General features: G+C 37.2%; 17 protein-coding genes, 1 non-coding gene and 2 pseudogenes across 23 annotated transcripts in view; 10 read left to right on the top strand and 10 right to left on the bottom strand.

The window, feature by feature from the left end:
• LOC125217075 (cytochrome P450 71A6-like) overlaps window positions 1-456 on the top strand; it is a 1823-nt pseudogene extending 1367 nt beyond the window's left edge. The window contains exon 2 of the transcript XR_016135943.1: window positions 1-456. This exon is cut by the window's left edge and continues 216 nt beyond it. The product of XR_016135943.1 is annotated as a cytochrome P450 71A6-like (transcript).
• A 2065-nt stretch (window positions 457-2521) lies between these two features.
• Window positions 2522-6737, top strand: QS (quinolinate synthase). The gene is made up of 7 exons (XM_048098537.2): window positions 2522-3525; window positions 4447-4731; window positions 4834-5058; window positions 5144-5323; window positions 5455-5931; window positions 6033-6194; window positions 6303-6737. Exons 1-7 carry the CDS (start codon window positions 2782-2784, stop codon window positions 6366-6368), a joined length of 2139 nt encoding a protein of 712 aa, XP_047954494.1. The 5' UTR covers window positions 2522-2781; the 3' UTR covers window positions 6369-6737.
• A 215-nt stretch (window positions 6738-6952) lies between these two features.
• LOC125212528 (manganese-dependent ADP-ribose/CDP-alcohol diphosphatase-like) lies at window positions 6953-8800 on the top strand. Its single transcript, XM_048112731.2, has 2 exons — window positions 6953-7096; window positions 7683-8800. Exon 2 carries the CDS (start codon window positions 7704-7706, stop codon window positions 8649-8651), a length of 948 nt encoding a protein of 315 aa, XP_047968688.1. The 5' UTR covers window positions 6953-7096; window positions 7683-7703; the 3' UTR covers window positions 8652-8800.
• Window positions 8801-9332: 532 nt separating this feature from the next.
• LOC125200587 (manganese-dependent ADP-ribose/CDP-alcohol diphosphatase-like) lies at window positions 9333-13041 on the top strand. Of its 2 annotated transcripts, XR_016135767.1 has the most exons (4): window positions 9333-9480; window positions 9835-10728; window positions 11308-11410; window positions 11932-13041. XR_016135767.1 is itself a non-coding variant. In XM_048098245.2 (2 exons), exon 2 carries the CDS (start codon window positions 9867-9869, stop codon window positions 10824-10826), a length of 960 nt encoding a protein of 319 aa, XP_047954202.1. In that variant the 5' UTR covers window positions 9333-9480; window positions 9835-9866; the 3' UTR covers window positions 10827-11019. The 2 variants fall into 2 exon arrangements, 1 of the variants encoding a protein (XP_047954202.1); XM_048098245.2 differs by lacking the exons at window positions 11308-11410; window positions 11932-13041 and having other exon boundaries at window positions 9835-11019.
• Window positions 11767-13828, bottom strand: WR3 (nitrate transmembrane transporter). Its single transcript, XM_048098247.2, has 2 exons — window positions 12567-13828; window positions 11767-12438 (listed from the first exon to the last, which is right to left on the bottom strand). The coding sequence occupies exons 1-2, from the start codon at window positions 12691-12693 to the stop codon at window positions 11960-11962; spliced, it is 606 nt and encodes a 201-aa protein (XP_047954204.1). The 5' UTR covers window positions 12694-13828; the 3' UTR covers window positions 11767-11959.
• Window positions 13829-15440: 1612 nt separating this feature from the next.
• On the top strand, window positions 15441-20168 carry LOC125201085 (uncharacterized). The gene is made up of 4 exons (XM_048098999.2): window positions 15441-15717; window positions 15845-15892; window positions 16919-17091; window positions 17179-20168. The coding sequence occupies exons 3-4, from the start codon at window positions 16971-16973 to the stop codon at window positions 20022-20024; spliced, it is 2967 nt and encodes a 988-aa protein (XP_047954956.1). The 5' UTR covers window positions 15441-15717; window positions 15845-15892; window positions 16919-16970; the 3' UTR covers window positions 20025-20168.
• Window positions 20169-21446: 1278 nt separating this feature from the next.
• LOC125200549 (RING-finger, DEAD-like helicase, PHD and SNF2 domain-containing protein) lies at window positions 21447-32601 on the top strand. Its single transcript, XM_048098197.2, has 18 exons — window positions 21447-22498; window positions 22593-22799; window positions 23272-23333; window positions 23962-24466; window positions 25579-25779; window positions 26277-26532; window positions 26805-27045; window positions 27142-27311; window positions 27407-28119; window positions 28348-28564; window positions 28657-28848; window positions 29617-29733; window positions 29997-30239; window positions 30511-30685; window positions 30896-31092; window positions 31251-31402; window positions 31713-31977; window positions 32067-32601. Exons 1-18 carry the CDS (start codon window positions 21696-21698, stop codon window positions 32313-32315), a joined length of 4965 nt encoding a protein of 1654 aa, XP_047954154.1. The 5' UTR covers window positions 21447-21695; the 3' UTR covers window positions 32316-32601.
• Window positions 32602-33599: 998 nt separating this feature from the next.
• LOC125211955 (uncharacterized) lies at window positions 33600-34025 on the top strand. The gene has a single exon (XM_048111931.2). It carries the CDS (start codon window positions 33600-33602, stop codon window positions 34023-34025), a length of 426 nt encoding a protein of 141 aa, XP_047967888.1.
• An 867-nt stretch (window positions 34026-34892) lies between these two features.
• On the bottom strand, window positions 34893-38419 carry LOC125201627 (transcription elongation factor TFIIS-like). The gene is made up of 3 exons (XM_048099816.2): window positions 38277-38419; window positions 37778-37932; window positions 34893-35957 (listed from the first exon to the last, which is right to left on the bottom strand). The coding sequence occupies exons 2-3, from the start codon at window positions 37925-37927 to the stop codon at window positions 35064-35066; spliced, it is 1044 nt and encodes a 347-aa protein (XP_047955773.1). The 5' UTR covers window positions 37928-37932; window positions 38277-38419; the 3' UTR covers window positions 34893-35063.
• Window positions 38420-40210: 1791 nt separating this feature from the next.
• On the bottom strand, window positions 40211-43644 carry LOC125202025 (transcription elongation factor TFIIS-like). Its single transcript, XM_048100336.2, has 3 exons — window positions 43497-43644; window positions 42990-43148; window positions 40211-41279 (listed from the first exon to the last, which is right to left on the bottom strand). Exons 2-3 carry the CDS (start codon window positions 43137-43139, stop codon window positions 40386-40388), a joined length of 1044 nt encoding a protein of 347 aa, XP_047956293.1. The 5' UTR covers window positions 43140-43148; window positions 43497-43644; the 3' UTR covers window positions 40211-40385.
• A 910-nt stretch (window positions 43645-44554) lies between these two features.
• On the bottom strand, window positions 44555-49759 carry LOC125200639 (Rhodanese/Cell cycle control phosphatase superfamily protein). The gene is made up of 6 exons (XM_048098334.2): window positions 49344-49759; window positions 48469-48720; window positions 48286-48384; window positions 47560-47832; window positions 46455-47482; window positions 44555-44782 (listed from the first exon to the last, which is right to left on the bottom strand). The coding sequence occupies exons 1-5, from the start codon at window positions 49740-49742 to the stop codon at window positions 47105-47107; spliced, it is 1401 nt and encodes a 466-aa protein (XP_047954291.1). The 5' UTR covers window positions 49743-49759; the 3' UTR covers window positions 44555-44782; window positions 46455-47104.
• Window positions 49760-51233: 1474 nt separating this feature from the next.
• On the bottom strand, window positions 51234-53400 carry LOC125206945 (WRKY DNA-binding transcription factor 70-like). 2 transcript variants are annotated; one of them, XM_048106166.2, is made up of 3 exons: window positions 52968-53400; window positions 52291-52389; window positions 51234-51875 (listed from the first exon to the last, which is right to left on the bottom strand). In XM_048106166.2, exons 1-3 carry the CDS (start codon window positions 53276-53278, stop codon window positions 51407-51409), a joined length of 879 nt encoding a protein of 292 aa, XP_047962123.1. In that variant the 5' UTR covers window positions 53279-53400; the 3' UTR covers window positions 51234-51406. The 2 variants fall into 2 exon arrangements, with proteins under 2 accessions (XP_047962123.1, XP_047962117.1); XM_048106160.2 differs by having other exon boundaries at window positions 52291-52392; window positions 52968-53399.
• Window positions 53401-59849: 6449 nt separating this feature from the next.
• On the bottom strand, window positions 59850-63005 carry LOC148932179 (uncharacterized; annotated as a pseudogene).
• Window positions 63006-65761: 2756 nt separating this feature from the next.
• Window positions 65762-68798, bottom strand: WRKY55 (WRKY DNA-binding protein 55). Its single transcript, XM_048089870.2, has 3 exons — window positions 68337-68798; window positions 68129-68260; window positions 65762-66398 (listed from the first exon to the last, which is right to left on the bottom strand). The coding sequence occupies exons 1-3, from the start codon at window positions 68741-68743 to the stop codon at window positions 65981-65983; spliced, it is 957 nt and encodes a 318-aa protein (XP_047945827.1). The 5' UTR covers window positions 68744-68798; the 3' UTR covers window positions 65762-65980.
• A 3358-nt stretch (window positions 68799-72156) lies between these two features.
• Window positions 72157-83178, top strand: CTEXP (kinase family with ARM repeat domain-containing protein). Of its 2 annotated transcripts, none has more exons than XM_048099251.2 (21): window positions 72157-72386; window positions 74128-74226; window positions 75308-75459; window positions 75784-75856; window positions 76043-76165; window positions 76993-77101; window positions 77887-77966; window positions 78158-78239; window positions 78632-78771; window positions 78852-78962; window positions 79097-79213; window positions 79329-79418; window positions 80204-80257; window positions 80371-80445; window positions 80549-80624; window positions 80824-80923; window positions 81237-81306; window positions 81454-81521; window positions 81994-82103; window positions 82210-82467; window positions 82617-83178. In XM_048099251.2, the coding sequence occupies exons 1-21, from the start codon at window positions 72261-72263 to the stop codon at window positions 82952-82954; spliced, it is 2451 nt and encodes an 816-aa protein (XP_047955208.1). In that variant the 5' UTR covers window positions 72157-72260; the 3' UTR covers window positions 82955-83178. The 2 variants fall into 2 exon arrangements, with proteins under 2 accessions (XP_047955208.1, XP_047955210.1); XM_048099253.2 differs by having other exon boundaries at window positions 72258-72386; window positions 74165-74226.
• Window positions 83179-83865: 687 nt separating this feature from the next.
• On the top strand, window positions 83866-89444 carry LOC125200878 (Lung seven transmembrane receptor family protein). Its single transcript, XM_048098691.2, has 6 exons — window positions 83866-84409; window positions 85592-86525; window positions 87046-87141; window positions 87417-87553; window positions 88097-88992; window positions 89067-89444. Exons 1-5 carry the CDS (start codon window positions 84135-84137, stop codon window positions 88269-88271), a joined length of 1617 nt encoding a protein of 538 aa, XP_047954648.1. The 5' UTR covers window positions 83866-84134; the 3' UTR covers window positions 88272-88992; window positions 89067-89444.
• Window positions 89445-89706: 262 nt separating this feature from the next.
• Window positions 89707-91777, bottom strand: LOC125201990 (uncharacterized). 2 transcript variants are annotated; one of them, XM_048100299.2, is made up of 6 exons: window positions 91129-91777; window positions 90926-91000; window positions 90665-90841; window positions 90392-90457; window positions 90257-90322; window positions 89707-90063 (listed from the first exon to the last, which is right to left on the bottom strand). In XM_048100299.2, the coding sequence occupies exons 2-6, from the start codon at window positions 90980-90982 to the stop codon at window positions 89920-89922; spliced, it is 510 nt and encodes a 169-aa protein (XP_047956256.1). In that variant the 5' UTR covers window positions 90983-91000; window positions 91129-91777; the 3' UTR covers window positions 89707-89919. The 2 variants fall into 2 exon arrangements, with proteins under 2 accessions (XP_047956256.1, XP_088920863.1); XM_089064737.1 differs by having other exon boundaries at window positions 89707-90322.
• Window positions 91778-91869: 92 nt separating this feature from the next.
• Window positions 91870-96112, bottom strand: LOC125201988 (uncharacterized). The gene is made up of 12 exons (XM_048100298.2): window positions 95927-96112; window positions 95739-95807; window positions 95478-95651; window positions 94988-95053; window positions 94618-94683; window positions 93807-93932; window positions 93392-93540; window positions 93055-93145; window positions 92882-92950; window positions 92562-92653; window positions 92305-92368; window positions 91870-92178 (listed from the first exon to the last, which is right to left on the bottom strand). The coding sequence occupies exons 1-12, from the start codon at window positions 95996-95998 to the stop codon at window positions 92074-92076; spliced, it is 1143 nt and encodes a 380-aa protein (XP_047956255.1). The 5' UTR covers window positions 95999-96112; the 3' UTR covers window positions 91870-92073.
• A 3982-nt stretch (window positions 96113-100094) lies between these two features.
• LOC125187396 (uncharacterized) lies at window positions 100095-102475 on the top strand. The gene is made up of 2 exons (XM_089065022.1): window positions 100095-101074; window positions 101131-102475. Exons 1-2 carry the CDS (start codon window positions 100095-100097, stop codon window positions 102473-102475), a joined length of 2325 nt encoding a protein of 774 aa, XP_088921148.1.
• A 7893-nt stretch (window positions 102476-110368) lies between these two features.
• Window positions 110369-110475, bottom strand: LOC148932178 (small nucleolar RNA R71). Its single transcript, XR_016136080.1, has one exon. It is a non-coding gene; the product is annotated as a small nucleolar RNA R71 (small nucleolar RNA).
• Window positions 110476-140291: the final 29816 nt, after the last annotated feature.

Genomic DNA, 140291 nt, shown 5'->3' with positions numbered 1-140291 from the left:
CTAGTGCCACGTGAGTCGACTAAAGACACGGTAGTACTAGGTTATGATGTGGCGGCCGGCACCCGTGTCTTGGTCAATGCATGGAAGATAGGAAGGGACCCGACATTGTGGAAGGACCCTGAGGAATTTCATCCGGAAAGGTTCCTTGAATCGAGCATAGACTTTAAAGGGCTTCATTTCGAGTTGTTGCCGTTCGGGGCGGGAGGAGAGGTTGCCCCGGCATCGCGTTCGCCACGGCGGTTTACGAGCTGGCGTTGGCCAAATTGGTGTGTGGTTTTGACTTTGGATTGCCTAATGGAGAGAGAGGGGAAGATTTGGACATGACGGAAGACTTTGGGATTACAATAAATAGGAAGTATCCTTTGCATGTTGTAATCTATCCGCGTGTTTGATTTGTTATTTTATTTTCTGTATTTCAAGTTATCTTAGTCATATAATGTATTTGTTGATGCAGTCTATATAATTTTGTGTATATTTCTAAATTATCGAGATATTAGCAATTAAAAAATAATTATACCATTAAAGAAGCCTAATAAAAACATGTAATGACACACCGCTTGATTGAGAGGTCAAATTTGGATGACGTCATCCGCATCACAAGTGTAAGGACTAAGGCCCATCTATCTGACATAGTTTGCTAGTACAATATTTATGCAAACTCAAGACCGGCCCATATGTAATGAGGTGGGCTGGGCCGCATATATTTTGGATAGTAGTATAAAAATACAACCCTATTGGTTCTACAAATAATTAATTTTCCTTTTCCACTTTTCAATGGAGCAATCTTGGACGTTGACCACCATTTTCATGTGATGTAGGTACCACGAAAAAGGAAAAAAGATGAAGAAATCAAATCAACTTCGAATTCTTTATCCAAAAAGAACAAGAATCAACTTTGAAATCATACACCCACTATCTAAATATATGCGACTTTTATGATTCCCCAACATTCTTAGCTATAGTGCTTTCTAATAGAGTATTAAAAAAGACTACCTCACTTTAATATGACAAATTATAATAATGACAAATGCACAATTTAAGAGTATATAATAAATAAATAATGATTCAATCTACTTTATTACAATTTAAGAGTATATAATAAATAAATAATGATTCAATCTACTTTATTAATATGAATATTGTCGATTCAAGACACAAATGTTTATCCCAAATTAATTCTTACAAATATTTCAATAACCTAATATACCAAATAAAAAATTGAAAAATAGAATGGTGGAAAGAACAAAAAGATGAAGGTGTTATGATTTAAATTAATGCTTCGACCTTATGAATGTTCTACAGAACCATGAACACAAACCTAGCAACATAAGAACTAAAATTGCATACATTAACATTTAATTTAAGTCCGACAATAGATTGAAATGCAACCACAAGAAATTTTGATAAAATCTTCAAAGAAGATGCATGGGTGCTCAAATTTGAGTATTTATTCTACAATAGTATTATTCAAAGTTGTCATGGAAAACCCTAACATGGGTATTTATACTAGAAGTCTAAAAAGAGCAAAATAAAACAAATATGGTAAAAAAAAAAAAGAGCCCTCTTGGGTAAATCGTCAACGTTTGGCCAGGTGCCCGACGCCCGCCCACGCGAACTTTTTAGACAAAAATCGAACTCGCTACTAAAACACTGACCGGACGTTTTCTATTAGCAAATCGCACAATAGTGCTTTTCTTTCTTGATTGTGCGACTTATATAAAATAAACATAACTTCTTCTTCCGGTCTCCGATTGGGGCATGCAAGGTACTCAAGCGAAGTTCTTTCAAAGACAAAGACAATAATAGTTGTAGAGTTAAATTTAAATATCATCTTAATTGACAAATTACTGTTTGAATCAGACTCCAATTTCACTTGACTCTTTGTTATGTATCTATCTTTTCTCGAACCCTAATCATACCGCCTTTAATCTCATTGTATTATAAGATTGTGAACATCCAAATTCACATCATTTATACTAATATTTCATAATGAAAATTGTGCAATAGTATTAATTACTGTTTGAATCGGACTCCAATTTCACCTGACTCTTTGTTATGTATCTATCTTTTCTCGAACCCTAATCATACCGCCTTTAATCTCATTGTATTATAAGACCGTGAACATCCAAATTCACATCATTTATACTAATATTTCGTAATGTAAAATTGTGCAATAGTATTAATTGTTCATATGCATTGACTGAAGTGTATTAGAGTGATGGCCGCCGCCACCGGTTGCCAATTATACATTGTCAACATTAAAATTTTGCCCCCACAATATTCTCTGCCTCACCTACTTTTATAAATTGAATTTGATTCCAATCTATATACTACTTATATTTCTTTTTCAAGATTCTTGAATATCCAAAATTGCTAAATTCATATACCATTTGAATTTGTACTTTTCTAACACACAGAATCATCTTAAAATTATTAGTTGGAGAAAATCTTTTAAATTATTTTTCCATTTTGAATAAATAAATCGAATTTATATTTGGAATTAATTCATCACCTTCCTTTTTGGTCGGCCCCTTCAGTCCACTATTTTTGCTCTTTTGGTGCGTGATTGGCCGCTTTATCACCACCGCGAATTCTTCACCTCCTCCGCCTCCATATATCCCCACTTTCTTGTTTCTTCCTCTCCATCGCCTCCCACCTCCGCCGTTGCATACCTCACCTCTTCCCCGCGCTTTTTTTTTCTGAGCTAAAACGCAGGAATTCACTCAGACCTTTCAACAAACAGTTGGTGGGCAATACGAGCTTGCTTGATTAGTGTGAAGGATGGACGCAGCTGCCATTTCGATGAGTGGTGTCTCTTCATCGCTCTTCTGCAATTCGAAATACCCTAAATCGAACCCTAAATTATCCTCGCCACCGATTGTTAGATGCATCAATTCGCAGAGCTGGCATCTTAATTCGTGGTCTCCACTGAAATCGATTGCAAGAACCGATTTTGCTTGCTCCGCCGTGACCTCCGGCGGCGATACGCTCACCGCCGCGGCCGCCGCTAAAGCGAAGGTGCAGATCCTCGTCGAGGAGTTCCAATCGATAAACGATCCGGTCGAGCGCGTGAAGAGGCTAATTCACTACACGGAGATCCTCCCTCCTTTCGGCGATTCGATGAAAATCGCGGACAATCGCGTTCCCGGATGCACGGCGCAGGTGTGGCTGCATGTGGAAATGGACGACGGCGGCAGAATGAGGTTTTTGGCGGAGAGTGATTCGGAGATAACAAAGGGATTCTGTGCGTGTTTGGTGTGGGCGCTCGACGGCGCCACAGCGGAGGAGGTTTTAGCCTTCAAAGCTGAGGATTTCGGAGCGCTGAGCGTTGCGGGTTTGAATGGGGGAAAAGGTGGATATTCGAGCAGCAGATCGAATACTTGGCATAATGTGCTGATAAGCATGCAGAAGAGGACGAAAGCGTTGGTGGCGGAGAGAGACGGCCGCCCCCGCGGCGAGCCGTTCCCCTCATTGATTGTGACTGCTGATGGAATTCAGGCGAAAGGAAGCTACGCTGAAGCTCAGGTTGAATTTTCTTCCTTATATACCTTTTTTGTTTCGTTTGCTGGAGCAAAGTAAGATTAGTAAACTTTTATTTTTATTTTTTATTTGGAAAGTTTGGTTGACTAATATAAAGATTGTTTTTTTATGAATGGGTTTAGTCATGTAGCCATGTAGGGTATAAATCATAGATTTTGCTGACAGTATGTGTTTAAGGAATAAAAAAAAGTTGGGTGACTGACAAGATTGTTTCTTCGACTGTCTTTATACTGTTGTTAGGCATTTGTTAATATTTGATGAAAATTGTGGAGTGTACTGTTCAAAAATAATTTGTTGACTACTTATCAATTAGGAATACTATGCTACTCGGATTTTTTATCCCTAATTTTATTGATCGGTAGATGTTTAGGTTTGGAATAGCCAAAAATATTCCATATAACTGGCGAGGTAAGGTAGTAATATCAGTCAGTAGGAGAATAAAAGTGAACCATCACAAATCCCAAAAACTAATAAAAATGGAGTTTCTATCCATATTCAAAAAGGATAATTAAGGGAAAGGTTATCATGAATGGATATTGCAGCAATCGGCAGTCAAGGATGGAAATGGTTTTCTTGAAATGAAATAGAGAGATCCTAATTTTATTGCTGAGTGCATACAGGTTTCTCTTTTTTACTGTTTCTTGTTTTGTTTGTGCCTGATTATTACTATCCAATGGCTAATTAGATTACATATTGGTTTGATCCATGCGCTGTTATTACTTGATTTATGGAGGTCCTGTTTATTTGGTCTAGATTTTGTCTAGCATATGTGATTACCAGAGAATAAGGTCCTAGATTGTCTCCGGCATTCTGAAAAATAATGCAGTGTGCTGTATTCAATATTGTTGGTTCAGGTGTGAAATTTTAACTCTTAAAAAGCCTAAGTTTGCATATAGTTTATTGCAGGCTAGATTTCTGGTTCCGGATCAGGTAAAAGTTCAAGAGCTAGTGAATTTGCTAGAGGAGAAGAAGATTGGTGTTGTTGCTCACTTTTACATGGACCCCGAGGTTCAAGGCGTTTTAACTGCTGCGCAGAAGCTCTGGCCTCATATTCACATATCTGATTCACTTGTCATGGCGGACTCTGCTGTCAATATGGCTAAAGCTGGCTGCAAATTTGTAACTGTTCTTGGTGTAGATTTCATGTCAGAAAACGTTCGTGCAATCCTCGATCAGGCCGGGTTTCCCGAGGTACTGCATCTTGCTCAATATTTTTTTCGTTAGTGTGAGTGTTGTCATTGTTTTGTTCTTTGCCCTGTCATAGTGATTGTGTGACATATGAACGTTATTTAGGTAGGGGTATACAGGATGTCGGATGAGCGCATTGGATGCTCCTTGGCTGATGCTGCAGCAAGTCCATCATACATGGATTACCTTGCGGCAGGTGCATCTTCTGTTTCTTCTCCCTCTTTGCACGTTGTGTACATTAATACCTCACTTGAGACAAAAGCCTACACTCATGAAGTAGTTCCAACGATAACTTGCACGTCGTCTAATGTCGTGCCAACCATTCTACAGGTTGGTGATTCTCATACTTCACTGTAATGTGGTATTGTCAGTCTTTTTGACTTCATCTTCTTTAAGCTATATCGTGTTTTTCCAGGCGTTTGCAGAAATTCCAGATCTAAATGTATGGTATGGACCTGACACCTACATGGGTGCAAATATCATGGAATTGTTCAGACAGATGACTGAGATGAGTGATGAAGAAATTGCCAGTATACACCCAAACCACAACAGCAGATCTATAAAATCTTTAATGCCCCGTCTTCACTATTTTCAGGTAAAATCATCATTGCTGAACAAAGTTATTCTTGGTTTGAATCTTCAGCTGCTTGTTAGTATGAAAACTGTTCATGCTTAAGCAATTCGTTAAGCCCCTTTAACACAACTTGGCAATGTTTATGTTGGCAGGACGGAACATGCATTGTTCATCACCTCTTTGGTCATGAAGTTGTTGGCAAAATAAACGAGATGTACTGTGATGCGTTTCTGACTGCACATTTTGAAGTTCCCGGTGAAATGTTCGCCTTAGCAATGGAGGCAAAACGAAGAGGGATGGGAGTGGTGGGTTCCACTCAAAATATATTGGACTTCATTAAAGAGAGAGTACTAGAGGCATTAGATAGAAAGGTCGATGAGCATCTCCAGTTTGTCTTAGGAACCGAATCAGGAATGGTGACCTCAATTGTTGCTGCAGTACATGAGCTCTTGGGATCCCGGACACCCCAAAATGGAGCTAAAGTGAGCGTAGAGATAGTCTTTCCCGTCTCATCAGAGTCGATAACTAGAACACCGGGCTCATCACTGGAACTCCCAATAATACCTGGAGCTGCAAGTGGAGAGGGCTGTTCTCTTCATGGAGGCTGTGCATCGTGTCCTTATATGAAGGTTAGCTACACCAACTATATATATGTTAGCAACGAAATGGAGTAGATTATTTGTACTAAAATCCGAACTATCTAATCTTGGTTTCTTGATTGATTTGCTAGATGAATTCTCTTGATTCACTTCTCAAAGTTTGCCACAATTTGCCTCGCAACAAAGATGATCTTTCGATGTATGAAGCTGGGCGGTTCAGTCTGCAAACCCCAAACGGGAAGCTGATTGCAGACGTTGGCTGCGAGCCCATTCTACACATGAGACAGTTTCAGGTCTGCATTTCGACTTCCAGTTCAGCTCTATACATATAACACTTTTCCGGATATTAATTTCAGTCTGCACATTTTCTACATTAATTTCAGTCTGCACATTTTCTACAGGCTACAAAGAGATTGCCGGAGAAGCTAGTCCAGCAGATCCTCCACAATCCTCACAGCGGAAGATAAACCTTGCAGCAAAGCAAAGATCACATGCCGATCCATTTGAAAAGTGGGCAGACGCGGAGCTGATGGTCTTTTGGTAAGAAAATCCGCGTCAAAAGGAACCTTACACCGCAAGTCCTGATGGATCCGTCATCCACATTATACACAACTTCAATGTTATGGATGCTCAACATAATTTATTTTGTTTTTCGTTTTGGAATTGATATTTACAATAGGATGTTAGAATTAGTGGTGTTCCTTGATTGTTCTTTTTATATCTTGTAACTCTACATTCTAGATATGTTGTTATAGAAGGATTGTGATGTTAGTTTGTGACCGTGGAAAGGAACAGCTCCATTTAAGAATAAAAGCTCCATAATATTGCTTGAGGAATTATAATTTCAAGTTAGAAATTTTGCTACATTTGTTGCATGCTTCATCACTAAATTTCTCAACATCACTAAATTTTTTTCAATCATTATATCAGCCTTTAATCACCAAATAAGCAAATAGTACTATCATGCTTTTACAGACGACTCCAATTTTTAGATACTGACATTGCACCCACTTTAATAATGTACGTAACAAAGTGTAATTAAATTACAATAAAAATCAATTAAAATGAGTTGAGGAATCTTACCAACCAAAACATATGGTCATCGTCAGAAGGATTTCCCACTGTCTAATTGTCTCTCTCTTTCTCTCTGTAAAGAGATAGACGATTGCAGCAGAAGAGTAAAGTCTATAAAGAGGTAATGACTTTCGATTCTCGAAGTACTCCACTAAGTAAAGATTTTGCAAGCACTGTCAACAAAATCGTTCTGATCTCTGTAGCTCTGTTTTTAATTTACGCAGTATTAGAATATAAAAAACAAGTCTTTCTTATCGCTCGATAATTTTGGAGTTGGTTTCAGACTGGGACTGTTCAATTTAGTTCAAGAATTTGCATTGTTTTAGCCCACCTTTTGAAGATAATTATTCGAAATTTGAGCTTGGAAAACTCAGTTTACCACTAGGAAACATGAAATTGGGGGTGGGAATGTTTAATTTGATGCAAGAATTTGCATAGATCGCTTCCGTTTTCGTTATTGGCTGCACCTTAATCACAACTACCAAATGCCTGTTTTAATTGATTTTCTAAATTTCATGACATTACTGATTTTAGGGAGAATTGTATGAAAATTTGAGCTTGGGAAACACAATTAGTACTACTAGTAGCTGATTCATTTGTTCAGATGTAAATTTATTGGACTTTAGGGTTACTGAATTGCATAATTTTTGTGTTAGTGTAATGTAACTTGTAGTTATAATCTTCTCCAATTCTCCCCAATTGTTTAGGGTTTTAGGTTTTGCTTCTCAATGAGTTATGGGAATGTGATTGTTAATGCACAAGGGAAGCAGCCTCTTGTTTCCTTTGGGGTGATATCAGATGTACAATATGCTGACATTCCCGATGGCCGCTCGTTTCTTGGCGTTCCGCGCTACTACCGGCACAGTCTGCTCGTGCTGCAGCGAGCAGTCCGGAGTTGGAACGAGAAGAAGGTGAAATTCGTTATTAACTTTGGGGACATCATTGATGGCTTCTGCCCAAGAGAGAAATCTTTGAGTGCCACTAAGAAGGTTGTTGGTGAATTTAGCAACTTCAGTGGCAATGTATATCACATGATAGGCAATCACTGTCTTTACAATCTCCCCCGCGAAAAATTGCTCCCTTTGCTGAACATTGATGGCCACGCGTATTATGATTTTTCCCCGGTGCCAGAGGTCCGGTTTGTGGTGCTCGATGGGTACGACATCAGTGTCATAGGATGGCCCGAGGATCATCCGAACAGAATAAAAGCCAACGACATTCTTAAAGAGAAGAATCCGAATGTGGACAAGAATAGTCCCGAGGGACTTGTTGGGCCGCCCAGGAGGTTCGTTAAGTTCAATGGGGCTGTTGGGGAAGAACAGATGGAGTGGTTGGATCGCGTCCTCCAAGATGCGACAAAGTTGAACCAGATAGTCGTGGTATGCAGCCATCTGCCTCTGGATCCTCGTGCAACGTCTTTTGCTGCGTTGATGTGGAACTACGAGGAGGTTATGGAGGTGGTGCACCGTTACAGCTGTGTGAAGGTCTGTCTGGCTGGCCATACTCATAGAGATGGATACGTGATGGATTCACACGGCGTGCATCACCGGGTTCTTGCTGCAGCCTTGGAGTGCCCTCCTGGGACGGATGCATTTGGCTCGGTCGATATCTTCAACGACAGCTTGTTCGTGTCTGGCAGGGACAGAATGGGAGATCAAGAAATGGTTTTCAATTGATGGATTCATTGTGAATATCTGCTGTTGGCCTTTTGGCTTGGCTGCAGCATATAAATTAAGAGAAGCAAATTCATTGAGATATCAAATTCATTATGAAACTCATGTCTGTAATCCCTTCTTTGGTAATGAAGAAGTTTCGAATGATGAGATGTCTTTCTCTGTGTTACAAAACCTCTCTAATTTTGCTATTGCAAAAGTTAAAATCATGTGTAGAAAGAACCAATTTTCCAAAAGTACTATCTAAAAAGATTGGATTAATAATTAATACTCCCTCCGTCCATGATTAAGAGTTCCAATTCTAAATGGCACGGGTTTTAAGAAATGTTAAGAAAAGTGGGTGGAAGAAAGTTAGTAGAATAAGGATCCCACTTGTATATATTAGTTTTAAATGATATGTGAGTGGAATGAGTTAGTGGAATGTGGAGTCTCTTTACCATTTATGGTAATTATGAACCGAGACTCTTATTCGTGAACGGACCAAAATGGAAAAATAGGACTCTTATTCGTGGACGGAGGGAGTAATTCATTAAGTAAGTTGATTACTCCAAAAGATAGGACATAGTATTAACTTTTTTTAACTTCATTATTTTTTAATTAAAAGTTAAATTTGATTCATTGTATTAGTAGTAAAATTTGCTTTTGAATAAAACATCATCAAGCTTACATATTTATTTGTTTATGGTATACATATTGAGATTGAGATTAATCATTAATATAGCTTCTTTTTCTTGATACAAATGCGAATCTCTCTCTCTGTCTCTCCGCAGCCTCTTCCGGTTCTTTTCCAAGAACATCATTAGAGAATTAGATTTCTCCACTCCAATTTAAGGTACTAAATTTCTCCTCTATTTAATATTTTATCCCAATTTACTTGTGCGTTCTTGGTCTGTGTAGTTCCAGTAAAATTCAGAATCATTGATTTTATCGTTTAAGCAGTGGAGCTGGTAAAGTGGGTCTTTTTTGAAGCACGTAAAGATATGATCTTGAATTGGTTTGTGCTTTTTGCTGCGAGTATATAATTCAAAATTAGAACTTGGAAAAACTGTGAATGTGATCTGAATGAGAATTTGGAAAAACAACTATTTGCAACACTTATATTGTTAATTTCAACTAATCTGTTTTAGTTTTGAGTGTGATCTGAATGAGGATTTGGAAAAACAATAATTGTGATTTGTTTTCCCAGAGTTCACTAGGATTGGGGTTTCTTGCTCCTCAATGAGCCATGAAAATGGGATTGTCACTGCACAAGAGAAGAAGCCTCTTGTTTCTTTTGGGGTGATAGCAGATGTCCAGTATGCCGACATTCCAGATGGCCGTTCGTTTCTTGGTGTCCCTCGGTATTACAGGCACAGCCTGCTCGTGTTGCAAAGAGCAGTTCGGAGTTGGAATGAGAAGAAGGTGAATTTTGCTATTAATTTTGGGGATACCATTGATGGCTTCTGCCCTAAAGAGCATTCTCTAGCTGCCATTCAAAGAGTAATCGATGGATTTGGTGCTTTTGATGGCCCCGTGCATCACATGATTGGCAATCACTGTCTCTACAATCTCCCCCGTGAAAAGCTCCTTCCCTTGTTGAACATTGCTACTCAAAACAGCCGCGCCTATTATGATTTTTCCCCAATACCAGAAGTGCGATTTGTAGTCCTCGATGGTTATGACATCAGTGCTATCGGATGGCCACAGGATCACCCGAACACCATAAAAGCTGTGAACTTTCTGAAGGAGAGGAATCCGAACTCAGACAAGAACAGTCCAAACGGGCTCGTTGGTCTTGAAAGAAGGTTCTTGATGTTCAATGGAGCAGTCGGGGAAGAACAGATGGAATGGCTAGATAACGTTCTTGAGGATGCTACGAAGTTAAACCAGAACGTCGTAGTTTGCTGTCATCTGCCTTTAGATCCCGGTGCATCGTCTATTGAATCAATGCTGTGGAATTATGACGAAGTGATGGAAGTGATACACAGATATAAGTGCGTTAAAGTGTGTCTAGGTGGACACGATCACAGTGGCGGACACTCAGTCGACTCTCATGGCGTGCACCATTGCGTCCTGGAGGCAGCGTTGGAGTGCCCTCCCGGTACTAATGCTTTTGGATCTATTGATATCTTCCATGATAGATTATTGCTCTCTGGTGCAGATAGAATGGAGAGTCAGGAGATGGTTTTCTCTAGTTAGATTTACCCTAAATTGTCGATTTTTGACGCCTGTTCTTATCTGTTCTATATATTCATGTGCAATCAAGATGATTGAAAGCTCATAACTGGTTATATCGGATTGATGAATCTTGAATATATGTGAATTTACACAGTTCATTTTGTTGTGTATGATTCTTGATTGAAGTAATCAAGAAACTGATTCTGTTTTCTGATGTTACTGAATTATGTTCCTCTTTCCATATAAGATATTTATTTTGTCATTTTCCAATAAATCTAAAATGTTGCTGCTTGATATATGAAGAGTTACTTTCTGAAGACTTTGGTTTTATTTTATTTCCTTGATTATATTTTATTTTACTTGAAAAACAGACCATTTTTCTCCATCCTTGTGTGACTGATTTTGATGTATATCTCTTTCTTGCAGTTTACTTTCCTTTTTTTTAATAATGCAACGTAGAAAATAATCATCTATTTTAATCATTTTATAATCCATTTAACAGTGAGGAGAGTTGAACTTTGAAATAATTAAGCAGCTGATGAGTCATGACTGCAGAAAGTTTAGGAGTGATCTTGATCTGAGATAGCTGGTGACAGCATTGGGAGGTGAGATAATATTTTTTTAACAATATAAGTCCGATTATTAAACTCAATTTTATATATTTCTGGTCAGCATTTATCAAATCCATATGATAATTTGACTTTTGGAAAGTGCCATGCACCTCTCTGGCAAAAAATATTGTATGAAATTTCAGATTTTTTCTCTTCCGTACATATCACTTTGATAAAATAAATATTATTACCAGAGTCCTTATCTTGTTTTTTGTTCATCCGTACATATCACATTGATTATAGCAATCAAGAACTTGATTGGAGTCATCATTCTCATCTATGCATATCTTCTTGATTTTGATTGGAAATTCTGTGAAATAAGGCTTAAAGAAAAGATAATAAAACAAAGATAAATTGAAAGTATTTCATTTGATTTCTTGAAATCAACAGAAATCTGGTACATCATATTCATACATGATCATATCCATATATCCTTATTTCTAGGCCTCATAAGATTCTTGTCTAGCCATATATGGCATATTACATAACTCTATCTCTTGTGTATCTTAAAACAGACAAGAATCACAACTCAAACATGCTTGATCATTTTGATGACTTGCCCTTCCTCTTGTCCATGAAGAAGAATCCAAGCAAGGACAAAATGGAGAAGGCAGAGAAGCAAGCAGAGGCAATGTCGAGCGACACATGGCGTCCGGTGATAGCCTCAACCTCGAACAAGTTGGTCGTCTTGTGAGCATCGGTGGTTTGCCCGAAGGCTACCTCCTTGCCTGCAGAGTCGAGGGCGTAGGCTCGGACAAAGTACGTGGCACCGGGAACATCCTTCCTCACTGTCCAGGTGAAGGTGGTGTTAGAAGAAGTGTATGGCTTTTTGACAATATTGTGCTGGCAAGTTTTGTCCTTAGCCAACTCGTCGACCGTTTTTCTCCACCCACGGTCCTTCTGGCTGATCGGAGCATAGCACAGCTCTACTGTGACGTCTTTGTAGGTGGAGTCAGTCCCGGATGGGAAGGTGGTGTTAAGGGACCATGTCAGGGTTATGTTGTCCTCTCCGGCCTTCAAAACTGCGTCGTTTTGTGGAAAAAATAAGACTAATTAGACGTGCGTTCGGTTTAGGATGCGTGAGTTAAGTCTCGTATTTTATTTCATCAGTGCATATGAGATATTGAGAAAAGGGGAGTTCGTTGGTTACCTTGTCCGGCTTGAGGTGAAGCCGTGAGGACGATTGTTCTCTGGAGAGAAGAGAAGGTGGTGGCATGGCTAGTGGCTAGCAAACACGAAATCCATAGTGAAACGACGAGGCAGGCGTTGGTAGCCATTAATTAGACCGTTGGAGAAAGATATGAGTCAGAGTTGGGTTGAGCTGAGATGAGTATTGGAAATTGTGGATGGTCTTAAAAGTGAGATTACTCGTGCTTATATATAGGAAACATAGGAGTAAAACATAACAAGTGGCTGATTTTTCTAAGCAGACAGCTCTTGCAATTGTTTTTATGTAATGGGAGAGAAATGGCCCAAAATTGAGCTCAGAGGGTGGGGTATGTATTAGTTATTTATTAGGTTTATAGTTGACTTGTCTTATTACATTCTTGGATGGTTGTATGTAGGTGGAGTTTCAGAACTACATATATTTCTTTATTCATGTCCAGTTTGACACTGTTTTTATAGTTGTGACTTGTGAGGCTATGATGTTGGAGCCAAATGATTGAAGTTCAATAATAGCCAAATGATTGCCTCTTCACAAGATGGATTGTTTTTATTTGGAATACTTGAAGTATTAAGTTTGGACATTTTGAAATCATTTTCTTCTTTTGTCAAAGTTGATTACACATGATATGGATAGACTTGTTCAAGCAAGACCTATGCAAACATGTTGAATTTCTTGGCTGCAAACTGAATTTCTTGTTCAATCACACGAAGGAGAGATCTGCCTGCGTGAATTGTCTAACCTTCTTGGTGGAGATATGATTGCTGGTTTAGTTGTGGTGAAAGACTTGATCATGTTTGTGAAAGAAGACCTTGCAGTTTCTGGAAAAGAGTTTGGTGATTGGAGGAGCTTTTCTCTGCATTTTGATGCTGATGCGAAAGCTGCGGGATCAGCTGATAGGGAGGGGACTTGCTGTGCCAAATTGGGTGCAAGTTCGGCGGTCTGTAGACTATGTTGATTTCTGCATTCGATAGCAGTACTTACTTTTCATTGAAGTGGCTGCTTGTGTGGTTTCCAAAGCTCATAGCGAAGGTGAAGCTCACGGAAGTAGGGATGACAAACTTGCTCTCCCATTAAAATTGACACGGAAGCTTAAGGGGAAGGCATATTGCGACCACAAGCAATATGCGAAGCGAAGATGAAGGGCGGAAGAAAGAAGAAAGAAAGGCGGCAGAACATAGACAGTAGAAGCTGAATCTGTTACTACGGTTTTGTTATTGCATTCTGTTAAGTAGTTAAAGCTGAATTTGTTAGGAAAGGTTTCTGAGTTGCTTTAGCTTGTAAAACTACTTCTTTGTAACAGAATAAAGTAAACCAAAACATGATGATGAATGAATGCTCGGTTTAGTGATCTGTTCTTGTTATTGCAATTAGCTGTTCTCAGCAACTACAGCAGTTGAAAACTGCCCTTTTCCTCCTTGCTCATCTTAGCAGCAAGGCCAGTCGTCCACGGATGCCCGATTTCAAGCAGGATGGAGAAGCTCAGTGCAACTCTCTGCTGAGATTGTGCATTGTCTTGAAATGCCTTAGTTGTTTCGTCTTCCATATATCCGCTTTGGCTTCAAGTGTAGGAGATGTTGTGTGGACTATGAGAGTGTGTATATGTTCCATATGTTGAACTTTGCAGATTGAAAGACAAGACAATTAACTTAGAGAAGAGAGATTCAGCTATCAATATATAAATGTGAAATGCTGCGAAAACGGGAACTGGCATAATTAAGTAACCAGTCACAAAAATTACTCCAGTAGATGGAAAAATGGGGAGGTTGTAGTATTAATTTTATTTTAAAAATTCTTATTTTGAATATGAGAGAATTGATGACGTCAGTGAGGGAGGGTGATGAAGTCATGGTGACGTGTGTGATGGGCGGCTGGCGCATTGAATGCGTGGGCCGACGCGGATTTAATGGCTCGCCGAGCCGTCATCGGTGGGGTGGGGCCGGGCCCACTCATTCACGCTTCTATCATCTCAAAAAACGCCAGCTGTGTCAACGCCAGTCGTAACCCGCTGAGTTTTTGACTTTTGCCGCTCAATTCTTCTCTTCTTTGCCCGAATCTCCACCGCGTTTATTTCTTTGGAATTATTAATAATCTTCTCCATTTCCCCTTTTTCTCTTTATACACCTGTCTCCACTACATAATTCATATATCTACATCACATTTTCCTTCTTTTCCCTATAACTTCTTCCAATTTCTCCCTCTATAACACAGGAAACTCATCTACCAATTTAGAGACGATGCGTAGATCAATTCTATATTTAAAACTTTAGTGGTTACCACCAAATTCAAAGTGATGCACTAACTTAAATTGACCTTGAAAAATATAGCTGGATATCATTCAATTAGTCAGGATCACGATCAGGATCATACTAATATCTTGTAAATTAACTACAAGTTAAATAATCAAACTAATTGAAATATTATGTTGAATTTAAATAATTAAGTAAAAATATGTATTTAGATATAATTATTTAAAAAATACTATCGTTGAAAAGAGAAAGATGAAGCTAATCGCCTAATCCTACTAATACTATACAGTAAAATATCTATAAACTTTTAATAACACAAGAAAATTTGTATAGGAAAACACAATAAACCAATTTTAGTGACCAGATGATACCTTAAACCTTACGTTGGCCAATTTCGGACATTTACCAAAAATAACATAAACTTTCGAGAAAAGAAAAACAAAACTGAAAAACGACAACTCAAATAGATCTATCAACTATCTTTTCCATAAGCAGAAATAAAACAAAAAAATAAAAAATAATTAAAAAAAAAAACAAAAAAGGTTGACTTGGTAAAAGCTGCAGTGCAAGCCATAAAAACCACAGCTACTCAACTCCTCTAACAAATGTGTCTTCACTTCAATTCAACTAACAACCGACTCACTGCTCCCAAATCATAACCAAGATTAGTGCGTGCTGATTACGTGTGTTCTACTGTGTGTTTCCTACATTCATGTTTTCGTCTCCCATAATAATGTCTCGAGAATTCGACTTTTGAGTCTGGCATTCTTTCCACACACGGCACCACCAAGACTCAACCATCATTGTCTTTATCTAGAGAAGAAATTTAATGAGAGAAAGCTTGAATGGTGGAAAATTAATGAAAACCACTCGGCGTTGAAGAAAAGGTTTTTCCTTTTTTTCTCATGAGTTTCTTTGACCTTATTTCTCAATACCTTCTTCTTTTCACATACTTTGACTCTTTCTATCTTGATTTTCACTTTATTTAAGATGTTTGTTTCCTCTTCTTTACAGTTTGCATTCTTTGGTATCTGTGGAGAGGTGGATTTCTGCTAAATCAAGGTGAATTTTAATGAATTTTGGTGATTGATGAGTTGATCCGTTTACACTGAAACTGGTTTTGGTTTGACTTTTAACAGAATGGGAATTTATTCATTCCTTTTATTGCACTGTGAAGTTGAAAGCTTCTCCCTTTTTTTCTGGGGTTTGTTTAATTTTGGTGTGAATGTGAGTTCTTGGTTCGAATATATTCGGAATGAAATTGAATTTGTTTTCTTCCCAATTTGAAATCTATGGATGAATGTAATGTTGTTTAGATGCTGGAAATTTTGCTGTTTAAGGTTTAGTGGTTTAGATACATAGAATCTATGCTAAAGATGGATCTTTTCATAAAAGTGTGGTTGTAACTGGATAGATCTGTGATTGTGTGAAAGAATTTGGCTGTTTGCTTTTCTTGCTTCTGCTTTCTCGAGTTCTTAAGGCCGAGAGGGCTGACGTTTTGTAAGAGAGATATTGTTTAGATAAGTTAAGAAAATCTGTCTGAAGATGCTTTAGCAGAACTTATGTTTAATCTGCAAACTGTTTCTGAAGATTGTATTGTCTTTCACTGAAGCTTTTCTTGTCCTATTTTATGTTTTCATATGGTAATATATGATGTGTGCTTCGTCGTTTGTGGGAAAGAACACACATCCTTTGCTGTCACTTGCTGTTATCATAGAACTGGGATTCTCGCTTTTAGATGTGGCCTCGTTATAGTCTTGTGGTGGTGTGATCTACGTTCTCGTTGTGTTCCTCAAGGAAATATTAGGAAAGAACCAGTAGTTTATATACAAGTACAACGGTTCTTATGCTCTTACTGAGTTCCAAGTGAACTTCCCATGATGTTTGAGTCGGATTACTTGTAGCTTCCTTGTTTTCAGACTAAGCAGAGATTTTGGAGTTATCTTTCATTCGTAGGCATAAAGTTGTATTCATGAGCTTTATATTTGCTCGGAGTTTGAAGTATCGCCCGTACATAATATATGTTCTTTGTTTTCGCTACAAGTATTCTGGTCTGATTTTTATGTATAAATTTTTTCTTTGTATCAGAAATTGTTTTTGGCACTGTGACCGTTTGACTGGAGTGAAGTACCGGTGAAACATGACTACTCAAGGGAACGTACAAATTCGATTCGTTAAATGCCCAAGGTGCCGGAAGATTCTACCAGAGCTGCCAGAGCTTCCAATGTACAAATGTGGAGGGTGTGGTATTACTCTCCAAGGTAATTGTTACACATATATACTAGTCATATCTAGGTGATTCTCCTTGTTAATTTACTGACATTCCTCCTGTGATTCATCGTATGCAGCTAAACGACGAAATCCGGAGACTAACCACACTGAATTACCCTCACAAGAAACAGATCCTGCAGAAGAAGGTCAACAGGATAATGTTTCAGGAGAGATGGAAGGCAGAAGCTCAAATGCTGATTTAACCGATTCTCCAAAAGTTGAATCTTCGCCAGATGAAGGCGAGATACGACGTCTAGATTATTTTGACAGCTCTGTGAAACTCTCTCACAACAGAGATGCTCTCTCTGGTTCACCCGACATTACTAGTCCTCGGGGTGAAGGTTTTTCCTCAGAAGTTCGAGCATCTTTCAGAAACAACAGAAGTGCTGAAAGACATCGAGGCAAATCTGAAGATGAGCATGTCGACTCTGTGGAACTCTCTCACAACAGAGATCCCTCTGACAGTCTTTCTAGTTCACCCGACATGACTAGTCCTCAGAGTGAAGGTTTTTCCTCAGAAGTTCGACAATCTTTCAGAAACAACCCGTTGGATAGAAGTCCTGAAAGATTTCGAGGCAAATCTGAAGATGAACGTGACAAATCTGTGGAAGTCTCTCGCGAAAGAGGTGCCTCTGATGGTCTTTCTGGGTGTGAAACTTCTCCCACCGAAGTTCAAGAATCATCGGAAAAAATCCCTTTAGGCAGAAGCCCTCAAAAATGTCAAAGCAATTCTGATGACCATGAGGAATGGACTGCCGGTTCAAACTCTTTGGATGGACTACCTAGCTCAGGCGAGATCAGTCTCGAGGCTGAAGCATATACCCGAGAAGCCAGTGAACATGTAGAGCAAATGAAAGACGGAGAATCAGTTGATGGAGTTCAGAATTTGTCTGAATATGAAGATCAAGAGAGTGGCGTGCCCGAGAGGATTGATGAAAACAATGCTGTACCAGAAAATGAAGAAACGCCTCGGACCTTCTTAAACGATCAAAATAGAGAATCTAGTGGCGAAATTAAGCATGTCGGACCAACTTCGCCTTCTGCAATGATTTCTCATGAAATCAGCATTGCATCGACATCAGCTGAGGTAGTTGGTGATGGATCCAGAGGCCTTCCTGTTTCTAGAAGCCCGGGTACTGAAAGGAGCATGAGTCCTAAAGCCAGTGCTCCGGTTCACGCTCCTAGGAGCCCCTCAAGAGGGAGTCTTGTGTCATTCTACCTTACGACTGATGATGAACAGCTCGATGGTTCTCCACGAGAAGTTGCCAGTACGTTTGAGAGATTTAACTCTACAAAGATGGCGACTGATGATGAACAGCTTGATGGTTCTCCTAGAGAAGTTGCACGTACGTTTGAGAGATTTAACTCTACAGACACACTTGGAAGTTCACATCTCGGTGACCATAGCTCCGAGCTCAACTTTAGGCATGGACCCGCGGCTTTTTATCAGAACAGCAGGAGCTACTATGCTTATGATGGCAGTGAATCATCTTACGATGGAATTGATGATCAAGTCCGCGAACATTTTTCACATCCCTCGAGAAAGGCTAACGATGTGGGACATATCCGAGCCAGAGAAAAGCTCAGAAATGGTGGATTTAGTGGGAACGTGGCAAAGAGTGAAGCTGAGAGGGCTTATCGGGCAACTAGTCCCTTGAGCCGTGAAATGCACATCCCTTGGCACAGAGGTCAGAATAGGACGAGACTCGATTCACAAGGAGAAGTCTCGAGAGCGCCATTCCCTTCGAGAGATCACCCTGCTGGCCCCAGACCTCCAGTTCATCGGCACAATTTGCTTCCACCCCATCCAGCTTTCAAGTTACCCGAAAAGTCTTCATACTCGAATCCAGAGAAAATCGATCTGTTGAGAACGGTACATCATCTGAAGGATCAGCTTGAGAGGATGCAATTCAATGCACTTCCTTACTTAGAAGCTGAAAGGGAAATGTATGCAGATGTGAGCCATTCAGGTCCATGTAACAGACGAAGCGATCGTGCCAAGGGTTATGGTGAAAGATACAACGAGCGAAGAATGGCTTTCTCGGGCGAGGCTGCACATTTTCGACACCAGGCTAGCTGCTCTTGTTTGCACTGCAATCAGCAAGATTGGCAATACCGTAAAAATGGCCATCGTGCCATCCACGCTGACCATAACTGCTGCGGTAGCTCCAACTCCTCGAGCCCCCACCGTTACGCCACCTCTGAGCCCTCCTCATGGGGCCGTGAGACAAAGCCTGAAAATCAGAGGCTTGATGAGATCAGACGGTTGCACTTGAGGGAGAAATACAAAGCAGCCAAGAGGCACCTCCGTCCCATAGCTGGTGGAGCCCCGGTTATCACTTGTTACCATTGTTCACAACTGCTCCAGCTGCCAGTGGACTTTCTCCTATTCAAGAAAAGGTATCATCAGCTGATGTGCAATGCTTGTGGGAAGGTTATGAAGTTTTCGGTCGTAAAGGGAACTCATCTCGTTCCATACGTTGCTGATGCCCGTGCACCTCCCCCTAGTGAGGCCGGTGACTACAGTGGTGGAAACATCCAGAGAAATATGGAACCGGTGCCCCAATCTATCTCCTGCAAACATGCTGAATCTGTGTCGTACTCTGATGAGTACGGGCGGTCGTTCTGTAGGAGCTGCTCCACGGAGGGAGAGGCCTCAGCTGCCATACCTTCAATTGATCGAGCCAAGGGAGACTCGTACGACAGAAAGATGTCGTCTGGAGGTGGTTATTATGAGGATCGGAAGCTGAAAGGTGTCTCAAAGGAAGGCGTTGAATCAGCTGGTCCTTCATCAAGAACTGTGGCTTGGAGGAATGCGACTACATCGGTCTCAGAGATAGAAGAGCTGCCGCCATTGTCGAATTCTCCACTGCATCGGCTAATGGGGTATTCGACACCGAGCAAAGTGTTCAAACGAGGATGAGTGTGGGCAGCAATGTGATGTGTTGTTTGTTGGTTATATTGCTATAGTGTGTTTGAGTCATACAATCATATATACTAGTATAGTTATGAAATTGGAGGGATTATGTGTACATGTTTGTCTCTAGTATATTGCATTATTTATTTATTTGTTTCTCTAGCACATAAATGGATTTAATTATTTCATTAAAAATAGTAACAAAGTGAAGAAGGTCGTCGTCAACTCGCCGATGCCAGTAAGATCAACGACATTTCCATAAGCCAAAACGATGCTAGTGAACTTGCGTAGGGTCGTTCGATCCCCAATCCCATCTCACTCCGTCACCATAAACTTTAGTGGGAACATCTTTTTAGATCCACGAACTTTGCTAAAGTATCATTTTAGGTCCGTGAATTTTGAAAATATCATTTTAGGTCCGTGAACTACAAGTTAATATCATTTGAGGTATTTTGAACTTTTTTCGGACGAAAATGCCCTTAAGGCCTTCAAAGGGCAATTTGGACAATTCTTTCGCTACTATTTAATTCAGTTACCATCCAAATTGAATTTAAATATAATTAAAATTTGCCGTAAAAAGTGTGTTAGTTTTTCAATTATTAGATGACTAATTATTTAATGATAGTGAATTGGGACTTGATACTTTATTTTATTTTTTCAATCTAAACTGCATTTTAATAACTTACTATAGGTGATGTGTGAATTCTATTTAGTTTATACTACTACTTCCGTCCACCAAAATTTGTCCCACTTTGACCCGACACGGGTTTTAAAAAATGTAATGAAAAGTGAGTTGAAAAAGTTAGTGAATTGTGGGTCCCTACTTTTATATATTAGTTTTATAATAAAATGTGAGTATGAATGAGTTGGTGGAATATGTGGTCCACTACCAAAAATGGTAAAAGTGAAATAGGACAAATTTTGGTGGACGGAGGTAGTAATTTGGATTGTCATTCGGAGGTGAATTTCAAAATGGAGATGAATTAACATCTAAATTGAATTTCAATATAAAAATTTGCCGTTGAAAATTGTTGGATTCCATGTCTCTGATGCAAGATGATTGGCGAAAGAATTGTCCAAATTGACCTTTGAAGGTCTTAAGGGTATTTTCGTCCAAAAAAAATTCAAAATACCTCAAATGATATTAACCTGTAGTTGATGGACCTAAAATGATATTTTCAAAGTTCACGGACCTAAAATGATACTTTGGCAAAGTTCGTGGACCTAAAAAGATGTTCCCTCTAAACTTTATTGCTTCATCCGTGGACAAAAAATAAAAATAATTTTGTTTTCTTATTTTTGTCTATACATCAAAATTTGATTTTATCTAAGTTTATGTATGTGAATTTTTTACTTTATTAAATTTACATTAAAATTGATTTAATATTTGCCACCGCAACCGCCGTACCGAAAAAGAACAGATTTAGTTAAGGATTTGATTCATCCCCAAAATATTTACCCAAATTAACGAACTCTCACTAAATTTCTAGGTTTCACTCAAACTAACACACAGAGTTTGTGTTTGTGTATATCATGAATTCCTGAGTTGTTGGATTCAATGCTAAAACTGAATTCTGCTTATTCCACACCATTCCATCGAAGCTTCTGTTTTTATGGTGTTGAGTAAGTGATTGAGTGTTTATTCGTATTTATTTTCTGGCTGTGGTAGCGGTAATCATGGGTAGGAGGAAGCAAATTCGGCCACGTAGAACTGGGGGAGCGGTAGAAGCACCGCCGTCTGAATCAGAATTCAACAAAGATGGCGCTGCGCATCACGGAAAGGAATCGGCTGCAGCTGAAGAACCGTTTTTTGTCGAAATTGATAAGTCTAGTTGGGGTAGTGTGGAGCATTACGATATCTCTGAAATTGTTTTGATGAATTTGGCGGTGAGTGAGGAGTTTTGCGGCTACAAGTTGTCTGAGGAGTTTTACAGCGATTCTAATTGCTTCTTGAGGTTTAAATTGAGTAATGTGAATGAGCATCTCGTTCGTATGAAATTAGGGAATTGGCCGGTTTTGCGGGAGAGTGACATATGCCTGCAGTTTGTGATGAAACGCACGGTTGAGGAAGCGGATACGGATGTGGTAATGGCGTCCGGAACTGTTGATGGGAGTGATGAAGGGGTTACAGGGCTTGTGCATTTGGCTAGTTTGAGATACTTGACTGTTAGGCCGGTTTTAGGAGTTGAGTTTTCGATGGGGTTGCCATCCGTGTCTATCCGGGTTGAGATTCTAGGGAGTGTGTTTGATGAGTGTGAATCACTCCTCGATAATACGAGGCAGCTCTGGAAGAAAAGTATGATGAATGTTATGGCGTGGCTGCGGCCAGAAGTTATGACTTCGGAGGCTAGATATGGATATACTGATGTTACGAATATGGAAGCTGACGAGGTTCTTGTCGCTGATGGTGATGCTCAAGCATCAAGACAACAAGTGAAGTTTGAAGTCTCTAGCTTTTATGAAGCTATTAAGCCGTCAAAGTAAGTATTTATTGGAAGTTGGACTCTCCTTTTATGATGGTTGCATTGCAGTACATCTTTTCTGAAGTTGACCTGATTTATTTTCTTGCAACAGAGACGCACCAATGCTGGAGGATAACCTTCCAGGCTTGCTCCCTGAACTACGACCATACCAGCGTCGTGCAGCTTACTGGATGGTCAAGAGAGAAAAGGGTGATTTTGAGCATTTAGGTGGCAAAGAAAGAAGTCAGATTATAGCTCCTCTATGTATGCCTCTAAATTTGATCGACACATCTAGAAGAATTTATTACAATCCTTTTAGGTACGTTCCTCAGTTCCTCAAATAACATTTTTTTTTTGGGTTTTTGATGCCAATAATAACAAAATCTCTTGATTTCGAAATTTGATTTGCCACAATTATTAGGCTCTGCTAAATTGTTTGCTTCTTGTTGTTTTGTTGTTAATGATACTCCTATTACAGGACTACTTATTACTATTACTATTACTATTACTATTACTATTACTATTACTATTACTATTACTATTACTATTACTATTACTATTACTTCTAGTTATTAGTTATTACTACCAAGTACCACCGATGCTCAAATATTAATTGCTGAGACTTAGTAGCCAATTCGTACACAGGTGTAATTTGAGTGGGTTTTTGTTTTCCCAATCTTTGTATAACAAAATGTCAGAGGCTTAAGGATCTTAAAACGTTTGATACAAGTGATCTCTTTATTTGTTAATGTACTACACATGTAATGAATGAGAGATGTTATATTATGCAGTGGAAACGTCTCATTACATGGTACCTGCTCCGCATCATATGTTTCTGGAGGGATTCTCGCTGGTATGTTGACATTCGTTAAATCACAAGATGAACTAATGCTTCTTTACTTCAGTTGTGGTTTATAATTTATTTGTGCTTTACTTTTTATTTTTCTTTCTTTTGTTTTTTATATGAGATGCAAACATGCACCTAAAGAACCATACTCTCTCCGTCCCATAAAAATAGCACAATTTGAAATTACACGAGTTTTAATGCGCAATTACTAAAGTATGAGATAGAAAGAGAAAAGGTAGTAGAAGTAGTGTTTGTGGATTCTGGGGTCCGCATTATTAGTAGTGTTTAGTTGTTCAAAAGTTTCCTCTTAGAACTAGTCTAATTTTAAGGGACGGACCAAAATGACAAACATAGTCTATTTTTATGGGACGGTGGGAATACCGAATTACCTATGACTCTGTTGAGTTATTTTCCATACACTTGTAATTTCTGTAAAAAGTGCCCCCCCTTGGCCCTTACATTGAGAATTTAAAATCCTTCCTCCATTCTCATTCTCTAAAGAATAATGTCCTTTGTCCATTCATTAATGTATTTGAACTACCATTTTAGTGCTCAATTCAAAATCTGTATGTTTGATTAGAAAATAAGAATGACTAATGGGTCTGCGCTTGTTGTTGCTAATCCTGAAATATAGATGAGATGGGCCTTGGGAAAACTATTGAGGTGCTCTCTTGTATATTCGCTCACCAAATGCCATCGTCTGAAGCTGCTACTAATTCGGATAACCCAATGCAAGTTGAAAGATCTCAAAATTGTAACTTGAAGAGACTGAAAAGGGAGCGAGTCGAGTGCTTATGTGGTGCTGTTACGGAGAGCTACAAGTATAAAGGCATGTGGGTGCAATGTGACGTTTGTGATGCCTGGCAACATGCAGATTGTGTTGGGTATTCAGTTAAAAGAAAAGGTTCAAAATCTCGAGGAGCTGACGCTGGAGAAAAATGCCAGGAGGTCTCAGTCGGAAACTCAAGGAAGAGTAGGAAAAGAAAGAAGGATGCTGAAGTAGTGGAAATGGATAAAGAGCACATATGTCAGACATGCTCTTCCCTGATGCAGGCCATAGAATCTCCAATTGCTGCAGGTGCAACTCTTATCGTTTGTCCAACTCCAATATTGCTCCAGTGGCATGCTGAAATTCTTCGGTAACTGTTTTGTTCTTCGGCCCGTGTATGTATTTGAAGTTTGTGCAAAATAACTGCAATTTCCGGGTTATGACTTAATTATGTGTGTTTACGTCACACATTTGTTCTGAAAATGATGTGGTTTACATTACCTAAATTTGTTGCAAAACTCTGACACTTTTTATGAGATTTAAGAGTAGTTGTTCTTGGTGCATGGATGGATGTCTTTCATGTTGAGAATCTGCTTAGTAATTATCCTTTTCATCAGATATGGTTTATGAAAAATGTCTTGATTTCTATATTTGCCATCCAGTATTTTGAGCCGTTTTTGTGCTTTCTTGACTGTTTATATGTTCAGAAAGGTTCTGTTCATTAATATAGTAGCAAAACTTACGAAGATATTGCACTATGTGTTGGTTCTGCATTTTATTTGTGGCTTAATTGGACGAATTCGCCATACATTCTAATTATAAGAAGCTTGGTCTTAATTTTTCTCTCTCATTCTCTGTTTTTGTTCATTCAAGTATGCTAGATGTGGGTTTTGGCCCGCCCTTTTTATCTTGCTTAACATTTATCTTTGGCATTTTTGTTTTAAGTTTTACTATTGCTTTGAATTTAGGTGAGAACTTTTACTGACACTTAGTTTGATCCACACTGACTTGAATATATACTCAACAAGCCAATGTGATTTGATTGAAGTATGGCCTTTTGCCCATGCTGCCAAGTGTATATACCATACACTGAAATCTCCTGAACTATTACTCTAATTAGTAAAAAACTTAAGTTAATCTTGTTCACTCTGTCTGGTATATCCAAAACTCCTTGGAGCCTGGTCTTGTATAAAAGGTAATGCTATGTGTTGAAGGATTGGGCATGTTATTTTACTCTGCCAAGAAACTGAGTGGTGAAGATGTGAAGTATTTCATAATATAACCCATCAATTTTTCATTATTAGTTATTCTTAATCCTACTAGTTATGAAATAGATACTCATGGAGTTTTAGGATGGTGTACTACTTTTACTCAAATGCAGGATAACAAAAATTTTCAGACAATTGATTGTTAATTTGATTTTATTTTGTTTTATGTTAGTTGGCTTATGTTCTATTTTGTTGTCTTCCATTGCCTGAACAGACATACAAATCCTGGATCTTTGAGAATATGCATATATGGAGGAGTTAAACAGACATCCTTCTCCGATGAACCTGTTATTGGCTTAGATGAACTTCTAAGTGCTGACATTGTCTTGACAACTTATGATGTTCTAAAAGAGGATTTGCCACATGATTCTGAGAGACATGAAGGGGATCGGCGCTTTATGAGATACAAGAAGAGGTAATTTATGGCACAATACACTCTTCTATGGTAGCATAACCACATTCGAGAGTTTACTGACGCTCTATTTCAGTTCCAGAATGTAAAAATCCATGTTAACCAACCTAAATGATCTATGATGACATCATCTTGTTGCTTAAAGCATTTATTGCTTAGGATGGTTTTCCTTTTCTGTATATCCCAGTCCAGGCCCTCAGCCTAAGAAAATATATTTTCTGGTACTCGTATCTTTGCAAGACGGTGCTATTAATCTTTTGTTTTTGGTAAATAATTACCATCCAAGATTCCACTTTGGCCTTCCAAAGTTCCAATACAACCTCTCTTCCTCTTTTTATTCTACCTAAGGGCCCATAAGTAAATTTTTCTCTCTCTCTCTCTCTCGCTTGCTCGCTCTTTTATTTTTCAGAACAGCCTGTGTGTTCTTTTCTGTGTTTAAGATTCCGTCGCCATGGCATTACAGTTTTGTTGATTACTATATTTGTTGGTTTATTTCACAGATACCCAGTTGTTCCAACTCTCCTAACCAGAGTTTTATGGTGGAGAATATGTTTGGATGAAGCTCAAATGGTGGAGGGCAATGCTGCTGCAGCAACAGAGCTGGCATTGCGTCTACATGCAAAACATCGTTGGTGTATAACAGGGACCCCCATACAACGGAAACTTGACGATCTATATGGGCTTTTGAGATTCCTTGGATCAAGTCCTTTTGATGTTCTCCGATGGTGGACTGATGTTATATCTAATCCATATGAGGTATGAAACATATGGTGCTGATTCTTCTCAATGAAAACTGTTGATATGCATAACATTAATGCTTTTCCCATGTCATTCTGTCTACACAATATTTGACACACCTTTTTAAAAATTACTTGTAGATATTTTTGGTCACATTAATAATGCACATTTCTTTTTTCATGTGTGGGCCTTGTATTGTGCTTGGTAGTGTGTGCTACTTGTGAATATCTCATGGCAATTGTTGTTGCTAAATTTTGATTAATAGTTTTGTTAATTTTCTCTAATTGCAGAAGGGAGATGGTAGAGCTATGGCTTTCACACACAACTTCTTCAAGCAACTTATGTGGAGGTCTTCGAAAGTTCATGTTTGGGATGAATTACAACTTCCACCTCAGGAGGAATGTGTCTCTTGGCTCTCTTTTTCACCAATTGAAGAGCACTTCTACCAGAGACAACATGAAACTTGCGTGGATGATGCCCGTGAAGTTGTTGAAAGCTTTAAGGATGATGTCAGAAAGAAAACAACAGCAGGTACGTAATTTTCCTTTAGATCATCTTTAGTTCTTCACATATTTTCGCTCTCTTTCCAGATTCACCTAACCTGATCCTAATGTTAATCCTGTCCAGATTCCTCGTCATCTGATGCCTTAACTGAACGTTACATCACCAATGTGGAAGCTTCCAAGCTTTTTAACTCACTCCTAAAGCTTCGTCAAGCTTGCTGTCATCCTCAAGTTGGAAGTTCTGGTCTACGCTCTTTGCAGAAGTCTCCCATGACCATGGAAGAGATATTGTCGGTGGGTCAAATATGAGCACAAGTTATCATTTTAGAAAAGGGCCCCTGCCTATATTGCAGTACTGTTAGTCTATTAGTTTGGTTTTCTTTTTGCAGGTTCTTATTGGAAAGACAAAGGTAGAAGGCGAGGAAGCCCTCAGGAAACTAGTTGTTGCATTGAACGGACTTGCTGGTATATCAATGATCAAGCAAGATTTTCCGCAAGCTGTATTGTTATATAAAGAGGCACTGGATTTAGTTAAGGAGCACCGTGATGATTTCCGCTTGGATCCTCTGTTGAACATTCACATTCATTATAACCTTGCTGAAGCATTACCCCTCTCTGATACTATCTCACAGGAGAAGTCTGTTTCACAAAATTGTGAGAAAGTTTCAGAATCTGGTGTTGAAGAGAAAGATAATGATTTTATTGAAAAGGAAGAAATTAGTGGATGTAATCCCTGTTTGGGAGCTGTATCTGATGATTTACTTAATGTTCCATCAAGCTTATTGAGAAATGGTGAAACAAATCCTGGCATTCAGCCTCATGTTTCACTACATATTCAATGGTTGAGAAGATCATGCGAGGATCTAAAACAAAAATTCTTGTCATTGTTCACTTCAAAGTTAACCATTGCTCAACAAGAGTTCAGGAGGTCATATGAACAGGTCTGCGAAGCTTTTAAAAAAAGGAAGCATCAGCAATCAACTTGGTGGCTGGATGCCTTGCATCACATTGAACAAAACAAGGATTTATCTAGTATGTTGACACAGAAAATAGGAGAAGCGCTTTCTGGGAATTTGAACAAGAAATCAAGGATTCCAGCCTGGTTAGTATTGGTTCCATTCCTGGTTTTACATGCTTTCTTTACCATAACCTAGACAGTCTTTCATATTTTTATTGTTGCTTGGGATACTGGATTAGCTGGAAAGTGTGCATCATGAATTAATAATTTACTTCATAAATTTTCTGTGGATTGATATTTTTCCAATTATAATTAGAGCTGTTACAGACTGAGTTCATATAACACTAATATTCATATTGTGTTTTCCAACAGCTTCCGCAGCATAACAACTCTAAAATATTACATTCAAACTGGTATGGATGCATTGGAAGAGTCAAGAGAAACTTTACTTGATAGACTCTTGAAAATTGACCAAACAATGGAAAATCCAAGAGAAGAGGACATTGCACTGGTGAGATACTGTAAGAAGTGCAATTCTAACTTTGATGGCCCTGCATGCACGCATTGCGAGTTGGATGAAATATTTCAGGTCTGTAAATTTTCGTGACTTGTTTCATTTCACTAAAATATTATGGCATGCATTGCCTTGTTACTTCTTTAAGAATTATTGCTTCTTATCAGGTTTATGAAGCTAGGCTGTTCCGTCTTAACAAAAGTAATAACGGGGAGGTGATTACCTCAGTAGAAGAGGCAGTGAATATGCAAAAAAAGCAATCTGCTCTAAATCAGTTCTACTGGAACTTGTCACGAGAAGACAAGACTTCTGATTACCAAGACAATGGAAAGAAGAGGGAATTGATGGAGAAAGTGACGGTTCGTAGTTGCATTACTTGTTTTGTCTTGTTTTTTTCTGGCATTAATGATATGATATATGAAAATAAATGCCTTTTAATTTAAAAAGACTCATGTGAATCCTTGTCCTATTATGGGGGGTCTTAGCTCCTTCAGTCCCTTGCAGTAGCTAAGTAAATCTCGCTCATTGACGCGTTGCTCTGTGCTAAGTGCTTGGCATGGAAATTTTAGTAAGAAATAAGCCTTAAAATTAGCTCTAACTCAATTGAAATTCTCAGACTTCTTTGGTTACAAACAAAACAGTTTCAATTTCACTTCCTTATGAATAATGGTCCTCTTGCTCCAACAGTACACTTTGTCCTCTTGAATATTCTAGAATTATAGTAGAATATATACAAATGGATGGTTGCACAACCTGCTCTAGAATCTCTCTACACAAGTCGTAGGAAATTCTATGGGCATTGGACTAGGATTAGTGCATGACATGGTGGATGCTGAGTGTGAAAGCTACTCTCTGCAGAAAAAATGTTTTCTATTCTTCTCACATGTTAGTTGAGGAATAACCACTTGTGAAAAAGCAGCGGCATACTCCGGTACTCGTGATCCCACTGTTTTTGACATCTTCCAGATGGTTTAATTTAATTGTTCTATACAGACACAGACCATCATATTTTATTGCATTGCTTCATTGACGATAGCATTACATGGATGCCATGATTTCTATGCAAGTACTTTATCAGCATGGAGAGAACTCTTCCATTTTCATCCTTCATAAATTTTTTCTTGCAGGTCTCTAAGTCACCTTCTGATATGGAGATTGCACTGACAATAATCAGAAACAACTCCAGGGGATTCTTAGGAAGAGACAACATTTCAGCTGCCAGAAAGCAGCTTGATCTTCTTGAAGTAATGCACACATACCTCAGTTGTCTGTCTAATCTGTGTGATACATCCATGATAGATTTGAAAATTCTTCATTCATCTTTGATGTTTGGAGAATTTCATCTAGATTTTTCTACATATTTTTTGCATTACCATCCCTTTGTTATGGTGATATTTCTCTTTCATAATGTGCACCAAATAAACTTAATCTGGACACCTTAGTATGTTCTGTCTGATTAGGGTTAGGAAACTCATATCTCAAGCTTTCTTTTTATCTGCCTTCTCAGTTACTTCGCAAGGAGTATGCTCTAGCAAGGTCCTTGGCTGTCTCTCAGGCACATGTTCTGCGTGCTCATGATGAAATAAAGATGGCTACCTCAAGGTTGCGCCTTAGAGAAGATGAGGATGATAAGTCTATTGAGGCTTTAAGTCCAGAAGAGCTGGATATGTCTAGTGTTGAAAATTCTGGTGAAAAATTTCTAGCTTTGGATGCATTGTCACGTATAAAAGGACAGCTAAGGTATTTAAAGGTAGCTACAGAGCCTTGCTTTCTGGCAGCATATTGGTTTTTTCTCCTTGTTCCTACTTTGATGATCAATTTCCTAAAGCAAAACTGTTGTGTGTATGATTTCCTTACAAACATATCTAAGCATCAGATACTCAACAACACAATGAGGAGAGGAGCAACATAATATACTTGATATAGCTATTACATAAGCAAACATATGACAAACTCACTGTGCCATATTGGATTTCTTATTGATAGAAAGCTAATGTATATATTTGCTATTTGCTTGACAGGGTTTAGTACAATCTACGCAGAACATCGAACCAAAATGTATTAATGCTTCAACTGTAGCTGAAGTAATAATACCTTCAGAAAATGGATTCACTAGAGAATCATGCCCAGTTTGTCAAGAGCAGCTTGGTAGTCAAAAAATGGTGTTTCAATGTGGCCATGTCACTTGTTGTAAATGTAAGTCTGCATCAAACATACTCCTCTTTTGTTGCGTAAATAATATTCATGTAAGAATGATGATTGCCTTTATCACATCCTTGTAAAGTATTATTCCCCTTTTCATAATCTGTGACTTGCTTAGAACAGGAAGCAATCTAACTACCTCATGACTAATAAATGAGTTAAATACTACAAATGGAACTTCACTAATCAATAGATATCTACCAGGTTTATTTGTGATGACGGAGAGAAAGCTGATTTCACCTGGAAAATTCAATCATGATGATAGGGTAATATGCCCATCATGCCGGCGTGCCACTGATTTCGGAAATATTGCATTTGCTGATGATAGACAGGATGTAAAACGCCACACTTATGACAAAACTGAAACTCTTATTACTGTCCAAGGCTCATACAGTACGAAGGTAATGTCATTTATAACCACCTTAACTGATATTAAACATGCCTGTCAAGCTTGTGGTTGATTTGGCCTGTAGATGCAAAATCTGCTTTTTGTTTCTTCGGTAATTTCTTTCAATTTCATTTTTATTTTTCCCTGACAAAGCATCACTGTCTTTCAAAGATTGAAGCGGTGACAAGGAGAATTTTGTGGATCAGCTCTACAGATCCCCGGGCAAAGTTTCTTGTTTTTTCCAGTTGGAATGACGTCCTTGATGTGTTACAGCATGCCTTTGCTGCCAACAACATGAGCTTTGTCAGGATGAAAGGAGGAAGGTAGGTGCTTCTCCATGTGCTCTTTTTAGTAAAAGCTGTTTTTGGGTAATTCGAGCTATTTGATCTTATGCACAACAAGATTTGTCATTTGGTAAGCCTATAGTTCGGTCGCATTTAATCTTTGGCTTTCTTTGTATCTTTTGCATGTCTGGAATTGCATTTAAGGGAAATAGGAGTTTTATCACATCATTTAGATGAAGCTCTTCTCGCATGCCTAAGATGACGATTTCATAAAGTTTACACAGTTGCATTAAAACAAGAAAATCACTTGATTACTTTCTCATTATAATCTATCTTGGTGTGATTCTAGGAAATCACAAATTGCTATCAGAAACTTCACAGGACAGAAGAGCAATGCTATAAAAAGCAATACGGAGCCAGGAGATAATACAGATACTGAGTCCCCCAAAGTGCTGCTACTCTTAATCCAACATGGAGCGAATGGGCTAAATCTTTTGGAAGCTCAGCATGTAATTATGGTTGAGCCGCTGCTTAATCCCGCAGCTGAAGCACAAGCAGTTGGTAGAGTGCACCGGATCGGACAGGAGCATAAAACACTCGTGCATCGTTTCATCGTGTGTGCTTTATCTTTTCTTATATTCGATATTTACAAAGGACATGTCTATTGCCCTATTGCTGACCCTTCTTGCTTACTTATGGACAGGTGAAAGACACCGTTGAGGAAAGCATATATAAACTGAATAAGAGTAGGAATACGAGTTCATTTATCAGTGGGAATCGCAAGAACCAAGATCAACCTTGTTTAACGCTCAAGGACGTGGAGTCCCTTTTCAGAGTAGCGCCTGCTGCCAAGAAAGAAGACGAGACACCGGCTGGAAGCTTGAGCGATCTTCCAGCTTCGGTTGCTGCTGCCATTGCGGCCGAAAGAAGATTAATGGAGGCAGAAAGATAGCATCTGTTATTGTGAAAGTTGAATCCATCCAGATTAGCTAGGAAATCATGTGATTTTCTATCCCAATTGTTTGAAGCTTAAGATCACATGTTTAGATTGTTTATATGGTAGGCGGATATGTAACATATTGTAGGAATTAGGAAAGGTCAGATTAATGTTAGAATACCATTGGTTGTAATGTTAATTTGTACAAATACACCATGATGATGATGATGCCATACTTTAGCATGCTGTAATTAAACTATGTAGTGCATGTTTTAATATAAAGTTATTGATCTATAAGAAACTGTAGTACTACATTTTTTTTATTCTATGTATTGATGTAGAGATATCTAAATGGATATGTTTGATCATATAGAATTTGGACCGCTTAAATTTGATGACTTCGTTTAAATTCTATTAGAGCAGAAGATTATTTTATTTAATTAACTTCAGTAATACTAAATTGTATGTGGATATTATAAATTCGTATGTATATATCAAAGGACCGCTACCATTTAGCTAGGTCTGGTAAGTCTATATATGGATAATGGATTAGCTACCATTTATTCAAGTAATGAAAAAGAGAGGTTAGGAAAATTGTTACAAAGTCCAATTATAGGACCAGAAATTTGTGGAATGCGTAAATGACTTGAATTGCCATCTATTTCAAATAATAAATGTAATGGAATCTTGCAACTTGCAAGCAACAAATAAAAGAAAAATGCCACGCATATCATGATATACTAGCTTGTTATATCTGTTTTTAAATTTTAGTATATAAAATATAATAGTCATAAAAAAATATACTATTACTATTTCCTCTATCCCATTAAAAATGATAAATTTTCTAAAATGAAAACAACTTTATCTCTAGATTCTCTCTTATTTTATTCTCTTTTCACTTAATAACAAAATATAATTTATAGATAAATTATATTTTTATTAAAATAATTAACACATAAATCAATTTTTATTCAATCAAAATTATAGACCTATTACGTAACATGAATGAATAAATTATACACCAAAAAAGTCCAAACAAAGGTACGAAAAGTAAATAATCACCCAATGCGTCACGCATCAAAATCTTCAAACTTTATATATTAACATATCAAAATCAACCCTTTTATATATGAAAGCAACGTGTCAGCTACACATAGTGGCGCGTGCCCCCCCGCCACGCCACCTTCCCAATCCCAAAGCTATAAATACCCATGACTAGGGTTCCCACTTCTCACTAAATCCTTCCCCAAATCTTCAATCTAGGTCAATTTCATCTTCAATTTTCGCAAACCAACAGCCATGGAAGCTGCAGTTTCTCACCCTAGAGCAACACATCATCACTTCTCCACCTTCTCGCCCAAAATTGGGGCATTTCGCCCTAACTCCTTGCCTCTCACGGTTCGAATCAATAATCAGAGGAGTAATTTGAAAGTGATGAAATGCGCGAAGGCAGATTCAGTTCCTGCGGCGGAGCCGAGACTGGTGCTGGGGAAGGAAGAGGTGTCGGATATGGAGGAGGAGTTGAGGAAATTGAACGGGAAGTGCGGAGGGATTGGAGGCATAGTGGAATTGATGGAGTGTCTAGAGAGAGAGGCGATAATGGGAGACGATGAGGGGAGAGAGCCGACTGATTACAACCGGAGAGCCCTCATTTTCGACCGGAGCTCTAGAGTGTTCCAGGCGCTCAAGCAACAGTCACAAACACTTGACACCACCTCTGTTTGAGTTCACCACCTCTTTGTTTCTTCTTCTTCTTCTTTTATGTTGAAGGAATGATGCTCTCTGTTTCTGTCTCATCTTGAACTTCAATGTTTAGATAATATGATCAATGAAAAATGTAGAAGAAGTTGATTTCAATGTTATAATATGGTTTTTGACTTGTTCTTTAAATCTACTTAGGATAATCTTGATTAATTAAAATGTAAATTATTATCGAGCACAAACAATAGATCACTTTTGCCATTTTTGGACGTACACAAAAAATAGATCATTTTCTTAAAATGGAAAGTTTATCTCTTATATTTTTCCTTTTTTTCTTTCCTCTCTCTTACTTTTTCCACTTTTTCTCTCTATCTCTCCTACTTTATCTATTTTTTCTCTTCCTCTCTCTTACTTTACTAATTCTACATCAAAACCCGTGTCATACACAAAGTGATCTAAGACACAAAGTGATCTAAGGGAGTATAAAACGATCGATTATTAATCAAAGTAACTTATAGTAGCACAATTTTCATGTGCCTGAAAATTATGAAAATATTATTGATTAGGTGTATAAGGAACAACTTCATTTAAGTAGCCAAACGTTCTTTCTCCATGATATTTTTCAGTAAATCATGTTATATTTAATTTAACACAAATTCAAGATAATAAAATAATTTAGAAATATATCAAATAATCACTTTTCAAAAAGTTTGGAGATTGATAAAATAAATTTATCGAACCTTAACAAGTTTCTACACAAGTTCAAGATTAATAGATAATTGAGTAAAATATCAAAGTCGATCATTTTCAAAAGTTGAGATTGAAAAAAAACTGACCAAATTTCCTGATAATTTATGCTTCGTAAATAATAAAACTCCATATTACATGATCTGCACTGAATAATAATACTGCATTACACAAAGAAGAGAAATTCAGAATCCTGATTAATTATGCAAATACAAACATTATGCTACCAAAATTATGGTCCTAATAATAACGCCGTCTCCTACAACAAATGAGTAAAATACAAAAACCTAAGAAATTAAACGATTAAAGATCAAATCAGCAGAACTTCCAGTGGTTGTTGCAGTTTACACAGGTGACAAACGTAGTCATGGGCTCATCCGCACTCCTCGTCTGCATCTGATAGTAAGTGCATTCCTTCTTCTTGCACCGCCCGCATCTGAACTCGTTCGTGCTAGCTTTCGGTGCAGCTGCTCGTTCACTGTTGAACATCGCCTTCTGCTTAATCACTTCGTTCTCCATCTGCCTTGCGTCACTAGCCATTTGCTCGGGCGTCAGTTCCAGAATCTCTGAGGGTGAGAACTCCCCGGTCAGGACTTTCCTCCGGAAATCTGGGTTGTTTTGATCCTTGATGTTGAACATCACCGACCTGTACTTGAACTTGTGCTGGCCGTTGGACTTGCCCCACTTCTCAAACATTGCGGTCTCCACTTGAACAGCAACTCGGTTTGGGTCGTGTTGATCAATGCTTTGTTTCAAATCCTCATCAGCCTCACTATATACTTTGCACAATGCTTCTGCCAGAATTTCCCGGACTTTGTCCCTCACTGGGTCTTTGCAGGATACAGGAGAAGACAGTTTTGGCGGTGGTTTTTGCACTGAAGTACTGAATTTCTGGACTTCGACTTTCTCAATTTTGGTGCTGGAGGAACTTCCTGACTTTGTGGACTTATCATAATTGTCCACCACCAATTTCTTAGGCGCTGGAGAGTTTTCAGATTTCATTGAGTTTGTCCTTAGGAAATTCTTCGCCTCATCAGCTTCTGGACAAGACTCAGTTTTCGACGAATCACCATTTTCACTATTGCCATTCTTCTTGTTTTTCATTGTTTCTTTGACGATTATGGCTTTCCAAATCTCAACCACATCAGAAGCCAGCGCTTTGATCTTGTTACTTCTATGTTTAGTCAGTTGGCGGAGACGTTTACCCACCTGAAATAAGTTAAATAATGTAAGGGAATCAAACTAGATATCAATACCTATTACCAAATAAACAACAAGATCCCATGCTGCTCTAACATCTAATCAGTAGCTAAGGAAGTAATACTGCTCAATCAATAGGTTGGAACCAGACATAATCTTCTGTAGATGTGTGCAAATAAAACTGAGAACAATTCAAAATCACACCAATGTACCAAATGCATCAAGAAAAAAGTGCACAGAGAAAATAGTATAGGGTTTCGATACTGTGTTAATTCTGTTTTGGGGTTACTGATGCTCGAAACTTCATGGGTTTAAAGCCTAAGCTTTCATTTAAAGTGGTGGTTCTATGGAGCCCTGATTGAAGGAACTAAAAAAATCAAGAATTAATGAGGATGTACACTTACTTAATACACACCACTCTCTCCCAATCTAGCACTCTACTCTGCCTCTCTCACTCAATCACGCTCTACTCTCTGCGTAGAATCTCTATTTAATGGCGAAACTCTAGTCACGTGCCCACCAGATAGTTTTGCATAGGATGATTATGATTTCACCCACGGACAGTTAAATCAACTTTTTAGATATATATATATATATATATATATATATATATATAGGGAGATGATCAAAATAAGAATGCCCTTAAACCCAGAAATGCAGCCCAGATCTTGGCCATATGATTAGATGATCTAAGGGTCAATAATTATACAAAAATACGGAAGGTCATAATTAAGGAGTTTTAGGTCATATTATAAGATTTGGGTTTAAAGTCATGGTAAGATCATTTTAGGTCATGCTTTGTTAGCATGACCTAAATATAAACTAACTATGACCTAAAAATGCCCTACGTATGATATTGTTCTGTGTTTCTCTATTTAAATCTAGTTTTGCATAGATCAAAACCCTATATATATATATATATATATATGACTATATTGCAAGGAAACATGCCTATTGAAACTTGATTTGGATGGTTGATTAGTTGTGATGCTTTCTAAAGTTACATTATGCAATTTTTAAAAAATCAAAACACCACCAAGACATACTCTGTATGTTGTCACGTAAAAAAATTACATCTAAAATCACAGTGGTACACTATAGGACATAGGTACCATGTATGGGTTGAGTAAGGAAGTCTAGGTATGAAGGCAATCAAAGCAATAAATGTATCTGCACCCTCTAATATTTTACAATTATTGAATCAATAACCACAATGGAATAAATCAGGTCACACTAGCTAAGTCTTTTCTTATTACTGAATTTTGCCACATGGAAATAGAAATAGTCATTAAATTTATCCTTCCATCATAAAACTTGGGCGAAAATATAACATAAGTAGGTCACCTTTATGTTATAACTAATTGAACGTATCTTGTCAGATTAGGTAGTGAATTGAAAAGATATTGCCGTCAGAGAAATATCAGCTACGATAGTATAACAATCACGATGGTTTCTAGATTCATCTCACATGTGATTAGAAACGCCACATTCTAAAGTCAAATTAATATATTCTCAAAATATTCACAATATGAATCCAGGGCCACCAGGGGATAACATATTTGAGTGCTGTCCTTGTTTGAAGACTAATAATAAAGGAAACTAACCACATTTGGACCATCTAATGTTACCCTCAAAATCAGATCTTTGGGTGGACTTGAGTTTCATAGCAATTTGAATGGGACTAGATTAACAGCACAGGATTCCAGTTAATAAAACAAAAACCCACATAGAAACGCATCCAGTACGAATCACATATATAGTTTTGCACTGACATAATAATTGCAACATGAAAAACAACATTACCAAATACATAAAAATAGTTAAAATACCTGTGTGGATACAAGGACTTGATAATTAACAGGGAACTTCTTGAGTCGCTTCAATGCATCGACGCATCGATCCACCTCCGCGGGAGAGTTCTCAGCCCCATCCGCAGCTCTCTTCACAGACTCGAAAAGCTCGGTCAGCTCCTTCTCCATTATCCCTATATGTCAAACAGCAACCATATAAAATTGTTCTTCTATAAAATCAAATAAAATAATTAGACAATCAAACTACAAACAAAAAAAATAAATGATTTTACACAAAATTCACACATCAAAAAGCATTCTAGGGTTAGGTAATAATGTCAATATATCAATTTAAAAAATTCGAATTCCGTGAACAAGTAAATTATAACGAGAGATAAGAATCCGTTCCTGCAAATGACTAGAGTCCGTTTCCATTTCAATTTTCGTTGTTTTCGAAACAAATTGGATAACAAAAACACGGCACCTAATTTCCTAGGCAAAGGAGATTTACAACGAGTAACGGAAGCAGGAAGAGCACCTGAATACAAATTGGCAGCTAGCCCTCGCCGGAGATGGCGTCGATAGCCGAGTTTCGTAGTCAATTGATGGAGCAGCCGCTTGACAATGTGAGAGCGGCGAAGATGCGTTGAATGATGATGAAGCTGTTGATGATAACAGAAAGGATTTGAGATTTAAGGTGGAGCGATATTGGGCTTGGGCTTATTTCTTCTTTCAATAATGGGCCTAAATATAATCTAGTTACCTCTTTTCTTTTTATTTTAACCACATTTGTTACATTTTTCCTTTAATTTATTTATTGGATGAAAATAAATTCAACTTAATTGGTAGAGATTTTTCTATGGTCTCGGGACAAATGTGCAACTAAAAAAACAAAAAATACTCCAAATATTATTCACCTTTCCTTTTCTTGGATATACTACATTTGTTTAAGTTATTCTAATCTTAGGTCACTATTAATCTTTCAATAATTAGCTTTAATTAAAACCGATGAGGTTTCTTCCAACTTGAGGTACCGACTCTCTCTTTCACAAATCTTTGATTCAATTTTCTTTTTTGTTGGTGTGGAAATTAAATTGTTTGGGAAAAAATATTAGAATTTCATATTTTAGCAGTGGGTTTACTTCTAGATTATACTAACATCTTTTTTTCTTTTTTTTAGATGATTAAATAACTTTAAATTTAAAGGTCGTCCCTTAGGTATTAACCTCTAAATCGTTTGGCCAACGTATAGACACTTTAATATTTTTACTTTTTAGTAGTGGCCGTGATGTATCACTTAGAACTTGTGGTGGGGAACGAAAAGGTGTCGGATATGGAGGAGGAATTGATGAATGCTCTCTCTATTTCTACCTCGTCTTTGAAGTTCAGTTTTTAGAAAATATGATCATAAAAAATGTAGAAATTTATTTCTTATAATATGGTTTTTGACTTTTTGTACATTACAATCTACTTTGCACTTTTCCTCATTCCAAAAGGACAACTTTTTGGAACACAGAAAATCTTATTAATTAAAAGATACTAAATTATTATAAAATGATGGATTATATAGTAATTTAATGAAAAAATTAAATATGTGATTGATTAGGTATATAGGTTTGTGTTAAAATGACAACACCTGACACCGTGACACCACATATATAACAATATTAAAAACGCTACACAGCAATCTATAGATTGTTGTATAGTGTGTCGGATATTGTTGGCCAAGAAAAATTATTGTAAAGTGTATGTCATATTGTTGGCCGTCTTTTTTAGGGGGTTTTTTTGCCACGTGGCAGCCTATTATTCGTCCACGTGTACAAATGATTGACTAGAAATGATGGTATGGTGTTATTTTAAGAGGTAGTGGCACCTTAACACTCCCCTTAGGTATATATCAAAACAACTTTATTGAAGTAGCAAAACATATGCTCCAAGTGATATTTTTCATAGCCAAATATACTGCCTAAATGATATTTTTCGTAGTCAAACGTTCTATCACATACTCTATCCGTCCCTGAAAAAGTATAAATGTGGTTCGACACGGATACGAGACAAATAGATAGAAAAAGTTTTTAAAGTAATTATTAGTGGAAAATTGATCTCATTTTATTAGAGTGAAAAGAGTTTTCAAAATTTGAATGTTCATACGAAATTGTCTAAAAAGGAAAGAGTCCATATTTTTCATGGACGGAGTGAGTAATATATTTCATAAACCACTTTGATCTTAATTTCACCAAAATTCAAGATTATAAAACAATTTCGAAAAATATCAAATAGTAATCATTTTTCAAAAAGTTGATAAAATTGACCGAACTATCAAAAATTTTCTGTACAAAGTCAAACTAAGACAATTGAGAAAAATATTAAAGAGAAGATCATTTTCAAAAAAATTTGAGATTGACAAAAAATTAACCAAACTTCATAATTTATCCTTAGTAAATACTCCAAAAAACTCGATACTACATGATCTGCACTGAATAATAATAGCACTGCATTACACAGAGAAAAGAAATTCAGAATCCTGACTAAATTATGCAAATGTAAACATTATGCTACATCCTAATAATAACACCGTCTCCTACAAACAAATGAGCTCTATTCTAAAATAACAAAAACCTAAGAAATAAAACAATTAAAGATCAAATCAGCAGAACTTCCAGTGGTTGTTGCAGTTTACACAGGTGACAAACGTAGTCATGGGCTCATCCGCACTCCTCGTCTGCATCTGATAGTAAGTGCATTCCTTCTTCTTGCACCGCCCGCATCTGAACTCGTTTGTGCTAGCTTTCGGTGCAGCTGCTCGTTCACTGTTGAACATCGCCTTCTGCTTTATCACTTCGTTCTCCATCTGCCTTGCATCGCTAGCCATTTGCTCAGGCGTCAGTTCTAGAATCTCTGGTGGCGAGAACTCCCCAGTCAGGACTTTCCTCCGGAAATCCGGGTTGTTTGGATCCTTGATGTTGAACATCACCGACCTGTACTTGAACCTGTGCGGGCCGTTGGACTTGCCCCAATTCACAAACATGGCAGTCTCCACTTGAACAGCAACTCGGTTTGGGTCGTGTTGATCAATGCTTTGTTTCAAATCCGCATCAGCCTCACCATATACTTTGCACAGCGCTTCCGCGAGAATTTCCCGGAGTTTGTCCCTCATTGGGTCTTTGCAGGATACAGGAGACGACAGTTTTGGTGGTGGTTTTTGCACTGAAGAACTGGATTTCTGGACTTCGACTTTCTCAATTTTAGCGCTGGAGGAACTTCCCGCCTTCACGGACTTATCATAATTGTCCACCATCAATTTCTTAGGCGCTGGAGAGTTTTCAGATTTCATTGAGTTTGTCCTCTGGAAATTCTTCGCCTCATCAGCTTCTGAATGAGACTCGGATTTCACGGAATTGCCATTTTCACTATTGCCATTCTTCTTGTTTTTCCCTGTTTCTTTGACAATTATGGCTTTCCAAACCTCAACCACATCAGAAGCCAGCGCTCTGATCTTATCGCTTCTATGTCTAGTCAACATGCGAAGACGTTTACCCACCTGAAATAAGTTTAATAATGTAAGGGAATAAAACTAGATATCAATACCAAATAAACAACAAGATCCTATGATGCTCTAACATCTAATCAGTTGCTAAGGGAGTAATATTGCTCAATCAATAGGTTGGAACCAGACAGCGCAGAATCACCAACTTCACTATAATCTGCTGTAGATGTGTGCAAGTAAAACTGAGAGCAATTCACACCAATGTACCAAATGCATCAAGAAAGAAGTACACAAACAAAGTACTAGTACATATGCAGGCGAGTAACTTGCATTTAGGGTTTCGATTCTGTGTTAATTCTGTTTTGGGGTTATTGATGCTCGAAACTTAATGGGTATAAAGTCTAAGCTTTAATTTAAAGTTGTGGTTTTTATGAAGCCCTTAAGGAACTAAAAAATTCAAGAATGAAATGAGGGAGTGCACTTACTTAACAGACTATTCTCTCCCAATCTAGAACTCTACCCTGCCTCTCTCACTCGATCCCACGCTTTACTCTCTGTCACACTCATACACCATTATCCTATACCTCTCTGTTGACTCACTCAACCAATCAACTTAGACCCAGTTATGATTTTTACATGTTTCAAGTTTTCATGTGTTTCATTATATTTGCGAAGAGTTTCATGTGTTCTTAAGATTTACACCTTGGCCTTATGTCTCAGAACGCCTTGAGGATTGAAAACGCCTTTCAACCCCTGTGTAAAATCTCTAATTAATGACAAACCTCTAAAAATAGTCACGTGCCCACCAGAAAGTTTTGCGTAGGATGATTATGATTCCACCCATGGACAATAGTTAAATCAACTTTTCAGATATGACTATATTGCAAGGAAACTGCCTATTGAAACGTGGTTTGTATGGTTGATTAGTTATAGCCTATAGGATATTTGAAAGGAAGGCTCCGTGTGCTGCAAACATTATGCAATTTTAAAAAACTCAAAACATGACCAAGACATACTCTATATGTTGTCACGGAAAAAAAACTTACACTAGCGGACATAGGTGTATGGGTTGAGTAAGGAAATCAAGGTATGAAGGCAGTCAAAGCAATAAATGTATTGTATTTGTACCCTCTCATATTTTACCAATTCTTGAATCATAATGGAATAAATCAGGTCACACTAGGCAAGTTTTTTCTTATTACTGAATTTTGCCACATGGAAATGGAAATAGTCATTAAATTTATCCTTCCATCATAAAACTTGGCCCAAAAGATTACATAAGTAGGCCACCTTTATGTTTTAACTAATTGAACGTATCTTGTCAAATTAGGTAGTGAATTGGAAAGATATTGCCATCAGAGAAATATCAGGTACGATAGTATAACAATCACAATGATGTCTAGATTCATCTTACACGTGATTAGAGGCACTACATTCTTAAGTCAAATTGATATAATCTTGTAACATTCACAATCCGAATCCAGGTCCACAGGTCACCTGGGGGTAACACGTTTGAGTGCTGTCCATGTTTGAAGACTAATAATAAAGAAAACTAACCACATTTACACATGCAATTTGGGTGGATTTGAGTTTTCAAAGCAATTTGAATGGGACTAGATTAACAACACAGGATTCCAGGTAATAAAACAAAAACCCACACAGAAACACATCCGGCACGATAATTCGTATATATACCTTTGCATTGACATGATAATCACAACATGAAATAGAACATTACCAAATACATAAAAATCGTTAAAATACCTGCGTGGATACAAGGACTTGATAATTAATAGGGAACTTCTTGAGTTGATTTAATGCATCGACACATCGATCCACCTCCGCGGGAGAGTTCTCAGCCCCATCCGCAGCTTTCTTCACCGACTCGAAAAGCTCAGTCAGCTCCTTCTCCATTGTTCCTATCTATCAGATGTCAAACAGAAACCATATCAAATTGTTTTTCTATAAAATCAAATTAAAAAAAATCAGACAATCGTTTCAACAAACAAAAAAATAAATGATAAATTACATAAAATTCACACATAAAAGAGCATTCTAGGGTTAGGTAACAATGTCAATATATCAATTTAAAATTTTCGAATTCCGCGAATAAGCTAATTATAAAGAGAGATAAGAATCCGTTCCTGCAAATCACCAGAGTCCGTTTCCATTCCAATTTTCGTTGTTTACGAAACAAATGGGACAAAAAAACGGCACCTATTTTCCTAGACAAAAGAGATTTACAGCGAGTAACGGAAGTAGGAAGAGCACCTGAATACAAATTGGCACCTAGACCTCGCCGGAGACGGCGTCGATAGCAAATTTCGTAGGCGGTACCTACGTAAATTGATGGAGCAGCCTCTTGACAATGTTAGAGCGACGAAGATGTGTTGAATAATGATGAAGCGGTTGATGATATTGATAACAGAAAGAATTTCAGTCTGACCGCGATATTGGGCTTGGGCCGACCTACTAGGTCTTATTTTTTCTTTCAATAATGGGCCTATATTTAATCTTACTACCTCCTCCAAACGTAGTTGGAGTTTCTTTTCACCACACAATTTAAAAATTTTATATATTAAAGATTAAAGTGGAATGAATAAAGTAAAAGAGGAAATAAAGAAAAAGAGATTAATAAAGAGTAAAGTATGAGAGTTTTTTAAAATTTTTGTCAGAAAAAAAATGACTTAACTATCTTGGATAATGGATTAATCCAAAAAAGAATATGACTCAACACCTTGAGACGAATAGAGTACCTCTTTTCTTTTATTTTAATCACATTTATTACATCTTGCCTTTAATTTATTTATTAGATGAAAAAATTCAACTTAATCAGTAAAGATTTTTCTCCAATCAAAATAGATTGGTGGTTTAAGTCGTTATGGTCCCGGGACAAATGTGCAACTAAAAAAACAAAAGTACTCCAAATATTTATTGACCTTTGCTTTTCTTGGATATATATTTTTTTTTAGTTCTAATCTTAGGTCACTATTAATCTTTCAATAATTAGATTTAATTACAACCGATGAGGTATCTTCCAACTTAAGATTATAGTAACATCTTTACTTTATTACTCTTTTTTATAGTGATTAATAATTTAATAGAGCTAAATGAGAAGATGCTACTATTTGCATAAAACTATTTTAAAATATTAAACAACGTGCTTTAAAGAAATGAGAGTTATTTTACAGTTAGAGCTTATGGATAGTTGATGTGGCCGTGATGGCCTAGAACTTGAGATTTTAGCACCTAAATGCTAATATTGCCAAAATAACTCAACAATATGATGAAATCCTTAGTATACCAAAGCACACAATGAGGGCAAGAAATGAGAGAGAGAAATCAATAGCTTGTGCAAATTAATCCAAAAAAACAAGTACAATGTAGTAGCTTTTACTGGGAAAAGCATGATTACATAAAATCATTATTATTATTTCATAATCTCTGCTCAGAGTTGCATCAGAAAATCATTACAAAAAGGTTGGATGTGAGATCAAACTTCATTTCTCTTCAGGTGCAGGTTTCTCAAAAAATGTCTTCCTAATCCAGTCAAAAGGCTGCTCAAATCCCAAAAACCAAGGAAACCAAGGAAAATACGATCACATTGATCAGAACTTACAGATGAGTATGTCAAAGAAATCATATATTTATTCAATTAAAAAAACATAGATGTAAATCTTCACATCTTGTACATGCCGGACTGGCAACTATAGGCACAACAGATTTCCAAAACCAGATAACTACTTGGTTATGTAGGATATGTAGCAACACAAATTTGATCACAATTTTTCCAGTCCAAATTGAAGTTTTTCAAACAAATTGGTCTCATGAGATTCATCATTCACGCATTTACACTTTAGTCCAATTCCGGCCAGAAACATGACAAAATCACCATGAACATGTTATGTGCTTGCTAATTTAAGTAGAATTAGTAGCACATTGTCAAGAAATTTATCAGATAATGCAACAGAAGGACTGAAAGTAACTATGATTTCTCCCAAGAGGCTAACTATTGGCAATAGTTGAAACAACAGTGACAAAAGTGTAAGTAAACAAACAATATCGTGTTAAGATAATTTATTACAAACACATCATGCTGCAGATGGTTGCTTTTACATATAATTAAAACTTCAAATGGAATTACTTACTGATGGGTGTGTAGAACACTAGTTGTGACAAGTGGCCTGGTAATTTTTAAAGAAGTCGTCTATAAGAGCTGGACATGATATTTTTCTTCTATCATTCAAAATTTATAAATCACAACTGGTTTACCCTACTACTAAAGATGCCAATGATCTTAACTCAGAGCTTACAAGGCAGACTTGAGATACACTTTAAAGACTAAGTTCACGTTCAAACCCCGCCACTACATGCAGTCAAGGGTTAATCAAAACAAAGAGAACCAATTGACACTGAGAAGTAACAAACTGAAGAAACGGTCTCATGTCATGACCAGTAAGATATATTTGTGTGGGAGTATACCACAACAAGCATACTCTTTCATCAATGGTCAATTGGCATTTTGGTTTGCATATTACACTTTAGATAACATCATCAGACTCATTGAAATGTACAGACCAGGTAATGAACTATGCACTACTTTTACCAATACAAATCAGCATATGTACTTGGCAGTTACACAAAAGGATTTAAAGATATGTAGAAGTGAAATACATCAAACCGTCTTGTATGGACTTATTCCTGGACCTCAACAGTAGAACGGATATACTTCTTATGTACAGGGAACGGTAGAACAGACATTAGGATAAAACGAAATGGTAGATTAAAATAGGGAAGCTTGTTCAGCTTACTACATATTGAAAGCCTAAAGATGATAACTACCCAAAAAATTTTAACATATTTCATGCTCTATATTTTACAAAAAAAGATCTGTCTATTCACACATGCCTTCCTTATTATTTTCATAGTCCGTGCTCACATTTCATTTTTGCATCTAAATGAAGGATGGCTAAGAAGTCGTAAAAATTTTATACTCATAGCATAGGAGACAAATTAAAGCTAATTCAATTTTCTACATCCACGGATATGAGTAGATGTAAAGCATGAGGATCGAGATCTAATTCAAACAAAAAATAACACAAACGACTAAATACTAACACGCGATTACACCTTCTCCATAATAAATCACGCAAGTACAGGATTAACCAAGAAATCGACCAGTCGCATATCGTAGATCACAAAAAAACAGGGAAATTGAAATATTGGTACCTGAACAAGGTAGATAGCGGCGGCCCCGGCGGTGACGCCCCAAAGAGCGGCGGCCTGTACATCGGTGGGGTGGAGGCGGGGACGGAGAGCCTTGGCCAGACCCGATACTGCAGCTGGTGGCGCCATAATCGAAGAATGAGAAAACCCTAGATCGATTGAACTATCAAATTGAGATGGAATGTTGAAGCGCAAAAGCGGCAATAGAAAATGGAGTTTATATTCAATGGAATAAACTTAACTAGGTCGTCTCTCAACCATTTCCCCAAAAAAATATGATAATATACTAAAAATAATTTATTCTACATGACTGTTATTATGAAAAATAATAGTAGTACATTAGTTGGTTCTAAATTTACTACTAATTTTAGAATAATCGCAAAATTTAAATCAAATAAAAAAATCGTAGTTTAATATTTAGATTGATACTCAATTAAATCATGAGTAAACTTACTATAAATTCATCAATATTTCCAATCATTAAAATTGGAATGGAACTTTTGGTTGCATTTATGGCAAATAATTGATTCATAAAAGTCGACATAATAAATAAGACAGATTTCGATCACAATCATCTTACAAAGGAAATGAACGTATAAAACCAGTGAATCCATCTACCGCAAAATTTCCTACACATAGTTTGATGGAAGGTCTCATGTTGAGCTCGACATTTGGTTGCTCTTACTCTCAGGAGTTTGAGCCGTTTTGATCGGTTTCCGGCCTTTGTGTGGGCCCCCGATGATGCCAAACATCTCGAACTGCCTCTGCCTTGCCCTCGCCCTCTCCTTCTCCTCTTCCGACTTAGAAGAGTAGCAATACGGGCAGCAGACTCCGTACTCCCATTCTGGAGCTTCCATGTCCGCATCACTCACCGGTTTCTTGCATCCGTAGCAGAGTTTGTAAGTCCCCTGCACCAGTCCATGCTCAACAGACACTCGTTTATCAAACACGAAACATTCTCCCTCCCACAGGCTCTTGTCCTTGGGGACTTCCTCGAGATATTTCAAGATTCCACCTCGTAGATGATAGACCTGGAGCATTTTACCTCGAGTCAGAAAGACCTAGTAACCTGCTAGATCATTGTATTTCAAGAATATCGATATTTAACCTCTTTGAATCCTCGGCTCAGGAGGAAGCTCGAGGCTTTCTCACACCGGATCCCACCAGTACAGTACATAGCCACCCGGGGCATCTTCTTCGCCGTTTGCTCATCTATGGTCTGTTCTGAATCAGCTAGGCATACGGCATCATCTGGTTCGTTTAGTTTGAAACTGCCATCCACCCACGTTGGGAACTCTCTGAATGCAGTTGTACAGGGATCAACTGCTCGCTTGAACTTCCCTATTCTGGTTTCATAATCATTGCGTACATCTATCACCACCTGGATAGTGCAAATTTATGCAAAAGAAAAGATCGAGTTGTGAGAGATTGATGCATAAAAGAGCAGAAATATGTATTACTATGGCGGAGTCGAAACTACAAAATGCTAGGAACCAACTTCATCTGCAACAACTTACACAACGAAGAATAATTTACCAACTATTATTACATTCAATAGATAATACTCGAGGGTGAATTAAGACCACAGCTGATAACTGGACAATCTTTTTGGGTGATCTCTACTGCTCCACAAAGGCCAACGTTTGGTCATTTACATCTTAACAATTAGGTTTGACGAAATATGAACATGTTTGGACCAGGGGCACAACTCCAAACTACAGACAATTGGTGATAAATGATAATACTTGGTATGATGTCACAATTATATACTCTGGCAAGGAAAATCATCGCAACCAAGTTAACCATACTACTAAACATGCAATAAAGATATTACCGTATCTGGATCACTGATCAAGTTATTCCACTCCACGGGGCTCACATAGGTACCAACTCTCTCAGTTGGTGATACAGAAGGCATTCCTAGCGTGACTATCTGCAAACAATGAGCAAAAAGTTGTAGCTAGCTTCTAGTAAAAGTTTTTTTTGAATAACAATTAACAAGCAAATATTTGGTCACCTCTTTTTTCAGCTTGACCCTCACATGATCCCATCTGAAGGGAGCATCTTCCCCGGCAGCGAGAGGAGAACTCTCCATATGTCCGTGGTGAATAGCTTCTTCCTCGGGACTCACAGGGGACTCAATGCACCTCAGCCCCTTTAATCGTTCATCAGCCTGGATGAAATTAAGCACTTCTTCCACGGAATCACAGGTTCCGCATATGCTTCCGTTGATCCCTTCCGGTGCAAGTATTATGCCCCCTGACACACGCTGAGGGCATCAGCTTAGTGAGGCATGAATCAATAAAAGGATATTTCCATTATACAGGTAACTCCAAATACGCCACGGGCAAAAACCTTGCGTGCCTGTGTCGAGTGGGGTGCTAAAGCATCCATAAAGGACATGGACGATCTAACATTTTTATCGAAGTCACTATGCCTAGATAGCTCATTGCACAATCAGCTTCTTCATAAAAAACCACTTGACAACATTTTATGTTGTAAAATGGTAGGCAGTGAGATCACACAGATTCAAGGAAAAAATTAACTTACAACGCTAACTAACTAATAGCTAGCAACACGAGACTTATTTTGATCTTCGACATATCAATATAACAATCAAACACATGGAATAACTTGTACACATAGCATGAATTATCCACTATCCTCAAAATTGGGTACACATATAGTTAGTATCTTCTCCACCTATCCTCCCCCAATTAACCCCAGCAAGGGTTTCACAAACGTGCATTCGATTCAACACATTGAAGAACTCAGTATTTTAGCAATTAAAGTTCAAAGAGCACATGAATCACATTGAAAAAACTCAAATCCCGCGTCTCAGTAGTCTATAAAAAGCAAAACGCCCTAACAAGAGGGAGAGGGAGATTCTACCAGCCGCTCACAGAGCTCTTTCAGCGGCTTCCGTAAATCAGCATGGTCCGGGAAATCAGCAAACTTGTAGAACGAAACCACCACCAATGGACACTCCAAGCCTTCTGCAGCGGCTGCGGCAGTCGCGCCAATTGAGAAGCTTCTAGTAGCGAAGCTTTGAGAGAGATGGATAGTAGGCGAGGGGAAAGGGGGTTGAGCAGAATCAGGAAAATGAGGAAAATTTGTAGATTTGGAGGGTAATTCGGAATTGGATTTAGTCATGGCGAGAGCAGGATTTGGGTTAATTGAAGAGGTGGAAGAAGATGAAGATAGCATTCTGAGCGCCGCCGCGGAAGCAGTTCTTTTGTTGAAGATGAGAGAGTGAGAATGTATCCAAACATGGTGTCCTATTAAAACCATTCTATTGTTTGGTGATTACAATTTGCAGCCATGGATGGATATATAATAGTCGCGTTTTGGTGATTCCCCTTTGCTAGTATATCGCGTTTTGGTGATTCCCTTTTTTACTAGTGGAATTGTAGTGCATTAGTGTTAAGCAATTCATTGGGCCCATTTAAGCTAATTTAGCCCAATTAACTTACTTATAGTTGACCCAATTATCGGTTTATCAAACCATCTCCGGGTCAAAGCCCAACTGATAAGAAGCCCATTTAACCTTTTATTAGTATTATGTTTACAACCCTAAATACATGCCACGTCTTCTTCTTTCTCCTTCTGTGAATGTACTACTTCTTCACTTTTTTTATGAACACATTTTCAAAACACAACCAACATTAGACATCGATGCGATTTTGAAAATATTTTGCATTTGTAGTAAACTAGCATATAAATCATGGTGCATCTTCAAATAGAATGATCTTATGACAATTATATTTCTATTTTCTTGACTTAAGTTAACGACACTTAACGTGGAATTGATAAAAGTCATTATAGTACTACTACATAACGGTTTTTAAGGGCATTCTAGAATGTAGATAACGGTTTATCAAGGGTGTTGTACTTTGGGGTACCAAAATGGGTCTCACTGAATTAGTTGTCGCCTTTTAGCTTATGTCACTTCATTAATCATGTTACAAATTCCATTCATTAACTAGAGAAGAAATTGTTCAATTAGTAGTTAGTGCTATCGACCTGTAGTATTGATGGCATGTTGCTAGATTAGTAGCTAGTAGCGGTAAGACGACAAAGTTGTGCAATAACTAGTTGCTACCATAGTTATTTTTGTCTAATGAGTTGCAACTATATTCACAGATATTACTCCCTCCATCCCAAATAATTCGACCCAATATTCCATTTCGGGTCGTCCCACATAATTTGTACCATTTCACTTTTACCATTTTTGGTAGTGGACCTCATATTCCACTAACTCATTCCTACTCACATTTTATTATAAAACTAATACTTTAAAAGTAGGACCCACATTCCACCAACTTTTTCAACTCATTTTCATTAGATTTCTTAAAACCCGTGTCGGGTCAAAGTGTCCCAAATTATCTGGGACGGATGGAGTATTATGAATGAATAGTGTAAGCGGCTTAAAATCATCTTAAATGGACTCATCAAATTTGTTGTGACAGAATAGAGCAATTGTGTAATCGAGACAAACAAAAACATAAAGAGACACAGAATATACGTGGTTCACCAACGTTGTGTTGGCTACGTCCACGGGCAGAAACGGTGAACTAATGTTATTCAGATTATTTTCAGATTACAGAGTTTTGTGCTCTACTCCTATATAAATAGGCACACAGAGACCCCCATTCGGCTAGATAGGCAAACTATACATATTCAAGTCATACTAACAAAATCGACATATAATAACATATCAATAGTACTATAAAAAATGGATCAACTCATTCCCCACGAAGTACTAATGAAGTAAAGCAAACGTAAACAACCATTTCAGGAACTTTATCAAAATCTCAATAAAAACTGTACAAAATTTAATTACTAGTGCACACAACTTCCATTTAGGAAGGCCAACATTATTACACCCCAATGTAATAATATTTCGTATGTACTATACACTAGGGGGAGAAAGAAAACAAAAAAGCTCAATACATTTAATCAAAATACTTGAAATTATGTATGTCGCAAAGCTGATCAACTTCCATATCAAGCCCATGCAAAGTAGCAGATTCGACTTCATCTTGGTAGGGGGCCCACACTAGCTCGTAGTCGAGCCCAGTGATGTCGTGCCACGGGTCCTCCAACGTAGATTTGGCCTCGTTTGACACGTCCTCGCTCACACACTCCTCGCGTTTCACCGATGAGACAACCAAGGGTTTTTTGGTGGCATTATTGCAAAATTGGCCATGTTTGTCTTGTTCGGATGGGTTGCTTGTCTGAAAGCTGATCAGGTTCGGGTCAATTGGGTCGGAATCCACCATGAGTGGAGGGGCCCTTAGTGTCTCATTGCATGTGTGGTGGTTCAAGTATGTGGTCTGGTACATGACTTCATCCCCTTTGATTCTTTGCACTTGCTTTAGAGCTTTGCAGCCTTCTTTCTTGTGGGTGCACCTGAAGTAGCTCCTGGTACAACACAAAGAAACATAAAATCAACTCTCATGATTGTGGAAGAAAAACTAGAAATGTCAAGATCAAGAAATGGAAACTAATCTTGAAGAATTTTCAATCCCTATTAATTGTCAACTTGTTATCTCATTTCATTTGATGGTAGTGTATTAATTATAGTTTACTTCTTTTTCAGCAAATGAATTAATAAATCAATGGATGATGATGCAAAGAAGCTAGAAGGCATGCATAATGCTGTGTGCACAAGTTGCACTATTATGGTACACACAATTATATGGAGTACATATATACATAAATGAAAGCTATTTATTCATTAGAATTTCTTTCATCCACATGAATCTATGATTAAAATGAAGATATATTTGCTTTATATAAGAGGGAAAAGAAAAAAGAGATTTGAAGAATTAATTACCTTGGATATTCGGCACCAAAGATGGCCTTCTGTCCATATTTTCTCCAAGCATAATTATCTTCCATAGATGGAGATAGCTTTTCCCATGAATCTGAGGTCCTTCTGAATCCAACATATAAATCGTTAATCTTCCAATAGAATATGATAATCAAACAGATCAATCATCATGGATAACTTTTTTGGGTAGGTACAGGGTAAAAAAATCTAGTGAAAAGTGGCAAAAAAGCAGAAAAGCAAACACCGACCTCTATTATTGTTGTTTTCTAGTATCAAGTTGCTAACACTATTCATGAATGAGTCACTCATCAAGACAGCAAGACATCAAGTTGATGATCTACACAATCAACGTCACACACACACACACATATATATAGATATAGATTAATAAAATTTTTAGATTACTTATACACATTAACACTTTGATTAGTAGAGTTTAGTAAAAAAAAAAAAAGAGATTTTATGGTGTTCATTAATTATGGCTCACGCCAATCCAGCTCAAAAAATTGAAAATAATTAAATAAATTACAATAAATATCAACCCTAAAATTAGAACTAAACCAAAATGTATACTAAACACGTTATTAGGTAATTATTGGTCGTATTATTCCAAGATCGATGAGTTATTTATTCTATCAGAGTATACCTAAATAAATAAATAAATAATTTATTATCCTCACCTCCGTTTGTAGCAGCCCCGCCGGTCTTTGACCGCGCGCTTCTTCTTGCTGCCGGAGTCGCCGGAGGAGGCGGAGGCGGCGCCGTCAGCGGCGGGGATCTGGTCGGAGGTGCAGGAGCTGAGCTCGGAGAGAGAATCGGAGAAAGATCTGTAGATTTGGAAGGCGAGCTTCTCCGCAGAAACCGGTCCGCGATCTTGGACCGGTTCGCGGAGAAGGGTTTGAAGCTGGACCGCAATCTCCTTCCCCTTAACCAGCTTCACCATAGCATTTCTCTTCCTTGCATGAAAATTATCGAAACTCAAACTATCCATTTTCTCTCTCTATCTATATATGTTTCACGCAGAGTGCGTGTTGTGGTGTGTTTGCGGTTTGTGCTATTTTTGTGTAAGAAGGCTTAAAAAGGGGGGTTGGGTTAATTTGGAGGAAGGAGAGAGGAAGCGAGGTGGAAAAAACCCTCGAAATATCAAGGGTTTGGATATATATAAAATGATGGAAAAAAATGGAGTGACGTCATTGTGGTGACGTCATGTGGTGACGTTGGGGTGGAAGTGATCTGTTTTTGCGGGTTAGGGATTGGCGTTTGGGAGTGTCGGCTGAGGAGTGTCCATCATGGCCGTTGAGGGCAGCTGTGGGCACTCAATCAACGGTGGAGATGTGGCGTGTCGGGATTGGTGTAATTAAATGCTTCAAATAATGTACAAGGAAATTGGGTAGGTTTGAAATTTATTACCGCATCCTTTTTTGTGTAATTTCATGTGTGACCGGACTCACTTATCCAAAAATAATGTGCATCCTTTTTTACACTTGTACTCCGATATTAGTTTTTAAAAAGAATTAGTAGTAGTAAAGTAAATAGAATAGGTTTTTCTTTTCTTTTTTATTATTGTAAAGAAGAATGACACAGATAGTTTGAAATTGTCCAAAATAGCATACGACTCAAGTAATCGGAAAGAAGAGATATATAGTTTTCCCTCCATTCCAGCTCAAGTGGTTGATTTCTTTTTTGCCGTTGTTTTGCATAAATGATAGTAATAAATAGTTAAAATAGAGAGAAAAATAATATTCTCTCTGTCCCATTAAAAATTAAACGTTTTCCTTTTTTGGTTGTCTCATTAAAGATGAAACGTTTCCTAAAATGTAAACAACTCTATCTCTACTTTTTCATCTCTCTTACTTTACTCTCTATTCATTAACTCACAAAACAAAACTACATAAAATCTCGTGCCGATTCCCAAATGTTTCATTTTAAGTGGGACGGAGGGAGTATAAAAGAGAGTTGTATCTACATTATTCTCTTACTTATTTTCCTTTTTCACCATTTTAACTGTTTATTATCATTTTCCCAAAACACGTGCCGAGAAGCAGTCAATCACTTGAGATGGGATAGAGGGAGTAGCAAGATTTAATTATCTTTTGGATTCTTAATGCATCCTTTTTTGTGTGTAATTGCATGTGTAATAGGAGTAGTCTGTCTTAAAATTACTACTATAAGATTTAATTATTGTTTGGGTAGGTTTGAATTTTCTTACTCATCCTAATTTGCGTTATTATATTATTGCATATTTGCATTTGTACACACTATATAGTATTCTAGAATTTTATGAAAATTATACTACTGTCCATGAGAGTTTGACACAGTTTACCATTTTGATCCGTTCCTGAAAGTTTGATATATTTCACTTTTTACTAATTTTGGTAGTGGACCGCATATTCCACTAACTCATTCTTACTCACATTTTATTATAAATTAATATTTTAAAAATAGGAGCCACATGCCACCAATTTTTTAACTCACTTTTTATTATATTTCTTAAAACTCGTATCGGGTGATAACGTGTCAAATGTATAACTAGAAAAGATTGCACGATGATTAAAATAAATACTCTCTCCATGACTCCATTATTATAAGTGAATCATCATTTTTTTCAGTAATCGGCAAAAGGGTACGTATCACTTTCTTTATTTTGTCCTTTCTTGCACCCACATATAGTTTATCCTTCATTTACTCAAAACACTTTTATCATATGATTATTTTTTAGTGAAATTTACGCTGAACTCAGTAATATGCTTATATAATGAACGGAGGGAGTAGGAGTAACTAATTTATGGAATAAAGTAATTAAAATAGGACTCATTAAGATTCGGACATTGATGTTAAGAAAAGAGTAATAATAATGAAATCGGGAGAGAAGATTATTTAATCAGTTGATAGTATATTTACAAAAAAAAATAAAAAATAAGAGAGATAAAGATTCAAGTAATAATTGAAGTAGAGGAAATGAAGAAAAAACAAGTGGTGTAAATAATGACTATTGAGTTATTTGCAATGTATAGTAGTGAATTTATACTATTTAGACAGTGACTTGTCAAAATATTGCGGCGTCCAAATAAGAAAAGTGATTTGGGACGAAGTGAATTGGGTTATTTGTGATGCAGTAAATTCTATTTTAAATAGTAGGGCGTCGCATAAAAAGTTAAACCTATTGGTTTGGGAGTATTGAATTATTTGGGACGTAGACTATTTTAAAATAAATCTAAATAGCAAAGATAACTTTTTGTTGATATTGTATTGGACAAGAAAGTTAATGAGAGGAAAAATCATTTTAATTAATAAAGTACTTAAAAGAAAGTAAAATAAACAAGTGAGCCAATATGACATGTGACGTAATAGGGATTGAGTGACTATCAAATTTGATAAATATTTTCTCATTTTAAGCATTAAAAAAACATAAAATTAAAATATTAAAGAGCAAGTCGTCTATATTGCATAGTTAAAGATCAATTTACGTCTATATCTATACCTGGTCGACGTGAGTTAAAAGATAAAATATATAGTGTAAAATTATTATTTAATTTTTCTATATTAATATTATTTTTCATTTTTAGTGGATACTATTACTCACTCAAATTAATTCTAATAATGCAAGTACCACCCACCCATGTATCTTGTGCGTTCCTTAAAAGGTGCATGCTCTCTTCCACTTGCACAAGTTGGATCGCTATGGGCAGCCTAACCACATGCTACTATAAATTGTATTTTTATTTTTTTATTGTTTGATCATGAATACTCCACGATGTTGTATTCAAGCTAATGTTGTATGTGATGCTCACCTCAAGATGTTTGCACGATATATTTCTTTTATATGGTAATGACATTATTACGCACAAAAAAACTAACAGCAGATGAGATACGTATCAACAATATTAGTAATGCACACACATGAAATAAAAGAAGCCAAATTAACCGAGGAGCATCCCCGGCTAAGGCACCACTAAAAGCAGCAACGATGAATCACATCGAAAGACTCAAAATTAAAGAATGAAGCCAATTCACAAATAGATAGCACGCGCGTATCACAAATGAGTACTACACGACATCTAAACAAAAGATGAAGACATACATAAGTCAGTAAATCCACAATCAATAGAGTCGTGGAAATATTTTTTAGATGTGTATATTTACATGAAGATTCTGTAAATTACTACTCCACTGTATGTGAAGCAAATGTGAGGAGCTCGGATGAATTTAAATATTATGAAAAAATTTAACTATAAGCTACTTAGTTTAGTATATGTAGGGACTATGGAGTAGTCATCTAGTTGACTAGTTCGATAAACAAACCAATCACGAAATATTGGACAGATTGTCTTAAGTAGTGCTTAACCGGTCTCATTAGTACAGCTAATCCTTTGCACAACTTGCTGCCTAGCTAGTTTATAGAAATGCTAGTGGCATTTATGACTTAAAAACTAAACCTTGGATAAATAATCAGAAGATTATACTGGTATTTGATAAGTGGATTGTTTTTCAATTACATCTTTCATCTTTAAAACTACTTAAATTACCTCTGCCAATAAAATATATTTTGTGTGTTTAATTTTGCGATGAATAACGTGATACCATCAACACATTTTTCTGATGCATGGTACCCATAATATTTGGTACAGTAATACACTAATACTATTGTTGCGGGTGTTTTTAAGGAACCGACACGACTAGATTCAGAAAGTTCGATAAAAATATGTGGATCTCTATGTGATTACGTGATAGCATGCTCTATTTATCAAAAAAACAACTTTCAGATAGCTACATCCCCATATGAAATACGGAGATTAAACTCTTATTTTCGTAACTAATTGGTAATTAGACTAGTGGTTGATGCTCAAATTAACTTCCCATTATCGTTGAGATCTATGAAATAACTTGTGGCATAAGGAATTGGATGAGATGAACAACTTCAAAACAAACATGATGTCAATAGCGTATCTAGGTGGAAACAAGGGGCTACAATTGTATCCCCAAAAATCATAATATTAACATAGTTTTCAGTATTGATTTATATAAATATATTTGGTCCTGTGGCAAATTGCTAGTCATTTCTGTCCAGTGAGCCGTGTTCATTTCCTAAGAGGCGCGAAGTAAAACCTTTTCTATATTTATTCTCTTTTTCATGTTTTTTTCATTTATGTTTGTATTCCTTTTGTACTCCTATTTCCTTTTTCTAAATATTAGATTATACTATAAGTTTTATTTATTTTTTTCATATTACGCTACTATTTTTTTAATTGCTTTGGTTTTTTATATTATACCCTATTAATGCTATATTTTATCATTTATGTAATATTATTTGTAGTAAAACTCATACTTCAAATAAAAATATTCTTACTTTTTTAATTGCTTTGTTTTTTATATTATACTCTATTATTTTTATTATTTTATATAATATTATTTTTAATACAACTCGTAACTCAAATAAAAATTCTTGGTATTTACAATTATATTTATATTTAATATAATTTTATTTATAACGTGAGTAATTATTTGTTATACAATTCGTATCCGCAAATCATAAATCCTGGATCCGCCCGTGCGTGATGCAACAATATAACATTTGTATGTTAGCTTCACTTTCTTACTATGCCTTTAGGGGCTTATTGTCGTATATGTTTAGATGTTGGTTGGGGTTTCTGCTTTGTTATTGGTTCGTTGATGGGATTCCCTCTTTTACTTCTATTAGTGTTTAGATTTTTACTTTTATACTATATGGTTTACTAGTGGGATTATATGTAGAGTCCAACATCTTAGTTTTCTATCTTTTTAGCTATTTTGTTTGAACTTCTAATTAATCATTTGATATGATGTTAACATTTTTTATTGTCAAAAAGTACGAGTTTAAACAATTGATTAAGCTAATTAATTTATGTATGAACAATGGAGTAATCCTTACCCACTTGACTACTTCCATAAACCAATGACGAAACAATATTAGTAGGAAAATTGTCTTAATAGTATTAATTAGTGCTTGTCCAGTCTCATAAATACAGCTAATCCTAGAACAACTTGGTATAGGCTTATTATAGCTAGTTTATTGTAGGGCTAGTGGCATTAATGCCTTAAATATTCCGTAATATAAATATCAGAAGACTACTATTCGATGTGATTTATTAATTTGAAATTAATCTCAATTTATTATTGAAGCATGAAGGCTAGCTTTTGGAAGGACGTTTACAAATTTCTTAAATAACAAATTGTCCGATTGTTACAGTCATAATTATAAATATCCATTACAGGCAGCCTTATCACGGCAATTAAATGAGCCTTGTATAGTAATTAGTAGGGTTAATCTGCTTTTCATTTTGTTTGTTCTCTTATCAATTTTGATGAACTATTTATAAAAGTAAATGATTCCATAATTTATAACTATATGGAGTATATAGTGTTCCACTCTGATCCCTGTTAAAAGAAATAACAAGTTTTCTTTTCTCAAAATCATTTCAACATCACTAACTTGAGATTGTTATGCGATTTCTTTAGGCAACTCGATCCATTCATTTTAGTCTCAAATCAATCATAATTTTGTTATAGGAGCATCATTCCAATTTTCTTATTTATTAAATATGTAGATCATTATAAATTCAAAATAAAATGGCTAAAATTTCCTTAATCTTATCCTGAATTATATAAGTCAGATTCATAAATTATACTACTAGTGTTTAACTTCTAAAATTATTTAAGCAGAAATTTTAAATTATACTCCCTCCGTCCCACTTAAAATGCAACATTTGGGAAATGGCACAAGATTTTATGTAGTGTTGTTTTGTGAGTTAATGATGAGAGAGTAAAGTAAGAGAGATGAAAAAGTAGAGATAGAGTTGTTTCTATTTTAGGAAACGTTTCATTTTTAATGGGACAACCAAAAAAGGAAAACGTTTCATTTTTAATGAGACAGAAAGAGTATAATATAACTTCCTAAATTAAATGAGCGAAATTTCAAAAAAAAATTTCATAGGGAGCTTAATCATGAATCATGATTCGTACGTTGGCGCTTTTAGTAATTGGGTTTGTGGTCCAATATTTACAAAAAAAAAATGTGACCAATAGGAAAAATAGGGCTCTACGCTAGGGCCATGTTCCACCTCTACCGATGTTACCTAATATCGTACTGTACTTATTAAATTGTTTCAAAACTTTTACCAACACTACAAAAATCTCGCGAAATAGCAACGGACATTTCCGCTACTAAACGCTCAAATTCCGTTGCTAAAACTCATTAGCTACGGATTAGTAGCGGATCTAATCTGCTACAAAACACCTCGCTGCCAAGATGCTTGTAGCGAACAAAATCCGTTACTAAACCTTAGCAACGGATTTCCAGCAGACAACATCCGCTATAAAATCCTGATGTCAAAACCGATCAAAAAGCAATCAGGTTTAGCAACGGATAATTCCGTTGCTAATAGTGGCGGATCAGTAACAGAAGCTGACAGCCAAAAGTAGCAGCAGATTATTCCGCTACTAATTATTTTTTATTAATTTTTTTTTAAATATTGCTATTCCGCTAGTAATTTTAAATTCACGTTACAGCTCAAATATTTTGTCGCTTACCCTGTTACGACATCCTATTTACAACAATGTAACAACTCAACAAATAAATAACAGCAAAACTTTGTAGGCAAAAATAATGATAGATATACTAATAAATATTTTGCAAATTACATGAAGTTTGATATAGTCATAACCTAATTAGATTATAGTTAATAATGAACTACAAAGTACGGGAAAACTCATAGTTGAGCCTCCAAAACTCTTGCTATATCCGGTGCCGTCTATCTGGCTCAGAATATCTAACCTTCCTTGCAAGATCTGAAGATTTAATCACGTTGGGATCCTTCCAGTGTTCTAGTAACCCTTTCCACATATCTTCTGACACGTAACCTGGCCTTCCTCTATTACTATATCTCATCCTTTTTAAGGAGGTAATGAACGATGAGAATCTAGTTGCAGCTCTCTTAGTCCAAAGGGTATGAACCTCTTGTTCCCATGCATCGGGCCAAAAATAAACTTTCTGTAGGAAAATGAAATAGTTAAAAATAATTAAGCAAAACAAGTTTCTTTGTTACCAAACTAAAACTTACTCGAAATTCCTCAAAGTACAGCTTCTTAACATTATCGGGGGTACGAGCCCAAGTAAACCCCGTTATATTTGGGATGTGATGAAAAGTTGTTGTTATCTCCCTTGACATTGAACTAGGGATTATTAGTTTCCTATAACATTTGGATATTAGTTAATATATAATAAAATGAAGCTTAATTAATAATCAATAATCAATAAATAAAACAAACCCAGCGTGCGGATCCCTTTCAAATTTTATCCTCGCATCAGGCACCATGAGCTCATCATCTTCCACTATAACGACATTCTCAGAAGATGTCATCGCAGGGATACCTTGGTTGGTTGATCCCGCGCGAGTGGACTCACTAGTTGGAGTATGACCATGACGACGGCGATGCATATCTGAAACCTGAGATCCAAGTACATGTTAGTATATTTTAATATCAAATCAGTTTGTCAAATATTAGCACATCACTTACATAAGAAACATAAGAAAAAGAAATACGAGAAAGAAAAAGAGCATTCGGCTGGAAGTGTGGTCTAATTTGAACATCTATAAATGACTATTCTCCTCTTTTGTTTCCTTCATTTTGGAAGTTTTGTTCCAACAGCTCAGTGGGGACCATTTATGTTAACAACAACCATATTTTTAATGAATTTTTATGATGTTATTTGGTTTGGTAAATAAATTGACTTTCTGTTTATTTATCAAAGATACATGGTTTGGAGAATAAATAGGCATTTTGTTCTTAACATGGCTTCCTCACGTTACTTAACACAAAGAATGATAACAAATGCAGTCATTACAAAATTCCTAAACAATAATTCGATCATCATATTAATTCCTAGTCGATAAGGATGCACATAGAACAAACTCTTCGAACACATAATTTAGCATACGTAAAACAGAAGTAATCAACGTTCAAATACATGCTTAATTCACAATGTTACATCAAAGCCACACAATCACCTCACTTCACAGCAAATTGGGTCGGTGAAGCCGACAAGGCTCCACCCCAAGCCTAGCCACCATCTACACCCTAAAGCATGATCCGATAAATAACATACTCAGCGCCATGAAAACAAAAAAGCATAATGAATCAAGGATAAAGATACTAACCTCCAATTACCTCTTCTCTCTACTTGGTGCAGCTCTAAAATGTCTCACAATGACTTAGTAAAGCTCTGTTAATTTTAAAACACACACGCACATATTAGCCAAAGGTTGACTTTCCATTAGCAAACAAACAATAAAAACAATTACTTGACGTTATAACATTACCGATTACTCTAATGTAAACGCGTCAGTGTTTTCCATGCAATGAGGACAAGCTAATCTCCCAGCAGTACTCCATCCAGACAACATCGAATATGCTGGAAAATCGCTGATAGTCCACAATAACATTGCTCGCATTTGAAAATTTTGCTTCAAGGAAATATCATAGGTAGGCACACCCACTTCCCACAGCTGTTTCAGTTCATCTATTAATGGTTGTAGAAAAACATCCAACTTATCTTTAGGATTACGTGGTCCGGGAACTAACACTGTGAGGAACATAAAATGTTCCTTCATACATAGCCAAGGAGGAAGATTGTAAGGTGTTAAAATAACTAGCCACAAGGAATACTGCTTCCCTGATTGGCCAAACGGTTGAAAGCCATCCGTTGAAAGTCCTAGTCGCACATTACGACTATCTGAAGCAAATTCGGGAAATAGGTTGTTAATATGCTTCCACGCTGGAGAGTCTGCTGGATGTCGCATAACTCCATCATCTGTACATGAAGAATGCCAACGCATTTCTTCAGCCGTGGCTTTTGATGCATATAGTCTCTGCAGTCGAGGAGTAAGAGGAAAATAATACATTTTTGCTTTAGCCACCTGTTTTTTTTGTCCAGTTATAGAACCAACATTTTGGTCATGAAAGCGTGATTCGCCACAATATCTACATCTTTGTAACAAACTATCGTGTTGCCAAAAAATCATACAATTATTTGGACAACAATCAATCTTTTCAACGGGTAATCCTATGCCACGCAATAATTTTTTCGTGTTATAAAAGCTATTCGGCAATAAATCATCATCACTTGGAAACCCTTCTTTGATCAGTTCTGTGACTCGATCATAACACCTCTCAGGCCAGTGATACTCTGCTTTCAAACTCATTAGTCGAACCACATATGACAACTGTGAATGTTTCTTGCAACCAGGCCATAACTCATTATCAGCAGCATTTAGCATATCATATAGTTTTTGCGCATCAGGATTTGGTGGCTCATCTGTGTTCTCATTGTTAAAATGAGGACCAGCAGCATCTAAAACCATCGTATGATAGGTGCTTGGTGCTTCGTAATTTATTCCCATACTAGAATTCCCAGTTGGTTGGCTTGATGTTTCACCTTGGAACCTCCATATATGGTAATTCTTTACAAAACCAAACTTAGAAACATGAAATCGAACTTCATCTGTCGGTTTATATCGCTTATTATCACACTTTTTACATGGACACCTAATTTTATCATTATCCATATACGCTGGTTTACTACTTGCAAATTTAATGAAATTTTCAAGCCCTTCTAAAAACGCTGGGTTAAGACCAATGTCAGGAAGGTACCGCCTGTACATCCACTCTCGATTTGAAGTCATAACTAAATTCCTAAACAATAATTCGAGCATCATATTAATTCCTAGTTGATAAGGTAGGCACATAGTACAAACTCTTCAAACACATAATTTAGCATACGTAAAACGGAAGGAATCAACATTCAAACACATGCTTAACGGAAGGAATCAACATTCAAACACATGCTTAATTCACAATGTAACATCAAAGCCACACAATCACCTCACTTCACAGCAAATTGGGTCGGTGAAGCCGACAAGGCTCCACCCCAAGCCTAGCCACCATCTACACCCTAAAGCATGCTTCTATAAACAATATACTCAATGACATGACCACCATTTAGGTCATGGTACAAAATAGCATAATGAATCAAGATAAAGATACTAACCTGCAATTATCTCTTCTCTCTGCTTGGTGCAGCTCTAAAATGTCTCACAGTGACTTAGTAAAGCCCTGTTAAATTTAAAAAATAAAAAACATCACACACATATTAGCCAAAGGTTGAATTTCCATTAGCCAACAAACAATAAAAATAATTACTTGATGTTATAACAATACAAATTATAAACAAACTAAGCATCGGACTCTGAATTAATGTCCAATCAATTAAAAAGATAAACTCACAAAGGGTAAACTTTAAATGTAAGATATAAAGAGACAAAGTATTGTAGGTCTGCTTTCTCGTGAAATTCAAAATGGAAGGGCCAATGCAAAAAAGGTATTAAAAACTTTATAAATTTACAAATTATATGCAATAAATTTTACTACAATGAACTGTGCTATATAATCAAGATCATGGAATGAATTTGTGATGGAATATTCTTAAATTTGGTGGAAAATTGTATAAGTTAAAGAAACAAAATCGTGACCTTTGGAATTCAAGAATGTTCAAGTTCTAAACCCCTAATGAACTCTTCTAAATTGAAATTCCCCACTAGAATTGATCGAGCATCAACTAGAACCCTTTTGCCATACATTATAGAATTGGTGCTTCTCTTTAGTCCTATTCAAATTATGAGGGAATACCACACCCACAATTAAGCAAGTAATTAATTGGTCAGGAGAAGTCTGTATTAGGCAAAAATTAGATGAGCACTGCTGGAGTAGAGAGAGATAGAGAGAGGAAGAGAGAAAACCGTGAGAGAGGCGGCGACGTCGAGGAGGCGGCGGCGGCGACGGCGGCGAAAGAGGCGGTGGCGTGGGAAGCAGCGTGGGAGGAGAGGGTTGAGTCGTGAGTTGTGTTGTGTTAGTTGAAACTTGAGTGATTAATATTACTTAATTACTTAATAAATCTAATGATGTGCAACTAAAAAATTAATTTGCACCCATCTTTTAATTACGTTGAAAACATATCAATAAATTACATAAAAAATAATTTATGTGCAACTCTTACAAAATCATCAAATAATTAAGGATAGTTTGCTTTTAAATATACAAATTTTCAACAGTTTCTAGTTTTTTTCCCGAACTTTTTTCCCGAACTTTTTTCCCGAACTTGTATTCAATCTGAATACATTTCAATTTTTCTTATATTTTCCTAAAAAATATTTTTTCTTTAAATTAAAGTTGATGTGAACGTTGGAAGTACCAACGTGGCAAAAAGTTGTAGGTATTTAAGCTGAAAAATATACGATCTTTCGAAGTTTTCGAGAATTTCATCCGAACTTTGAAATTTTTTTATTTATTTTCTAACTATGGATATTTTCTAAATCATGATTATGTTCTAACACTTTCTAAATTTAGGCATGAATATTAATTTTATATTTATTAAAATTTATGGAGAGTAAATTTTTTCGAACAATATTCTCATTGCCATTTTTAAAATCACATCATTTAATTAAAAATAACATATCTAATCAAAATAAAATAAAACTAAATGCAAAATTTTTCATAATTAAATCATGAAAATAAAGTATTAGTGTATAAAAATGAAAACAATCATCGTTCTCAATTCAAAACACAAAAATAACAAATCACAAATATCTTAATTAACTACAATTTGTGAAGTTCAAGGCATTAGATAGTTCAATTATATAATTTAAAAAAAATTAATTTTCTAAAACAACTAAAATCTACAATTTAGGAAAAAGTAAAGGTCAATTTTGCGAATGAACAAAAACATCAAATAATTAATGAAATAAAAGAAGATAAAATATAGTAGTATTAAAATATTTTTCCATCTAAATAACAAAAAATATTATTAAGTAGATTTTTTTTTCCCAAAACACTACAGCAGAATAGTAGCGGACATTCGCTGCTGCTACTACTAACGGATACAAATCCGCTACTAAATTTGTTCATATTGCATTATTTATAAGTTCAATTTTTATAATAAAGAAATAGTAATTAATAGTGGCGGATACGTAAGCTACTATTTACTAGCGGATACAAATTCGTTGCTATATTTATTTAATTTATTAATTTTGATATTTTTAATCATGAAATAATTATTAGTAACGGATGTTTCTCCTGCTAATTACCAGTGGACATCGGTCCGTTACTAATTCCGTCACTGTTTATGGCGCGCTATTTGGGCGCCAAAAATTATTGAAATTCCGCTACTAATTCCATTACTAAAATTTGCAACAGACATTCCGTTACTAATCCGCTAGTAATAGTATCAGATTCTTAACCGTTGCTAATTTCCGTTACTATTCCGCGAGATTTTTGTAGTGCAATTCTTTTCATCTCAAGTGCAGATGATAATTTCATCTTAAAAAGAAGAGTGAAACGATAATTTTATCTAACACAAGTGTGAAACGGCCCAAAAGTCTAGTAAGAATACAAAAGTAATTTTCTCCATTATTGGTAAAAGACAAAGATTACAAAACTGAATAAATCAAATAAAATCAAATCAGAGTATACAACACTACAAATGAGGGTACAAGACAATTTTTGTGACAATGATCAATTTCCGATCAATCAAATATAATTAGCCCAAATTAATTTCGTTTTTTTTTTGTCAATTAAATCATAGTAGTATTTCATCAAAATCGAATTAACCTTTCTTGACCTCAGAATCCCACTTGTCATCCATGGAGGAGAAGATGAGGTCCATGCTGCTGCTGCTGCTTCCGGAGTTGAACATGGCGTCGGCCATGTCCGCCACTGGAAGCGGGCAGTCCGCGGGGAAACAGGCAGTGCTGGTGCTGGCGCTGGCGCCGGTAGTAGTGATGTGCATGGAGAGCCAGTGAGAGGTGTTGGCGAGGGAGGAGGAGAGGGGGAGGGAGGTGACCGGCGGTGGGAGGGTTTGCTCCGGCAAGGGGGTGGGGGCCGAAGGGGCGGTGGAGGACAGGTGGCAGGTGTGGGTCCCGCGATAGGTGAGCTCGAAGGTGAAGGGGTCGTGGTCCAATCGCTGCACTTGCTTCTTTGCCGGGCAATTGTAGAATTTTTGATGGGTGCATCGGTAGTAACTCCTGCACAAAAAATAATATCGTTTGTGATTGTGACTATCCGAGTTTAAATGTGTAATTAGTAAAATATAACAAAGAACATGAAAATGAATAAAGTAAAAAAGATGATCGAGAAAGTTTTATAAAAAAATGAAAATATACTTTCGATGGGCTAATCAGAATTTGAAAAAATGATAGATATATACTCCTACTATTTTTTTTATAGACGGATGAAATATTTATTTTTAATTGCACAACTAATTTTAATGTTCTGTACTTAGATCGAATTTGCATGTATGCAAAATTGAATATGCAAAACCTATAAGTATCATATATATTGGGTAATGGATTCATGTAACACATCATAATATTATCTTTCTAATTGTTACTTTCATTTTTTTATGATATATGAAAATAATAAGAATCACGGTTTACAGTCACACCAACCACACAACTTAGGAAATGGAGTAGTATGAATTTACTCATGAAGTTTGGTGAGAAATTTATATGTTATTTTCCTTTTTATAACCCATAATACCCTAATATTGTATACGTAACTTAATTATCAATATACGTTTACTTCTTCAATAATGACTGGATTTAAGAACTATAACTAGCCCAGCTACCAGTTCGAATTAAATGATTATTGAAATATAGTCTATAAAAAGAATGAAAATATAAATGATAGGGGTTGAGACTTAATTAAGTAAATGAAAAAAATTCAAACTCGTGCTTGAAAAGTCAGACTAATGAGATTTCCTCGACATAGTTTTTTTACTAACCCTAAAGACTTCTTCAATACATACTTCGCTTTCTATTTTTCTTCCATTTTCATTTGAATTATCAAAGTCAATTCGTAGTTCATTCAATTCAACCAACGTTAAGTATCTTTCTTGTTAAATTTGAAACCAACCATTCCACTAAATTTGAAATCGCGTTTTCGTGCCCCACGACTTCAAATTTTTTTCACATACAAGAAGAGGTCATGATTCCTAGAAAAGTTTATGGCTTCCCATTTGACACTTTCAATCATTTTGCATTAAACACCCCCAATTAATAAATCATTTGTTTTAGAGGTGCAATAAACAATATCATGATTTGAATAAATACCCAGTCCTTATTTTTATGATAACCTTCTTACCTTTTAATAAACCTTTTAATTTTCAGTGTTTCAAGATACTAGGATAAAAAAACATGTGTTTAATGGACACAAATAGAGGAATATTTGGGCAATATATAGGGCAAATGTTCAATAATAATTGCCAACAATATCGAATTTTGATGCCAAGTCTAATGAAAATTGTCCCAGCATGTTAATCATCACTATAAGCGAATACTGAACACCAACTCATGTGTCACAATATTCATCTTTTTCGAGCCCATATATAGTTTCTCAAATCAAGAACACCGAATATGAAAGTTTTGAAATCTGGATTGCTATAAAGTTTCAACTGCAAAAAATAAAAGATTAAGTACTTGTTTTCTCAAATCAAAATTATGATTTGAATTATAATTATCTCATATACAAGTAGTATATAATAACAAAATATAAATTTTCCATATTAAAACTTAGTAGTATCACTTAATTAGGCGGTGAGACGCATGATTACACATTTTTTTTCTAGTAACCTGTATGTATTTTTATCAAGAACTATAATTTTTAAAGCATATACGTCAATCACACTCTAGTGAGAAATAATTATCAACCAACAAAATAAATATGGTGATTGTGAAATTTAATAAATAAATATTACCTAGGATATTTTGATCCAAGGATTTCCTTCTGCCCATATTTCCTCCATGTATACCCATCTTCCGGCGGAAGATCCAGATTCCCCATTTGTGGCGCCGCCACCGTCGTCACAAACTTACCACTTTCATCCTTCCTATTAATTCCATTTAAATAAAATCACAATCAACAAATTATTTTCTAACTATACATAAGTATTAGGAAACTCTCACCTCCTCCTTAGATTGCGCGAAGGCGAAGTTCTGATGGAATCCGTTGCATTAGCAGCAGGCTGGACCTCCCCGACCGATCCAGCCCTGCCAACGTCCCTTCCACCGCCAAACATAAAATCCAGACTCGGCACGTACTCATTGAGCTTGCCCCGGTCACCGAGCATCGTCTGGGCACTGATCAAATCCAACGGCTCACGACTCGCGCTAGTGCCACCAGGGCCGCTGCGACCGGGAAAACTCATCGAATTCGCTTGAGACACGATGAGTCTCTCCTTAACGCCGTTAAATATGCTAATTATTTCTTCGCAAGAGGCAAGGAGAGCTTCAGGCTGATTGGCCAGCATTGGAAGATTCTGTTCCATATCTTTTGCCAATTTACACCCATACAATATCAGATTTTCATCCATTTTTTTACCTTCAAAAATTAGAACTAATAGTAATGTTTTGTTTTGGTGGGATTATGGTGCAAGTGGATGTGGGGTATATATATGAATGTAAACAAGAAGGAAATCAAGAATATGGAAAATGAAAAAAATTCAAAGTGTTTATGCATGTGTTGAACACGGTGAGTGGAAGAAACTTCAGAAATATAATGACTTAGTCAGGGTCTAAATTCTTGGCAAAAAAATTTCATTTTTTCAGTCTACCCCATGCTAGTAGTCCACGAGAAGACTTGGCCTCATTGAAACCAAATAAATTGGACCATGAATTTGAATCTATGACTGATTAAGCATGAACTAAATTCTACGACATTAGTTTACTTATACTAAATGGGTTTGGTCCATAGTTCTAGAAATAGATTTAATTAATTAGTTGCATTCATGTTGGTAAATAGTGGCACAACAACTGATAATTGCATTTCCTAGTTGTTTAGTTAGTTGGAACATGTCACATTCTCATCATGCAAGACCATGTATGTATTTTCCCCCAACTATATATTAGTGGAGAAACATTAATTTGATAATAGTGTATAGATAAAGCAAGAAGGAGCACTTTAATTTGATGTTTTGCTTACGACATCTCTGTCTGTAAATAACGATAAATATTAATTTTCAATTTCTCGTAAGTAAATCACGTATTTTTTTTAGTGAGTTAAGTACTTCCTTTTTAGTTATGAGTTGGTCATGTCACCATTTTTAAATAATTAAAGACGTTAATTTATGTTTTAAATACATTACCAAAACTTCAAAAAAAATATCTTTAATCTTATTGTCCCAACTTAAATTAAGGAATGAAACGAAAGCCTTTCAAAAAACAACAGATTAAAGTATATATAATAGACAATTGAATCCTCAAACTTAATGATATTTTTCTCCACACCATCAATTTTGACCATATAAAAAAATTCTACGCAAGTAATTACGTTACTAATTTCGTGTCCTTCGAAAATATATTTCTTGTAGAAAACCATCAACCCATGCCAACGGGGTTCACTTCATTTATTTATTTGTTTAATTTTAATTATGTTAGATTAAATTATAAGCTAATTAATTGATTATAATTGAAAAATATATTGTTTTGAAAAATTGTCCAAAAAATCAAAAAAATTGTCAATTTCTAGTCAATCCCACGGTTAACAAGTACTAATAGATTTTATTATAAATTTTCCAAATTTCTCAATTATCCTATGGCTAAAAAAATTGGCGTACTACATGTCTTAATTTTTTTATGTACTCCTATATGGTAGTTTGTCATTAAGCAAATTTTCTTACCTTGTAAGTTTATCTGTGCATTTTAGTAAAAAAATAGTACTAACATAAAGACACACAGGATGTCGAATTCTTTAGTTATGAAACAAACAAAAAATTATCAAAGTTATGATATAATCTATATTTTTTAAAAATTAATAAATTGATTAAAATTTGACCAGTGATTTCTCTTATAATTTGCCAATTTTATTATTGGAAGTTTACAAATCATTGATGGGTCTAAAAGAATCATATGGTTGTACTACGTCCGGCGTGTAGTCGTCCTCAAAGGAGATTTTGTCTTCTTATTCGAAAACTAGATTTAGTAGACTGTATTTCAAAAATATTGATATAGATTAAATGTCAATGATACTCACGAAAATACTTAACTCCAAATGATAAGCGATTTTAATATATAAAGGATTGGTTATTCTACAAACATTTAAAAGTATAAAATGCAACCTAGTATACATGTCATATTTATTATAATAAATGATCAACTAATATATTCATGCTCATAGTGCTATTGATACCGTATCACAAATTTACAATCCCAAAGTTTGATAGCTCCCGAAGAAGAATCTAAATTCATATTGTATATATAGAACTCCGCAACCTTCAATTTCCATCAAATATACACTAAACTTTCAACATATTCAACAAAAGATCTCGTTATACAACAATTTTGCATCAACACATGAAACAACATCCTAAGAAGGGGACATGTTAAAAATTGGGGACATTTTAAAAAGAGTAAAGGTCAATTTTGATCATAAACATATGGCCGAAATACCAATTGGTCTTAAACATTCACATTTTGCAAAACAGGTCCATAACATATGAAATTCGTGTCATTTACATCTATTTTTTACGGTGCCGTCAATTTTTGACGGTCAACCGTCGATTAACACAATTTTGATCCGATTAAGCTTAATCTAGGATTATTAGTTATCTAATTATTTTGCTAATTATTTTTCTAATTAAATTGTTTTTTAATCTATTTCTAATTCAAAAATATTCCTTCACACTACACTCCAAATACTTGCAAATGAATCGACTCCCTCCCAAGTCCCAACTCTCCAACTCTCTCTTCTATCTAGCTCTCCTCTTTCTCTCCACACAAAACACCACAAAAACCCTAAGTCCGATTCCGACCCACAACGCCGTCGAAGCAACCGAATTTATCTTGTTGGCCCTGAGGAAGAAGACGATGCAGGGAGGACGATGACGAACCCTAGTTCTTCCGACCAGACCGGACCGTGGAGCTCCGCCGTTCAATTTTTCAGAAATCGATGAGGATTTTGAGAGGAGGTCTAGACCGTCGCTTCCGCAGCCTCAAAAACCAAAGGAGAAGGGAAAGGTTGCCTCTTTTGAGGAGAGGACGAAAGCCAGACACGACACAAGCCTTGATTTCAGTTGTAAAATGTTCAGGATGTATGTGATCATGATTATGAATATCAAGAACTAGTTTGTAGTTTATTATGTCGATGGTGTATACTGGTTTTTTTATTTTAAATATCATAAACTTGTTTTAATTTTGAATTTTACGTTTTCATTTTCAATTTTGCATATTTTTAATTTTGCATTTTCAAATTTTTCAAAAAAAAGATAATAATAAAAATACAATTAAAATAAGCCTAATCCGATCAAAATTGTGTCAATCGACGGTTGACCGTAAAAAATTGACGTAAATGACACGAATTTCAAAAAGTGAATGTTTTAGATTAAATTGGTATTTCGACTATATGTTTAGAACTAAAATTGACCTTTACTCTTTTAAAAATCATAGCAAAAATTGAGGATAGAAGATGTTTTTAACCTTTTTTACTTTTTTCTTGAACAATGAAGTTTTACGTGTTAAGGTTGAAAACAATCACCTTAAACCATGTTAAGATGGATCAATTTACAATTACAATTCACCTTAGATCACCTACAAAAATTGATATATAAAATGCCATTAGTTTATTTACAATATAAGATTTGGTTCTTGATCATGGCATGTTTATGAAATGTTTTATTAACATCTAATCATAATAATACTAATAATATTAATAAAATATGAAGATTCGATATCGGATAAGCGAAGAAAAAATGGTGAAATTATTAATGAATTAGTAATTCATCGTGAAGAACAATTTTATCCCCTGTTTCGCAGTCTGTCACCGTAGTGTACACCTCTTCTTCCCCGCAAATCTCCCTTCAGATCACCTCTCTCTCTCTCGATTGCGCCGGGAAGATGCTGAAATTTCTGAAAGGAGTCGTCGCCGGATCGGGCGCCGGCCTCAAGGATCTGCCGTATAACATCGGGGAGCCCTACTCTTCTGCGTGGGGCTCCTGGGTGCACTATCGCGGAACCTCTAAGGTGATCCTCTCGATTCCGTTACATCCATCGTAAATTCTGTTGTTTTTACTAGTTGGATTGGCTTCACTTTCATTGGTTTTCATTTCGAATTTCCTCTCATTTATCGAGATCAAGGTTGCTTGTGCAAAGCTTAATAGTTTTTTCGGGGATTTGCTTCTTATATTGGAAATTGGTGAGTTCGAGCTGGCTGTGGAGCTGGAAAGATTAAAACACTTTGACGTTGATTAGATTGGATCTGCATTATCATAAAATTAAGCTTTTTAACATATGGATTCCTATAGGGCACTGGATTGTATGTATTTTGGAAGTATTAAGATCAATTGCAGAAAAATATTAGAGATTCAGACGTCTAGGCTCTTCTGTAAAGTTTCATACATTCTTCTTACTTCTTAGTTCCATAAGATCTGAAAGCCTAGTTTGACTGGAGCATGCTAGTTTGTATTAGATCATTTCTAGTTCCTAGGCTTTGCTCACTTGATTGAATGTTATTACTAGTTCTTTATGCTTGTAACTGGAGGTTTGCTTTTGTGATGAAATTAGAATACCTTTGACACAAAAGAATTCCCTTTTTGCTGTATCTTAGTTGATCAAGGGCAAAAGATAATAACAAGCTTAGGTAATAGAATTACCATTTATAATTTCCTCAAATATAATCCATAATTCCATCCTTTTGGACTTCAATATATTGGCATCAATGTAATAGTCGATCACAGATGGTACTACCTTCATTTTGATCGAGGAAACTTAAATTAGTCCCAAAACTATCCATATAGCTTTATTTCTAATGATTGTTTCTTGGTGGTTGATGATGCATATATGAGATGCATTCAGATATTTGGTCTTGCACCATGGATTGTGTGGAGATGCGATTCTTATTTGGTGATGGTGGTATTTGTATATTTCAGTTAGGAAAACACTACTATATTAGAACAAGGGAAAATACTAGAACAAGTGAAAACACTAATAATTTAAGAAGAACCACTAGTGGCTTAATGAACTGGTAATGAAAGGCCACTGCAGAGTAAATGAGTGAGGTGCAATTTTAAGTTTTTCTATTCTACTATATGTGTAGCTAGTTTAGTAACTTGAGGCTTTAGAGAGAGGTTGTAGCTTCAGTGATTTCTCAGACCAAGGTGCTGGGCCAAGACAAAAGTATGCGGTAATATTGAGCTATTTTCATGATTGAACAGCAAATATAGTTGTAGTAGTAATTTTTCATATACTATTGATGATAGATTCATCTCTTGCTTTAGAGTCATACCTCTTTGATACTTGGGTAATTTGGTTTCTCCCAAGTTAGATACCATAGTCGATTGTATGTTATATTTTCTGATTCTTATTGTTGAAGCGTGTTCTTAGCCCTGGTTAGGACACAACACACATACACAAAAAAAGAACAAAAAGAGAAAAATGGATAGACCAAGAAAATTACTATGTGAGAAAACATTTTTTTCTGAAGACAGGAGAGAAAATGACCAGATGTTATCAGTTTGCTGATCAAACTTTCTAGTTGTGATTATCATAATCACTTTTGCTTCAGAAACAAGTTTGCTTTTGCATTTCCAGTACAGCAGATGTGGACGACTAAGCCACTCATATAGTGTTTACATTTATTTCCATTGACATTGGCCTGTGTAGGGGAATTCGTTCTTATTGTTGTTAAAATTTTGTTTGTACTTTCTGAATTATTACTCTCAGTAACCAGTAAGATTATCTGTAATCTGCTCTATTTATTTGACAGGATGATGGAGCACCTGTCTCAATATTTTCTCTTTCAGGGAGCAGTGCGAACGATGGACATTTAGTTGCTGGCCGTAATGGTGTTAAACGTTTGCGAACAGTAAGCTTCTGATGGACGTTTCTGTTTGATGTTTCTTCTTCTTCTTCACTAATCACTATTGTTAAGAGTCCGAAGACTGCCGTAGTTTATTGTCCAAGTGTGAACCCACATTGCTGATTTATTTCACTTGCCGTAAATTTGTCACTGGCTATATATTCAAGTTAGTAATAGCTAATAAATGAATTGAAGCTTGACAATTAATGATAATTTGATGATATAAGCAAAAAACGTTAATTACAATTGAAAGATAGACGATGTGCTGCCTGAAATTTGACTTGAAAGTTATTTTCCTTTGTCGTGCTTTGCATGACTTTAACCCATATTGCGGAAACCTTTCCATTTAGAAGGGAAAATGGGGGTATTTGAGCTTATAAGCTCTTTAAAACAACTTATAAGCTATGTAAGCTCTTGGAAAGTGCTTGACAAACTAGCTACTAAGCAACTTATAAGATCTAAAATTAAGCTCTAACAGCGTGTAAGCTCCTTAAAAAAAGTTAATCAATCCTATCTTATTTTTCGTGATCTTATAGGCAACAATTAATTACAAAAAGTCAATAATAACCCTATTATGTTTTGCTATTTCCAACATATGCTGTTACCGTTTCATCTATCCCCCCTCTCTAACTCACAATTCTCTTTCTCTAACTCACATTCTTTCACTAACTTATAATCTCATTTCTCCAAACATTAAGACAACTTATAAGATTCTGGGATATTACATCTCATGAGCAATTGAAATACTATCTTATTAAGTTATAAGATGTTGGAGCTTATAAAATGTCTAAAATAAGTTTAGTCAAACTCCCTCTTAACAAATGAAATCCTGATAAAATATACCTTAAGTACCCACAATGGTATATTTACAATTTGGAAGCCTTTACCTATGATTTTTCTCAATCAAAGATTGTGTAACTTAAAATAAGCTCACATAATTTTCTTAACGATAATTTCTTCATTTTACAATATCATTCCATTTCGCCTAGTTCGTAGAATGGATGCATTCTGCATAGTGCTTTCCTTAGGCACTAATCTCATTTTTGACTTTTTTCTTAGTTTTAACTTTTTGTTTATCTTCTTTCAGGTCAGGCATCCAAATATTTTGTCATTTCTGCACAGTACTGAGGCTGAAACTTTAGATGGTTCTACTACTAAGGTGACCATTTATATTGTGACCGAACCTGTTATGCCACTTTCTGAAAAGATCAAGGAACTGGGGCTGGAAGGTAGCCAAAGGTGAAAGTTGAATCATTCCGTTAGTTGCAGTTTCAGAAGTTTTTTATATTGATGTTGTTTCTTTTGTTTGAACTGATGATAAGTAAATTGTTTATACTCTGATCTGATGCACCTTGTGCCATGATTTTGGGAAGTGGGAAAATGTAGAAAGTTGGTTAGCTTTTATATTGTTGTTGTTATAATCACTGGCCTTATTTTTAAAAATTTTCCGAAGTGTTGAGAACCTATATTATGTTAAAGATATCTACTTTAGTACATCCTTAGGCTCTGTCTTCATGTTTTCTGAAATTAAAAATTGAGAGACTTTACGCCTGCCTTTGTCAGGGATGAATATTACGCATGGGGATTGCACCGGATATCAAAAGCTGTGAGCTTCCTGAATAACGATTGTAAATTGGTAAGCATCTTAAATGTTAAACCCTATCCTATTTGTTTATCATTTTTTTCTTTGTAGACATGTTCAAGTAAATATGATTTGATATTACATGAACAAGAACTCTTTGGGGATGCGTCACTTTCCATTTATTGGCAGGATTTAATTATTTCAAGTCAAGCATGATATTTTGTGTGTTGGTTGCTTCAGGTCCATGGTAATGTTTGCATGGCTAGTGTTGTTGTCACTCAAACCTTGGACTGGAAACTCCATGCGTTTGATGTTTTGTCCGAATATGATGGAAACAATGAAGCCGCAACAGGACCAATGCTTGTGAGTTCTCAGTTAATCACTCTTTTTGCCATTCTTTGTCTACAATGTGTTGGACATCAATAATTTTACTTGGCCCAGTGAAGGGAAAAGTAGAACTGATTGCTAGATATTAATGATGTTATGATAAGACCATCTTATCAAAAGAAGCTATATCTAAAATTTTTTAAGTAAGGGCTTTACTGACATCCTTTATCGTTTATTGAGTTTAAACATGTCCTAATATACTGTTTCGATAATAGCTCAAGATTCAAGATCAATATCTAAGACTGCAAAAGGAAAAACTGATCCTTGCATATAAATGCATTAGGTGAAACACTTGAAACTTATGCCTGAAGGAATTAGCTTTAGTTGGCTTCATTATACTTTGGGTTCTGTGTTTAATTCATATTTTTGCCGAATTTGTAGAAGTCATTTTAAAAAATATTTCCGATCTCTTACCAGTCATTTCCGAACATCCTAAATTCTCTTCAGGAAATATTTTTTGAAAATAAACAAAGCTAATGAAAATAAACAAAGCTGAAAAATATGAAAAGGTTCTCATACAGATGTTTATATTTTCTTTTCAAATTATGAATGGGATTCATATTTTGAACTTGTAGAATTGTTACCGGAACCTGTTTATGATGGTTATTTTTTTCTTTTTCCTTGTTTATATTTCATTCTTGTATTTTTACCGACCAAAAGTATGTGGTATCTCCTAATCTAGTGTCCATATTTCTCTTAGTGAAACTTCATTGCTGCTGTTTCTGTTCCTTTTTGACTGAAGGCTGTGTTAGATGATCTAATGGTTATTTATGCTTTCTGTTTCTGCTCAATTTGGGACACAGCAATATGAATGGCTTATTGGTACACAATACAAATCAATGGAGTTGTCAAAATCAGACTGGTCAGCTATCAGAAAATCTCCACCTTGGGCTCTAGATTCTTGGGGTTTGGGTAAGTATGTATTTTGGACTCTTGAATTCGCATTATGGTTATATGTGAATAAGAGGTTCTAAGTTATGCAACAAGAATCAAATATAATCCGAGTCTGTCTCTGCACTTGTAAGATTCAGATGTGATTGTTACTCTTTACTGTCTCATTCCTCTATATAAGAAATGCAGTAAAGGAAACAGTTATCCTAATCCTTGTCATTAATTGATGGTGATGAAAGGTTTATTTCAGCTTAATTATGGGTTTGCTGAACTATGATGGTATTTGAACTAAAGTCTGCTTCTGTTTCAATATATAAGTTTCTGCTTTTACTTTTTATAAATGGGAAATTCATCTGAAAAAGTAGACGCACAACTTATTGTCATTCTCAAAATCATTTTCCAAATCACTACCATTTCAAATAATTTCACAACGTAACAGAATTATCTTGTATTCACTCTCGTAGTCTCATTTGCAAATCTCAATCGAATGCATCTCCATTGTTACCGGAAACCTCTTGAAACGGGATCTATAAAATTTGGTTTGAAAATAATCCCAAGAGCTGAAGGGGCCACCTTGTGGAATGATCTTCCAGTGTATAAAATTCATCCACTGGTTACACTTCAAGCCCTCCTTATGAGTTCGTCTGTTTACTTCTGTTATTTGGAAGCTACTCCCAGATCTCTTAACTTTTTTCTTGAATTGTCTGATTTTCTTTTACTATGCAGGTATCTTTTTCTTTTCATTTCTCGTTACACAAAATGTTAAGTTCTATATTGATCCTTAAACTATTATACTTTTTTCTTAGGCTGCCTAATATATGAGCTCTTCTCTGGAATGAAATTGGGTAGAACTGAGGAATTGCGGAATACAGCAAATATTCCAAAGGTGATATAGCTTATTTACCTTCACATACCATGATACCATATCATATTTCCAATTTCAGTGTCATTTGGAAATTCATTTAGCTATAGGATATCTTCATTAAAAGGCAAGGCTTATTTGAGTTTTTTCAGTAACCATTTGATTTGATAATTCCATTTTCATTTAGAAATTGTTTATTCTTCCTTTGATGACAGTCCTTACTTCAAGATTATCAGCGTCTCTTGAGCTCTATGCCTTCTCGCAGGTTGAATCCATCAAAGCTTCTAGAGAATAGTGGTGAGTTATGGGTTTCATCCCATTATAATTAACTTGTCCTGTTATAATTTAAGTTTGTGTTATTTTCCTTAATACTCGCATGTTGGCGGATGCATCACCGTTTTGCTCTCCAATATTTTGTTATCTCATGGGAATAGTTACGTTTTCCTTTTCTGCTTTCATCCTCCCTGTATTACTAGAGTTTCCTACTAAGCCGAAAAATGTATTCATGGAATGTCCATAGCAATGCCGTTTCCTTTTTGGGGCTAATTCTTCTCTTTTCTTGCAAGATTAGGAGTCCTAATTATATATAAATTACTCAGTTTTTTCTTGCAACAGAGAACATTTTTATTCATGACTTCGCAATGTAGAATCTTTTTTATGGACTAAAGTCTGGCAATATGTTTTGACAGAATATTTTCAAAATAAGCTGGTGGAAACAATACAGTTTATGGAAGTACTTAACTTAAAGGATAGTGTAGAAAAGGATACCTTTTTTCGTAAGCTTCCAAATCTTGCTGACCAGCTGCCCCGCCAAATAGTTCAGAAGAAGGTATCTCATTAAGCCTGAAATCTTAGCAGTTTAATCGTATCCCTGCTACTTCTAACCTACTGCATTTTCGTTTTCTCTAGCTGCTTCCTTTGCTAGCATCAGCATTAGAATACGGTTCTGCTACTGCACCTGCTCTGACGGCATTGTTAAAAATGGGCTCTTGTCTCTCACCAGAAGAATATGGTGTTAAGGTTACTATTACTTAATACTCCATGGGGCCTCTGTGTCCTGCTTTTGTTTGTGTGAGCTGTATTATCTATAAATGGGGCACACACAATTTCTTGTTAATTGTTATTGAACTTATTATCACTCTATTTCTTTTTAGATATTACCAACAATTCTCAAACTTTTTGGTTCAAATGACCGCGCTATTCGCGTCGGTCTTCTTCAACATATTGATCAATATGGCGAGTCATTATCTGCACAAATGGTTGATGAGCAAGTAAGCTTTTATGTGATTCTTTATAATCTATAACTCAATATCTTTGCAAGTGCACACAGTTCAAATATGCCATCTAGAAGATTGGGAAGTGACAAAAACTGTTTTTCTGTTATAGGTTTACCCTCATGTTGCAAACGGCTTTTCCGATACATCTGCTTTCCTAAGGGAATTGACACTAAAGTCCATGCTTGTCCTGGCTCCAAAGGTAAGTGAAACTTCTATTTACATGGTTCAGTCATACATAACTATGTTCTGTTCATAGTGCCTGGTACGTGTAGGGTCTGTTTAAGGTTAATCACAAACTTGTGGCAATGAATATTCCCTATCATGCTCATTTGCTGTTATTTGACGACTTCATTTCTGGAATAGGAGTGGCTTCTCCTATTCCACTCTTGAGTATATACATTACTCTGAAGTCCATGATAATGCTTGGTTGTTGAGGAGTCTTGGTTAAAGCTTGATTGCTATGCAGTTAAATTGTATGAATTTTTCATATACTCCCTCCATCCACTACCAGTAGTCTTGGTAGTGGACTGCATGGGTTGTAATGCAAAATTGGTAAAGTAGGAGAGAGATGGAGGGAAAAAGTGGTTGAAGTATTGTTAGTGAAAAAGGGCCCCACCTCATTAGAGAGAGAAACTTACCAAAACTAAGGGTACTAATTTTTTGGAATTATCCAAAATGGAAAAAACATGACTATTGGTTGTTGATGGAAGGAGTATATAATTTGATTTCTCAGCAGTTTAACATGCCATTATGAGGGTACAATGGTTTTGCATTTAAGTGCACCGCAGACATACTGCCATTAGTATGCTAATATTAGATGGCATCATGGCATAGATGAATCAATAACAATTCTAATCTTACAGTAGTTAATACTTAAAATGGATAGGCTGATTGTATGAGTTAAACACTGTTTATTTCCTTTCCATGGTTCATTGTCTTTTCCCACTTAGTAATTTATTCATCTACCATCTATTTTCTTTGCAGCTGTCGCAGAGAACAATATCAGGGTCATTGTTGAAGTTCCTTTCGAAGTTACAGGTGTGCACTTTATATGTAGTTTCTCCCTACTTCTGCCTATATCCTATGATATTGGTTTTAGAGTGTTGGGTGGGACCGTGAGATTTCATTTTCTCTATTCGTTTGTGACACAGGTTGATGAAGAACCTGCCATTCGTACAAATACTACCATACTACTTGGAAACATTGCCAGTCACCTTAATGATGGGGTGGGTACTAAGTTTTCCATCCTGATTATCCTTATGTTGATCTCTAAGAGGTTACACTTTACTTTCTGACACCATTGTTGATTGAAAATTTGTTGCAAAGCAGACAAGGAAAAGGGTGTTGATAAATGCATTCACAGTTCGAGCTTTGCGTGATACTTTCTCTCCAGCCCGAGGAGCAGGTAAAGCCTTACTTGTTTTTGTTGACCTTATGTTATCTGGTCCTGTAATAAGGCAACTTTTTAGTTAGCCTCTTCATTGTCTTTAGCCTTTTGGCTAAGTCAAGTTCCTGCTCAGCATGTTCATACACATGGAGCTAAGGTTCCCTTCTTTCTGTTTTGCCCTCTTTGTCTTCATTCATGCTACTTCTTTTCTTGTCAGGTATTATGGCTTTAACTGCCACTAGCTCTTACTATGACGCAACTGAGATTGCAACTCGCATTTTGCCAAACATTGTTGTCCTGACAATTGACCCTGACAGGTAGTATTCCCTTCTAAGTGATTAATCTATTTGTTGGACCCTCGATCAGTATCGTTCACCCAATCTCTACGATATATTGCTGAGATTCTTTCATCAATATCATACCCCATGCCTTGCTGGGGTTCATGTTTTGATATGATTTAGGGTTCTGTTTCCACGCGATTCTGTCTTGTACTCTATGGTTCACCTAAATGAAGCATCCCAGAAACGTTTTGTGGCTTGTAATAATGTCACGTCTTCTTCATATTCCTATTTCTTAATTACCTTTTTTGTAATCAAGCTGCTTGTGCTGTTATTTATTTACCTGCCACAGTGATGTCCGGTCAAAAGCATTCCAAGCTGTTGAACAATTTTTGCAATTAGTGAAACAATTCCATGAAAAGGTTTGTACCTAATCACCTCTTTTATAAAGTAGTATAATATTTTTAAAAAAAGGTTTTCGAAATATAAATCACTCTTGGCTCTTCCGCTCCTCCTCCTTCATTAGATGCATTTATTGAGTATTTATTTGCTCTGTTGATTCTTTGCAGACATCTGGGGATGACACAGGTGCAGCTGGAGCACATTCATCTATGCCTGGAAATGCTAGTTTACTTGGGTTAGTGAGCTTTACTAAATCTCTATTATTTAATATATCAATGATCCTGAGACCACCTTTTGTGAGTCTGATGATAAGAATCAGCTCTTATTAAGCAATTGAAGGTTATTCCATCTTTTCTTATCAAACATTCCTTTCTCTTATGTTTTTCTTGAACCTAGAGTTGTAGAAGTGCATAGTGATATAGATGTATACTGTATAGACACATCTAAGTATTAGAAATTAGTATGGATATACTAACAGATGAATAGTTTTAATTGGCTTCTGCAAACATAGATGTATAGACACATATGTTAATGCAAGCTTTGATTTTGAATATGTAGTCTTATTCGTCGCCTCTAAGCTGGTACTCTTCTAAGCATATGTAAATTAAAATATCTACATGTTCGTCTCCCCCCTGCAGAAATTCTTACCTAAAGTATATTTATGTGTTTATACTCAAACCTTATAGTCATTAAATATGGTGATGCAGATGGGCGATGAGTTCTTTAACTCTGAAAGGCAAATCTTCTGAACCGAGTACCCTTGCTTCAACAGGCTCAGGCGCGCCTCTTTCGTCTTCAATCTCCAATGCCAGCTCTGGTCCGTGAACTATTGGATCATTTTTGCTTTTTTTTTACATAAGCATATCATTGTGCATTTCTTGGATGACATGGTCGTTGCTGATATGTGTGTTTGGATGCCACAGTGACGGATGAAGCAAATGTAGCACAAGTCCGAGTAAATTCCAGGACAGATTTAGCTGATTTATCCGACAACCCTCCACCCGCATCACCTACGTCGACAGATGGGTGGGGAGACCTTGATAATGGCATTCGTGGAGAGCAGGATAATGACAAAGATGGGTGGGATGACATTGAACCACTGGAAGAGCCCCGACCATCGGCAGCTCTAGCAAGTATCCAAGCAGCTCAAAAACGGCCTGTTTCTGCACCAAAAACACAAGGTACCATCCTCATCTCTACATCCATCTTAGACAGATGAAAATATCCTAAGTAGAGCTTATCGCCTCTATCCCATCTCCACGCGTCTCTCCTCTTAAACTCTCAGAGCATTACAGAATTTGTACTTACCAAGTATGGTATTTTGGTCCAGCTTCAAATTCAAGACCAAAGAGCACATTGAAGGCGAGTAAAGATGATGATGACGACCTGTGGGGCGATGCAGCTTCAAATACGAAATCCAGCAAAGCAGTCGACGAGGATGATCCTTGGGGCGCGATCGCTGCCCCCGTCCCAAAATCATCTTCCAAATCATTGAATCTGAAATCCAGTGCCTCTGTCGGCGATGATCTTTGGGCGTCCATTGCAGCGCCTCCACCTACAGCAGGAGGGAGCAGGCCACTGTCAGGTGCACGAGGCCGAGGAGCTAAACCTGCTGCCCCTAGACTAGGTGCTCAAAGGATAAACAGAACATCGTCAGGTACAAGTTAAGTGCATCAGTTTATGACGAGTCTGTAAATTTTTTGTTTACTAAAATAGCACTCAGTAACATTTCGGACGTTTTGTGTTGTATTTGTCTGCTATAACCATATTTGTCATCTGTAACAGAATGCATTTCAGCTAAAGCACATATTCTTTTCACTTTTGATAAAATTTCTGTTCTTTTCGACTTGAGGTTATTTGTCAAGTAATGTAATGCTATTATTTTCTTTTTTCTTGACTCTGTTATGTGTTTGTACACAATTAATTTTTTGTTTTTTTGCGATGTTTTATGTTGTCGATGAAATCTTCTCCAAAAAAGTATTTTAACAATATTTATAGAAATATTAGTACTTGCGAACAACTCTTTTCTATCAATATCAGCATTTCGTGTAAAGGTTATCATCTGAACATAAATTTCATTATACTTTGGCAATATTTGGCTATTCTTGATTTGCTTAAGTTGGATGAAACGAAATCAATTTCAATATTGGATTTTTGAATTGCAAGAGATCGAGAATCCTCACCGATCCGATCCCGGACTTTCTTTGCAACATGTTTGACTTTCCGGCCACAGTGATTCCGAGATTGAAGATATCGAATTCCATTGAGAGCACGGGAGAAAGGGTTCCTATCAACTTGTTCCGACCGCCTTAATCCTAACGATGGTTTCATTAGATATCACTCAAGTAAGAGAGAGTTCCAGATTGTGAAGTTAGTAGATAAAATAAAAGTGGATAGTACTCTCTCTTTTAATAAATGGGAGTAGTTTACTTTTCTTATACCTATTGTCTACGTAGTTTGGCCCTAATTCGCACTATTAATACAATCAATAATAAAAGTAGCATTTATTGTGTTATTAATTATTATCATTATGAAATTCGTTATCATATAGTAACAAAAAAATAAACCAAAAAAGTCAGGGCAAAGAATTGAACAATTAACGCTGAAAGAGAAAAAAAATGGAGAAAAATAAATACTAACACTCTTCAGTAGCTTGAATTGAGATCTTCGTCTTCTTCCTCGCAAATTCCTATATTTTCCCTTTTTTCTGTGTATTGTTTCTACATATTTCGCATTTAATTCTCTCATACTAATTCTAATTTCATTTTTCCATTTCCTTTTACAAAGAGAACAAATCACCTATCGAGAAAGAGAGAGAGAGTTGGAAAAGGGGGGAGAGAGGGGGGAAATGGTGTTAAGAGGAGGCATTCAGTGCGATCTAATGTTGGCTAATGGAAGAAAAATACCAATGATTTTTGTGCTGTTGCTGCTGATTTTAGTGAGTGAAAACGGAGTGAGAGCGTCGATCCACGAGTATAAGAATGAAGCTTTCATCCCTCGTTTCAATTCCTTCTTCTTTCACGGCGGCAGTGAAGGGCTCTATGCTTCTAAGGTTCTCGACCCTCCCAAAAATACGCCCACTGATGATAATAGTAAACCCCTCAATGGAAAATCATTTATCAGGTTGAGCACTGTGCAAACTGAGTGTGAAAATACTGCATTAATTTGGGACCTTATTTTTTTGTTTTTGTGTTGACATTTTTGTTTAGAGTGATGTTATAGAGTTTTGTTACTAAGTATTTCATTAATTATTTGGTCACAATGAGAGAAGACATGGATGGAATGGTTTATCTTTATCTTTTGTTCTTGACTGTGTTATGAACTTGTGGTATATATAGGGAGAGCTCTATTGGTTCAAAGTGTCTGTGTTTCTCAATTTCTGTTTCGAAGGAGTGCACTGAGTTTTAAGGAATATAGGTTCACTATAGTATAACTACCGATTATTGTGGCGTGAAAAGTTAAGCCCCAAAACTCTTGTGGATGATCAATGTATAATGTAATAATCAGTCCGGTCCAAGGGAAATACTATGGAGCACATGTTTTATCTAAATTTTGCCTCTTAAGCTGAATTAGGCTAAAAACTTTCTTAGCTGTCGAGTCTTTTGCTGCAAATTTGACTGGAGGGAGGGGGATATGATCACCTCCATGTTATGTAACTTATGTCTTTTGGGCCAAAGCACTCCTTTCTTATTGAGCTAAATCATGATGCTTAATGAACTTTTCTATGAGTCCAATTTGGTATTTTGTAGTTGCTTAGCTTCTAATGGTTTTATAAGTTGCTTTCCTGAAATGTTGATAGCTGATCAGACGATAAATTTAGATTGACCTGTCTCACCTGTCCTCAAAATGTGAATCAGCATACATCAGTTGAGAATGAACTAGGCTTTTTTGCAATACAAAGATTGGCACAATCTGGAGTTTCCATTACTTGCTAGAGATATTTGATAGGGTGTATGCTATGCTGATAATATTGAAATTCCTACTGCCTAGTGTAGTAGTGTGTTGTTGTTTTTTCCTTTATGTTAGTCTTTGCCATCTTCACATTGTCGCTATTCGCCTGAACAATAAATTAAAGATTCTAATTGTGTGGATGGATTTGTTGGATACCAATGTTGTCTACATACAAAATTTTACTACTTATACAGCTCAATTGTATTCTACGCTGTCAATGCAAACATCCATGTGGGTGTCTATTGAGTTTCCTACGATGTTGGTGGAATGAAGTTTTATGGTGATATCAGGCACGGTTCTTTTTGTTTGTTGTCTAAAAAAGTTTAACTGTCACTTTATTGTATCCTGTTTTAGGTTTGAATCTGTCACGTTTAGGAGACCTACAGAGGTTGCCCAAAAGCAGAACGATTATCAGCAGAGTACTGGAGTGGTAGAGGCGATTATAGTTGAGGTTAAAGACAGTGATAAGATAGGAAGAGCATATATGAACTCCAACGCAATATGTTGCAATCGTACACTTGCGAAGGAAGGGGTCTGCAAGGTTGGTGAGGTCATTATCCGTAATTCTCCTGATAACCCGGAGTGGCCAAAGAGGCTTCAGGTTTCATTTGAGGGCATCAATGAAGAGGCTAAGATGGACATCCAAACTGTTGAGATTAACAAAACTGGTATGTACTTCCTATATTTTTTGGTCTGTGACCCAGAGCTGAGGGGCACATTAATCAGTGGAAGAACTGTCTGGAGAAACCCAGAAGGTTATCTGCCTGGGAAAATGGCACCAATGATGACATTTTATGGTTTTATGTCTCTTGCATACCTTATTCTTGGTCTCTTGTGGTTTCTGCGGTTTGTCCAACAGTGGAAAGATATAATTCAACTGCATTACCAAATCACTGCTGTGATTGGTCTAGGAATGTGTGAAATGGCTCTTTGGTACTTTGAATATGCAAACTTCAATGCCACTGGCAGCAGACCAATTGGGATTACGCTATGGGCAGTTACATTCACTGCTATAAAGAAAACAGTCTCCCGCCTTCTGCTGCTCGTGGTGTCAATGGGTTATGGTGTTATGAGACCAACCTTAGGAGGAATAACTGCCAAAGTAACTCTTCTCGGCATGGTTTATTTCATGGCATCAGAAGCGCTGGAGCTTGTTGAACACTTGGGAAATATCAATGACTTTGCTGGAAAAACCAGGCTCTTTTTGGTACTACCAGTAGCACTTCTAGATGCATGCTTTATCGTTTGGATATTTTCTTCATTATCCAAAACATTGGAGAAGCTCCAGGTTATTTTCTGTCTTCCTTTGTCAAATATGAGAACCATTTTTAAAATCTTCTTTCAAGGTTGTTGTTTTACTGTTAGTGGGAAGGATGTAGCAGTATACCTTGACCCTTTTCAATTGATGAATTAGTAATTTTTGTATCTTACCCCGATATGTGACATAATACATGTGAACCAATTGGTGTTTCGAGGATTATGCGTTTTTACCTGATCCTCGTGCCTGTAGAAATTAGGTTCTATTTAGAATGTCTGGGTTTTCCAATTTATGTGAAATTTAGAATCATCATTAAAATGTACCTGCTCAAAAACTACTTGGTATACCATGTTGATTTCCATTCTCTTACATTTTATGTTGGAATTTTGCTAGCCCTTTTTATTCTAGATATAGAAAAACACAAAGTGCTTAGATATTCTTTCTACTTACTTTATATTAGTGTGATTTGTCAGGAGCCCCTGCTTTATATCTCAAAGTATTTACTCACTCATAACTACTTAATAAAGTTTAACTCTGTGTTTGGGATCAGATACGGAGAAGCATGGCAAAGCTTGAGCTTTATAGAAAGTTCACCAATTCTCTGGCAATATCCATTCTGCTCTCGGTAGCTTGGATTGGCTACGAGGTAATTCTACACCCCTAGTATATATTTGCCCAAACTTTCTATCCTTTGCTTAGCTGCTGGTCGGTGTTTCTTACTTATATAGCTGTATCATACCATAAACTTATGGCTGTGGGTTTTACAATAAAATAACATTAAGCTGCCCTTTTTGTTAGCCCTCAGTTTCAACAAGAAGCTGTCTACGATCTTAGATACAGACAGCAAAAGAATTATAGAAGTTCCTTGCATTTGTTTCTGTGCTTAATTGCAAAAAATTGACATGACTTTTTGCTTGTCAGTTGTATTTCAATGCCAGTGACCCCCTTAGTGAATCGTGGCGAAGAGCGTGGATTATCCCAGCTTTCTGGACTTTGCTTGCCTTCATCTTGTTGGTAGTCATATGCATCCTTTTTGCCCCTTCTAATAACCCTACCAGGTAACTTCTATATATTCTTGTTGGCTTTCTAACTCTAATTCAATTGATTCCATCAATGTCACTTTCTTCCACAATGATACTGAAATTTATCCTGATTTGTGCCTAGTCTTGGCCCGAGGTATATTGTTGACTGGCATTTGTAGTGCAGGCATGGAATTTGATAGTTGACTTAGAACATGACTAACTACTATTAGTTGCATTAATGATTTCAAATAACATGGAATTAATATATTTGGCCGTGTTGTCAATTAGTTGATCGCTTCTTGCAAAGAAACCAAACTTCAAGTTTTGCTAATGTATCGAGTTTTGTGAGGACGACTAAGTTGTTTGACCCGGTGATGCCAAATGCAATAACTTCACAAGTGCAAGAACTTGTGCATCATTTAACCAAATGTATAAAAAGCAATCTGGCTGAATCATATGTTGAGTTGACACTCTTGATCAGTTCACAATAGTAGGCCAAGGCTTGGAAGCTATTGAATAGTTGAATTGATTAGTACATGATTGTGATCTAATCTCTGTGAACCAATTGAATTCTTGTAGGTATGCACATGAGACTGGTGAAGACGACGAAGAAGGCATATCACTGACCGGTGCTGGAGTCGTAGTGGGTGGAGAGTTGGCATCGAAAGTTGAAAGGAAAGAAAGGAAGGCGTCGATCACATCGGATCATGTTTTCGGTTTAGGGGAAGATGTTGAGGAAGACAAAAGAGAATGATGATGGCAGCTTATGGTTATATGTGCATATACCTACAACAAAACATCCACTCTCTGTAAACACTACTCAACTAACTGAATTTATACAATCTAATAAACTTTGCAAACAAAAATTCCTTATCTTGTGTTTTTTTTTTTTCTGAAAGTTTATAATGGGTCTTTTCTGTCAACCAAAAATGTGGTGTAAAACAGTGAAGATGTTCTTTTTTTTATAATTACCAAGAGTATTCACCGGTGGGGCCAGTAATTATTCCCCGCGCTGATTTGTAGGTACTTCTTCAATGGGCGAGACAATTGGCCCAAAGATTTAAGGCTACTCTGGGTTATTTTTTGATAAATATACAAACTTTGAATAATTTTTAGTTTTTCTCTTAGAACTTTTATTTTGAATATAAAAATATAGAATTTTGATTTTCTCTTATTTTTCCATGAAATTAACTTTTCTTTAAATTGAAGCTGACGTGTTCGTTAGCCTATCAATTAAAACCGCTTGACCCAAAAAATCGATTTAGTAATAAATTAAGCTCTATTTTTCATTACTTCTATACTAAGATTTACTAATTTCTCATGTATTCATTAATAATAGGGGCCCAATTCACGCGTCTCGATTTATATATACCACCTTTTCATTTACACTAGTTTTCACATGAATCCCATAAAAATCTTATCTAGATCTACAAGAACTTCACAAGGAAAATAGCTCACTTTGAGAAAAAAACTAGGTAAGTTCATACTACTTTTTTCTCTTATGTGTCTAAACAAAATGAGTTTATTGCTATTGTTTTGTGATGGTTAGGTTGATTTTGAAGCAAAAATGGGACATCACCACCACGACCACCACAGCCACCACGGCCATGAAAATCCACTGGTGGCTTGTTGTTGCTGCCCTTGCATCCTAGTTGCATCCGTGTTCAAAATGATCGGACAGTGCGTGTTCGTCGCATGCTATCCTTTGCTTCGGTGCTTCGGTTTCGATGAGCACGGCCACCACCACCACCACCACGGCCATCACCAACATTTTTACTGATTATCTTTACTATGTTGATGTTTAAGATGATGTTTGCTACAATATTTCATATTTGATTATGTTAGGTTTATGAAAGTTTTCTTTGTTTGATTGTGGAGAAAACAAAAGAGATCACTTGTTTCCATTACTTAATTATTTGTTTCTTTACTTGTTTCCATCACTCAATTATTTGTTTCTTTACTTGTTTCTTGCATCCTTGTGTTTGCTGGCATCTTCATTGTACCTACCAAAATATAATTAGAATTTGAGCTTTTGTTAGGTAAGGTCACCAACTAACCAGTTGGGTTGACTATTTTCTTTTTTTTTAAATAATCAATAATAGTTTCTCATCTATTCTTGTGGCCAGCTATAAAATTTTCGATTGTCTGCTTGTTTTTATCACTACAATCTATCAACCATGCAAACAAAATCATCACTTCTAATTGAATGGTAAAATAGAAAACAAAATAGACAATATAACTCTTTGGACATCAAAGATTTGAACAAATAGGACTTATATGGGGCATTCCAACTATGCTGCCTACTAGACTACCACTATTTGATGCTTCCGTTAGGAATGGAGGACGAGCACGGTCCAGAAGAAGTCACGAACGGGATACCATCAAACGTCGTGACACCCTTTTCACCAGTGAAAAGATTCTGCACCCGCAAGATTCTGAACCCCTACAGTTTTCGACATTAACGTAACACATTCCCCAAGTTTTGCACCATCTGCAGCAATCAGAGGCTCTGCAACTGTATGATCTTTACTTGAAGCACATAAGAGCTGCAGGTTTAACAGAATTCCCAACATGTTGATATCAACTTATAACAGAATCATGAATTGCTGGTAAACTACAGAGGAGCAAATGAAGAATCAAATTACTGCAGAGAAGCATTCTACAACAAAAATATATCACTAGAAGTGCAAGAAAACCATCAAGAATCCAACAAATTGCAGATGGCTTTGAATTACTCACAGGGGTCACAAATTCAGCCTTCTCTACAACAATCATACCCAATATTGGCGCAACGTCCTCCTGATTCTGCACTTCGAACAAATGCTCCTTAGAAAATGCAAAGACCTATGTTTATAGAATATAGACTTTTCTCACCTGGATGTAAGCAAACCACCTCAACAAATGTGGCAACCTTGCGATATCTGAACTTGAAAAGCACTTCTACAGCCACAAACGTCGGAAAACCATGTAAACGAACAACTACAACAATTTGCTCGATTAACATCCAGCTATCCTCATTCTAGTAACGCTATCTATGCAAAAACATTCTCAATTCTTATGCGTTCACTAGCTAACAGATCATCATCGATACGATATCCTTAATACCGGCCTCGATCAATGAGCACGCACAATACGGAGAAAGCATACCACAAAGGAGTGTAATTCCGCGTAGAGAAAGACATCGGCAAGGCATGGTTTGTGTCCATCGCCAAGTATAACAGACCGCGCAACCCACTCTTCGTCCAACTCCTCAAGCGCCTTGAGCTGCACATCATCAGCACGTGGATTCTTGAAGAAAGGAGCAAAATCTAGCCATTTCAGTATCTGCCACCACCAAATTACAACTTTCAATTTACAGAAAACGTTGATTCTTGAAAGAACCTCATTAATACATGAAAATTGAAATACCACATTTGTCATTTGATTCAATACCCCATCATTTAGGGCGCTAATCAGCTTCTCCATGTCACATACCAATGGACTCTGCAAGAATCAGTGGGAACATAACTCACAATTAATGCCTCAAATTCTCTTTTTTCATTGAATAACTCAATTTTAAAGGAAAGAATGGATACACGGTTTGGAATCAAAATTGAAAATTGAAGGGTTACTTGTTTAGCTAAGTGATAGGGTATGAGCTAACTCCGCCGTAAGAACACACGCACTCACACCCAGAAAACAGAGTAATGCGAGTAAATGTACGTAACTTGAGAATTTAAGGGGAATGAGCAGTATATTAATAAGAACTCAGAAATTAACAACGATACAAATGGAAGACGAAAGCTAAATCCCTTGGATCACGATCCTTAGGCCAATAACAATCACACAGCTAGCATGCTTAACAAAACGGTGGTCCCCTCTATAAATTTATAGATCATCTTGCCGTCTGCTCCCCATCCTCTCTCCGTCCATAACGATCAACGCCGTCACCTTTCATCACAGCACACGCCTTACTTCTTCTCAGCACACGCCTCCCTCACTTTTCAGGACCACACGTCCTTCTAGAATGCCAGCTCGGATGCTCCTTGTACCTATTATTCTCCACACTTATTTTCCACGTACTCCTATAATCAAGATGCATGCGATCACACATCCCCCTTCAGCAATGCATGCATCACTAAGAGCTTGTTGATCACATTGAACATATCTAGCATTGAATTATCCAAATCATCCGATGCCATAACTCGCAGAAAATGAATCTTCAACTGCAGCTGATGAAAGTAGTTTCTATGGTTCTTGAATTCTTGAAATTTGGCGCTTCTTTTAAATGGGGGGAAATAAAATGGAAATGCTTCTTTTATTTATAGTTTATTGTAAGGACTTGTTTGTTTGCTAAAAGGAATTGAGAGAAATACAATAGAATCACCACTTCTAATTCAAAGGTAGAGTAGAAAACAAAATAGACAATAGTGTATAGTATAACTTTCAGACAAAGATTTGATAAGCACAGTATCAAACAAGGGCTGCAGAATAGGACTTAAGTTTATACAAAGCAATTCAACAAGCTAGCAATGCTGTGTCTAATGATTCTGGAGAATAGGATAGAGAACTCGTCACTATTTGATGCTTCCGTTGGGAATGGAGGACGAACACGGTCCAGAAGAAGTCATAAATGGGATGCCTTTGAACGTCGCGACACCCTTTTCATCGGTGAAAAGATTCTGCACACACAAGAATGTTATAGAAAGTTTGCCAATTAGGTAGCAGAATTTGCACATATGAGTTCTCAATTCTCATCAATTATTGTGCGTGCATGCACTGTAACAGAATCAACAGGGATAACATACCGGAGTTATCTTGTCCAACTGCTTCTTTTTGGGGTTTAAAACCTCCTCTGGCTTGCCGTCAAGTCTGCGTACAAAGATCTTTTTTTGTTAATATTTATGACCATGTCAAACAACAATTTTTTAGGAAATACATAACAAATAAAAATCCAACATATAAAGAGGCAATGGAGAATGTTACAAAGCCATGGTTGGAATTTAGATGGAACATTTAAGCCAGAAATTGTAAGATAATCAGCCCAAACAGTGATAGACATTACCCCAAAAATGTAACACATTCCCCAACTTTAGCACCATCGGGAGCAATAAGAGGCTCTACAACTGTATGATCTTTACTTGAAGCACACAAAACCTGCAGGTTAAATGCAATGAGATATAACTAATTGCAGACAACAATGCCCAACATGCTGAAATCAACTTATAATTTAAAGCATAAGCTGGCATAACATCCATGCATACAGTAGTGTACTACCATTGTGTGTGACAATGGCACAAATGACATCAACCAATGCATGGAGTAAGAAACAGCAATAAAAAAGAAGGGTACAGAAAAATGTGAGAGCAATAAGATGAAGTGTACCAGTCCCTCAGACATCACATCTCGTAATTTCCCTGGTTTTACATTTGTTATAAGCACCACCCGGCGGTTCTGGGCAAAGGAATACAGTAGACAGATGAGTGAAAAATTATACTACACGTAAAGAACAGCTCACTTTACATTTAGAAGGACCAAAGCTATTTAACGTTTCTTACCGTTAATTCTTCAGGGGTGCAGAACTTTGCAAGGCCACTAACAACCTGACGACATTTTGCTTCTCCAACATCTATCTCTTCAACCAACAAACTGCATTACATACAAAAATCACAGAGAACAGTTTTTAGTTGGGACCTCAAAACCCAGAGGAAATACTAATCCCTTTTTAAAGCCAAACAATTTTTGGAAGGAAAAAAGACAGAGCAAGAGACCAAGTATTGGTGAATGAATTATACAAACAAACTGGATACAGCAAATAAATCCATCCGACATGTACAAACAACTCCCAGAATAGCTTGAGGCGCACTTAATTTGTGAGACAAACAGTCATCTTACCTGTCAGCTGATGGATGTTTCCATGCTTTACGAATGTGGCCAATCTGGATTTTCAGCAAACTAACACTAAGTTCTTCATCTTTTTTCTCCACCTCTTTTTCGGGAAGTTTCTTCTTTACTTGGCTAGTCTGACTCTCTTCAACTTTTTTCTTTTGTTTGTAAAAGAAATAAAGGAGCAATATTCAATGTGCAGTACTAATATTGATGGTACATAAAAAATTTTCAAGTAAGAATCTCAATTAAAATGCTTTTCAGAAGCAGAACATAAGTAAAAGCTTTTGTTCTTTACTCTACAACAAGATGAGTAGCTCTAGACTTGCACCCATATCATCATGATGGGAGTTGCTTCGCTTATATGAATTCATATATTTAAGATGCCAAAGCATGAAAGTACATATGAAGTCTAAATGCTTACAGTATCAGCAGTCTTCTTTCCTTTAGAGACAGTCTCTGACTTTCCAGCCTCTTTTGTCTCTTGAGCAATTTTCTTTGGAGTGGAATCTTCGACCGGTTTTACAGGTTTTGAAACAGGTTTTGAAACCTGCAGGAGGTTGTTCGGAAATAAATGCATCAATCTTTAAGCTGATGCTTGTTTGCCGGACAGTTAATCAACATAAAGCAGGTAATAACTTTGAATAATGGTATGCAGAAGTGCTGCCAGCAAGGAAAACCAACAGCTTAATAGGCTAACAGGAGATGGTTAATCACCAAACATGAGAATGGATGCAGTTCTCTGGCATGTCAAAGCCAAAGTTGTTAAGGGGACTCTATTTTCATATTTTACTGTGGCCCCTCTCTGAGTTTTATGGTCTCTTACAACAGGAACACACAGTCACCAATTTGAAATTCACATGTCTCATATTGGTGATATTACAAACAATCCAGTTGCCTACCTCTCACTCCATGCTACATTCTTCTGAGTTTATCATATTACTGTACCTAGAGCTTAAACTTTCAGATAAAATATTACGTTCTGAATGTAGTTGATTGATTTTGTCTTGACGGTAAATAGAGATGCGATAATAGCGTAAAAAATTTCCACTAATGATGTCAACCCATGTCCACCACCCCATCCTCCCAATTCCGAATTTATCCAGCTGCCTTCATACAGTAGACAAATTTCCTTACAGATACATTTGGCAAAAAATAAGTATCTTTATATGTAACTATGAAACCTATTAATTTGCAAGAACCCAAAAAAATGCAATTGACCTTAAATTACTCACAGGGGGCACGAATTCAGCCTTCTCTACAACAATCTTATCCAATATTGGAGCAATATCATCCTGATTCTGCACTTCAAAAAAACTGATCATCAGTGAAACTGCATAGTGTGGTGTGATGCAATCTATTTAGTTTGCATGGATCTTATACATCTACATATTAAGCACCTACAAAGTGACAGTCCACAGTGAAAAGCAGCTGATGCAGCACATTAAAAAAGACTTAATTTTTTAATGTATTTTGGTTATGTTATTTTTATTATTATAGAAAGAACACATTATCAATATTTCTTGCATATCAGATTTCTCAGAAAGAGATTTGAACTTCAAAGAAAATGCAAAAACCTATGTTTACAAGATACACGTTTCTTACCTGGATGTAATCAACCCACCTCAACAAATGTGGCAACCTTGCTTTATCTGAACTTGAAAGGCGATTCTAAAGCAACAAGCAATGGAAAATCATCAGAAAATTAGGTAAAAGAACAACTAGAACAATTTTCCCCATCCACTTCTACAATCCAATGAGCATAATTAGTATCACTCGATTACTTCTCAGCAATAATTGTTCTAGTAATACTATATAAGCAAAACATGCTCAATTCTTCTGTATTTTCTCTGCTCACTAGTTAATAGTTAACCATTGATACGATATTACTATATCTTTAATACCAGACTCAGTCAATCCAATGAGCATAATCAGCATCTCTCAGCAATCTTATTTCTAGCAGCATTATCTATGCAAAACATTCTCAATTCTTCTGTATTATCTCTGCTCGTTAGTTAATACAATACGTTATCGACAATTAAGCAGTTACGCTATCTCACGCACAAGAGTGGCACCATCATGGAAAAAAGCATACCACAGATGAATGTGCCGTGGCATAGAGATACACATCAGCAAAAGATAGTTTAAGTCCATCACCAAGTATTACGGACTTGGTAGCCAACTCTTCATTCAACTCCTCAAGCGCCTTGAGCTGCACATCAGCAGTTGGATTCTTGGAGAAATGAGCAAATTCTAACCATTTCAGTATCTGCCACCACCAAATTACAACTTTCAATTTACAGAAAACGTTGATTCCTAGAAAGAACATGCACACAAACATTAATGCTTGAAATACCTCATTTCTCTTGGGATGCCAATCTTTTGACGGGCCCAACAGCTTCTCCACGTCACTTACCAATGGACTCTGCAATAATCAGTGAAAACACAACTAACAATTAATGCTGAATTTCTCGCAACACTGAAATTTGAAAGGAAATAAAGAAATACACAATTTGAAACTAAAATTAAAAATTGAAGTGTTACATCTTTAGCTCCGAGCTTATATATCACAGTGAGCATATCTCGAATTGCAGCATCCGTTGTTGGCGATGCCATAACTCGGTTTCCTTGCAGAAAAATTGAATCTTCAAGGGTTTCAACTGGCAGGTGATGAAAATTGAGCACTCAAGTTTCTTCTAGGGTTCTTCCTGAGGATGGTGTGAATTGGGCCTTTAGCCCACTTTCTACTTTTATTTGTTTTTAAAATTTATTTCACTTTAATTTTCTAAAATGATGACGTCACTATCCGATTTCATTTTGATAGTATTTTAATTTAATTTTGTTAGTTATTTCGTTACCGTATTATTACCATTTGTATCTCAATCATCAATTGACTGTTAGTAACGACAGCACAAATACACACACACATTATAGTACATTATTATCTATATAATTAAAAGGTCTAAATAGGAGTAATAAAATTAATAAGCGGATCAGATAGGAAATATTTTACCCCTACAATTAAACTATCTATGGTCTTGAAAATTAAACGCTTCCGAAATGATTAATATCGTGTTAAATATTGATAATGTAAGTTAACCTAAAGTAAAACATTACTGTAATACTCCCTCCGTCCTACATTTGGAGTCATTTATTGTTATGGCTCGTATTTGAAGAAAGAGTTGAAGTATGTAATAAATGAAGTGAGATGGTAGAGTGTGTAATAAATGAAGTGAGATGATGGAGTTGGTTGAAGGTGGGTCCCTTTTGACTTTTGATTTTTGTTTTGATTTATTTTAATGTAGATAATGACATTTTTATATAATTTTAATAAAGAATGGGGTAAAATTGTATGACCTAATATGGAAAATTCTAAAAGTGACTCTTAAACTGGGACGGACTTTTATGGCAAAAAGTGACTCTTAATTTGGGACGGAGGGAGTATATATTACTAATATATATTGTAAATATCGATACGGTTCATTTTAACCTAAAGTAAAACATTATTTGTAATTAATTTTAAAGAAAAAATATTTTTTATGAAAATGCTAAAATAATACTATAATAGGATGGATATAGGAGGAGAAAATTTAACTTACAACTATTTCAGAAGCGTTAAATATTAATCACGATATTAATATTAATATATTACAGTATTACCCCTAAAATTAACCGTATCGATACTAATATATATTGTAAATATCGATACGGTTAACTTACAATATTGATACGGTTATTTTTTCTGTAATACTGTAAATATCGATAAGGTTAAAATTAAGCTTTAAATATATCAAGATCAAAATCCATCTATTAATTTTACCCCTACAATAAGAGCAGAGCAAATACTGTATTATATATTACTAATAAAAAATGATTAATATCGTGTTATTGGAAATTAGAAGGATTTGCATTTACTTTAATACTCTTTTTGGCAGATATTTTAAAGAAAGAATTCAGAAGAGGAAATAAGCTATAAAAAGAAAATTTTCTGCTGCCTATTAATTGAAATTAGAATTCACTCTATCCATGCACCAGCTGTCGATATCATATCAGATATAGTCATATGGTTGTGGCCTTGTGGGAAATCATAGCAAGTTATTGTCAATTTTTGTAGAAAATTCAAATATGATCTTTTTCGTAAATTGTGCTCAAATTGGCTGAAAATATATGTACTATTAAATTTGATCTTTCAAAATTTTGTTTTAAACTTCATATATCTTAATATATTTACCACTAGTAGTATCTAAGAAAACAATTTATTGTAAAGTATGTTTACCTAATTGGAAAGCTTGATTTATCCAATAAAGGTATAATTGGAAAATCAAAATATATACTCCGGTCAATTTCAAGTTTGATCTCTCATTCATCTTACCACTAATTACATTTTATGTAAATAGTATTGTATATAAGTAACTGATACACCAGTGTGTTATGTACAAGACAAAAGATTTTTGAATAATGAAGATATATTAACTTAAAATAAAGAATATAGAGTAAATAAGTATAAAAATATATTTACAGATAAGAACTAATTAAAATAAGTATTTGTAATATTACAACAACAACAAAAAAAATATTTGTACAATTGTAATTCTCTCAACCCACTCTAAAAAAACATTTCATATTTTACCGGATGATTGTATACTATTTTAATATTTGATATGAGTACACTATAAAATAAAAGAAATAACAAAAGAGGAGATGTGTGGATGAAATAGAATAAGACATACAAATAAAGAAAAATGTAATACTACTATTTACAAAAGAATAAAAAAAAAAGCAAACTATTTGAAGGAATAAATAATTCACCAATTTCGATTAACAAAATCAACTCAATTATAACTATGTGTACTTCTAGTAATTTAAATATAAATATTTTTATAAGTAATTTCAACATATTTAATTAAGCTAATATACTGTTATATATAAAATTGTAGTATATTACTATACACAACAACAATTAATGTTATGCAATATTGTTCTTTTTTTTGATAATGATATTAATTTTGTTTCACTTTATATCATTATTTATTGGTGTTTCATAATTACTTGGTCTAGCCATATTTGAATTCAATATAAATATATTTCAAAATTTTGAGAAGTAAAAAGAATAGAAATATGAGTAAATAAAAAACAATTCAATCTATACAACACTTAAATATAATAACTTAATTCAAAAAAATAATTCAAAAAATGTAAAGTCCAATAAAAATGTATAATTTTATCTTCCCTCTTGAGTTAAAAATTTATACACCACTTGAATTAAAACTATATTTTATTAATAAAAATGTACACCTACTATAAATTGCATAATTTTATAGTACCATTATTTGAAATCAAAATTATAATCCAAAAAAAGCCCACTAAATATATTAGATTAGTAAGATAAGATAAGATATTTAAATACTTATGAACGTAGTACTACTTGAAGCGAGATTTTAACGATTTTTTTTTTTTTTATGTTTATCAATCTTTGAACTCCGCTCTATAATTGGTGGTATACATTTTATCTTCCCTCTTGAGTTAAAGTAACACCAAATCTTTTTAAAAAATGTTAGTATGATGCAATATTGTTCTTGGTTTGATATTGATATTAATTTTGTTTTGTTTTTTATCATTATTATTTTGTAGTATTTTATATTTATTATTTGGTTTAGCCAAATTTAATTTCAATACTTGATAATATATTTACATTCCACAAATATTTTGAAAAGTCTAAATAGAGAAATATGAGTAATCAAAGACAAATCAATTCTATCTATATACTATGAATTTAATAACTTAGTAAAAAGACTTAAAATATTCATTTTCCCTCTTGAGTAGAAGTAACACCAAGTGTACGATCTAATATCAAGGGGTTAATTCTTCTTTTGTTCTAGGCTTGTAATTGCATTCCATCTTAATGAAGGAGAATAGATTTGTTCCCAGTTAGGGAGTGACGCATAAAGGTTATGCGTCACTCTTAATGAAACGCATAAAGGAGATGCGTCTTTATTGAAAGACGCATAACAATGATGCGTCGTTAAAGTGAAAACGCATAAAATATTGCGTTTTACAAAGACGCATAACCCTTATGCGTCTTTCATTAGTGACGCATATAGGTTATGCGTCGTTGCTTAGTGACGCATATACATTATGCGTCTTTCGTTAATGACGCATATACGTTATGCGTCTTTTAGTCGGGTTTTAAAGGGCAGAAGGCGCAAACAGAACAGAAGCAGAAGCAAGGAGTCACGGGTGCTGGCGATTTCCGCCGTTTTTCGACGATTTCGGTCGATTTTCAGCATTTTCTTCATAAGTTCCGGTAATTGTACTTCAATTTAGCTACATTCATCTTTATTCATGTTTATTTTGCTTTCATTTGTTAGTTTTACCCAATTTTTTAAATTAGGGCTTATAGGAAAAATGTCCCTAATTGTTGTTTTTGGAAAATGTTATTGATGCAGAAATCATGCAAGTATTTGTGAGTTTGTATTGGGGTGGTAGAGTAGTTCAACTACCCCATATGGGTATTGGTTATGATCCACCTCGTGCGAGGAGCTCCATCGTATTAAATTCGTGTGTTTCCTATTCTGAATTGGTTGCAATGATATGTGATGCGATGAGAATAGATATGAACCAACACACTATTGAATTATTGTGGAGACAATGTATAATCTTTGCTTCCGGTATGAGTTATACATGTTCTGTGATTTGCAATGATGAAAGTGTAATGTTTATGTTCAACAATGCTCAAAATTCAAGTGGGTGTATTGAATTATTTGTTGAGTATTCACTTGTGAGAAGTTCAGAAATCCCACCAGTTGTTGATTGTGGTATTGGATCATCTGCGAGGGTTGAACTTTTGAGCTCAGACTGTGGTATTGGATCATCTGCTAGGGGTGAACATATGAACTTTGATCATAGTATGAATGAGCAGAGAGATGTTGTAGATGCTGTTGATGTTGGTGTTGGATTGAATGATGAGGTAGATATTGCAGATGTTCTTAATGAGCCAACAGCATTATCTGAGACTGAGCCAGAACCCGATCTCTATGATGGTGATGGTTCTTCTGATGATGGTGATGGTTCTTCTGATGATGAGATAATACCTTGTAAACCTGTTGTACAAGGTGAACAACCACTTCCAGAGTACAACACTAGGGGGTTGAAATTCTTTCGCAAATTACCAAGTGGTCCTTCTGTAGTATCTGATGATATTGTTGATAATGAACACAGCAATTTGTATTGGGATGAGAAAGAGCTGCATCGGATTGTGTTGGGAACAAAATTTGATTCCAAGCTTCATGTGAAGACTGCTATAACTATGTGGAGTTTGTGGCAGGAAAAACAGTTTAAGGTCGTCGAGAGCAAATTAAGAAGGTGGCATGCCGTATGCAAATTTCCAGCAGGAACGACAGCAACAGGTATAGGCATCATCAGCACCACCGACGCGGAAAAAGCGAGGGAATGTAAGTGGGAGGTTTCAGTTACACAAAGGGCTCATGACGATATGTGGGAAGTTAGAAAGTGGGTGGGTCGACATACTTGTGTAGGCCATCGTGCTAACAGAGATCATGCTAACTTCTCATCGGCAATGATTGCTCTGTGTATTCGACATCATGTGCGACAATGTGCCGATTTCAAGGTATTCTCAATAATAGCTGATATTCAAGACAGATTTGGTGTGTCAATCAGTTATAAGAAGGCATGGTATGCAAAGAGAAAGGCTATAAGTTTGTATATGGTGGATGGGAGGAATCATTCAGGCAGTTGCAAAGCTACATGTTTGAACTCCAGTCACAGAATCCGGGCACAATTGTTGAATGGAAGCACAACGAGTTGTTGAGTCAAAGACGTACAAATGTGTTCAACTATGTTTTCTGGGCATTTGGGCCTGCAATACATGCTTTCCAGAAGGCTGCACCGGTGTTAACAATAGATGGGACTCACCTCCGAGGAAGATTTAAAGGTAAGCTGCTTGTTGCTTGTGGTTTTGATGCTAACAAGACATGCTTGCCTATTGCATATGCTGTGGTGGATGAAGAAACCAATGACAGTTGGTCGTGGTTTTTGGATCATGTAAGAACTCATGTGGTGAAATACGAGAGGGAGGTGTGCATTATATCAGATAGGCATAAAGGAATCTTCAAAGCAATGGAGTCTGCAATCATGACAAGGGCCCCGCAGATACACCACAAATTTTGTTTGGTCCATGTGCGAGCAAATGTGTTGAAGAAGCACAAGGGCCCCAGTGTGAAGGCCAAAATCTGGAAGTTGGGGGTCAGTACTCAGGTACGTAAATTTGACAGAAGAAGTCGAGCACTATCTGATGTCAGCCGTGGTGCGATGCGAATGCTTGATAGGATTACAAAAGAACGTTGGTCGCTATGCTACGATGGTGGACTTCGATGGGGGGTGGCCACAACAAACATGTCGGAGTGCTACAACAATGTTTTGCGGGGTGTTAGAGAGTTGCCAATTAGAGCTTTGGTTGATTTGACATTTTGGAGGACGGTGAAATGGTGGGTGCAGAAGAAGACAACAATTGAACACACTGAAGGTGAGTTAACCCCGTGGGCGAGGGACATGCTTGCTAGGAATGACTCAAAGGGGCGAAAACATTACATTACTGTAGTTGACCGAGATACAGGGAAGTATCATGTCCGAACTCGAGGAAGAATAGAAAATGGAGTGTCAAAGGGCAACAATGTACAAAAAGTCAGGTATCTGGAGTCGACGTGTAGTTGTGGTAAGTGGCAGACGTGGAGAATTCCTTGTTCACATGGTTGTGCAGTTGCTAGAGACAGAGGTCACGTCATGATTGACCTTATAGATAAGTCCTACTACCTAAGTACATGGAGATCACAGTACTATGGTGAAAATTCATTTGATGCACCAAGACACGAAGATTATTGGGTTGAACCTCCATGGAAATTGTGCATCACCCCCCAGCAGTTGATTCCTAGAAGGCGTGGCCGAATTAGAAGAAGGAGGATACGTAATCAAATGGATGTCCGCGAGGAAGATGAACCGAGGGCTCCCCGCCGTTGCAGAAATTGCGGGAAAGAGGGGCATGACCGAAGAAATTGTACAGACGGTGCTGTTCAGTAATTTCATGGTATATATTTGATTTGTGTATTTGAGATCTGTTAGGTTTTTTATTGACAATTTCAGTTGATTTGCAGGAACGGCAGACAAGAGAGGGCATGACGTCGAGGCTGAATATTGTTGATGTTTGTTTTTGAGCATATGTGATGGATCTTATATGACATTTACTATGTTTGTTTTTGGGCATATGTGATGGATCTTATTTGACATTTACTATGTTTGTTTTTGGGCATATGTGATGGATCTTATTTGACATTTACTATGTTTGTTTATCAACATTTTGTGGTAGATGTTGTTGACAATTATTATGATTTATATTGACTTTAGTTGTCAGTTATTATGTCAAATGAATTCTGTTGTCATTTTTTTCAAGCAGGTGGAATAAGTGTTTGACAATCGATACTTTGTATTGTCAATTTTTTAAAAAAATTTGCAAGAATTTACCTTAATGATGTGACCAAAGCCTGTTTAAAAATAAACAAATACCAACATATTTATAAACAAAATTCCATCAAAGACCATTAAAACATATAAGTTCAACTGAAAGATACATATGACACCAACTCATATCAAAAACCTATTTCCCCGAAGGAGTGTATTTTGTTGCAGCTTTCCCTTTGTTCCTCCTTGTTGAAAATCCCCTTAATACATTGTGCATTGCCTTCCCAATCTTACTTGATGAACTCTTCACAATTGGGCGTGACGATCCCTCGGTAGGTGGTCGAGATATTACTACTTCATCCCCTTCCACACTCCCTGATTCCGCGTCCTCTTCTTCCTGTTCCTGTTCCTGCTGACCCTCTTCTTCCCTCACAGGAGCCACAAATTGGTAATTCTGGAAATATGAATCACGTCGTGCTCTAACTGCATCCCAATCAGTACCAGCGTCGAAGAATGAATCACATGATAATCTTGTTCCCCATTGCGAGTCGTCGTGGCTTGAACCACTCATCTGGGACTGTGACCCTGGGTAGACAGACCAACTGGGGGGATCGTACTCTGGACTCAGTGGCTCTGGTTCCGCATAATCAGGCTGCGGCTGTTGCGGCTGCGACAACCTATACTGTCGGGTATACCGGTGTCCACCTACTCGAACACCCGGCACTCCATGACGAATAGAAGTCGGTGGGCGTGTCGGCATGACCACGTCTCGCCGTTGCGACGTGGGATACTCCATCACATCAGTATTACCTGTCGCACGAAGACCCTCAGCAACCATTTCTCGAATCTGCCGTAACCGAGGATCGGTGTCATGTTCAGAGGTCAAATGCCATATCCCCTGAGCCATCTCAACCTGGATAATACAAAATCAATAAAACCAACATATACAAATTTAAAACTGAATTCATTTTTATATACAAAAACATACCAACACTTTCATAGAAGAGGCTGACTCGTTCATCCCAGTCGTTGACTGTGTCCCCGGTTGAGTTAGGTATGACACCGTGATCCTATTGTACCACGCCATATAGCCCGGATTAATGCGACCTTCCATGCCCGCCGTTGCATGGTCAAAAGTTGATTGGAACCTCTCGTGTCTCATATCCCACTCATCAATGTACAATTTATGTTTCTTTGCCCAATCAGCGCCCTTCATCCCACGACGGTGACTTTTACACAAATGTCCGGCATTCTGTAGCATCCTATCATGATACTCAGGAATACGCTGGTAGCGATTAAATTGTCGGCAAACCCGTCCAGCCTCGTGTGCCTCGACAAATGACCAGCACACCAAGTAAGTGTCGCACAAGAAGGATGCGGTCGAATCAATGCAGTGATCGGGCAAGATGCAATCTACGTACGGTGTCCACAGAAACTACAAACATATAAAATAAAAATCAAATTAGCAACTGGCCGGGATGAATCAGTGATAATTGATTAGGATATAATAAAAAACCTATAATATAAAAATCATAGTTATAGTAAATTCATTAACTAAGACAATGGAAATAAATTTCACCTGGCCGGGACGAATCAGTGATAATTGATCACGATAATAAGCAACTGAATATCGGGGAGCATTTCCTATTTCAGTCACTCCGTGCCACCTACACATAAAATTAATGTCAAAAGTTACCAAAGATAAATAATTAAGTGAGTTAATGTAAAAAATACATTACTTGGCTCCACACGGGGTATACGGCGTGTGCATAGACGATATCACAAAGGATGGCCTCAATGTGGGCATTCTTTCCCACGCCCATAGCTGCAAAAGAACCATAGGTCCACCCAAATCCCTCTTCTGCCTGCCTACAGAAGCCTCGCATAAATAATGATATAGATACGCCAAAGCAGCACTACCCCAACTGATATTAGCCACTTGGTTCGGATCGTCAAAGGCATTTAACCACATAAAGGGGACCTTGCACCCTGTGGTGTCCGGTAAAATAAGCCCTCCTAACAAGATCAGAGCATGTATACGTGCCCTTTGGACGTATGCATAAGCATGTACCCCATCATCCAAAGGTAGTGTCGCTTGGTGGATCAGAGATGTCATTAGCAATCCGCCCTGCTTCGTTTCTGTGTCCACGTCAGGTATCCATCCCAACATATCTCGACACTTGCTGGGCCAATCTTCAAATCCGATAGGGTAGTCATAGCCAGTGAAAACACGCCCGTCTGCTCTCAAACCCCACAGGCTTTGCACATCCTGTAAGGTTACGGTAGCTTCTCCAACTGGTAGGTGGAAAGAGTGAGTCTCAGGCCTCCAACGCTCGACAAGGGCAGTGATAAGCTCATTGTCCATCCTCATTGGCCTATTACATTCCAACACGCCTCTGAAACCCCATACATCAAGCCAATACTTCACATTTTCATGTATTGGCACTGCCCAAACCTTAGTTTCCGTCCGACGAACTCTGAAAACATTTGATGTGCCATCAGCCATCAATGAGGCTGAGATGTGTTCGTCTTGATGAAAGAGTAGTGATGGATCCTCAGGTCCATAGCATAACTGTCTTTCGGAACTTGTAGATGTCATCTGTTTAATATCATCAATCATACAACATAGCATAAGTTGAAAATCTACATATCCAATAACCTCCAACATACCAATCTAAGATGTCACAAACAAAACTAACATATTTATCAACAAATTAATATCTACATAGCACTCAAATACCTCAATAAGTAATCACTTAAACAAAATTTAAAAATTATTGTTCAAGATTCAAATTTTATCACAAAAAACTCAATAATCCAACCTAAATTGCAACTTTAATTGAAAAGCAAAGAACTATATTCCAATTTGAAAACATATAAACCAAGATTCAATTTTTAGCTTTGTAAAAAAGGGCACAATTACAAATATTGAACAATTACTTCCACCCATTGCATTATATACATGTGAAACCCACAAACAAGCAACAAAACAACAAAAATCGACCCTAAATTCATCAATTTCATCATAAATTCATCAATTTCATCATAAACCCTAATTTTGCTAAATTAGGGAAAACCTACACAAACAAAGCAATAAAGGATGAATTTAGTGAAATAGAAGAACAATTACTTGAAGATGTTTGCAATTTGGTTGAAATCCGCCGGAAAAGGAGAGTATTTCGCCGGAATCGCCGCAAGACCGCCTGAATTCGCCGCCGCTGCCTTCTCGCGAACTGGAAGTGAGTTTGCTGTCTGTTCTGCCTGTTTAAATCGCGGGGAAGACGCATCTCTTTTATGCGTCACCAGGCAAAGACGCATAAGTCTTTTGCGTCACTAAGCAACGACGCATAACCTATATGCGTCACTAATGAAAGACGCATAAGGGTTATGCGTCTTTGTAAAACGCAATATTTTATGCGTTTTCACTTTAACGACGCATCATCGTTATGCGTCTTTCAATAAAGACGCATCTCCTTTATGCGTTTCATTAAGAGTGACGCATAACCTTTATGCGTCACTCCCTAACTGGGAACAAATCTATTCTCCTTCATTAAGATGGAATGCAATTACAAGCCTAGAACAAAAGAAGAATTAACCCAATATCAAGAAACTAACACATAGTATGCATGCGTATTAATAAGCATATTCTTGTTATGCAATATTGTTCTTTGTTTAATAATAAAAATAATTTAGCTTCATTTTTCATAATTATTATTAGGTGTAGCCAAATTTAAATTCAACATTTCAAAATTTTCAGAAGTTTAATAGATAGAAATATGAGTAAATCAAAATAACTCAATTCTAACTATATACTATAAACTTAATTACTTAATAAAAAATTAATTTAAAAAATATATATTGTACAAAGTCAATAGATTAGAAGTCTAAATTCATCTTAGCCTAAAATATAATAATAGAGTACGACACTTGAATTAAAACTCTATTTAGTTAAGAAAGATATACTATAAAATGAGGACATAGCACTATTTGAAATCTAAATTATATACTAAAAAATTTAACACAATTTAACACAATAAAAGCCCACTAAATATAAATAAAAGGCCAAACAATATACAATAAATTAATTATCATCCTAAAACCCTAATGCACATGCCACGCCTCCATCTCTCTCTCTCTCTCACCCTCCTTCCTTCTCCTCCTCCCTAATCGGCGGTGGGAGCCAGAGTACCGCTCTTTCTTCCTCGTCGGCTCTCCTTTCACACAGCCTTGTCACCCGTCCCGCAGCCTTACCCGCCGCGCCGTCACGCCTTCCTCCTTTGCGGCGTTGCTCTGCTTTACTCGCCATGGCCGCCGCCTCACCCGCCGCTCGTTTCACGCCTCCGCTGCCTTGTTGCCGCCGTTGCCGGTAAAGATCAGATCTCTTCTTCCTCTTCTTTTTCGTCTTCACACCTTTCCCCCTATCTCTCTCTCCCCGGATCCGTCACTTTCTCGTAGCCACTCGCCGCCACTGCCCCGCCTCCATCAGCCTTGCCGCCCATCGTCGGAGCTGTCGCCGGATTTCAAGAGTCCTGCTATGCTGAAATAAAAAAATAAAATTATCAGTAAATCAATCAATAAAAATGTAGATTCAATTAAAGGTGGGTGTATGTATGGGTGTTCTATCTTGTTTGAGAAGCCACTGATTCATTAGACCAATTTTTTGTCCAATAATATCTGCCTCTTTTTTGTCCAATGGTGGTCATTTCTCAAAATGACCAAAAGGGTAAACAAAATAGCTTTACATTTTCCCTCCAAAAAGGATAAAATTGTCTTTCCATCAAACTGTCACTTTAGATTAGTAAGAATTTGGTCAAAAGATGTCACTATGGAATATCTTGAAAATTTAACAAATAGCTAGTGATATTACAAGTTATAAGAGCATCCACAATGCCGGCTAGCCAACCGGCTAGCCGATTCAGTCGCTAGCCGGTCGGCTAGCCGAACCATTGCAACCGGTCAGCCCGAAATCGGCAAGAAAATTGGCGTGGGCTAGCCAATTGGCTGGCGTTGGCCGATGCGCTGGCCGCCATTGTGGCGTGCCGATCGGCCAGCGCCCTTTTTCGTTTTTCTTTTAATTTTTGAAAACCTATATAAATGCGATTTTAATTTCATTTTCATTTGCACCACTTGTTTTAACGAGTTTTCTCTCTCTCTAAATTTCTGTACAAGAGCATCATCGAGCGATGGATCACAACAACGAGTCCAGTCCAACGACGAGTGGATCTCAGACTCCCACGGTACCCGTGGGATCTGGATGGGGCCAGATGAGCGGGCAGATGGGCCCAGGGTTTAACGTCCCTTGGAATAAGCTGATGGGAATGATGGCTGGAGCCGGGGGGGGGGGGGGGGGGGGGGGACCAGGGGGACCAGGGGGGATGTCGTGGGGTATGTGATACGCCCGGATTTTGCACTGTTTTAAGGCCATTATTTGGTCCGTTTTTGTTATCAAAATCACTCTACATGTCCATTATTTGCATATTCTATACATTTTGGTATTTTGACGTGTTTTGTGAGAAATGTGCATATTTGAGCCGAAAAGGGGAGTAAAAACGCATAGTCTGGAAATCTGGAGTCAGACGGCGACCAGCGACCGCCGCGAAGTTGTACGGCGACCGCCGGTGCCCGGCGGTCAGAGCTATGTGGCGGCCCGCCTCGGAAATTTACGCTAGGAGAAGCGTCTCGCCCGCGACCGCCGGAGGACATGTGGCGGTCCGCCACCGAAGGGTCAGAGTCTCTGGACTCCAACGCGGCGACCGCCGGCCAAGGTGCGGCGGCCCGCCGGAGAAAGGCGGCGAATCCGACCAGCCCTAGATTTGCTCCAAGATTTACCAAACTTTGAAGATCTTTTCCTTCTATGATGAGGAATAATCTTCCCCTATAAATAGGACCTCAAGCTTCATCAAAAAGAGTTTTGACACAACAAGAACACATTCATAGAGAAAGAGAGTGACTACTTGCAACATTCATAGAGATCAAAAGCTAGAGTACTTCAATTGTGCAAGGAGTTGGAGAAGGATTTCAAGAACATCAAGAACGACAAGGATTCAACCTACGGGTTTTATTTGCTTTAGTTTTATGTTCAAATTGCTTTCCCTTCAATCTATGTTTTTAGTTTATTCAGTCATGTGTAACTAAACTCATAGGATTCTAGGGATGTGTTAGTAGCAACTTTGGTTATACAATTCCGTTTTCTATTTAATATCCGTTTTGTTTTTACTTTGTTTCTTCCCTAAGTTAATCATGATGCTTCATAATTGAGTGACACAATTATGTATGATTCAATACAACTTGCTTCATAACTGTGACAGAGTTCTAGCGAGTTAGATCCACTTAGTAGACACTACAGTTAGCTTCCTTTAAAACGGCACTGTTAATTGAGAGTGAGGACTTTTCAAGGGTCTTAGGAGCTTTTTGGAGTTACGTGTTAGGATTGACAACCCTAATGTTAGTAATCAACGTTTGTATCGCATGAGCATAAGCTAGGTGACTCGTCCTTTCAAAGTATTAACTGTGCTAGGGTATTGTAGTTTGGAATTTGTATAACCATAAAAGTGAAAGCACATCCCTGGAATTCCCCTTATCTCTATACTTTTCTCTCCGTGATTTGCTTGCATTTAGTTGTTTACTGTTTTTAATATTTACTGTTTTCAAAAGTTTCCAAAAATTCTTGTTTCTCCAGATAGTAATTGAGTTCTAGTAGAAGATAGACACTTTGTGTACATCTTCCCCGTGTTCGATACCCGGTACTAACCTTTTGCTATACTATACCTACTCTGTATACTTGCAGGTATTTATAGTGCAAATAAAAAGTGCATCAAGTTTTTGGCGCCGTTGCCGGGGAAGACAATTCACTTTGGAGTGATATCTTCAAACGATAATTTTACTACTTTGGATTTTTATTGTTTTTTTTTTTATTTTTTTTTTGTTTTCGAGTCTTGCAGGTTTTGTATGCGAACGCGTTCTGGGAAGTACATCTTAGAGCCGCTTGATTTAGAACTTGAAAGAACTCGTAGAATAATAAGAAGTGAAAAAGGATCAGGAACAATGGGTGACCGAACAGATATTGAGAACCTGCAGGAGATGGTGAAGTTGCTGATGGATGAGAGAGATGCGGAGAGAGCAGCCCGAGAAGCCATGGAAAAGAAGAACAGAGAAACATTACCTGTGATGAACATGTTCAATCATGGGAATATGATCACTTTTCCTAACGGCCCTCGTATTGATGCTAACAATTTTGAGTTACGCATGCCCCTTATCCAAAGGGTCGAGCAAACTCCTTTTGCAGGTAGGGCGACTGAAGATGCTAACCGCCATCTCTCCAAATTCGTGGAAATCGCAAACACTCTGAAATTAAATGGTGTCGACGACGATGCCATACGGGTAAGACTTTTTCCATTCTCATTGATTGATTCTGCTAAGGAGTGGTTTGAGTGTATGCCACCAGAAAAGGTCTCCACATGGAAGGACATCGTAGCTACCTTCCTCGACAAATACTACCCGCCAGGCACTATTTTGAAGCTCAAAAGTGAGATCTTTCAGTTCACACAAGGCCATGACGAGCCCCTCTATGAGGCATTTGCTCGTTTCAAAGCTCTTCTTCGAAAGTGCCCAAACCATGGTTTTTCCATAGACCATCAGGTAGGAATCCTCTATAATGGATTTAATGAAAAAATATGTGCTATGCTTGATTCAGGGGCAAATGGAGGATTTCTAAGAAAGACAGGAGAGGATGCCATGGCGGTGATCGAGGAGTTCGCCACCAACAGTCGGGGGTGGTCGAAAGAAAGGCATGCCACGAGAAGAGTAGCAGCCATAGAAGAGGCCGAAGAAAGTTCTTTTGCTAAGGAGTTAGCAGAACTTAGAGTCAGGATTGATCAAATGGACATCTCGAGGAAGGAAGATCCAATTCCGGCAACTTCCATAGTGGCGGTCAAGGCACCCGAAACTGCCATATCAACTGTGGAAGAAATCAACTACGTGCAAGGAGGCGGTCCCAGAAACTACAATAACAATTATCGCCCTAATCAGGGGGGCGGTAATTTCAATAATTATAATGGGAACCGTCCGCACCCAAATCTTTCTTATTCTAACAATAATTACTTGCAACCCCCTGCAGGATTTAATGTTAGCAAAGGAGGAGTGGTTGAGCCGATGAAGAAGGAAGACAAGTATGAACAAGGAATCACGAAGATTTTGGAGGTAATTACGCAGATAGGAAGATTAATGACACCAAGATCGGAGTGGTCGAAGCAAGGATAAACAACCTCGAGCAAGGAATGAACACAATCTCGGCAGCTGTAACCAATATTACCACTCAAATGGAGCAAATTCAGAAGAAGTTAGATGAGGATAGAGCAAAGGCAGCAGCAAGAGTGGATGATATTAACAAGAAGTGGGTGGCAAAGCAGAAATCTGGGGACTGCCCAGTCGCCGGCGGACCGCCGAACACCCCGCAGCGGCCCGCCACTGAGACGGCAGAGTCAACCACGCAGGACTGCCCAGTCGCCGGCGGACCGCCGCACACCCCGCAGCGGCCCGCCACTGAGAAGGCAGAATCGTCCACTAAGCAGGAGCTTGTGCGGCACAACGGGATTGTACTCCCTTTTCAGCCAAAAAGGAAGATCAAGCTTGAAGAGCAGTTCAAGCAATTCCTTAACATGTTTTGCAAAGTCCATACTAACATTCCACTTGTTGAATCGTTGCAGGAGATACCAAAGTATGCGAAGCTACTAAGGGAGGCGGTAATGAGGAAAAAAAAGCCGACCAAAGCCGACCTTAAGCTACCGCATCATTGCAGCGAGATCATCCAAAAGGAAAGAGCAGTGAAGCAAAGAGATCCGGGCTAGTTCATCATTAGGTGCCGAATTGGAGAAGGGAAGGTTGACAAAGCACTGTGCGACTTAGGATCGTCCATCAATCTCATGCCACTGAAGTACTACGAAAAGCTCAACATCGGGCCACTCAAATCTTCAGATGTAACACTCAGGTTGGCCGATAACTCGTCCATCAAGACTGTAGGTATGATTGAGGATGTCTTAGTTAAAGTTGATGATTTTATTTTTCCTGCCGACTTTATTGTGCTTGACATGAAAGTAGACAAGAACGTCCCTCTAATCTTAGGGAGAGATTTTCTTGCCACTTGCAAGGCTTTGATTGATGTAGGTCATGGCGAGATCACAATCAGTGATAATCATGGTCAATCCACCTATAAGATCGAGAGCGAGATGCTAAAGTTTGAGGAGGCAAAGCGGGCAAAAATGGAACAACAGTGCAGAGCAGTCATGGCTACCGACTTGACCAAGTCCAAAGATCCCTTTGAAGCGGAGGATCCTTCTACCTCCACTATCTACATTGTCAAAGAGGTAAGACACTCTTCTAAAAAGGGTGATGCTAATTCTTCTACATCTGCTCCACAGAAGAAGAAACAGAAGAGAAAGAAAACACCCAAAGAGGACCCCGAGATATACGTCATCAAAACGAAAGAGGGGAAGTACAAGTGGTGGAAGAAGCTAGGGACCAAATTGCTCCCTATGCCAATTTTCAACACTCGAGTTATTGATCCGCCCAACTAGTGGGCCACTTCAAGTCGAGCTAACGACTTTAACATAAGCGCTTATTGGGAGGCAACCCAATTTTCTTTTACTTTTTTTTATTTTCTCGTTTTTTTTTATGTTCTGTTAAAAATAAAAAAAATAAAAAAAATTGGTGGCGGTCGCCGCACTTAAAGCACGGCGGTCGCCACACGTGTGTTAACATGTGCAGGAAGGATCGGGCCTAGGGCAGGCTTAGGGCGGGCCAGAGTAACCGCTGCACGGGCCGCGGCGGCCCGCCAGGATTGCTGTTTACGAAGGCCCGTGTGGCGGCCCGCCACGAGAGACGCGGCGGTCGCCACACGTAGTCCAGAGACGGGATTTCCACCATAAAAGGTATGTTTTCCATTCCTTTTCACATTCCTTCTCAAATTCCTTCCTTGCACACAACCCCCACCTATATAAATCACCAAATTCACACACCCACACTATCATTCTCTCAATTCTCTCAAAGTCTAGAGCTCTTCTTCTACAAATTCTCTCCACAAAAAGGTATGAATCCTAACTCAATTTCTGGGTTTTTCTTTACTTCTTCCATGGATTGTGCTTTATTTTGGGTGAATTGTTCGGTAGAATCTCTTAATTCATGATGGGGGATGATTATGTGTATGAATTTTTGAATTCTATGGTTTAAAATTTGCTTGGTTGGTGATTATTAAGTTGTGAATGATGATTCTCTCTTGGTTTTTAGAGTTTAAAAGTAGCAATCATGTTCATAGCATTGTGAGGCTATTATTACTTCCATGAATTGCAATATTTGTGATTTTGTAGAGATTGTTGGTTTTTATGGATATTTGGTTGATACGTCTCTGCATGGGGGATGAATTCACGTTGGGGGATGATTTTTTGTGTCCTAATTTGGTTGTTTTTGCTTAAAATGTTATTATGCTAAAAATTAGGATGCTATTTTACCCAAGCTTGCATATAAGTTCTTATCTCTTGATTTTTACTTGGTTGAATGCAAGTTTGGGGGAACTTTTGATCTCCTACTTGTTGATGCTCTTTTAAGAGTGTAATTTCTTTTGTAGGATAATGGGATCAAAAGGGAAAGCGGAGAATGCCTACAACCGCCAAGGGTGGACGGCTCAAGGCGATTGGCGCACGGCGGAGCAAGAATTTTGGGAGCAACAACGTTTGGAAGACGTTCATCGGCGTCAACAATATGAAGAGCTCCGAAGGATGGCCGCCGAAGCTAGAGAGGAACGAGAGACAATGAGGAGTGATATCACGTACCTCGTTGGAGCTTTCGAGGATCTTAGCGCCCGTTTCCCTCCACCTCCTCAAGATTGAAGAAGTCAAGCTCGATGACTTTAAATGAGCATTTGTACCATGTTTTTGGATATTTTTGAGACGATTTATTTCCTTGTTTTAACAATTTTTGCTTTAATTTTAAGTATTTTTGGTTTTGGTTTAATTTTGTGCTTTGCAAAAATTTTCGCAGGTTCTGACCTCTCCGTGGCGACCGCCGCAAGCTCTGCGGCGGTCCGCCACCTGAACGCTGGAAAGCATCTTTGACGTGCGGCGACCGCCGAACAGCTGCGGCGGACCGCCACCTGGGCACAATTTTCCAGCGCGATTTTTCGAAATTCTTCGAATTTTCGCCCCGCTCAACCTCTACGCGAAATTTTTCAGGGTACGTTTTTTTTTCAGTAGTATACTCACGTCCCTACCGACTCTACAAACTTATTTTACACTTTGTTGTCAATAAGTTTGGGGGGATGAAGTGGTGGACCGTGAGTTTAGGGTTTTCTTTTTGTTGTTAGTTTGTTTTTGCTTTAATTTTCCAAAAACCCGTAGGAGATTTTTTTGTTCTAAAAATGTTTTCTTGAATCCATGTCATGAACATAACATGAAGAACTTAGAAACACGCATGCTTAGGGACACATTAGACCGAGTTGCCAATGATATTATATTCCATCTATGTTTAAGTGTGGCTTAACGTTTTGATATGATGGTTGGGTGAAAAGGTACATAATTAGTGAATTGCTTGTTCGCCTTGAATCGTGCTTTTACCTTGTGAGATTTGAGCCTTAAATTCTTTCTTGTGTGATTTATCTGTATGCATGTATATGTTTCTAGAACTTGCTCCTAGTCTGCCTAAGTTTACATAGTGTTTAAGTTGATTTAGGAGGATGTTAGGCCGTCTTTTCTTAGCTACTTTTATATCCAAAATTTTCGACCCTCTCAAATTTTTCCTTTGGAGCCAATTTTGAGCCTTTGAGCCTTTTCTTTGGAAGCCAAAATAAATGGGGGGACAATTCCTTGGGTTAGTATAGTTTTTGTTATCTTCTTTTGTAAAGGAATTGGAGAGATAAGGAGGAAAGTATAAAAAGTAGTGTGCTTAATATTAAGAAAGTACAAGTTGTGAAATTGAGAAAAATTCCAAATATGTGCTTGATCTTAGGAAAAAAAAAGAAAGGATGTGTAAAAAAAAAAAAAAAAAAAAAAAAAGAAGAAAAAAAATGTGTGAAAGGTTGTGAAAAGAAAATAAAATCAAAGGATTGAAAGTAAATTGAAGGAGAAAAATAAAGTGTTAGAAGTGCCTTAAGTTTTAGAAAAGTGGAGTCATCTTAACTCTACTTGGGATATTTTTATATTTGAGTCACTTTTTAGCCAAATATTCCTCACCTACCAAAGAGCCTACGTTACAACCGAAAAGAAAGACCTTTCGGACTTTTGATGCTTAATCACATTGAGTAGATGAGGGATTAGACTTTGAGCAAGCATATGGTAAACTTTGCATGATGCATGATTTGAGTGATTTACACTTTACCTTTATACACTTTGAGAGTGAGAGAAAGAACACTTCCCATCTTTGGAAGTTTGCCACATGTGAGTGCTTGAATTCAAGGTGTTCCACGAGTTAGTAATGAAAGTGCACTATTAAGCCTTGCTTGATTTGATTGTGTTAATCCATGCTTAATCTATTCTTTCATCTTTTGAGGCAATTATGACGTCTAGTCCTTGTGCATACCGTGCGTCTATTCTTGTGTCTTTAGTGTTTTGTTCGAGGACAAACAAAAATGTAAGTTTGGGGGAGTTGATACGCCCGGATTTTGCACTGTTTTAAGGCCATTATTTGGTCCGTTTTTGTTATCAAAATCACTCTACATGTCCATTATTTGCATATTCTATACATTTTGGTTTTTTGACGTGTTTTGTGAAAAATGTGCATATTTGAGCCGAAAAGGGGAGTAAAAACGCATAGTCTGGAAATCTGGAGTCAGACGGCGACCAGCGACCGCCGCGAAGTTGTACGGCGACCGCCGGTGCCCGGCGGTCAGAGCTATGTGGCGGCCCGCCTCGGAAATTTACGCTAGGAGAAGCGTCTCGCCCGGCGACCGCCGGAGGACATGTGGCGGTCCGCCACCGAAGGGTCAGAGTCTCTGGACTCCAACGCGGCGACCGCCGGCCAAGGTGCGGCGGCCCGCCAGAGAAAGGCGGCGAATCCGACCAGCGCTAGATTTGCTCCAAGATTTACCAAACTTTGAAGATCTTTTCCTTCTATGATGAGGAATAATCTTCCCCTATAAATAGGACCTCAAGCTTCATCAAAAAGAGTTTTGACACAACAAGAACACATTCATAGAGAAAGAGAGTGACTACTTGCAACATTCATAGAGATCAAAAGCTAGAGTACTTCAATTGTGCAAGGAGTTGGAGAAGGATTTCAAGAACATCAAGAACGACAAGGATTCAACCTACGGGTTTTATTTGCTTTAGTTTTATGTTCAAATTGCTTTCCCTTCAATCTATGTTTTTAGTTTATTCAGTCATGTGTAACTAAACTCATAGGATTCTAGGGATGTGTTAGTAGCAACTTTGGTTATACAATTCCGTTTTCTATTTAATATCCGTTTTGTTTTTACTTTGTTTCTTCCCTAAGTTAATCATGATGCTTCATAATTGAGTGACACAATTATGTATGATTCAATACAACTTGCTTCATAACTGTGACAAAGTTCTAGCGAGTTAGATCCACTTAGTAGACACTACAGTTAGCTTCCTTTAAAACGGCACTGTTAATTGAGAGTGAGGACTTTTCAAGGGTCTTAGGAGCTTTTTGGAGTTACGTGTTAGGATTGACAACCCTAATGTTAGTAATCAACGTTTGTATCGCATGAGCATAAGCTAGGTGACTCGTCCTTTCAAAGTATTAACTGTGCTAGGGTATTGTAGTTTGGAATTTGTATAACCATAAAAGTGAAAGCACATCCCTGGAATTCCCCTTATCTCTATACTTTTCTCTCCGTGATTTGCTTGCATTTAGTTGTTTACTGTTTTTAATATTTACTGTTTTCAAAAGTTTCCAAAAATTCTTATTTCTCCAGATAGTAATTGAGTTCTAGTAGAAGATAGACACTTTGTGTACATCTTCCCCGTGTTCGATACCCGGTACTAACCTTTTGCTATAGTATACCTACTCTGTATACTTGCAGGTATTTATAGTGCAAATAAAAAGTGCATCAGTATGCCGGGCGGCGGGCAGGGGTGGGGAGGTATGCCTCAGATGCAGCAGCAGATGATGCATCAGATGATGGGGATGATGCCTGTCTGGCATGGAGGGATGCAGCCCGGTATGCATCCCGGGATGCAGGGGTCACCCGGGAGGGGGGGCACGGTCTATCGTCCCTCTCTGGATTTTTTGACGGCTTCGTCTTACACGTCGACCCAAGTGAGACGCAGTTTACTGGCGATGACCTTTTGTCATTGCATGACATGGGGATCGATCTCGGGGATCCGGACACCCCCGTTCCAGTGGGGCAGGCCGCGCCGAAGAAGAAGAAGACGAAGGGGAAGGCCAAGGCGGTCGGCGAGTCGTCGCAGCCCGATGTTGACGACACCCCGCCCGGAGGAAGTGGACGGAGGATGAGTACGCCGGGGTGGCCAAGGCGTAGTTGACGGTGTGCGACGATCCGCTGGTTGCGAACAACCAGCGGGTCGTCAACATGTGGGCTAAGATTAGAGCAACCTACATGAAGTATTGCCCGCACGGGAAGGACTTCAGCGGGGAGGAGTGCCGGAAGGGGTGGGAGCGCATCAGGGCCGCGGTCGGCTGTTTTTCGGGGTTGTACGCCAACGCCCTCCGTCAGGTAGTGGGCAGAATGAGGAGGACGCCCGGAGGATAGCTGAGACTCAGTTCCCCTTGTCGGGGTAGTATAAGGAGTTCCACTACTGGGAATGCTATGTGTTGCTGAAGGACTCCGAGAAGTTCCGGGCGGGGTGCGACGCTGGGTAGCCGAAGAAGCAGAGGCTGAACTATTCCGGCGACTACAGCGGCAACAATGGTGGTGTTGGGGTAATCGCAGCGGAAATTGCAAATTAAATAAATCCACAAAAGAATCTATTTAGGAGATTATGTGGACCGATTCAATTTCATGCTTGAACATGTAGACACATATAATTGCGCAATTAATTACATAATTTAAATTAAATTATGATGTTGAATACTTACAATAATGATTCTCCAAAGAATCGAAGTGGCTTGCTACTTCTCCACGTGTGGATCTTGAAGCTTGATTGTGAATGCAAGACCAAAGATCTTCTAACCTATGACCCTTAACTCTATAGATCTAAATTCCTTGTGGGAGGAATCTTTTAGAAATTATAAGTATCTTGAAGGAGAAGACAAGAAAACCAAGAACATACAAAGAGGAATTTTGAGCTCCTCTATTGGAGAGAGAAGGCCGAAAATTCCAAGTGTGGAGGCTAGGGTTTTGTGTTGTGTATTGTCTCCTCTCCTTACATCCTTATTTATAGAGTTTATGATGGGCTAGGTTAGGGATCTATGGGGCTTGGATTGGGCCTCCCCAATTGGACCTTCTTTACTAATTGAATTATAACCCATAATTCAATATAAGGCCAATGGAATATTTCTTGTGCCACTATCGAAGAAATACTGACTGCCCATCCAATCTGTGATTACAAACAATCCGGGTTAACCTCTTTAATATATTATTTCCCGTGTCTAAAACTTTCTATATCCATTAATTAATTTGTAGTCTGCTATAGACTTTAAATTAATTAATATCTTTTTATTTCCAAGAGTTTGTCTAGTACGAGATGTATATCAAAATATACTTTTCCTTTTCTATTTATTCTTCGATTAAATCCGAACTGGCCGGGTTTCCGAATAATAGAACTTCTCTCGAACACCTCTTGGGGATATAGTCAAACCACGCAGGCACACGATTCAATGTAATAGTAAAACTGACACCATACTAGTTATTAATTACTACTACCCATGATATCAGGAATATTGGGTTGTGAAAAACCCGCACCTATTGATAAGTCAAAGCAGCGTATGATTAAATAACGTGTGTCCTATATTATTACAAAGATTAGGAAATATTAAATCTCCAAGACATCGTCTTACAGTAGATAGCAAGAAAGACGTGTCTATGCTTTAGATCCATTCAATGCTATACCACACCAGTGTCACTAGTCATTCTCAAGGTAAAAACGACTTTTGGATGGATACTGCAACCTTTCACGATAGGTAGCCAAAGCCTATCTAGGCTGTGATGACCTGTTCCACGACCCAACCTTCAATGTAGAAGACTTGGACTAATTTTACTTTCCGGCATTTTAATTATATAATTTAATATATAATTAGATACGGTCAATACCCATTAAAGTAAAATACACATTATGAAGAAAACATTTATTATTCTCATTAAATGAAGAGTGTTTACAATATACAAGCAATTTATCAAATTAAAAATAAACTCGAAAAATGCTTTTTAGTATATATGTTCCAACAGGCGGATCCCACGACCTCTCCCCGGATGCTGAGGAGTTTCCGTCCCCTCCATCCTTTGCTCGTCGCCCTCGCCCAATTGGACAAAAGCGGGCGCAACGGGCAGCGAGGGGAGGATCCCCCCTATCGCCCTAGGAGGTCATCTCGGCACCCCCCCACGCGAGTACACCTACTTCTCGCGTCAAAAAACGCGGGAGTAGATGTACAAGGTCTTCCAAGATTGGAGGGCCGCCACTGACCTCACGGAGAAGATGTTTCTTCACTCGATGCTCGAGAGCATGCGAGTTGATTTGGATGCCGCGAGGGCACAGATGGGGGGTTCCGACGTGGGCTCAGATACCCCGGGTGGCGGCGGCGCGGACAGCGGCGTCGACGGTGAGGACGGCGGCGACGGCGACGAGGAGTAGAGAGTGGCGGGGCTCGTGTGTGGAAGCCCTTTTTTTTAAAAAAAAATCATGTATTTTTTTTTAATCTTTGTACTTTTTTTTAATGAAATGAATTAATTTTCCCGTATATGTGTAGTAAATTTAATTCCGTAATTTAATCGTAATTTTAATTCTGTAAATGTAGTATTTTTCGAATTATTTTTATTTCGGCAGGCCTATGGCTGACCTAAATCTGATATGGCAGGTGGATTTTTAGTGCTGACGTGACAGGGAGAGAGAGTGACTGGTTTATGGCTGGCCTAAAGCCACTGTGGATGCTCTAACAATACTATGGTTGTATAGAACATCTGTATTTATTTTTCTCCTTAATAGATGGATTTTGATCTTGATATATATTTAATAAATGTGAATGGCTGGCGTTAAATATTGATATCTAATGAGCGTTCTTAATTCCATTTTAAATAGAATTCACATTTAATCACAACTATCTACTATATGTAGTCAATCATGCAATGGATAGGAGACCACAGACCAAATAAAACAATAGAAAATCCAAATTAGGAGGAGAGGACCTGTTAGGAACCTAAATTCCTAACGAACCGATAAAATGGAAAATAACAATATAAAGAAAATCCGGCGCCCGTGAGGGTCGCCGGGGATAAGGATTTGGGCGGCTGTGCGCGGGTTCCAACCCGTCGGGCAACGGCTACAGATCAGATATACGTTTCCGGCTGTGCGCGGAGAGATTTCGTCGGACAGTCAGTGACATATGGAATTTATGATTCAACGTATCATACATGGAACTTCACCAAAATAATGTATTCATTGAATGAATATTATGAAAGACTCAACACATATTATAGATACAAAATAGATATGATAATCCCTAAAATAACTCAACAAATTTAACGACTAAAGTACCGTAGGACCACACTGCAAAACTATATCGTACCATTACATTTATACATCCTCCCCAATATGTTTATTTATTTTATTCATCTATGTTTATTTATGGAGTATCGAGATAATTCCATTAGTTAGCCAAAGCAAAATTTATAGTGTACGTACAAAACATCATAAAAAAAAATATGGGAGAATTCATGACACTTCCCTTTAAAAAATAGACTTTGCTTAATTTTAATAAAATTACTAAATCTTATCTTTAACTACTACTTATATGTATACCGGATCATGATCAATTGAGATTATTTAGGCTAATTGAGAAATGAGATGCAATATCAATCACTCATTTTTATTAAATGAGTGGTCCAGATTTTGCCACACAATAAATATTTTTAGATTAATTTAATATGAAAGGGCAGAATAGTAATTTTAACAAAAACAACAAAAATTGAAGAAGAAGCGGCTCGTCAGTTCCTCTCCGCCAACGAAGAGGAAGAGGGGAAACCAATTGCAAAATCGTTCTGGCAATTCCGGCGCAGCAGCAAGCGTCAACTGCGATCAATTTCCACTCATTGTGGAAACCATCTGCTTTTCCTACAGCTTTTTTTTTTCCCTATTTATATCAGTAATATTTTCATGAATCTAAGGAATTTCAGCTCAATCCATACGTAGTTATTGTACAAATTTTGCGAGAGGTAACGAAAAACTAATCTTTTTGTTTTATAATCCGAGTATTAAATGCAATTTTTGGTGGCGATTTTGGTTGTTTTTTTGAGGAATCATTGAATTACGCATTCGTATTTGATGAATTATGATAGTTTGCTCTTTTTCTAGATTGAGTTTTGCTACGCTGATTGATTTCCTAATTCGTTGAAAATTTATGTTGTGTAATGTGGTGGTGTTCAGAACTGTTGCTGTGATGATAGAATGCAATTTGTAATTTGTTGCTCATTACTTGTTTGATGAAAAGCCTTTTAGAATTCTGATATTATATTGTTCTGAGGTTGGTCATTGTTCTGAGCTTCGAAGCTGTCAAAGAAGTTCAGTGAGAGTTTCGTGAAGGAGGGGGCAAGCGTCGGCGTCAATTGGATTAAACTCAAGTAAGCAAGCCGTTCCGGAAGATATAGGGGAGAATTTTGCAGGTGGTGTTTCTGATTCGATCGATTTGTTGACCTTTTATTGTGCTATGATTTTGTTGCATTAATCCAAAATTGTGGAAAATTTTTAGTGTAATCATGTGTTAGAATTGAATTCAGATTTGTTTCTGTGAATAATGCAATTTTCTTCAAATAAAAACAAATGATTCACAGACTATGAAAAGTAAATTAAATTAAATTAGATTTATCTGGGAAAATTAGAAAAATGACATAAAAGTAAATAAAACTTTGAAATGAATCTAAAAAAAGACTATGAAAATAAAAATTAAAAAAATGAAATTCCAAATCTTTTAGACTTACCGAGATTCGAATGGTGAGAAATGGCGTATATCGTAATTAAGATTTTGTTAATTTTACTAATTTGTTAATTGTAAAGATTTTGATAGAATTAATTTTATTTGTAACGCGTAATATATGAGCAATAAATAAAGCTATTAATCATTTATATTTGTCTCATTCATATTCGTCGGTTGTCACTATATCGTATCCTCATAAAGTGGTGGATGGATCATAATTGCTATGCTTAATCCTAATTAAATGATTAAAGCCTCTAAAAGTTTAATAGCTTTAAGCATTAAATCTAAAAGCTTTTTTTTTTGCTTAAATTATTGAATTTACAGAGTTTAGTTTTGGTTGTTTTGTTAGACTAAAACTTTAACTGTTTATATGAAAGTAGACATATATTTCGAGATAGGGGGCGTTACCATTACTTTTTGTTTTAATAATGTACTGTATATGAGTGTGACAAAAAAAAAGTGTAGTATACGCAGTGACGTATTTGAATATTAAATTCGAGATGCAAAATGTATGACCAATAATTGTAGTATGGTAACGCTGTACCTTCCCTATGATCATTGCAACATGGAATATTAGGGGATTGCAGCAACTCCCCACGCAAGCTGCAGTCGTCGATTTTGCAAAGCAACATAAAATTGATGTCATGGGCCTTTTGGAGACGAAGTTGACAGCGGACAACTACAAATTTTTTATTCAAAACAACTTCAGAGATTGGAAGAAGGTGGACAATTTTATTTTGTCCGACCACAGTAGGATCCTTATGCTGTGGAACTCGACTAAAGTGGAGCTCGAACCGACCCTTGTAGAGGAGCAAGCCATCTATGCAAAAATCAGGTGCTTGACTTCCAATAACTCTTTTAATTTCACTTTAGTTTATGGTTCACATACCATTCCGGATAGACGTCCGCTATGGGATTCTTTGATTGATCATGTTGTGCAGGACGAACCAACACTTGTTAGTGGTGATTTTAACAACGTGCTTGCAGAAGATGAGCGTGTTGGAGGGATGGTCCCAAGAGAGTATGAAATCAAGAACATGGTTGACACATGTGCATTGCTTGGCTTGGAGGATACCATGTCAACTGGGTGCAAATTCACATGGACTGGCGGTATGATTTCTAGCAAGATTGACCGAGCCATGATCAATGACCCATGGTATAGAAAGGGCTATATGGCTAGTACGGAATTCATGCTAGCCGGAGCATATACGGATCACTCACCTGTGGTGACGACCCTATTCGGTAACGTTGTGTCATATCCTAAGCCCTTCAAATTCTTCAATTTTTGGTTAAAGCATGCAGGGTTTAACAAACTTGTGGAAGAAAATTGGGCATCCGAAGTCCAAGGCACAACACAATTTGTGGTGGCAGAACGGGGCAAGAGGTTCAAGATGCACCTCAAGGACTTTAACTTCAAGGAGTTCAGCGAACTCTCAAAAAGAGCGAAGGAGGCTGCAGATAACCTTGCCTTGATGCAAAAATTGGCTGATGTCGACCCATCAAATGTTGCTTTGAGGAACCAAATCAACAAGCAGAAAAAGAAGACGGCCTACTTACAAAATTCAGAAATGGAGTATTACATTCAAAAGGCTAAGTTCAAACACTCAATGTTGAGTGATCGATGTACTTCCTTTTTTCATTCCCTTGTCAATAGAAACAACTCACGGAACTACATTGCCTTTCTGCATAGGAGTGATGGCTCTATTACATGGGATCAGGAGGTGATAATCAACGAATTCGTGGATTACTATTCGGCCCTCCTTGGCACCAAAAAGCAAGCAACACCCATTGATCTCGACATACTTCGTAGGGGTGCCCTCGTGAACAATGAGGATTGCAACGAGCTAGTACGACCAATCACCAAGGAGGAGATCAAGGCTGCTCTCTTCGACATTGGAAATGATAAAGCACCTGGCCCCGACGGTTACTCATCGGCGTTCTACAAGAAGCAGTGGGACAGGGTGGGCACCGATGTGGTTAGAGCGGTCAAGGAATTCTTTGATACCGGATAGCTATTGAAGAGCCTAAACACGAAGATTGTGTCTTTGATCCCGACGACGGCCATCAACCCAAAAGTGGAAGACTTCCGACCCATATTATGCTGCAACATTGTGTACAAGATAATCACGAAGATCCTGTCGGCCAGAATGTCTCCGTTGCTTGGAAAACTTGTTGATCTGTCACAGTCGGCGTTTATTCCAGGACGGAGCATCATGGACAACATCCATCTTGCACAGGAGCTCATGCGAGGCTATGAGAATAAGAAGAATGCTCCAAAATGCGCTGTGAAGATCGACCTCCGCAAGGCATATGACACAGTGGATTGGGACTTTCTCAGGTCCATTCTACACGGACTTAATTTTCACCCGAAGTTCGTCTTCTGGGTTATGCAATGTGTCACGACCCCGCGGTTCTCGATCTCCATCAATGGGAGTCCCCACGGTTTCTTCCCGGGCAAGAGGGGGCTTAGACAGGGAGACCCCATGTCCCCCTCTCTCTTTATTTTTTGCATGGAATATTTATCTCGCTTGTTGGCTACCCGTAAAACTGATTCTAACTTTAATTACCATGCGAAATGTGAGAGGCAAAAGATCACGCATCTTGCCTTTGCTGATGACCTTATGCTTTTTGGCAGAGGCGATTATATGTCTATGGAGATCTTAGCAAATACTATGGAGGAGTTCTCGAGGTGCTGGGGTCTGGAGATCAATAAAGATAAATCTAACCTTTTTACAGGTGGAAAATTACCGTCTCGTGACCTCGAAGAAATCAAGCCCATAATTGGATTTCCACTGGGGACCCTACCCGTTAGATACTTAGGGGTGCCATTGGAGTCCAAGAAGGTGAACATTGTACACTACTCCCCGCTGATCGAGAGGATTGATTCTCTCACAAAGAAATGGACAGGTAAAAACCTTTCTTATGCCGGAAAATCTGAACTTGTGCGATCTGTTTTGCAAGGAGTCGAGTGCTACTGGCTCCAGGTGTTTCCACTACCGGCAAACGTGCGTGACAGGATTACCTCTATATGCCGGGAGTTCCTTTGGGGCACGTAATATGGTCCTATTGGATGGAGTGATCTTTGCCTTCCAAAAGACGAAGGAGGACTTGGATTCCGGGACCTAGGGGCATGGAACAAAGCCCTCTTGACGCGTTATCTTTGGAACATCCATGTGAAGAAGGACTCTCTATGGATTAAATGGATCCACAGTGAGTTTCTCATCAACAAGACAATATGGGACTGGAGAGCCAAGCCACGGGAATCTCCTTTTTTCAAGAGACTGCTGGAAATCAGAGACACAATGCTTGCCGACCTTCCTAGAAGGGAGGTAATAAAATTGTGGGACAAATGGTATGCCTCGAAGGGGGCCGTGGAAGCTTACAACTGGTTCAGACCCAAGGGTGAAAGGAGGCTTTGGCATCGCTTTGTACGGAAGGACTTCATCCCCCCAAAATACTCCTTCACGACGTGGCAGGCTCTCAAGAGCCGGTTACCGACGAGGGACAGACTTGGGTTCAAGAACATTGACCAAAGATGCCCCCTCTGCTTGTCGAACATCGAGTCCGCTGACCATCTTTTCTTCAAATGCAACAAGACGAGGGAGGTTTGGAGAGTTATTAAGACGTGGCTGGGTTTGAGAAGAATTATCACTACCATACCAAGTGCAATTAAGTGGATCATCAAGGAGCGAAGTGGTGTGGCTGTTATCCGTAAGGCTAGGGACTTGGCACTTGTCACTATGGTCAGCCTTATTTGGAGAGCCCGGAATGCACTCATCTTTGACGGGGCAGCCTTTGAGCCAAAGCATATTATTTTTGAGGTGAAGAAGATTACGTACTCAACGTTATACTCTATGTACTCGCACGAGCTTGAGCAGGAGCGCCTTGGAGTATGAGCTCGTTGTGCCTTGTTAGAAATAATGGGATAAAATTCCCAAGCCGTTACAGGCGGTACTCTAACTACTACAATCGAAGGAAGATAATAACAATAAATGGAATGAAAATTACAACGGAAATAATAAAACAAACCGAACTATAAGTCGAGTCGAGGGAAGCCCTCTTTCCGCAAGACAAATTACGCCCCGGCTAGTGCTCACGGAATGACGTATTGCCCCCAAAGATAAAACGACTTCCTCCTAGCGTGTAGAAGCACCTCAAACCCGCTAGCTACCGGCGAACTTGATGGAGTTTCGAGAATCGAGCTATGCAATGCTCCTAAGATACATACTATGATGTAGAGCTTGAGAGAGGATGTAATGCTTTTGTTGGTGTATCTTCCCTCTTCCAAACTCCACCTATTTATAGGATAGGGGAGGCTAACTCAAAGGTCTTAGCATTAAGGGACATCATAAACCAAATGGAGGTTACAAGAACATGAAAGGCCAAAGGACTTAGCCACATGAAAGGCCAAAAGCCTCTTATTTATCACACGTTTTCAACAATCCCCCACATTGGTTAGAGCACTGCCAGCTCAAACCAACACAAGACGTGTATGCATGCATGCAGACTCTTCGCTCAATTCTCGGGAAACAATATTGCATTTGGAATAGTAGCTTGGGGCTTTGAACTTTCCATAGTCAACACTATCGGGCATATCGGCGGCCTGGTGGACATGATGCCTTGAACCATTCCTCCTTGGTGTATACCGAGACAATAATATTGACACAATACTATTTACAAACTCATCAGTTCTCACGTTTGTGTCCTTTACTGGCCATGGAACACCACTTTGGATTCATAAGTGATTCACATGTTGAAGCGGCCCATACTTCTTCACTTACATAGGTGATTCTTTTCTGGGTATCCTGCAATACCCACCTCCTCGAGGCTTCTAAGAATCATTAAAAGTCAAAACTTAGCCTCTTACCACATGCAGGTTACAACACTCAATGCTTTCTAAAGAATGGGCGAAGATAAAATATTTTCCGAGTGTTACAACTAGAGTCATATAGCTTTGTTTTCCCATTGAACCAAGCCCATGGATCTCCAATCGTATGGTTGGGTTACCACTATAATCATCTTTTAAAATGTGGTTTTCAGTCCCATTCCTTTTAGAAATTTTGATCACGGTTTAAACTTTTCGTTAACGGATCCGCTAAGTTATCCACTGACCTTACATAGTCAACTGCGATAACACCACTTGTGATCAACTGCCTCACGGTATTATCTCGCCGACGAATATGTCGAGACTTACCATTGTATAAGCCACTATGTGCTCTCCCTATAGCCGCTTGGCTATCACAGTGTATCACTACTGCCGGCACTGGCTTCTTCCAACATGGAATATCTTCTAGGAAGTTTCTAAACCACTCAGCTTCTTCCCCTGCTTTGTCTAAAGCGATAAACTCAGATTCCATGGTGGATCGAGCTATATACGTCTGCTTCGTTGACTTCCATGAAACAGCTCCACCCCCCACAGTGAACACATACCCACTCGTCGAAAACGAGTCTTTTGAATCAGAGATCCAATTTGCATCACAGTACCTTCAAGTACTTGGGGATAGTTTGTGTACTGCAGCTCAAAGTTAAGAGTATACTTCAAGTATCTCAAAACCCTACGCAGAGCTTTCCAATGTTCCTTGCTTGGGTTGCTCGTAAATCGGCTCAGCTTATTCACCGTACACGCAAGATTTGGTCGGGTGCAGTTTGTGATAAACATCAAACTCCCTATGATCCTTGCATATTCTTCTTGAGCTACAGGCTCACCCGTGTACTTACTCAAATGCACGTTGGTTCCAATGGAGTCTTAGCTGGCTCACAGTCAAAGGAGTGAAACTTTTTAAGCACTTTCTCAATGTAATGAGATTGTGTCAAAGCTATTCCCTCAGGATTCCTTTTAATCTTGATTCCGAGAATCACATCAGCTAGACCCATATCTTTCATATCGAAATTTCTATTCAACATATTTTTGGTCTCGTTGATAATGGCACTATTGCTGCCCATAATCAATATATCATCCACATAAAGACACACAATAACGAAGCCATTATTTGTGTTCTTAATGTAAACACACTTATCACACTCGTTGATAGTGAACCCATTTGACAACATCACATTGTCAAACTTCAAGTGCCATTGCAAAGGCGCTTGTTTTAATCCATATAGAGACCTCACTAGTTTGCATACCTTCCTTTCTTGGCCAGGTACTACAAACCCTTCAGGTTGCTCCATATAAATTTCTTCCTCCAATTCACCATTCAGAAATGCAGTTTTCACATCCATTTGGTGAATTTCAAGATTGTGCAAAGCAGCAATCGCAAGAAGCACCCGAATGGAAGTGATTCTCGTAACGGGTGAATACGTGTCGAAGAAGTCATATCCTTCTTGCTGCTTAAAGCCTTTTACAACTAGGCGAGCTTTGTACTTTTCAATAGTACCATCAGTTTTATATTTCCTTCTCAGGATCCACTTGCACCCTAAGGTCTTACAACCTTCTGGCAAGTCTACTAACACCCATGTGTTATTTCTCATAATTGATTCAATTTCACTATTGATTGCTTCTTGCCAGAATGGCGCATCTGGGCCAGACAGCGCTTCCGCCAACGACTTTGGTTCATCATCCAACATAAAGGTTATGAAGTCGGGACCAAAATTCTTAGCAATTTTAACTCTTTCACCACGTCTTGGTTCTACATCCTTAGGACTTAACCTCGTCCTTTTTGGAGGATTAGAACTAGTGGATTCATCCATCATTCTTTCACTAGAAAGATCTTCCTGCCTCTTGCAAGGGTAAACATTTTCAAAGAATATAGCATTCCTTGACTCTATCGTTGATCCTTCAGCCACGCCAGGCACAATTGACTTATGGACTAGGAAACGATATGCACTACTATTAAGTGCATGGCCAATAAAGATGAAATCAACTGTTTTAGGGCCAATAGCAACTTGTTTCAGAGGCGGCACTTCTACCTTTGCTAAACACCCCCACACTTTGAGGTATGAATACGAAGGTTTCTTGCCTTTCCACAACTCATAGGGAGTCACATCCCTACTTTTTAGTGGAATCTTATTCAGGATATAATTTGCCGTTAACACAGCCTCCCCCCACATGTTCTGGGGTAAACCTGAATTAATCAACAGAGCATTCATCATCTCTTTCAGTGTTCGATTTTTGCGTTCAGCAACACCATTCGATTGAGGAGAATATGGAGCCGTGGTTTGGTGAATTATACCACTTGCATGACATAATTCTGCAAACGGCGCCACATATTCACCACCTCTATCACTTCGAACACACTTAATTCGACAATCAAGTTGATTTTCAGATTCATTTTTGAAGTCTTTAAACGCTTCAATTGCCTCATCTTTACTTCTTAATAAGTAAAGGTAACAATACATTGTGCAATCATCTATAAATGTGATGAAATACTTTTTACCACCTCTTGTTTGCACAAATTTCAAATCACATACGTCTGTATGGATCAACTCAAGAGGTTTTGTGCTCCGCTCTACCGAATGGAACGGCAGCTTAGCCATTTTGGCTTCAACACACACTTCACATCTTTCTTGTGAGTTAAACTTATCAACTTTTAGTAAATTAAGATTTACTAATCTTTTTATAGCATTTAGATTTACATGTCCCAATCTATTATGCCATAAATCAGAGCTCTCAAGCAAATAAGAGGATGTGTCATCTTCTTTATTGCATATTGCTTTTCCACGGTGAATGACTGTAACATTCAGCTCAAAAAGCCCATTCACTAGGTGGCCTTCACCTATGAATTTTCCATTCTTGGTCAATATAACCTTTTCACACTCAAATTCTAGTGAGAATCCATGATTTACTAGAAGTGAGCCTGACACCAAATTATTTCGGATGTCCGGGACATGCAGCACATCCTTAAGGGTAAGAACCTTTCCAGATCCTAGTTTTAGGAACACATTACCCACACGAACTACCTCAGAAGAGGCTTGGTTTCCCATGCGTACTTTTCTACCTCCAACATATTTGTAAGTAGAAAAAACGCTTCTCTTGGAGCACACATGACATGTGGCACCCGTATCAACAAACCATTCATTTGGATTATTACCATGGTCCACGTCGGAGACCATTGCGACCACCTTGTGATCTTTGTTGTTTATAACAACACGTTCAAATAATTTGCACAATATTGTCTCCATCAATAAGTACACAATTATATTGAACCATATGTGCATTGGTATATTCAACACCACATGCATCCCAATTATTACTACCAAGTCTAAATTGGTCTTGCTTGTCAAATGACAAACGATAAACACAATTCTCAAGAAAATAGATCTCAAGGAATTAACCACTTCATTGCACATCGACATTGCGACTGTTCGTTTCTTCATTCCAGCTTTGGAGCTCATGTTTCCTCCAATTTCGATTGGTATAACCTGTCTTAGAAGAGTACACTAATTTGTCTTGCGATTGTTAGAAATAATGGGATGAAATTCCCAAGCCGTTACAGGCGGTACTCTAACTATTACAATCGAAGGAAGATAATAACAATAAATGGAACGAAAATTACAACGGAAATAATAAAACAAACCGAACTATAAGTCGAGTCGAGGAAAGCCCCCTTTCCGCAAGACAAATTACGCCCCGGCTAGTGCTCACGGAATGACGTATTGCCCCCAAAGATAAAACGACTTCCTCCTAGCGTGTAGAAGCACCTCAAACCCGCTAGGCACCGGCGAACTTGATGGAGTTCCGAGAATCGAGCTATGCAATGCTCCTAAGATACACACTATGATGTAGAGCTTGAGAGAGGATGTAATGCTTTTGTTGGTGTATCTTCCCTCTTCCAAACTCCACCTATTTATAGGATAGGGGAGGCTAACTCAAAGGTCTTAGCATTAAGGGACATCATAAACCAAATGGAGGTTACAAGAACATGAAAGGCCAAAGGACTTAGCCACATGAAAGGCCAAAAGCCTCTTATTTATCACACGTTTTCAACATGTCTCGCATGGGTACTCTTTTTCCTCTTAGGGACTTTTTTCCCATTGGGTTTTATCCCTAGGAGGTTTTAACGAGGCCCGACCTTTCGTCAATTGGAGGTAAATGTGGGGACAGCGAGCATGGAATCAAGCAACACCATTGGGGAATCGTGAGGAGACCAAAGGATTATCAGATGTGGACTTATCATTGATGTACTTAGATCGGGCAGTCCTTACTACAATGGGCATACATAGGAACCCTGTGTCCGAGTATTAGTGTACGTTGTATTTTTCGATCATGGGGTCTTTCCCCAAAGTCACTTCTCCCCCTATCGGCCTTCTAGCTTCGGCTAGTTGGCATGTATCCCCTCGGGTATGCCTGAGTTTGCTTGTACTTAAAATTTCCGTCTTTCTTAATTCCATTCATTGATTCATTAAAAAAAATAATTGTAGTATAATATATATTAAAAATAAAATAATATTACAAATATTACTATATCTTACAAAAATTATTCAATTTTAAAACAACACATTTTAAAATATAAAGTACTAACAATATCTCAATTAGTAGCATAATTAAAATATCCTAGATATAATATTTTACGCAAGTGGATGGAGTATATGAATTCTTCCCTAGTCTTGGGGTGCATTGGGGGGTAATGACTAAATTATTAGTATTTAATTAATCTATCTAGGAATCATAACTTTTTAATTGATTGTGAATTTGACGAATTTAAACTCCTCTAAACCACGTTGTTTATAAAAAAAGAAAAGGAATTTCACGCCCACAAGAAGTTCACAAAGAATTGATGAAAATTGAAAAGGCATGGCAATCACAAACCCAATCTGTACTTCAATAATCCTTATATAAGTAACTCTATCCATAATTACTCAAATTAACTGGACTGTCGCTATCAAGTGCCTGCCTCCACAACCTCTATCAACCAAATTATTTATGCACGTAACGAAAGTGAACCAAAAATCGACTCTTTTTCTTCCCCTCCATAGTTTCAGCGAAATTACACCAGCAACCGCTGTAACATATTTTTACAATTACACAAATTCTTCACAACGCATACTAGATTATTATAAATTACTATACTTATCTAAATAATAAATAAGAATATAGTTTATTTATATTGCATATAATTTTAGTAACTACTTACTATATTATTTATACAAGAATTTTCTAATTCATTGATGTAATTAAATTATTTGACCAATGAATAAAGAATACAAACAATTGCATAAGATGTTCAAATTTAAAATAAGCAGATGGGTACAACCGTACAAGTACATTCATAGTCGACGTGTGTTTTTAGATCTTTTAAGTTAAGGTGTATTTGTCACTCAAGTTTAATTCTAATAACTACTCATAAAACTACAATTTAACTGTGAAATACATCTGCAGCTGTAATATTTAGAGTGTCGAACCTCATAGAGGCGTAGGTTATTTAATATGAAAGCAAGCTAAGTAAATTTTGCTTTTGATTTAAATGAGAAGGGTTTAAAAAATAAGTTTGAAATCTTAAAAATCGAAACTAGAGATTTCACGAATGAGAAAGAAGAATTGACACTCCAAACATTCATTAGACTATACCACGTGACATCCAACACTATTCAAATTCAAATTTGGAGACTAATATATAAATCTAATCACGTGCACTGGATATGCCTACGATGTATGGTTCACAATCAGCTGAACGTGAACGCGAACGTGAAATTTGCATCGTCAATTACTTTTGCGACACGTACTTAGGACTTGTATTTTATACTCGGGGTGAGATGTATAATCACTAGACATAATGTAATTTTTATACCGAAGACATTATGAATATGAAATACTAGTACATTGTTGCCACACCGTATCTAAAGAAAAAAAAACAACCGAATATAAGATTAAAAAAAATAAACATATATATAATGATGAATAAATAGGTCATTTATTTAAAGGGTTAAGTAGTGAGATTTAGTATCAAGCTGGGGCCTGGGTTCCAAGTCCGTGCAAATCGAATCCTCTGCGCCAACATTCTTTTTTAGTTAAAAATTACATTAACAAAAAAACAAGCACGTGAAATTTATTCCAAATAAAGTAATTATATTATCCTCAAAGGTTTACTAGTTAAAAGTATTTGTTCGTGCAACTAATTAATTTAAAGATCCGACATATTAAATAATTCTATACTCATAATTATTTTCAGTAAATATAGTAAGTATAATTTCACTATTATAGCAGATTGGTTATTATAAATTTCACTATAATTTTAGCAGAGAATTTAGCCAAGATAAATGTATTTTAAGAAGTTAAAAAATTAAAACGAATAGTAATTTTTTTCTTTGGAATTTATTGATGTTAGAAAATTTATTTAATGACAAATCCCAATTTATTGAACCTAATATCTGTATGTGACCCACTTGAGAAATTCATCAGAAAAGAAGAGACGGAGGGAAAAAGGAGGTTGAAAACAAGAAGGGACACAGGGGCAACCGACCCTGGCTGGTTGCCCCTGGCCTATGGGCTATGGACCGTCCGAAAAGCTTAATTGTTTTTTTTTCCGAATCGAGACGTAAAACATCATGGTCGTCCTCATCAGTTTGTGTAAATATATTGTTTTTTCAACATATACTGGACGTATAAGAGTTTATAGAAATTAAATACAATAATTGAATAAGATTAAGAAGTAATTTAAATTGATATTGGTATACATATAAGTAGTTATTACAACTATTTAACTTATTCCTATTTAACTTACAACTATTTTGGTGAAATCATTATATATTACTAATAACAAATGATTAATATCGTGTTATTGAAAATTGGAAGGATTTGCATTTACTTTAATACTCTTTTTGGCAGATATTTTAAAGAAAGAATTCAGAAGAGGAAATAAGCTATAAAAAGAAAATTTTCTGCTGCCTATTAATTGGAATTAGAATTCACTCTATCCATGCACCAGCTGTCGATCTCATATCAGATATGGTCATATGGTTGTGGCCTTGTGGGAAATCATAGCAAGTTATTGTCAATTTTTGTAGAAAATTCAAATATGATCTTTTTCGTAAATTGTGCTCAAATTGGCTGAAAATATATGTACTATTAAATTTGATCTTTCAAAATTTTGTTTTAAACTTCATATATCTTAATATATTTACCACTAGTAGTATCTAAGAAAACAATTTATTGTAAAGTATGTTTACCTAATTGGAAAGCTTGATTTATCCAATAAAGGTATAATTGGAAAATCAAAATATATACTCCGGTCAATTTCAAGTTTGATCTCTCATTCATCTTACCACTAATTACATTTTATGTAAATAGTATTGTATATGACTAACTGATATTTTGTATGCGAATAAACTGATATTTTGCTCAACAATAACATTTGGTCAAAAGATGTCACTATGGAATATCTTGAAAATTTAACAAATAGCTAGTGATATAACAAGTTATAACAATACTATGGTTGTATAGAACATCTGTATTTATTTTTCTCCTTAATAGATGGATTTTGATCTTGATATATATTGATTAGAATTCACATTTAATCACAACTATCTACAATGTGTGTATATATATAGTCAAGCATTCAATGGATCGGAGACCACAGACCAAATTAAACAAAAGAAAATCCAAACTTGGAAGAGAGGACCACAGTGCAAAACTATATCATACCATTACATTTATAATTATACGTCCTCCGCAATATGTTTATTTATTTTATTCATCTATGTTTATTTATGGAGTATCGAGATAATTCCATTAGTTAGCCAAAGCAAAATTTATAGTTTACGTACAAAACATCATACAAAAAAATATGGGAGAATTCATGACACTTCCCTTTAAAAAATAGACTTTACTTAATTTTAATAAAATTACTAAATCTTATCTTTAATTACTACTTATATGTATACCAACATCAATTTAAATTCCTATATGTATATTCATTCTTCAATCTTATTCAATTACCGTATTTAATTTTTATAAACTCTTACACGTACAATATACATGTTGGAAAGCAATATAATTACGCAAATGGAGGATGGCCATGATGTTTTACGTCTCGACTCGAAAAAAACCAATTAAGCTTTTTGACGGTACATAGGGGTCAGTCGCTTCCTCTGCCCCTAAATCCGCTACAACAATATGTCATGGTTTTGCGATCCATTTATCATGATTTGAGTGTCATTTCTGTTCTCTTCTTGTTTATTTTCTTCTCATTTTTCCATAAATCCCTTCTTTTTTTGACGAATTTTTCAATTGGGTCACATTTCATATATGAAAGGGAAGTATATGATATTTTTTAACTTTGGAAAATGAGAGAAACACGTCACTTCACTAAATGAGATGCGAATGAAAAACATGTCACACGTGAGACGATTAAGTACATGGTTAGGTATTCTCTCGTGATATGCATTTTCAACGAAATTACGTGATTAAGAGCATCTCCATCCGTGCTCTTAGCTAAGAGTACGGAAGTGGACCCGAACCCACTTTTACTCCTTGTCCTTAGCTAATTAGAGTACAACACCCACATCCGTGCTCTTAGCTAAAGACAAGCTCAAGGGTCCCACCATTTTATTATTCAATTTAAATACTCCAATTATTAAAAACATTTCTACATTATAAAAATACATTAAAAAATAAAAATTACATAATTAAAATCCTAAAAAATAAAACTTACATAAATAAAATCCTAAAAAATAAAAATTACATAATTAACTAAAAAATAAAAATACATAATTAAAATCCTAGAAAATAAAAATTACACATGTGGAAGACTAGTCCTCTAACCCCAATTGCCTCTTGAGACCCCGGATCATTTGCTCATGTGTTGCAAGTTGCTCCGGAGTCATCTTAGACGTATCGTTCAAATAGAGTTGACCCAAGAGGGTCCACAACGTGTTGTTCGGGGGTGGAGGAGGCACAAAGGGAGCTGGAGCGGGGGCGGGGGCGGCTGGAGTCGGGGCACGACGGCGGGTGGTCGTCGCCTTCTTCTTTCCTTGCGGTTGGCGGGAACTGCTCGGGCCAGCGTCGGGGCTACCCAAGTTAGTTCCGGCAAGTTGGGTAGCCACATCATCGGAGGCGCGTCGGATAGGGCTACCGACCTCGACCGTTTGCTGGAGGAGCTGGAGGAGGATGCTACTATGCTGCCCTTATACTTCGGATGTAGGCGCCCCTCCTGCCAACAATCGAGGTACTTGAACGCTTTGAACTCCATGCGTTGGTAGCTCGCCAAGGCGGCAGTGATGATGTCGAGCTCGCTCGTGCCGCTCCCCGCCGACCGCTCTTCCTGGAGGTAATACTTCTGGAACTTATTGATTGCCTCGTTGCATCTGAAGAGGCAATTGCGCACCATACTATCATTGCGATAGATGGTTCTCCCCGGCCGGGTTTCATTGTAGAGGCGAGTGATGCGCCACCAATACGTATCCCCGGTTTGGTTCGTGCCGACGTCCGGATCTTCGGAGACTGCCAAATAGGCTTTGAACATCGCTATCATCTCACCTAGAGTGTATGGGGTGCAGGTGCCACGAACAAGAGGAGTAGGAGTAGGAACATAAGTAGGAGTAGGAGTAGAGCTGCTGCTCCCTCCCGATCCGGGTTCGGGTGCCCACCCGAACCCAGAGGCGTTTTGGTCGTGCACCGGGTAACGACGGTAGCCACCCAAAAATTGCGAACTCTTTGGGTTTGAGGAGGGGCCGTAAATTGCGTTTCTGGACTAAATTCAGCCTCGGAGTCGAACCAATCGTGGTTCCAACCGCGATTGCCGGAGGGGTGATCGTCGGAGCCGGACATTGTGTAGTGTGGTGGGAATTTAGATGAGAGAGTATGAGGAAAAAAGATGAGAGAACGTTGATGATGATAGAATATATGAGAATGTGATTTTTTTGTGTTGAAGTGGGGGTATTTATAGATGAAAATGTGAATTTTGGGGGAACAAAATTGAAAAATAAATTAAAAGTGGGAGAAAACGGATATATTTTTTGGGAAGTGGGAAAATATTTTTTTTTATTTAAAAACATTTTTTTTAATTAATTTCGCATTTTTTTTAAAAAAATTAAATAAGCCAACGGCTATGCCGTTGGCGAATAAGGCGACGCCACGTGTGCTGCTCAGTGGCACGGACGTGCTCTTAGCTAAGAGCAGCGCCGTGCCGCTGGCATGGACGGACGAGCTCCCGCCTCTTCACCGTTGCGAATGCTCTTAATAATATTACTAAATCTTATGTCTATCTACTTATATGTATACGTACCAACATCAATTTAAATTCCTATATGTATATTCTTCTGAAATATTATTCAATTATTGTATTTAATCTTTATAAACTCTTACACGTACAATACATATTGGAAAACAATAATTACACAAATGGAGGACGGTCATGATGTTTTACGTCTCGATAACTCGATAAAAACCAATTAAGCTTTTCGGACGGTACATAGGGGTCGATTGCCTCCTCTGCCCCTAAATCTGCTACAACAATATGTCATGGTTTTGCGATCCATTTATCATGATTTGAGTGTCATTTCTGTTCTTTCTTCTTGTTTATTTTCTTCTCATTTTTCCCTTCGTCCCTTCTTTTTTGACCATTTTTTCAATTGGGTCACATTTCATATATGAAAAGGGGAAGTATATGGTTTTTTTTTTTTTTAACTTTGGAAAATGAGAGAAACACGTCACTTCACTAAATGAGATGCGAATGAAAAACATGTCACACGTGAGACGATTAAGTATATGGTTATGTATTCTCTCATGATATGCATTTTCAAAGAAATTACGTGATTAAATTGGGATTTGTTATTATTTGTTTAATAAATTACAAGAAAATTATTATGAGTATAGAATTATTTAATACTCCATGTTGAATCTTAAAATTAATTAGTTGCATGACAAATACTTTTAATTAGTAAACCTTTGAGGATAACATAAGTACTTTATTTGGAATAAACTTCACGTGCTTGTTACTATTTGTTAATGCAAGTTTTCACCAAAATGAGAATCTTGGCGCAAGGAGTCGCACTTGCACGGACTTGGGACCCTTAGACTGATATACTAAATCTCACTACTTATAATAGTCGTTTAATAATAGACGACTCATTCGGCTCACGATTACAAATAATGTTTATTTGATTCTCCTGTTTGGTTGTTTTTTTTACAAAAAAATTTGGCCCGCGACAATGTATCTCGTAGCATCTCCACGGTGCAAAAATTACATTGTTTCTAACGATTATAGCTAATTCTCATCTTACACCACTTCTGTGACTAATTTAATCTTAGATAAAATATATCTTTAACTTATCTAAGTACATTGGTATTATGTTGCTTAACAAACCGAACGTCATATTAGTATATACTATGTTTAAGTATGTGCCGCAGAAGTAATTGGCCAATGAAGTGACGCGTTTACAAAGCACGCTTCTCCCATTTCCAGAAGTAAAAAAAAAATCGAGGGAAGCTAATTAATTTGTGCATGTAAGCCTTTCTTATTTTTATCTATCTTATTACTACTACAATGTGTTGAAGCAAAGAAAAGTTGTGAAGAGAATGAAACATGTAAGCCGAGTGCGAACAAGCACCGGGCAGCTCCTTCCCTCGAACCGTTCAGCCCATGCATCGTGAACCTCGAGCTGATCCACCTAATTGTCCTAATTCTGCCACACCAAAGAAAAAAAAGAGATTAGTTGATCTGGAAAAGACATATTATCATTAATAGTGGCATGGCAGCAAGGCCGTTGTGAAGGTGGCCAAAATTAGTAATGAGCAAATAATGAAGCAAATTTTAGCCTCTCAAGTGTAAAAATAGTTATTTGATTGGAACCTTAGCCAACTTTTTTGCAACAAAAGAAATTACAACACCATTTTCACAATCACATCACAGCAGTTAGAGAGAGAGAGTCTCTGCAGTCTGCAGATAGAGAAGAAAGAGGCTCAAGTAGTGTTCAGGTATTCATCATTCTCACCAAGATCTTAAGCTCATGATTTTTCAAATTGGTAGTACTATTCTAGTAAGCATGCTATAATTACACCTATGTGTAGTCTTTGCAAGTGACATAGAAATAAAATCACCATCTCAAATGATAAAGATTTATAGATGTAATTAAGCAGATAACTAAACAAAATAGGAGTATGTAAGAAGCCATCAAAATGTAAAAAAGCTGATGTTAGGAAAATTTGTGTTGTAGCCATTAAACCTTTTCAACCAAACCCCAAGACTGATTAAGGAGGTTTTCAGTTTCTTCTTAATTGCATATAAACTTAGTTTCACCTTCTAATTTCTTAGATTCCTCTTCAAAGATGGGTATTTTTGGTCAATTCTGATTTATTCTTATGGGCCACATATATTGTTTAATTAATATTTGGGCTTAATTCCTCTTGGGCCACATATATTGTTTTTTTATCCACTGTATGGGACTCTTTTTATTATTTGACCAGAAATTAAATCTCCATATCTAACTATTATATACCAAGTAATCAATTGATTGTTGTACTCCTATAATTTTCATTTCTTTTTAAACCGCAAAATGCAATGGGGACCAACTATTGATATCTTAATTCCCTCTCTTAGTCATTCCGACACACTAAATAGTTACAAAACCTACCAAACTGTTTGAATATTGCATACTAGGTACTACTTTCATGAATAACAACATTTATACCACCCTTGTCATATCTATCTAATATAAGTATAGCCTCTGTTGATCATGTTGTCTAATTATGATATTTGGATAATGTCTTCTTTCTGTGATTATGTATTGGACTTATTTAATTTTTAATTTTTTTAATTTATGGAGTATAATAATTTTTGTGTTTAGTTTTAGTGTAGTTTTTCAAATTCTTCTTGGACGTCGGTCTCCATCACCACTATTACATGCAGTCCTACAATCTTGTTTTAATAATATATACTCACACTACTTACCATCCATCATCTATTGTCATTCAAGATATTAAAGGAAGCAAATTCAAGGTTTGATTTGGATTATGAAATTTGTCAAACTGCAGAGTACCTTTTTTGAATTATTTCTGCAATGTGTTTGTGTATGTTATGGAGTACTTATTAATTTGTAATGGATTCAATTAGGGAAAACAAGCTTCAAGATACAAGTAACCACATTCACCCCTACTGAATTGATAAGATGGCATCGTCCTCGGCGAAAAAAAACTGTCGCAAATTCACTCTGAGGGAGATCAGATATCCCATCAAGGATGCCATTAAGAAAGATGAAACGCTAGGAACAGGAGGTTTTAGTAAAGTTTATAAAGGTTATATCCAACAAGACAAAAGGAAAGTAGCTGTGGCTGTGAAGTGGCTTAAACAAACTTCCGATGAAAGGGGGTCGGGATTTGATGAGGAGATCGCTGCACTAACACAGATCAAGCACCGCAACATCGTGTCTCTTATTGGCTACTGTGATTCTAAGGGAGAGGAGATTCTTGTGT

The sequence above is a fragment of the Salvia hispanica genome, chromosome 2 (genome assembly GCF_029641045.1).
Source record: "Salvia hispanica isolate PSC_SH4W2 chromosome 2, Shi_PSC_v1, whole genome shotgun sequence".
NCBI classification, from domain to species: domain Eukaryota; kingdom Viridiplantae; phylum Streptophyta; class Magnoliopsida; order Lamiales; family Lamiaceae; genus Salvia; species Salvia hispanica.
Note: the sequence above shows the minus strand (reverse complement) of the source record. Positions and strands in the feature narration are given on the sequence as shown.

Excerpts from the sequence above, each read along its gene's own strand:
- LOC125201988 (XM_048100298.2), bottom strand. The coding sequence starts at position 95,998 with ATGGCATCGCCAACAACGGATGCTGCAATTCGAGATATGCTCACTGTG. Across the intron at positions 94,684-94,987 it reads GGTGGGTTGATTACATCCAG|AATCAGGATGATATTGCTCC; the intron begins GTAAGAAACGTG and ends TTTGAAGTGCAG. Across the intron at positions 93,146-93,391 it reads AAACATCCATCAGCTGACAG|TTTGTTGGTTGAAGAGATAG; the intron begins GTAAGATGACTG and ends TATGTAATGCAG.
- CTEXP (XM_048099251.2), top strand. The coding sequence starts at position 72,261 with ATGCTGAAATTTCTGAAAGGAGTCGTCGCCGGATCGGGCGCCGGCCTC. Across the intron at positions 78,240-78,631 it reads AAAGCTTCTAGAGAATAGTG|AATATTTTCAAAATAAGCTG; the intron begins GTGAGTTATGGG and ends ATGTTTTGACAG. Across the intron at positions 81,522-81,993 it reads GGAAATGCTAGTTTACTTGG|ATGGGCGATGAGTTCTTTAA; the intron begins GTTAGTGAGCTT and ends ATGGTGATGCAG.
- LOC125206945 (XM_048106160.2), bottom strand. The coding sequence starts at position 53,278 with ATGGATAGTTTGAGTTTCGATAATTTTCATGCAAGGAAGAGAAATGCT. Across the intron at positions 52,393-52,967 it reads CGGGGCTGCTACAAACGGAG|AAGGACCTCAGATTCATGGG; the intron begins GTGAGGATAATA and ends TGTTGGATTCAG. Across the intron at positions 51,876-52,290 it reads TTTGGTGCCGAATATCCAAG|GAGCTACTTCAGGTGCACCC; the intron begins GTAATTAATTCT and ends GTGTTGTACCAG.
- LOC125202025 (XM_048100336.2), bottom strand. The coding sequence starts at position 43,139 with ATGGAGAAGGAGCTGACTGAGCTTTTCGAGTCGGTGAAGAAAGCTGCG. Across the intron at positions 41,280-42,989 it reads AAGTCCTTGTATCCACGCAG|GTGGGTAAACGTCTTCGCAT; the intron begins GTATTTTAACGA and ends AACTTATTTCAG.
- QS (XM_048098537.2), top strand. The coding sequence starts at position 2,782 with ATGGACGCAGCTGCCATTTCGATGAGTGGTGTCTCTTCATCGCTCTTC. Across the intron at positions 4,732-4,833 it reads ATCAGGCCGGGTTTCCCGAG|GTAGGGGTATACAGGATGTC; the intron begins GTACTGCATCTT and ends AACGTTATTTAG. Across the intron at positions 5,324-5,454 it reads CCCGTCTTCACTATTTTCAG|GACGGAACATGCATTGTTCA; the intron begins GTAAAATCATCA and ends TTATGTTGGCAG.
- LOC125212528 (XM_048112731.2), top strand. The coding sequence starts at position 7,704 with ATGAGTTATGGGAATGTGATTGTTAATGCACAAGGGAAGCAGCCTCTT.
- WR3 (XM_048098247.2), bottom strand. The coding sequence starts at position 12,693 with ATGGCTACCAACGCCTGCCTCGTCGTTTCACTATGGATTTCGTGTTTG. Across the intron at positions 12,439-12,566 it reads TTCACCTCAAGCCGGACAAG|TTTTGAAGGCCGGAGAGGAC; the intron begins GTAACCAACGAA and ends AAAACGACGCAG.
- LOC125211955 (XM_048111931.2), top strand. The coding sequence starts at position 33,600 with ATGGAAGCTGCAGTTTCTCACCCTAGAGCAACACATCATCACTTCTCC.
- LOC125201085 (XM_048098999.2), top strand. The coding sequence starts at position 16,971 with ATGACTACTCAAGGGAACGTACAAATTCGATTCGTTAAATGCCCAAGG. Across the intron at positions 17,092-17,178 it reads GTGTGGTATTACTCTCCAAG|CTAAACGACGAAATCCGGAG; the intron begins GTAATTGTTACA and ends CATCGTATGCAG.
- LOC125200639 (XM_048098334.2), bottom strand. The coding sequence starts at position 49,742 with ATGGTTTTAATAGGACACCATGTTTGGATACATTCTCACTCTCTCATC. Across the intron at positions 47,833-48,285 it reads TGATCAGTGATCCAGATACG|GTGGTGATAGATGTACGCAA; the intron begins GTAATATCTTTA and ends TGCACTATCCAG. Across the intron at positions 47,483-47,559 it reads TGAGCCGAGGATTCAAAGAG|GTCTATCATCTACGAGGTGG; the intron begins GTTAAATATCGA and ends AAAATGCTCCAG.
- LOC125201990 (XM_089064737.1), bottom strand. The coding sequence starts at position 90,982 with ATGGAGAAGCTGATTAGCGCCCTAAATGATGGGGTATTGAATCAAATG. Across the intron at positions 90,458-90,664 it reads CGGAATTACACTCCTTTGTG|AAGTGCTTTTCAAGTTCAGA; the intron begins GTATGCTTTCTC and ends TTGTGGCTGTAG. Across the intron at positions 90,323-90,391 it reads GGTGGTTTGCTTACATCCAG|AATCAGGAGGACGTTGCGCC; the intron begins GTGAGAAAAGTC and ends TTCGAAGTGCAG.
- WRKY55 (XM_048089870.2), bottom strand. The coding sequence starts at position 68,743 with ATGGATGAAAATCTGATATTGTATGGGTGTAAATTGGCAAAAGATATG. Across the intron at positions 68,261-68,336 it reads TCGCGCAATCTAAGGAGGAG|GAAGGATGAAAGTGGTAAGT; the intron begins GTGAGAGTTTCC and ends TGGAATTAATAG. Across the intron at positions 66,399-68,128 it reads CTTGGATCAAAATATCCTAG|GAGTTACTACCGATGCACCC; the intron begins GTAATATTTATT and ends TTTTTTGTGCAG.
- LOC125200878 (XM_048098691.2), top strand. The coding sequence starts at position 84,135 with ATGGTGTTAAGAGGAGGCATTCAGTGCGATCTAATGTTGGCTAATGGA. Across the intron at positions 84,410-85,591 it reads AATGGAAAATCATTTATCAG|GTTTGAATCTGTCACGTTTA; the intron begins GTTGAGCACTGT and ends ATCCTGTTTTAG. Across the intron at positions 87,142-87,416 it reads TAGCTTGGATTGGCTACGAG|TTGTATTTCAATGCCAGTGA; the intron begins GTAATTCTACAC and ends TTTGCTTGTCAG.
- LOC125200587 (XM_048098245.2), top strand. The coding sequence starts at position 9,867 with ATGAGCCATGAAAATGGGATTGTCACTGCACAAGAGAAGAAGCCTCTT.
- LOC125187396 (XM_089065022.1), top strand. The coding sequence starts at position 100,095 with ATGTTTATGTTCAACAATGCTCAAAATTCAAGTGGGTGTATTGAATTA. Across the intron at positions 101,075-101,130 it reads ATCAGTTATAAGAAGGCATG|GCAGTTGCAAAGCTACATGT; the intron begins GTATGCAAAGAG and ends GGAATCATTCAG.
- LOC125201627 (XM_048099816.2), bottom strand. The coding sequence starts at position 37,927 with ATGGAGAAGGAGCTGACCGAGCTTTTCGAGTCTGTGAAGAGAGCTGCG. Across the intron at positions 35,958-37,777 it reads AAGTCCTTGTATCCACACAG|GTGGGTAAACGTCTCCGCCA; the intron begins GTATTTTAACTA and ends AACTTATTTCAG.
- LOC125200549 (XM_048098197.2), top strand. The coding sequence starts at position 21,696 with ATGGGTAGGAGGAAGCAAATTCGGCCACGTAGAACTGGGGGAGCGGTA. Across the intron at positions 23,334-23,961 it reads TTCTGGAGGGATTCTCGCTG|ATGAGATGGGCCTTGGGAAA; the intron begins GTATGTTGACAT and ends CCTGAAATATAG. Across the intron at positions 29,734-29,996 it reads AGCAGCTTGATCTTCTTGAA|TTACTTCGCAAGGAGTATGC; the intron begins GTAATGCACACA and ends CTGCCTTCTCAG.